The following is a 121,896-nucleotide window of genomic DNA, read 5'->3' as shown; positions in this document are numbered from 1 at the left end:
TTATGGAGCCAATTTCAATGACCGAGGCCTAGGAAACAAGGAGCCAGGTTACTCCAGGCTCCATGTGTCTACGTGGAAGTGGTTTCGTGAAGCTTTATAGAAGTAGAGCAAAAAAGTCATAAATCAAGGCTTAAAAAGGAATTGGGTGCATCAGGGAGGCATTAGCAGCAAGATGGAGACTCTCTCCTATAGGTCTCAGATATATCTGATTGACAGTCTTAGAGTTTAGATTCATAGACTCTGATTTTTATCTATTAGTCACCAGATGTTGGTCTGACATAGAGGCAGACAAGGAATGGCTATTCAAGGGCCTAAACTTAGCCCAAGATATGGTGATTAAGCCCTGGGCCTGTAACACTATCTTTCCACCTCTGCACTTCTACAGCCTCAGAAGACCCAGCTTCTTTCTAGGAATTCTTGTTTAGAGTTAGGCAGTGGACATTGTAGAGATACTGTTAGGCATATTTTTTGTAGTCTTGGTGGGGGGTATCCCACCCCACACTTTTCCCCCAGGGTGTTCTTGAGTAGGGGCAGCAGGAAATACTAGATAGAAGTATAGAGGGGAGAGAAACAGATAGAAAATACAGAATAGCCTCGGGAGGGCCAGGATCCTAACCCATCAGGCCCTGTCCGTTGCTCCCCTAGGGGATTTAAAGGAAGGCCAAGGGGTGGAGCAAAAGACCTCCCCCCAGCACAGTCCAGTGCAGACCATCTCAGACACCTGGCACTCAGGCCTGTGGTCCAATCATCCTTTTTATGCAGAAAGCCACTAGAAAACCTAAATGGGCTCCAACAATCTTGTCTGGATTTTTATGGCATAATTAGGAGCATGCTGTAAGCAATTCTGTATTCTGTTGCTTGCCATTGTTAAAGATTCAACGGCTATATAAAACTCATAATTTATCAAACATCTTAACGTTTAACATGGACTGCTTTTCAGTTCTCTGTGTTGCTGCTGAAGTCATTCGAACAGCAAAGTAAAGGAGAAGGAGGCACTGGGCAGTGGGTCATGCTAAAGAGGAGAGTGTCAGCTTTGCTCTGCTGTAATAGGTGGCGAAGCCTTGGCTGGAGGTGGTGTCATGTGACTGGAGTCCCAGCTGACAAAAGGAACGGACAGAAGGAAACCAGGAGAATGTGGGCTCAGGTCAGAGGAAGCAGTAATGGAATTAAAGGCAGCAGAGTGGTTGGGGGTGGGCTGGAAGGCTGGAAGGTGTTCCTGCAAGTTGGCATGAGGGGGTAACGTCCTTAGCCTTGTTAGAACACTGATAGGCTGTTAATTAACTAGATGATACCAGGTAGATGTGATTTGGGCAAAAAGAAGTGGATGTAGGAGGGACAGCTTAGAACACTGGCCCTAGGGGAAGGACAGGCCAGGGGAGGGCAGGTGTGTGAGTAGGATGTGTCACCGAGGAGCTGTGAGAAGAAAAACTGAAGAGATGTGTGCCCAGCCCACAGAAGGGACAAGATAGGTGTGGGCTTGCAATCAGGACAGAGGTTTAGGGGAGTGGTGGTGAGATGTTGGTTAGGACAGTTCCTATGGGATCAACAAGCTTGGGAGTTTATTTCCTCCCTGTAACATAGGCATTGCCCAGTTTTTGATTTTAGACTGACATTTTATGTGTTTGGTTGTTTTGCCTGCTTATGTGCTAGTGCGCTACATGCCTGTGGAGGTCAAGAGAGGGCATCAGAGGCCCTGGAACTGGAGTTACAGGAAGGAGGTTGTGAGCTGCCATGGGGTTCTGGGAACTGAACCTAGTCTCTCCTTGCCCCCCACCTCCACCCCTTTGCAATAAAGAGCACAGTTGGCAACAGGGTCAGCCCTTGAGATTAAATTGCAGCAGGAGGGCTTGGCTATGTGGTTGGTGCCAGCCAGTGATGTGTAAAATAGCCCCCGCCATTTGGGAGTGGCCAGCTCTCCTGCCCCATTCTGCACCTAACCTGAGACCCTCCTCCTCTCTCAGCTTATTAAGGCAGGACCCCTGCCCTCACTCCCACCCCCTCCCAGCTGGGTCTCTCAGCCTCCTGTTTCAAACATTGGATCACCTTCCTCAACCCTACCCCATCTTCAGTCCTTCATCTACACTACCTTGTCGCCAGTAGTTCTGAGACAATCCACTCCTCTCTATCCTGAAACCCCCAGTCCTGAACAGAGGAAGCTCATACCAGTGACCCTAGCAACAGATGACCTGATGGAAAATGCTACCTACTCTTTCATGGAAAGAGGTCTTTCTTTGCTGTTGTTGTTTTCCCCTAGGGGCAGGGGATATATAACAGGGCTTCATATAGTCCAGACAGACCTGCAACTATGGCCTTGAACTCCTGATCCTCCTGCCTCCACACCCACAGGCAGACTCCAGGTTGGCTCATAAGGAGTACATTATGTGCATGCCTTGGCAACTGGTCTGAGCCACCTTCCTCAATCCTATGGGCTTGTCCTACTACAGTAATTTTTCCCATTTTATTATTCCTCAAGGTCACCAGTGACAGTCATAACCCTAGATTTATGAATTAATATGGGGTTTTTTCAGCTTTCTTGCTGGCCTAAGTGATGGAGCCAGCAATGATAGAGACCAACAAACAGGTGAAATTAGGACTGCCCTTTCTGGTCAAATGCCCAGAACTTCTGAACTAGAGTTTTAAAACATCATATAGCTCCATAGTTTAATTATAGGTAAGACGTCTTCTCAATGGATGAGTTTTCAGAGCAGCAGACCTGTCTAAGTAGAACCCAGCTGTAACACTGTGTGCTCATAAACCCTCCCATGGGGGCCACACTCTGGGAACAAAAACAAGGTGTGATGTGACTGCATTGGCAACTCTTTATTAACAGTACATTTGGAAGGAGATAAGGCAAGATGCTTACAATGTTGCTAGTATATCCCCCAGATCAAGAAGCCAGCCTGTTTGTTTTAAGAAGACCTTCTGAGCTCTGTCCTCCCCAGCTCTAGGCACAATCCCTGGGGTTAGTGAAGTGCAGAAACATTTGAGGCATCCAGCAGCTTGCTTGCCCTTTATCACGATCTTCTTGCAAACTGGACACCTGGCTCTGATGTATTGCTACAGTTGCTTAGGGTAGGATGCTGTCACCACTCACTATTTGTAAGACTTAAATGTGTAAGGCCAACTATGGTCAAGGACTTGAGTTTAAGAAGGACTTTACTGTTCATGACAGTGTATAAAAACCATCTTTTGTTAGAACCAAATAATGGAACCATGATTTTGTTTTTTCTGATTTCATTTTTGAGACAGCGTCTTGCTAGGTAGCCCTGGTTGACCTCTATCTCGGACTCCTGTTTGCAGGGGTGTGCCACCACTCCTGGCTCCTGGATTCTTTAGATGTCTCCATCAAACTACTTCAGGATGCATTGTTATATTTACCAGTTTGCTCAGGGCAAGTGTCAGTCCCTGGGCTGCTGTGGCAGATGCCACCACTGCATTTTAAAACTTAAAAAATTTTCTTTAAATATTCCCATCAAGGCCTTGTGGCCTCTGAGATTGATTTGCTGTTTGCCCAGCTGTTTAATGCCTGTCTCTCTGCATTCCTTCCTGATTTAATATTGCTGTGAACAGGAAAAGGTGTAGAAGTAAAAAGTATATACTATTTACAGACATGGAGCTTTCTTCGAGCTTATCAAGGGTTATGCAATTCATTTGCATTTGGTTTATCGATATGCAAATCTTTTACTCTGATATGTGACAATTCATCTATCTCAGACGGTTATATTCTTCAGGTTAATCATCCATTTAAGTAAATGCTCCCATAAGTTCGAGGTCCAGAGACAAAGTGTTTTGAAGTTCAGGCATCAGCTGTTTCCTTCCGCTAGAAGTCTTCAGGCATGTCACTTCAGAGTACGGAAAAACTCAGCCACTGTGTGAAGAAAAGAACCAGTTATTCAGGGACCATCGTTAAAATGAAAGGCTCTATAGGTGGCTTTGGGTCATGCTGGAAGATGGTTGAACCTGAAAGCTTACCGAGGACTAAGATGTCAGTGCCCTAGCAGGTAGTTCATTCTACCTAACTTCTGGAGACGAGTTCAGCAGTTTGATGATTAAACTGGTGGTTGCATTAGTACTGAATGCAAATAACATATGAACCAGTATTTTCACACTTTTGTCTCAACATATCACAGCAGAGGTTTGTTTGGGGGCTGGTATGGTGGTGTGTACCTTAAGTTCCAGTACTAGGGAGTCAGAGGCAGGAAGATTGCTGTGAATTTGAGGCTAGCCTGGTCTACATAGAGAATTTCAGTCCAGCCAGGAATTTTTTGAGATCCTGTCTCAAAAAAATTTTTAAAAAGTTTTGAGTTGTGGACATTCAGAAACCACTGGCTTCAGCTTTGGTTCTAAATTGTAGCGACAGGAACTCTCAGACCCTAGATCGGTGTGGAATACACCAAGTCATTTGTGGAAGCCCTCCAGGGTGATGTAACCCACAACTGAAGTTGAAAATCATGAAAACCACAGCATAATTAAGGGGAGACTTTCTAGACAGGGCTAATCCTTGGCAATGCCTCCTAGGGGATCTTTAGGAACCTGTGGAGGGTAAGCTAAATGAAGGGTGAATAGAAGGTATTCCTTAGGAAGCAGGAAGGGACTGGTCAGAGTGTGAGCAGGGAGTGGGGTTGGGGAGCCAGCAGGAATGAGAAATAGTCTAGTTTCTAGAACCTAGCATTGCATGTTTGATGTTCCAGTTGTATTGATTTTCCTTTAAATTGTAGGCTCAGGCTAAGGGTGTTTCCTAGGTGATATAAATCTAATCTAATATATATATATATATATAAATGAGAGAGAGAGAGCTTTAAGCAACTGGTCATTTGTAGCTAGCTAAAAAGTTTCCACTTGGATACATGTACTTTACAATGCACTACAGAGCAGTGAACAGCTGTTTGAGTGTTGGTTTAAAGCAGAGTTCAAAATTCAAGGAGAAAAAAAAGTTGTTAGAACCTCAGCCCTGTCTTCCTGCCATTCTGTTCCTCCGTGTGACATGGGGAAGTATCGATGATGGTCATTCCCACCCAGTACTGCATCCTTCCATGGCCTTCTGGACTCATGTGGTCCTGGATTCTCTGCTGCTTTTTTTTTTCTGCCATGCTGGGACTCAAACCCAGGGCCTTGTGAACACTCAGCAGGCTCTCTACTCTCCCAGTTGCTTCTGTGAGTGTGAGCCTTCTGTTAGCAGGATGACAAGAGGATGCCTATGCTTTGTATTTGGTGAAGATGCCTGACACGTTGACTTAGATCAGTGCTTCTCCACCTTCCTAATGCTGCAACACTTTAATACAGTCCCCCATGTTGTGGGGACCCCCAGCCATAAACCTTCCTACTTTATAACTGTAATTTTGCTACTGTTATGAATCATAATGTAAATATCTGTGTTTTCTGATGGTTTTAAGAGACCCCTGTGAAAGGGTCAGTTGATCCCAAAAGAGGTTGTGATCTACACAGATTGAGAACAGCAGACTTAGATTGATCTCAGATCTAGACATGACATACGATAAATGTATGTATTGTTGTTAGTTTCATGTTAAAGAGGAGAGATAATAGAAGTATTTGTCTCAAAAAGTACTTTGAGTAGATATTATGTCCTAAAATGGTAGGTCTTTCCAGAACCCAACCTAAATTTCACCCAAAGGGTTTCATTCTACAAGCACATTCTCTCAAGTGCTGATCAGTTCTTTCCTCGGCCATCTGGTATACCCAGTCATCTTAGTTTAACGTGGTGCTCATGTTCCCGTAAAAGCTCATGGGATGAGAGAGCCAGGTGTGTTTTCCTGGGCAGGAGAATCAGCAAGTAGTTCAGAAATAGAAAAATCAAAGTGCATCATGGGACTTTACAACCATTTACAGGCTAATCCCCAACAGACCAGGAACAAAACAAACAAACAAAAAAAATTAAAACAACAAAAAACTCAGAAGCAAAATTTCCAAAAGAATGTCACCCTAGGAACAGCCTGTTCAGATCACCCCGAAAACAGCCTGTCTGACCTATCTTCCACCAGCTTTCCCAGGAGCCAGGAGCTGCTGACTTACAGAAATAAGGTTGAGTTCTATCGTCCCAGTGTTCTCAGGATCCAACTGCTTGAATATCTCTGTGGAGGGAGGACAGGGGGTGTGAACAATGAGGGCGTGGAAAGGCAGATTGCAGCGTTGTCCAATTTGGCAGCTGATTTTTGTTGGACGACACAGGTTACTACTCCTTCCCACTTCCCCAGTTTAACAAAAGGGAAATTCACCCCCGACTCATAGACACATCCAGTGACTTTACTCCTGGGGAAAGACAAATAGGCCTTAACCCTGAGTGATGGGAATGGGAAGAGCCACGTACTGAATAGTGTTTCCAGACGAACCAAACACCGAACAAAATTGTTAAAATCGATGGTGAGTTCGTCGTCTGCAAACCGGGCGACGATGACTTGGTGGAGTTGACAGGGCAGCTTGAAACCTGGAGGTGAGTGAACAAACAGCCGTTGCCTGGGTACCAGAATCCCACTGCTTCAGCACTGCCGAGTGCCACACCCACCATCTAGTTCTGCTCACAGGCTGTGGAACCAATGGGACACACACACACACACACACACACTCTCTCTCTCTCTCCCCCTTCCTTCATTTTTTTATATTTTATTTATTTATTATGTGCATGTACCTGCTTTTCTATATGTGCACTACCTGTATGCAGTGTCTGCAGAGGCCAGAAGAGGGTGTTGGATCCCCTAGAACTGGAGTTACAGGTGGTTGTGAGCTGCCCAGATGGTGTTGGGAACCAAAGTCACAACTCTGTGAGAGCAGCAAATACTGCCAGGCACTGAGCCACCTTCCCGGCTCCCCAAACCGTGTGGCATGTCAAATTACACCCACAGCTGCGTTTGTCCACGGGCTGCGTGGCTGGTTGAACTTTGCAGTGGATCCCTTTCTTTCCCTTCTGAACCGTTCCATCACCCTGTCTGTTTCCTCACTAACAAATAAAGCTTTGCTCTGTTCTTTTGCAATGGTCATGCTACTCTGAGTTGATAACCATGATCATCAACATGTAACAACAGCCATGTAAGCTAGCTGTCAATCATCCAGGAGATTAGTTTCTTCCTAGACTTAGGTGGCAGACTGATGGTGGCAGACTAATTGATACTAACTCTTTCTTGTGAACAGAAAAGGAACTTGAACAGGCCCCTCGCCGTCTGGGCATGCTGACTGCACTTCCCAGCTTCCCTTGCAGCTGTTGGAGACCTTGTAAGTTCTGGCTAATAGTGTGTGTGAGCAGAAGTCATGGGTGTGTCCTCAAAGGCAAGGAGCCCTTTGTGTGTGGACCTGCTGGCAGCGTGTGACGGCGGTGACCTGCTGTCCTAGATCCTAAGCACTAGAGAGGAGGAAGCTGGGTACTAACGGTAAGAGGCCCCATCCCAGCCTTGGCTGCTTGAGGGAAAAGTGCGGCATTGTTTGGAGTCTTGTCTGGAGTCAGATCTGTCCTCAAGCACAGAGCTTTCCTCTCTGTTGGTCTTTGCTAGGTTTCCACCCCAGCTGCTAATGTCTCTTCTGCTGGGGCTCTCCTGAAAATTGAGCTGCGACAGATTCTACCAAGTCAGCTCTGCAGGGGAAAGAGTGTGAGGAGCATGGGGAGGGACGGACACACACACACACACACACACACACACACACACACACACGCACGCACGCACGCACGCACGCACGCACACTCAGAGCTGACTTTGCCTTCTTGCTCTGCCAGGCTGTTCCAGACAAAACTTGGATTCAGGAGGACACTGAGGACAAAGCTTCCGGGATGACATTTAATTTGAGCAGGTCCGTCTTTTCCAGTGACGTGAGTGAGTGAGTGAGTGAGTGAGTGAGTGAGTGAGTGAGATGTATTGGTGTGCTGTTTTTGACCAGACCACCCGTTTGTGCCGCAGCTTGTGCCACCAACCCAGTTTTGGTTCGTCTAACTTCTTTGTGGTGCTGGGGATAGGACCCAGGGTTTCGTGCATGCTAGGCAAGAGCTCTACCTCTGAGCTGCATCCTCAGACCCACCCACAAAGCTTTATATCATATGGTATAGAACAAGGCTCAACAGAAAACAGGCGAGGAGGTGTGGGTACGAAGTGTTACCTGCTTCTTCCAGGGCTTTCCGCATCTCGTAGGAATTCATGGTTCCGGACCTGTCAACGTCGATTTCCCGGTAAATTTTCTGGAACACGGAAAATACTTATTAGAACCACGACCCCAAACAAAACAGGTGTCAGGTGCCTGCGAGGCACATGATGAGTGGCGTGAAGTGTTTCCATCTCCATGCCTCTAGTTTGGCCTTACCCGAACTTTCAATATTTAGTAGGGCAGTGGGTCTCAACTTTCCTAATGTTGTGACCCTTTAATAGAGTTCCTTATGTTGTGGTGACCCCTGACCATAAAATTATTTTCTTTGCTACTTCATAACTGTAATTTTGCTACCGTTATGAAACTGTAAGTATCTGATTCGCTACCTCTGTGAAAGGGTCATTTAAACCCCAAAGGGGTCATGACCCATAGGTTGAGAACTGCCGTCTAGTGCTCTTGCCTTTTTCTATGAGCTGACTTCTTAATGTGCCAATCAAATCACCTAACCCGTCAGCACAGGCCTATGCTATGTTTTACATATGAACTGCCACAAACCCAAACTACAAGGCACGATGCAGCCTTTCCAGGAGACTCTTGACCGTGGCCTCGTTTCTGGTCACTAATCAGGCAAAGGAAAGTTTAAGACAGCTTTATTTGCAAGTCCTTGCTTGGTTTGTGTGCTTGGCATATCCGGGTCTTTACTCTGTGGTGGTATTGTGTTCCCCAAAATATTGTGTACCCTAATAACCTTATCTGGGGTCAGAGAACAGAAAAGCCACTAGATACTTAGGATAGGCAGTGGTAGCACATGCTTTTAATCCTAGCCTTCCAGAGGCCGAAATCCATGTGTTCAAGGATACAGCCAAGCATGGTGACTCACGCCTTTAATCCCAGAAAGCAAGTCTTTAATCCCAGGGAGTGGTGGTAGAAAGCAGAAAGGTATATAAGGCATGAGGACCAGAAACTAGAAGCTTTTGGCTGGTTAAGCATTTAGGTTTTGAGCAGCACAGTTCAGCTGAGAGCCATTCGGATATAAGGACACAGAGGCTTCCAGTCTGAGGAAACAAGACCAGCTGAGAAGTTGGCCAGGCGAGATTAGCTGTGGCTTGTTCTGTCTCTTTGATCTTCCAGTGTTCACCCCAATACTTGGCCTCAGGTTTGATTTTATTAATAAGAACTGTTAAGATTCCTGCTACACTACTCCTTCTGAGTTCCACTAGAGATAAAGTCCAATTCCCTTGGGAATGTTCCCCCACCCTCCAGAGGAGTCGCATCTTAAGGTGTATGTCTAGAACATCCCCCAACACGGATCTGCCCACCCCAGGGTCCCCAGGCCCCTACTTGGTATTTCTGAATCTTCGTCCAGAGGATGTAGAACTCCTTCAGCCCCAGCTTGCCGCTCCCATCTTCCTGCCCTCGGTCAAGGAAAGCTCCTGGAGCATGTCGTCCCTGGGGACAGTGGCGTCGGCTTGGCTCACCCACACATGCACAGGGAGGTTTTGCAGGAGGGTTTGCCCTCTGCTTCTCATACTCCCGAGTTTCCTCAAAAGGGCAGCAGGAAGGGTGTGATGGAGCCCTGCTGTCTGCTGACTGGGGTGCTGTGGGGACCCCAGATCTCGCTGACAGTTTGCTATGAGGTGACAGACAGATGACTGGGCCCTTGAGAACTATTTGGGTATTTTTAAGGCATCTTGGGAAGGGAGCGGTTGTGTCACAGGTATATGCCGTGTGGCCGGTAGATAGAGTGTCACAGAAGCTTGCGCTGTTCTGTTACTGACCATCAGAAATGGAGAGGAAGCATGATTATTCTACTTCCGGGACAGGTGGGTGGCCCAGGGGGAGCTAGGCCGAAGAGAAAGAATGGGCCATGTAGGTGGGTCCTCAGCTTCAGGTCTAGAAAACTTTTTTTTTTTTTTTTTTCGAGACAGGGTTTCTCTTGTGTAGCCTTGCGCCTTTCCTGGAGCTCGCTCTGTAGCCCAGGCTGGCCTCGAACTCACAGAGATCCGCCTGCCCCTGCCTCCCAAGTGCTGGGATTAAAGGCGTGCACAATTGCTGCCCAGCTTTTTTTTTTTTTTTTTTTTTTTTTTTTTGAGATAGTCTTACTGTATAGTCCCGGCTGGTCTCAAACTGGAAATCCTTCTGCCTCAGCCCCACCGTGTGCTAGAATTAACAGAAGTATACCACCACACATGGTTTGAGAAGGGAATCTTGCCACAGACACGGATTCGTAGCAGACATACTACTGGGGAAGCTATGCTTTGGAAAAGTAGGAGAACGCTGTCATCAAGAGGCTGCCAGGGCTGCTCTGGGCAGAGATGTGGTCAGGGTTTCTAGCCCTGGACCTGACAGGCTGGCTGTCCTCACTCCAAACCTATGAAGGCAGGCGAGGAGTGGATTCACTTCCTTTATCCGAGGAAGCTAGCCTCTGCTCTGGGCACACTGAAGGATACATCTAGCATGTCCACCATGATTTTACAGGTCTCGATGCTGAAGCCATCTGACTTGATGTCTTGGCCTACAAGACAAAGTAAGAAGGTGAGCAAAGCCTCTCAGACCAGCACTGTCTGACAAAACTTTGTACAAAGACAGACATGTCCTTCCTCTGCGCCGGCCACTATGACAGCCCCGTGGATTACTCTAGTCACGTGTGGGTAACTGGTTGTCAAGTTGGAGCAGCACAGAGGATCTCACACAGGCTTGATTTCTCTGTAGACTACCATGGACAGACAGGGCTTTAGTATTAAAACAAACAAGTAAGACAGTAAAAAAATGACTGGGCTTTTTTTTTTGGATAGAACCTTGCTTTCAAGCTCAGACAGGCTTCAGATCCACACTTCTGCCTCATGAATGTCGGGATTATGGGCATGTGCCACACCTGGTCATGGCTGAACCTTTAAATGCCGCCAGGGTGGAAAACTGCCTGTGGTCACCTGCAGCCAGAGAGCATGTGTATTTACTGTCGGCTCTGAGCGGAGAGGAAGGCAGCTTTTCCATCTGTCCATCTGCAGATAGTTATATCTGTGTCCCAGCTGATGGGGAAATCTGAAGAACCTTCTGCGCTTTACTAGTTGAGTCCTGTGCTCAGACTCTTGTCACACACCCCACGGACTTCATGAGGAGTAGTAACTCTGTGTGTGTGTGTGTGTGTGTGTGTGTGTGTGTGTGTGTGTGTGATGAGGATGATGGTAATGTGTGTGTATGATGGGTGTGTATGCGTGTGTGTGAGTATGGATGGGCGCATACCATGGCACGTGTGGAGTCATAGGACAGACAGCCTCGGGTGTCGGTCCTCACCTTTCATGTTGTTTGAGACAGGGTTACTGTTGTTAGCCCCTATGTATGCTAGATTGGCCCACACACTTCTGGGAACTCTTGTCTCCATCTCCCAACTCACCATAGGACTGCAGGTGCATGCTCCTGTGCCTGGCGTTACATGGCTTCTGGGGACTCAAACTCAGGTCCTTATGCCAGGGTGGCAAGCACATCATCCCTGTAGCCATCTCACCAGGCCACAAGGAACAACCCTTTTGGTGATGTCTTTGTAGACTATTTGGGCTTAGCCTGTCTTAAACTTTCTCTACTAGACACCAACCCATTCCCCAGGATGGGCATGAGGCTGTGTGGGGACACTCGGACAGAAAGCTGGAGTCACCAGGCAGGCAGGGGAAGGGCCTGAGTTCAGAAGTACATACACCACACGTCTTTTCCCTCAACTAGGAATGGGCTGGACCACGCGTGGCTTAGCTCCTCCCGTACTCCAGTTGTGTGGGACAAAGAGACTTTGTCCTCTGAATGCACTACAGCCAACATCTGAAGAGCCCTGTGACCACCCTTGTGCCTGAGAGCCACAAAGGTACACACTGTCCCCTTGTCCTGGAAGAGGGAGAGTGTGGCTGGGCGCAGCCCTGGGGAAGCCCTGCATTGGCCAGCCTGGGTGCTGGCTCCTCGCCCTGATGGCTGAGTGCTCTGGGAATCACAGATGCTCTCCTGTGACTGTTTGTTCAGGAGCCACGGCAGTGACCCATTGCTTCCAAATCTGTGAGGGACACACACCAGGTGTGGACTAATCTACAGACTTTGGACTCTTCTTCGCTTTAAAACAAGGATTTACTTTTATCCTGAAGGGTCGAGTGAGAGGTCATCTGGGCTGGTGTCAGATGGGCCGTCCATGATGACAGACAGCAGATGTCTGGGATGTCACACGTGACTTCAGGCATTGCACACTAACCACCATCTTATCAGGAGCAGCGCGATTTGTAATGATTTGCAGGGAAAAGCGTATTTTCCTCCTTCTCTGGCGGTGAACAGCAGTGGGGGAAGTGAGCACGTGGACAATTTTTATTTAAGAAACAGCTGGATGAGCTGGCATGGTGAACTACATCTGTAATCCCAATGCTGCAATCCAACACTCAGGAGTCCAAGGCACGGGGACTGCTGTGAGATCAGCCTGGGCTACATATGGAGTCCAAGGAGGTCATGCTAAGCTACAGAATGAAACCCTATCTCAAAGCAAAAAGAAAAAAAAAAGCCATCGAGATGGCCCAACAGGTAAAGGTGCTTGTCACCAAGCCTGATGACCTAAGTTCGATACCTAGAACCTACACAATGGAAGGAGAGAACAGGCTCATGTAAGTTGTCCTCTGACCCATACATGTGCACCGTGGCCTACATGCGTATACACGCACACATGCACATACATATACATACATGTGCTATACTTTTTAAAAGCAAAAAAAAAGGGGGGGGCTAACAGTCACAAACTACAAAAAGGTTGATGGTAGCTCATTCTCCAGCCTCCACCTAGTCTTGTTTGTTCTTTATGGGAGCCTCCAGCCTGGGCCTGAGCAGACATTTCCAGAGTCCAGAAGTTATTGACTCAGCCCATTGGCTCAAGTGACTTGAAGCTCATTTAAATTCAAGGTTGGGAGTAGAGCCTCTGTGATCCGTCTCCTTCAGCCTGAGTGTAAGAAGGGTATTATCCTCCATCCTGGCCCATCAATGACCTCACCTCTTACATAGGCAGGGAACTCAGGAACTCAGGACTCTGATGCCCATCATCTACACTGACTTAGCCTTTTCTTACCAACTAGTCATTACGAGAATTTCCATTCACAGCGCACAGGCTCTGGACCAGGCAGATTTTACACAATGTTTAACTACCAAGAAGAGGGAGTCATATAGCATGTCCATTTTGCAAATCAGGGGTAAAAAGTCAGACAGGCGATCCATTTAACTTGGTTTACTTATTGAGCTTGTAAGCAGAAGAATTTGGATTTGATCTGTCATCGCTAGACCCAGGAACCTTTGCTCTATAGCATTAATTCATACACCCTCCTCTGTCCTGTTCTTCCCTGGTGCTGGGAGAGCAAAGACAAAACCTATGTAGGAGCAGGAAAGTGACGGTCCAGCGCAGCAGCTGACATGTGCTTGAAGGAAGGAGTCCCATGCCCCCTCATGTCCGCAGGGGTAAGAGTATGACGAGGGACTTGGCAAGGGGACACTTACGCCTGGCTAGAACTCTTCTCAAGATGGTCTGCAGCTCAAAGGCAGAGATCTCCGCATCCTGTGGGCATAGGACCAGACCATCGTTATGGGCTCCCTGTGGGAGCTGGGTGAACCACGGTGGACATCTTAGAGGGATCTTGTTTATATTGCTAATGCCCCGAGTGATGTTGGTTCTGCTGTCCCCAGCCTACCGGAAGTAGTGCCTTGGCTTGTGTTTAACAGACTGTTAGGATGTAGGGCACACACTAGGTCGAGTTAGTCACCCTCTCTGTATGGCGGGGAACACATTCGTGGGTGTTCCTCACCCTAATTCTCCCACACCATCCCACCTACCTGGCAGGCCTTCTCCATCCTCTACAGCTCAGATCCTGGGCTTCCTGAAACTGTTTAAGTTCGGCCATCTTTGAGATGGCTCAGCCCTTCTCCAGGGTCATTTGCCAGGGCTTCTCAGAAGTGGTCCAGCTACCTCTGCTCGCTTAGGTGTTATTTGTATAATTTGTGTAACCTGGACAAGGCCCAGGGTGTGCATGGAGGTGTGTGTGTGTGTGTGTGTGTGTGTGTGTGTGTGTGTGTGTGTGTGATTCAATTAGCAGAGAGAGTATGTTTCTCTGAGGCCTCTCCCCTTGGGAAATGGGGGGAGGAAAGCAGCTGGTGCCGCAAAGCATCTACCTAAGTCCTTTGATGAGTCTGTGGCTATGCAGGAGACGGGTGTCATGGTAACACTAGAGAGCTACACAATGGAGAAGGACACTTTGCTTCTGGGGTGGCTGGGCAGAAAGGGAGAAAAAGAAAAGTAATGCTTTGGTATAGTCTGCTTACATTCTGGAGGAACGGGACCCTTCCATCTCAGGTATGTTTACGGGGGTCAAGACCGGGAGTCTCATGTCTCAGTTGGCATGGGACAGAGGAAATAAAACAACCTCAGAGTGAGCCAAGAATCTGAAGGAAGAGCAGAGCCAGGGTTGACCTGAACAGAAGAGGCCCTGGGAGCCAGCAGAGGGCTTGAGAGGATGTGAGCAATCGGTGTGGAGCTAAGGGTCTGAGCGATGACCAAAATTCCTCTGCTTTTGCCTGGTTTGTTTTCTCCCCGCTTAAACTGAAGTCTCCTCCAGGAAAAGCACTTTTCCTTTACGTCAGCAGAATTGGGGTGACACCTACCTCCCCCGCCAGCTGAACGAACAGCTTTCTGAACCCATCGTCAATGTCCTCCTCGTTGGCTTCGATCTAGAAGGTGGAGCACAGAAACAGAAGCAGGATAAACTGAAGATGGACAGCAAGGTGCCCTTGCCCTCCCACGGCAGCCCCTCCTCCAACCCCCCAACTTCCAGAGTCTTCTGTCCCTCAGGCCAGAATTCTAGGGATACTGGGCTTACGATGCATGGCAGTGTGAAGAATTATATATTTTGTTTTGTTTGGAGACAAGGTCTCATATAACGCAGGCTGGCCCTAAACTCCTTATGTAGTTGGGGATGGCCTTGAACTCCTGATCCTTGTCTCAGCTCCCAAGTGTTGGGATGACAGGTATGTGTCACCACACTTATCTTTTAAGAATTTTTTTTCCTTCATGAGACAGGGTCTCATGCAGTCCAGGGTGGCTTTGAACTCACTACATAGCCAAGGATTCTTTGAACTCCTTATCCTCCGGCTTCTACCTCTTCAGGGCCGAGATTACAGATGTGCACCACCATGCCCAGCTAAAGTTTTGTTTTGTTTTGTTTCTTTTGGCTAAAGCCCATGAGGGGGGATGGAAACCACATGGCAGGGGAGGTTATGCTTTAACTTCCTGTAATTCCACGTATCTTTAATATTTAACTAAAATGACCTTGTGTGGTCTACCCCAGCAGGAACCAAGGGGAATGCTGTGGAACAGTGTAGTCAATGACAAACCCTTTGGTGTCCCACTGGGTACATAGGGCAAGCACCAGGCTTCAGCAACAATGATCCAATGAAAGAATCATTCTTAGAACTCTCAGAAACTTGGGAGTTCTGTTATCCTTTGAGTCCATTTTATAGATGGTAAAAGTGAGGTTGAGCAAGAGGCGTCACCAGAACCCAGCCTGCTCAATGCAGCATTGGTGTTTTGTCCTTCCCCACCGCCCTCACGCCCGCTGCACGTGGATGAACTGGGCTTTAATGAACAAGAGACTATCCATAGCCTCGCTTTCAAACCCTGCTCCCACAGTCCAAGCAGTGCCCAGGCCCCCGCCATGTTTTTGCTCTCCTGAATTCTGTGTCCATCAGAATGGCTAGAACTAGAGAGATAAGGAAGAAATACCTCTTCAATGTTGGCCTCTATTTCATCATCCACAGCTCTGCAAACAGAAGAAATTTTGTTATTAGAAGGCTGGGGAGGATGAACTGGAAACACTGCAGAAGTCACCCTATAAACTAGAACATCAGTGTTTAAAGCCAGCATGCTGTAGGAGAGAGGATCCCTGCACCTTGAGTTTCTGTGATAGCACAGCCCCTTGGCAGTAGAAGCTGAGACAGAGATACTCTGTTGGTGTGGGGGGTCTTTATCGAACGGCACAGTCTTCTTGTGTGGAGAGCAAGGGCTCTGTGGGCTCACTTCCAGCTGGACTTTGTTTTGTTCAAACGCCCTGCCACTGGGCTACACCCCCAGTCTCAGAGGACAACATTGAAGTTCCATCTAAAACACTCTTTGCCAAGGGAGGACTTTCATGGTGAGACTTGCCCACATGAACCTCTAACTCTTTGTCCCATGTTGAGTTGGAGCGAGCCATAGAGAATCTGCTGGCAAAGTTAGCTTGCTCTCACACAGTCCCTTACATAAGCTAGTCCCCTCCTTACGCCTAGGAGGGGCTTCACTGGGTGCCTGAAATCTTAAAACTAGGTTTCAGCTTCATAAGAGGTAAAGGGACTTCTAAGTGCTGCTCACTGGGATAGAAGGTTGGCTATGCTGGGTCAGGGCGACAGCTTTGAAGGACAGACAGCTCACCCTGGGGCGAGCAGAGGGGGCTGACACTTCCCTTGGACAGGCTTGTGGTTGGCAGGGGAGGATAGAGTTTGACCAAGAGCAGTGCCATCACAATGATATTCGGGCTTGTCCCCATCTTATCAGTGGTGACTAAGTTGGACACACTGAGCATCCCCCCACCAGCACCACCGCCACTGCGGCCGCCGCCTCCATGAGATGACCCAGTGGGCCCCTTCCCTGCAGCACGCTTCAACGAACAAGAGAGCCTGTCATGGCAGGGAGCCACAGTCACACTCCAGCGACATTCACTAGTTCACAGCTGTCGGGCACTGAAACTCTTTCTCTGGCATGTGTTGTTGGAAGCAAAGGTTTCCCGGTCTCTCCCACTCCCTCTTCCCTGTCACAGGGGGTAATGACTGGGGGCTGGCCTATGCCTACTCCATAGACCATATCTACGGGGCTTTGGGGTCTTTAGCACAGGTTGTCCCAACCATGGTCCTCCAGAACACCCTTGTTCCTGTCCTTCCCATCTTGTCCCTCATCCCCGCCATCAGTGCTGGGGTCCTCACAGCCTTTCAGCTTATACTGTCCAGGGTTGGTCCCGTCAGCTGGCGAAATGACTGACCCAGGGACAGATGTGTCAGAAGCTCCTGTGAGTCGAGGCCACAGGGATAATGGCAGGAACTTGTGATATCTGCCTAAAAGCTTCCGCCAGAGACTTCCCGACGAACACAGAAAGTCCTGGATGCACAGACTATCAACACTGTCAGTTACCCATGGCCGGGCAAAGCAGGGGTTAAGCAGAGTACAGGCTCATAGAGGGTGCACACAGGTCATTAGAATGACATTAACCATGGGGAATTCAGGGGTGAGCTGTGAAACTGGGCTGCAAGCTACACACTTCCCCTGCTACCCTGTTCCAACTGAACACATCCTGCATGGTTTTTCGCCTTTGCTTCCTGGAGGAGATCCCTTAGAGTGCTCCAGTTCACCTATCCTTACACCGACCTGTCCAGCAGGCCAGTATTACAGGAAAAGAAAAGAGAAGGACAGGCCGGGGCCGGGAACAAGGAGAGGTGGCAGAACCTACTGGTAGTCAGCCTTCTTCTCTGAGAAGACCCGGATGCAGAAATCGCCATCCTTGTGGGGCTCGAAGGTGGAGGGAACCACGACATACTCCCCCGGGGGCAGCTTGAAGCGGTTGAGTACCTCCCGGAGGTTGATGAAGGTGTCTGACCGCTCCCGGGCTCTGGTTGTGAGGAAGAAGTTCTTGCCCAGGTGGATGTTCGTCTGCCCTGTTAGCTGATGAGTCAACCAAGAAACCAGACAAAGGGATGATGGGGACAGAGCCTGGTTCGTTTTAGGTGAAAAGCAAAATGTACACCCCAAACAACACATGACTGGTAAGGAGCTCAGGTGTGACCAGGCGTGGCGGGAGCTCCCCTCCCCCATCCACCTTGATTTAGCTGACTCTCGGGATGCTAGAGGCCCCTCCCTCACAAAGGACCCAGGTCACTTCTCGGTTGTATTTCACACACTGATAAAAGGAAAGACGAGGTTGGGGGAGGAGAAAGGGGCCCAGCTGTCACTCAAGGCTGGGCCCAGGACTCCTAAGGTAGTATTCAATAAAACTCAACTGTCCATTGGTGAAATCAGGATGCCCATGGGTGAGTCAGGGCACCTGGTGTGGTCATTTAATACCTGACTTTTCGAGTCACCTGGCTGTTATGCATCTTATTACTGTGAACTGTGACCTTCTATAACTCAGTTCATGCCTGCAGTGCCCAGGGAGGTGATGGCTCACCATTTATCCCGGAAAAGAAACGAAATCTCAGAGAGAATATGTCATGTGTACGGGGTCACCTGGCCTGGGAGTTGGGTCCAGGACAGCGTGGCGTCGTCCATCCTCCCTGGCCCCTCCCTGCTTGTTCTCAGAGCCACACCGTCCAAGGACAGCAGGGCTGCCGCCATAGCCAAAACCTATGCAGCTTCTCCAGGGCCGCCGGGAAGCAAGAAGCACCAATGAACTCTCTAGATAGATGTCCTGAGCTTAGTCCAGTGGGATCCAGGACGGGAGCCACCCCCACAGGGCTCAGAGAGGACAAGGGGGTCACCCCTCGGCCACCAGCTCCTCCCAAGCCCCCGCTACTCCCTGAGTTCAGGCAGGCTAAGCCTCAATCAATCGTGTTGGCAGCTGGAGCCCTGGGGTTGGGGGCTGACACGTGCCGGACGTACCTCCTCTGGAACCTGAAAAATAAAGGAGACCTGATTCAGATTTGGGGGGTATGGACACACCAGCACGGTGACTGACACTTCACTGTGCGCTTTCATCTGCAGCCCCAGTGCGATGAACTAGGTCAACACGGCAATTGTTTTTCAAGCGACTTTAAGTACTTTGGCCACACTGGAAGAAAAAAAAATCTTCTTAGGGCTCAGTGATGTGGTGGGTGGGCCTGGAGACATGTGGTGACTTGTTTTAGGTCACCAGGTAGCTGTGTTCAAGCCCACACCCTCCTCTCACTCAGGGAAAGTAGGCTGGGTGCAGCTGGAGGAAGCAACAGGCCAGGCCAGCCCCATCCAGAATGAATGCATTTCCTCCACTAAGCCACTGACCTTAGTTTTCTCACATTTCAAATGGGACTGACAACTGCCAACATCCTGCCCAACTCTGAAAGCCCATGACTGGACTCCCAAGTGCGTGTGTGAGTGGGCACAGTTCACTTTGCCTTTCTGAGCGATTCGGCCCAGATCTGAGGTCCTCAGCTTCCATTTCAGAGACTGAGAGTCGGGGGACTGTGTACACTGCAGGACCGATGGGTTTCGTACCACTCCGTTTCTCAGGCCGGTGGGTGGGGCTCAGACAAGTAGCCAATCAGAAGCAGCCGCATTGCCAGTGATGAGCACAGCAGCTGAGCCTTCTCCCTGACACCTAGTCTGGGTTCCCAGTGTGCCAGGAGTGTGCTTGGAGTTGGTGGGCAGAAGTTCAGCTTGGTAATGTTTGCCATTTCCCAAAGCCGTGTTCAGGCTACCCAGGTGACCTTGCTAAACCCTGGGCTGAGGGAATGATGGGGCGGCTTGCAGAACCAGGAAGAGTCCAGCAGATTGCCAGATTGCACCCACTAAACAAAAAGGCACCTCTGCAGCTACCCTGAGGTCTTCCACACTGCACTCATCTGCCACCCAAGGCCATGTTCTGTGCAGCAGAGCCCCGACATGGAATCAGGTCTCCTGGCCCTAGCCCTGAGCTTGAAGAAGGGAGACGGCCATGGCAAGGCTGCCCTCTGGCACAGTTGAGCAGGCGTGGCTTTCCTTTGGCTTAGAATGAGAGAAGGCCCTGTGGACAGCGAGGGGTCTGTGAGAGCCGAGCTGCAGCCAGCAGACCCCAGGGGAGCATAATGACTCTTCTTTAGCCTGTCCTGGGCTCTCTCCCATCCAGGCCAAAGACTTGGCTGGGCTTTGACCATTTGGGCCCGTTGGCTCAACCCAGTCCTCACAATGCTTCTGGTGTGCTCTAGAATAGTCTGTTCTAGCTTAAGTCTTTTCTGTTCTTTGGAGTTTGCTGGGCTAACTGGGATTCCAGGACTAAGGGATGTGAAAAGGGACATGGCGGACTTTTCCAAGCACAGAACTCCTCGGAGGGTAGCTATGGGGGCCCAGGGGAGGGCCAGGAGGTCCTGGGAGACACACACAGCTGTGCAGGCCTTGTGTCAGCCAAGTCTGGCCCTGCTGGCGTCTTGACGTTGGCCTGGCCACCTTGTCTGTCCTCTGTCTTACTCCAAGTCCTGCCTCTGGGGTCTGTGCGGGTGAGACCGGGAGAAAGGAAGGGAAGGCGTGCCGCCCCATCCTCTGCCCATACCTCATAGATGCCAAAGCCAATGGTGTGCATGTCCTCGCCCATCTTCCTCTGCCGCCGCCGGTGCTTCTGGATGAGGCCCACCAGGAAGGTGCAGCCTCTCTCCCCATCCTCATCATCTTCGTCTTCTTCCTCCAGCTTGATTAGGTACTGAGGGTTCATCCAGAAGGTATCTGTGCAACAGGGACAGACCAGACCAGCCCTAAAGAAATGCCCAGAAGCTGGCAACTGGGGTGGGCGCTGGCCTTAGGGCTCAGGTGTTGGGACAAGGATGAGAAAAATGGAAATGGGGAAGTGGAGTAGAGGCCAGCCGAAGCCCCTGCCCAGCGGAGTGGCTGCTGAGAGAGATGGGCTATGGAGGCAGATCTGCACCTTTCATGAGGAAATGCCTTCCTCTGGTTCTCTCCTTCTGGAACAGGGGTTCATATAGCTCAACTTGCTATGTCTCTGAGGGTGACCTCGAACTTCTGATCCTTCTGACTCTACCTCCTCAGTGCAGGGATTGCTAGTACTAGAGGATGAACCCAGGGCTTCATGCATGCTGGGTAATGACTCTAGCATCTGAGTTATATCCTTACCCCGACTGTGAATTCTTCCCAAAGGTTTATTCCCTGCTAGTCAGAAAAATGGAAGGCTCTGAATCTCAGAAGGATGGGAATCAGGAATTTCCCCCTGGAGTTCTATTTTGCCCTTCCGGTTGGCTTGTCTTGGTGCTCCCTAAGGACACCCACACTGCGCCTGTCCTTTGCCTCTACCCTGTGGTGAATGCAGAGGCCAGGGATAGCCTGTGCACCACTTCAGCATCTCTGTCTCTTGCTCACTCTCATGGCGCCTCTAACACCCCCACTTCCAAGACCCATCTCAGGCAGGCACTGAGTCGCTCCTGTTTGAGGTAAGTACACCAAGTGCCTCCTGTCCCTCATGCCATCAGAAGCGTGGTCTGGCAGAGCTGACAGCCATGGCGTCACTGCTTCCGTAAATCTAGTTGTGTCCACACACACTCATTTACATACGAAGCTTCTAGGCTACCTCAGTGGCACTGAATAAGTACTGTGGAGGGAGAGCGTCCCACAAGGCCAAGAGCCTTCACTCGAAGGTCCTTGAGAGAGTGTCTCCTGACCCCCTCATCCAATAAGTACAGGCTGTTTTGGTGGGTGGCAGAGGGGCTTCCCAGTGGTGGCCTCCGGAACTGCCACTTGGTCATGGCATGCTGGGACTGGAGGGACTGGACAGCTAGTCACAGTCTATTTGTTCAGTGAGCAGAGCCTCAGTTTCCCCATCTGTAACAGAGTATGACCATGGCCTGCTACCAGACTAAGAGTGACTCCATAACCATACTGCCTGGGTTCAGAGCCCAGAAAGCTCCGTGGCCTTGGGCCGGCCACTTGTCCTTTGTTTCAGTCCCAGCATCTCCAAGATGGAATGGGAATAAGTCTATCAAGAAGAGCCATACACAGATGGAGCTCTTTGGGAGAGTTCCCGGACCCCATGTATGCCCCACCCTATGACTGGAGATGTCATCCTAACTAGACAGTTCCCAGGGGAGGAAGAGAGGAGCAAGCCTGAGCCATGGATACGACGGAACCAAGGGGGTCAACACGGCGGGGCAGAGGAGAGTCTCTCCCCATGTGAGCGGGGCTCAGGCGACATTTCCTCCTTCCCTCCCTCCCTCTCTCCCTCCCTCCCTCTCTCCCTCCCTCCCTCTCTCCCTCTCTCCTCTCTCCCTCTCTCTCTCCCTTCCTCCCTTCCTCCCTCCCCCCCTCCTTCCTTTCTGTCTGTCTGTATTTTTGAGATGGAATTCCTCTGTGTAGCCCTGGCTGTCCTGAACTCACTCTATAGACCAGGCTGGTCTCGAACTCAGAGATCTGCCCGATTCTGCCTCTCAGGTACTGGGATTCCCAGCCGAGCATTTATAAGTAATATTAAGCCTCCGAATCAATTATTTGGGAAGCGGCTGCTGGGTATTTGGGGGTTGCTGGTGGGACAGTAACTTCCGCTTACATGGACCACCACCTCCTGGCCGTCCACATTTTCTAAGTGAACTTGACACCCAAGAGGGTGGAAAGACCGCAACGAGGAGCTGGTGTGCCCCGTGGATGCAGCATGTGTGGGCTAGGGTAGGAGCTATGAACTGGGACTTAGCGCCACCCCCGTAAGCCGGATGAAGATCCTAGGCACCAGAGGAGCTGGAGCCGGAAGGGTTAATCACAGCCAATGAATGCAGGAAGCAGTGTGACTGAGAAAACAGAAAAAGATGCGAGACCAAGGCTGGCGCTGAAGAAAGAGCATGAAGGCCTGCGTGAGCGAGCGGCAGCCCACTCCCCCGGTGGGGCCTATCCGTCAGGGTGGGTTGCCATGGCTGCAGCCTCCCATGGCCACGACCCTTACTTGGGTAGTTCCTGCATCCCCCTGCCGTGGAGCCTCGCCTCCAGTTCCCGTCCATCTTGGTGAGTTTCCACTTCTTGTAGGAGTCACAGGTGAGGGTGTCAGGGGTCAGGTTGCAGATCTCCAGGCGGGAATAGTGCCTCAGGAAGTCACTGAAGGACATCCTGGCAAAGCAGAGACGGTGTGTCCCGAGTTACAGAAGACACGGAGCCAGCCTTGGCCCTCTACCTGCTCAGACGAGGTGCCGTGTGAGACCCAGGGGTGGGCACTAGAGCCACAGACTCAGGAGGCCCCCAAATCTAGTCCTGTAACTGCCACTTTCTAAGTAGGTGACTTTGAGCAAATAGATGAGCTCTATTTACATCCCAGAGCTCTCAGATGTGAAATGAAAGCCACTAATAAATACCAGCTGAGACGACATGTGTGCTCTCAGGGTAAACAGGGTAAACAGAAACCACTGTAAGGTGTTCTGTGCGGCGATGCTAACGGATTACTAAGGAACTGGTTTCTCTCTTTTAAAGACTTCTTCTATTTATAGTATGTGTGTATGCTTACATGAGTTTATGTGCACCATACATGCAGGAGCCTGAGGAGGCCAGATCCCCTGAAACTAGAGCTACACTCAGGTCTGCATGAGCAGAGGGTGCTTCTAACCACTGGGCCATCCCTTCACCTCGGAGTTGGTTTCTTGATGAGCCGGGATATCTCTTTAGATTAGTGGGAAGAACGGTCTCATCTCTCTCATTGTTTTCTCTTGGGGTCTGAACATTCCTGAAGGAATCCCTCTCAACCTTGGTGACATTGCTCAGAGTGTCAACCCCACTCTGAGACCAATTGAAGAGATTTAAAAGTTGTTCGGGATCGCATGGAGGATTTTTTTTTTTTCTTCTGATTTTGGAAACAAGTTCTTGCTAGATAGCCTACCTAGGCTAAGCAGCTCGGTCTCCAATTTGAGAGCCCCCTGCCTCAATTTCTAGATTACAGAAGTATAACACCCTGCTTAGGAACGGCAAAGCCAGGGCCCCAGGCCACATGCCCTCAGCACGCCGAACGCGTTTCTGGTGGATGCCCTGGTTGGCTGGGGTGGGGCTCTTCCCCGAGGCCTCCACTGTCTTACCAGAATTCTCCATCCTCCTGACGTTCCGTTAGCCTGGCCCTCACTTCCGGGTCCACCGTGTTCCAGCTGGGGCAGCTGGAAAGCAAAGCATCGGGAGAGGCCTTAGGAATGGGCTCTCCACAGTCGCCAGATGCTGAGGAGCGGAGCACACCCCCTCTCCCTACTGAGGGCCCAGGCCTCAGGAAGGAGGGGCTCATCCCCTGGACCAGACTCCACTGAGAAACACCAAGCATAACCTCTGGAGCACAGACCCCTGTACGGAGAGCAAAGGAGAGGCCATGCTCTCCTGGAAGATGGTGGACAGAGGAACAGAAAATGAGCAAGGCCCACCATCAAGGGATGAAGGAACACTGCCTGCTCCAGGTGAGATGCTCCTGGCAGCTCTTTTAGGGGCAACTGGAAATCCACCAAGGACCCCCCAGAGTCAACCTGGAAGGAAGCCTGCCCATAGGTGTTCCTCTGCTGCCTAGAACACGCCAGAAAAGGGGTGGAGGTGTGAACTGGGAAAGGGTGTGTGGGGGACCCAGAGGAGAGGCTCCATGGAGCATTTACCCCTGAGGGTTGAAGCCTAACAGCTACCCCAAGCTCCAGAGACCAACAGGCACCTCTCTGCTCCTGGCACAAAGTTCTTGTCCTTGAAACAGAAGTGCTATTAGGACGAGGGTGCCTTTCCTTAACTGTTTTTTTTTTTTCTGTTTTACATTTATTTATTTACTTTGTGTGTGTGAGCGTGTCTGTGTATCTGTGTGTCTGCGTGTCTGTTCTGTGTGTGTGCTCATAGCGTGTGTGTTTACATATGCCAGTGTGTGTGTGTATGTGTGTGTGTGTGTGTGCTCACATATGCCAGTGTGTGTGTGTGTATGTGTGTGTGTGCTCACATATGCCAGTAGGTGATAGTATGCTTATGCCATGGTGTTTTTGTGGAAGTCAGAGGATACTTTGTGGTAGCTGGTTCTCTCATTCCTCTACTTGGGTCCCTGGAATCAAATTTATGTCATCAGGCTTGGTGCCAAGCACCTGTACCTGCTAAGCCAACCCACCAGCCTACGGCGAGCATTTCCCCCAGAGGGCACAGCAGCAGAGTGAGTCTGAGCTGGAAAAGGGCAGGCGTGCAGTAGGAAAGAATGTGCTCCACTGGAGGCCTGGGCCTGGTCAGAGCACCCCAGTGTCCTGTTTACAAAACCCTTTAAAGGGCCACAGCCCTGGGACCCACTTGGTGTGACTAGCGAGTGACCTTGGAACCTCACTTGGTAGTGCACACAGTGCCTCCTCTCTGGGTTTCAACAGGTCCTAGTAGAACGCACACAATCTGGCCCACCCCGCGCCCCGGCCCACCCGGCACCCCAGCCCACGCCCACCTGGCACCCTGGTCCACGCTGCGCCCCGGCCCACCCAGCACCCCAGCCCACGCCCACCCGCGCACCCTGGCCCACCCCGCGCCCCGGCCCACCCATGGTCCACGCTGTCCTGCCCACTGCGCCCGTCCACCCCGCGCCCCGGCCCACCCAGCACCCCAGCCCACGCCCACCCGGCACCCTGGTCCACCCCGCACCCCGGCCCACCCCGCGCCCTGGCCCACCCCGCGCCCCTGTCCACCCCGTGCTTCTCACTTGTCATTCCACTTCCCGGTCCACTCCACTTGTCCCCAGGGATTCCGGATTCGGATCAATTTCTGCAGGCTTCCTGAGCTTTCAACCTGCAGGATCCAAGGAGGCCATGCATGCTTGGAAGGTCTTGGGCCCACACCCCGCTTCAGCATGAGTCAAGTGGGTAGAGGGGGCAAATAGAAGCTGGACGGGGCTTGGCCCCCAGACCCTCACTGCTGCCCAGGTTTGGAAAATGAGAACTAAACCCCAGGCACCCAGGAAGCCTCACCCCAAGTTCCAGGGAAGCCAGAGCTACATAGTGAGACTCTATCTCAATAAGACAAAACAAAGCAAACAAGACCACCTCTCCAAAGCAAAACTAAATGAATAAACCAATGAAAATGAGAATTAAAGCTCCCGGACTGGCTTTTGGAGGGCTGGACCCTTTAATCCTTGCCGCAGCATGAGGCATAAACAGCCTGTCCTGCCCTGGTGTCTGTTTGGGGCGTTAGGGCTAAACCTCAATTAACTAACTGAAATAGGATGTATTTTTGGGCTCCCAGAGAAGCTTTCTCACCCGCTTAAAGGTGACGGATGAAAAGGAAAATGCACTTTGAAAATTTTTTTTTTAAGACAAGGTAGGTTACCCAGGCTGGCCCTGAACACATGGACTCAAGTGACCCTCCTTCTCCTCTTCTGAAGTAACAGGCCCATGCCACCATACCCGCAGCTTACTTGTAAATGACTCGGAAAAAACCAGCCATGCATATATATGGAGACAGCATGTGTGGCAAAACTTAGCAGTGTCGAAATACACATAAAAATAAATCTTAAAAAAATCCCAGCACACGGAGACAGAGGCTAGGATTACAGATAGGAGACACCACGCCCACTAACAGTATTTTGAAGAGTATAAAAGACCGTACAGATGCAAAGTGCTGTGTTTGGCTTTTGTTTTAAAAGCTGATGCCGAGATTTAAGTCTGTAACTCTCTCGGAATATAAGAACGCCTGCAGCCGCCGCTTTGGCCAGCAGGGGGCAGCGCGCGCCGGGCTGATGTGGAGCCTGGAGGCTCCACCCTGGACAGCCACGTGTTGGGGGGGGCGGGGCGCGGGGGTGGGGTGGGGGAAGGACTCAGTCCTCCCCGAGGGCCAGTACCTCCTCGGCTCCGGTGACGGAGTACGCATGTCCTTTCACCAACTTCTGGTACGTAACGGCCTCCGAATCCGCAGCACTGGTGATCTGCAAACACAGTCAGCAGCTGCTCCAACTCTAATACAAACCGCCCGAGGGAACGCATAAGGCACGGGGCCCAACCTGGGGAACTCCGCGCATTCACCCCGCCACCGGGAGGAGCCCCGAGCCACTTTCGGTGCTTATTGGCGCACCCCCCCTCCACCCTCTCCATCTTCTGGATGGGGATGGAGTGAAGGGGCTCACCTTCGAGACAAGGGCTCGTGGGGACCCTAATGAAGACACCCCGCGGGCATCTGTGGCCAAGATGCTCTGGTCTCCCACCCCTACCCCGCCCAGCTCAGTTGCACAGGATGGCATTTTTTATCTTCAACCTCACTTCACAATCAGCATATTGATTGTTGATTCCTCAAAACCCCTTCTTTCCCACGTTTTGGGCACAGCCTTGGGAAACTCCTGGGGCCTGGACCATGCCCATTTCCCATCTCCCTGTTGAGGTTTGCCTGCAAAGCTATTTTGGGGGAACAATTCCTTCTGATACTCTGAAGTCTTCTCCAGGACCCACGGGCACCGGGGCAGAGTGAGAAGCTCCTGGGCTGCTCATACAGCCCTGCAGGAGGCGGTTGGGGTGCTTTCCTGGAAGCTGGGTTCCGTGAGTGAGGTGATTCAGAGCAGAGTTTGAATGGAAAATGGGCTGGGGACCTAAGGGCTGGAGGCACCATCTCTATGCCAAATGCACCTCCAGACAGCCTGGCTATTGCCTAGCAACCCCTGGCTTCAAGTGATGAGCAGCATGGTGAACCAGGGATGCACTAATGTTCTTGATGAGCTCCTGGGTGCTGTCAGGGCTTCCCTTGGGCTACAGCAGACTGGGGTGTTTCCAGAGGGTGGGTGGGGGGCTTACATCGATAGAGCAGCCAAGCAGAGAGCCCTTCTGCAGAGCCTTCTGGATGATCTTGAACAAGTCAGGAGGAGGCTTCTTCAACTCATACCACTCAGCAATGCCTCCTGTGAAGTCTTCAAAGCCCTCCGTGGTGGCTCCACCTGAGAGCGCTTCATAGCACCCATTGATCCTGGAGGAGGGGAACGCTTGCTGCCACTCACTGCCCTTGATGCTGCTGACTGTGTGCCCTCATCCCAGAAAGTGCCATCCCACTCCAACCCAGGTTCCCCCATGGGAGCTCATGGGATCCTCTGCTTTCATTCTGCTTGTCTCTGTCTCCAACTTGGGGTTCAAGTTGGGGCAAGACACTAGCTATCTCCCTAATTACTTTTCCTCCGTGGCTATGACATGTTTCCAAAATTGTACAGAACCCTGGAGTTGGAAGGACGTAGTGATGCTCTGACCCAGCCTCTGGCATCGACTCTCCCACTGACGCGAAGGGGCGGCTGGCTAATTGGCTGTTTGACAGTTAAGTGCTCAAAAAGACACTTCAGTAACGAACCCAGCTTCCCCGAGAAGCACACAGTGGGTTCCTGTGGTCACTCCTACGGGCTTCTCCATTGGTTCTTGAGCTCTACGCCCCAAGTCCTCTTGGCTGAGGACATGAAGCCTCCCCGTCCCTTTTCAGCCTAGGACTGTGAGGATTCTAAACCCACCAGCTGTGAAAACTAGCTCGTCCTAATGCAGGGGTCCCACTAGTACCAGCAGCTGAGGCCCCTCTGCAGGGGGCTGACACCCTGGGTGGGCCCAGCTCAACTCTGGGCAAGTGGGGAGGGGCAGCTAGGGTTGGAACTGGGAAACCATTTTTACCAGCTGGGTGATTGGTTCTGGGTGAGTTTCCACAATGTCCCTACCTCTGCAATGGGTAGTTTTTTGCCCATTGGCAAGACTTTTGTTCTCTTTAGTTGATAAAGTGCAGTGGGGCCCACCAAAGAAGCAGAGTTCCCTCCCAAGGCCAGAGCAGTCAGCCCCAGAATGTTCTGGTTCACGTGGTTAAAAACAGCAATGACTGCCATTTGTCAGTACGTCATGTGACCAGGCACCATGCCCACATTACCTCCTTGAATTAAGAGCCCGATTTGGGCCAAAGTCATCCTTTTATAGAACAGAACTTCTACTCAAAACAGTCCCCGAATAGCTCCTGCTGTTTTGGAGTCCGGGGCAGCAGGGGCAGGGTGGGGTGTTAGGCAGGGCGCGGCTACTTACTTGGCATAGGCCTTCTCCAGCAAGGCACTCCAGAACTCGCTCCCCTCGGCTGAGTGCACAAAGAGCAGCTCCCCGTCCTTGGTGGGCAGTCTGTCGTCCACCACCACCTCCACCCATTCGCCATATTGCCAGAACTGCAGGGCGAGGAGGACAAGAGAGGGTGCTGCTGGGACCCCGAGCCTCAGCCTCATCCGGCTCTTTCCCGCCCAACCTCTTCTAGGTTCCCACAATGCTCTTCCGTCTCCAATGGTAGGCATGCCCCTCAGCAAGCAAGAGAGGATGGCGAAGCTTGTCTTTATCTCCAAAACCACACGTTCTTCTTTTTAAAATATCATCTCTCATTTGCAATCATAAAAAGGAGGAAGTTTTTTTTAACCTTTATCTTAATCCTCAAATAATAAACTTTTTAAAAAAACTTGTGGATTACTTCCTGAACATATTACTTCCTATACACCAAGATCTGCCTCCCAACTCTCAGCCATTCTGATGGAATTCCACATCGTGGGCAGGTTATGAAAATCTTGTCTCCCCTCCCAGCATCCTCTCCAGAACAATACTGATCTCAGGCGCTCACAAACCACCAGGGACTGAGGAGCTGAGGACCCAGCCACCCCAGGGGACTTTTGAGCCCCTGAGCCTGAGTGAGGAGGAGCTTAAGCCCACCCTTAAATTACCTGGAAGTGGAAGATACCAGCATAGTTTTCCTGGAAGCTCTGGTCTAGAGGCACAACCCGAGCCAGGATTTCTTCATTCAAGGTGAGGGAGGCAATGGCAGCCAGCAGCCAGCAGTCCCCTGAGAACACAAAGCCACGAGTTCTGGTCAGAGCTTAGTTCCTGAAGGATGCTAAGCCTTGTTCTTGCTGCTGGCGGTTTGAAACCCAGCATTACCCTAGAATAGATGGAGTGGTGTTTCAGTCATCATCTGAGGGACAGGTCAGCCGGCTTGGTGGATATTTTAATGGCACTGCTAAAGGAGAAATGTCATGATGGGTGGAAGGCGGGGTACAAGAAGAGAGGTTCATTCTCTGAGAAACTCAGAACTCTGAACTGTGTCCTCGGAGCCCAGCTCTGTGGCTGACACGCACGAGCTGTGACCATCTATGGATGAAAGAACTTGACTGGGCCCCAGAGGCTTCTGTGAGAAGAGGTTTTCAAGGGGAGTTTGAATGAGAGGAAGAAAACGCAGCAACAGACGGAAGGGGCTGACATCGGCACATCCCTTAGGAGAAGGATTCGGAGACCAGGAAGAGATGGCGGCAGGCGGCGTGATCACGTGATCACGGGAGTGTGCAGCTGTGCAGACGGACAGCCTTGAGCCAGTATGTGCGAGCTCAGACTGGCCCTGAGGGCTCCTGAGCAGGGGCAGAGCTCACTTCTGGGATGTGGACACAGAAGGGACTGAACAGGGACAGGGGCAAGGAGATGAGGCTCTCTGAGCCTCAGGCCCATCCTCTGTGAAGGACAATGTATGTTCAAAGCACCCGGTCCTCACTGGTGCCCATTGCAGGAGCTTCGTGTTGCAAGCACATGGTCATTCCCCACAGTTACAAAGAGCCTGGTCCAGCACCAGCACAGCACAGTTTGTGGACAGTTTGTGTTCAGTACAAAATACCAACAAAGGGGGAACTGGGAAGAGGATGAAGATGTTTACTGCAGTCTTAAGGAAGGAACAGTTGCATAAAATTTTCCACCATAGGGAATAGCTTGGCTATTAGAAACACTTGCAACATTTATGAAGCTCTGAATTCCGGTTGGCTATTGAGCAAATCCTGGTGGAACCTGAGCTAGATGATCCTGTTGACACAACTGCATTCAGCCCTTTGAGGCCTGGATATGCTATGACAAATAGTGGCAGTGAGTGGTGACTGAACACACAGCCTCCCTAATTAGTCAGTACGTAATCAAAAGCAATCACACTCAGTTGCTCCTGAAGTAGGGTGGGTGGTGTGGTGCTGCGGATTTTGTAGTTTTCCACTCACAGCCATTTGCTGTCCTCCTAGTGACACCAAGACCTTCCCCGACTCTGTCTCCAAGGTTCAGTAGCTGTGGCTGTGTCCCCAATGCCAGAGGAGCCCTGGAACAGTGCCTGACTTCAGTGGCAGGCTCAGGAACAAAGCGTGATGGCCCTCAATTGAGCTTGGGGGAGAAGGGGCGGGTGGCCTCCTCTGCATTGTGTCTATAAAGATGTATATGGACAGACGCCATCCTGCCTCCATGGAAGAGGGACAAGCAGTCTACCAGAAACTCTGCCAATGCTGATGAAGGGATGAGAGATGCAGGACAAGCCAGGTCCCTGAATCAAGCTGTACCTAAAACCAGACCTGGCTTGAAGTTTTTCAGACACATGATGATTCCCCTGTCTCCTTACCCAGCACACCGGGCTGTGAGTTCCTGCTGCTTCACTTCTGGGGGAAAATGGGCAAGAGTCATTACTGACTCAGCCTTCCTGCATGTTGTCTACCGCTCTAGAAGGGCAGTGCAATGGCTGTCTCCAAGTTGAAGCTGGGACTAGCAAGCCTTAGAGGACCTCTGGGCCCTGTTCACAGTCAAACAGCAGCAGGCCCGAGTTTTAAAGACAGCCTTTATTGGCTGTCGGACTTCTGAAGGAACGCTTTGGGTCAGTGACGCCATTACACAGCCCAAACTGGAGGCGCTCTGACATGCTGAGGCTGGGAGTCACAGAGACATTTGGTAGTGACTAATTTTAGCTCTGGCCGTTGGGTGAAGCTGAGGATTGGTAGGGATGGACATCTATCTGGGGGGTGATTTTCCCATGGAATTCCTGGTGGTACCTTGAATGGACCTGTGGATTTAGTGATCAAAAAGGCCTTCATGTTTTCTGAGATCTGCCACTCTCCCATTCAAGCTCCTTCAGACTCTCCATACTGAAGGACCAATTCACCAGCACCAGCTGTTCCTGGGGTGGTAGGAGCCCTCTTCCATCTCATCCCTCCTCCTCCTCCTCCTCCTCCTCCTCCTCCTCCTCCTCCTCCTCCTCCTCCTCCTCCTTCTTCTTAGGTTTTTCGAGACAGGGTTCCTCTGTGTAGCTTTACGCCTTTCCTGGAACTCACTTGTAGCCAGGCTGGCCTCGAACTCACAAAGATCCTCCTGCCTCTGCCTCCCGAGTGCTGGGATTAAAGACGTGCACCACCACCGCCTGGCCAATCCCTCCTCTTCTTTAGGCCTCTTTAGGAGCCGGGCAATGCCTGTGACTCTAGCTTTCTTTGAGCTTATCGAATTTTCTGAGATTCTTGCAAGCTGCTTAGATTTGAGTGCATCCATGACACTTGAAGGGAGAAAGTGGGGGTGGGGTGTGTGTGTGAAAAAGGACCCAACTGTAAGGAGTCAGAGCTGAGCTAGGAACTCCACAGATCCTATGTAATGTCGCATCAAATCCTGAGCATCTGCCCTAGGGTATTCCTGGTACTGTCTGAGCCGATCAGTGACCATCTTGATGTCCTCTTTGGATTCCCTCTGCCCCAGTAATCAATGCTCTTACATCACCAATGCACATGGAAAGACTAGCATGTGTGCAGGGCCACTCCATTGTTTTCAGAATCTCAGAGGTCACTGCAGACCAGTGTGCTGCTATTCAGGGAACAATGACTCTGACTGGATGCATGAAAGACTGGCTTTGGAAAGTGACAGCGTATTTGTTTATCTGTAGTTTGTATATCTACATCAGTGTTTGGATTAGGTTTGCACACCTGTCTGGCATTACTGCTAACCAGCAGTCCTGTGTGCTTTTGATGCATCCTGGAAATCGGTGGCCACGCTTTACGGCTTCTCGTTTCATTCCTTTGTGTCTTAGAAACACTTCTCCAGCTCAGCCAGGCGGAAATTAGCCTCTTCTCAACCTGCCTTTGCAGGTTTACCTCATCACTTGCCCTCCAGTTTTCTCTGAAAGGGTCATGACCTGGAGGGTTCCCTGGGTAATGAAACCATGGCTCTAGACTAAGCGACCTGCTTAGCTTGTGTGTCCTGGAAAGGGCACAGCCCAGACACCTCCACCTCTAGTCTATGTTCTTCTCATCAGCAGGAGTTTAAAAACTAACAGGCAATGCCAGGAAGTGGTGGTGCTCACCTTTAATCCCAGCACTGGGGAGACAGAGGCAGGTGGATCTCTGAGAGTTCGAGGCCAGCCTGGTCTACAAAGTGAGTTCCAGGACAGCAAGACTGTTACACAGTGAAACTCTGTCTCAAAAAACAAAACAAACAAAAACAACAACAAAAAAACACAACAAACAACCCCCCCAAAAAATTAACAAGCATCTAATACTTGTGCAGTACTTTAAAGCTGTCAAAGAATATTCTAAATTTTTTAGAACCTTCTCCTAGCCCTGATGTGATATTTATCATTGTTCTTATCACAGGGGTAAGGATGTCTATGGAGTAGACATTTGGCAGGTCTCACACACACATTCTCTGAGCCTAAACCCTGGGTTGTTTTTTGTTTTGTTTCCTTGAGACAAGACCTCACTGTGGAACTCTGGCTGGCTTGGAACTTGATCTGTAGACCAGGCTGGTCTCAGACTCCCAGATCTCTGCCTGCCTCTGCCTCTCGAGTGCTATAATTAAAGCTATGCGCTATCAGGCCCTGCCACACCTTGAGTTTTGTTTCAGAATAATAGCATGGCAGTAATTTCTTTTGATCAACAGTACCCAGTTCCCACTAGGAAGACTCAGCTGCAATTCAAATTTAGCACTAAGGAAGGACACACTAACAGTGCCCTTAAGCCCTGTATTTTAATAACCTAACACATTAGGTTAGTCACTGTTCTACTGCTGTGAAGAGACTCAAGACCAAGGTAACTCTTAGGAAAGAAAGGATTTAATTGGGTCTTGTTTACAAGTTTCAGAGGCTCAGTCCATTATCACCATGGCAGGGAGCGTGGTGGCCTTCGTGACACTGAAGCAGAGCCTGGGAGTTACATCCTGGTCTGCAGGGAGAGAGAGAGGGAGAGGGGGAGAGAGAGAGAGAGAGAGAGAGAGAGAGAGAGAGAGAGAGAGAGAGAGAGAGAGAGAGAGACTGGGCCTGGATTGGGCTTTTGAAACCTCGAAGCCCACCCCCAGTGACACACTTCCTCCAACAAGGCCACACCTCCTAATCCTTCTAATCCTTTCAAATAGTCACACTCACTAGTGACTAAGTATTCAAATACATGAGTCCATGGGGTCATTATTATGCAAACCACCACATTTATGAAATATTGAAACCTATCTCTTCAATGCAAGGTAATTCACCAAGACCACATGAACGGTCATCACTACAGAGCCAAGAAAATGACACTAAGATCATAGCCGAGCCAAGAAGACACAGACAATGTGCATTTTAGGCTTGTTGGTTTGTGTGTTGAAACAAGGTCTCACTGTGCAGCATAGGTTAGCCAAGACCTGAAAAATTCTCCTGCTCCAGACTCCTATGTGGCAGGATTACAGATGTGCCCCACCACACCCTGCTCAAATTATATAAATCTTATAGTCACACATTCAAGTTTTCGAATTCTGGAGTCCAGTGAGGGAGGCTTACAGGCAAGGAGAAGTATATGTTGGCTTTTAATACAATGGAAACACTTGAAATCCCATCTCATATTTGATTCCTTCTTTCTCCCTCATTTCCCTCAGCAGAATATTTTTAAATAAGTGGAGAAGCTCCAATACCCAATTAAAAAAAATGGATTCATATAAGCTTTCTTGGCATCAATCTCTATGCAATGATTGTTCAATTGGCATGCTCAAAGGCTTGCCAAGTGCCATGCCAGGCTTGTGTAAGTGTTTGCATATAATTTTACAGTATCATGTCCTTTCATGGTCACTAAACAGTGCAGAGTAAATATCCATATCCTGGCTCACCCACAGGTCACAGACAGTGAATACTTGCCACTGTTGACTTCATTTCAACTCTCTCATGCACACCGTTCATGCCCTGCTTTGCAAACAGGCTGGTGTCACCTCCAGATTCACCCAATTCAAAGAGCAGTGCCTGAGGACTTTAATCCTCAAGAGGTAACCCGAGGATGTCCCTGTACAGTGTCCACTCCACCTGCAGGCTGCATAGTCCTCTTCGGGACACCTGTTGTACAACTTCATCCACAGTGGCTCCTCCTTCAGTCCACCCATTCTTGATTTTCCCCACCAAGGTCAGAACCACCTTCTCTAAAACATTTTATAGAAACACTTCCCTTCCGGATAAGCCTGATGACTTGTCCCTGGACAGGTGCCCTCGTTGGAGACGTCCCTGGGATTCCTTCTCAGCAGAACTTGCTTGGGGCAGTTACAACCTGGATGGGTAATAAGTCAGCTGGCTAGTTTGGGAGGGGTCTGATAACCAGATTAACTCAGATGCTACAAAGGGACAGGACTAATCTGTTTAGCTCCAGGAACACCCTAGAGGGTGCCTTTACGGACCAGGGATGGAGGTCCCTGGAATGTGGCCACATGACTGGAGCTTGAGGAAAAAAAATAGGTTTTAACCCGCACCTGTAAGAGACTCAAGACTTGAACACAGTGTCCTCGTGGGCGTTATTTTGGCTCTTCTTTCCGGTCATACAGGAAGAAGCTGGTGGGAGGGAGGGGGAGATGGCCCCTCTGAGCTTGGCCCACTCTTGGGGGAAAGACTGTCTCTTCGAGTTATACCTTGAATTACCCGAACTCCTGTCTTCCTCTCCTGAAAGTCATTGCTGTTGTTACACAGGTACCAGGCTTGTTTATGCTTCAGTTTCCTGTGGACTATTTTTGGGTCCCCAAATTACTCTATTTATCTCACTCAACACAGAAACTTTGGAACCTTGGCGCTGGACTGCGGTGGGCGGAGGTTGAGTGCCAGGTCAATAAGTCCCTGCTTGTCCCTGTGTTCAGTTTATACCCCACAACCTGCTCTCTGCTTAGGAGCCCCTGACAAGTAGACCCAGGGGCTGTGGCTGCTGGTGTGGTTTAGCCAGCAGGGGACCGGGAGACCAGAGGCCAGGGCATGTTTTCCCGGGTTCCTCTGATGGCAGCTCCTTCATGGCTACACTGTACAGGACCCTCTCCGTGTTTTAGAATTCTGGCAATGGCCCTGAACCTACAGGTCGGGATCCAGAGAAGAGCCATGGGCAGCTGTTGATTATCACTAACAACTCCAAAGACATACAAGAGCCTGCCTGTGGGGGTGGAGACAATCATCTACCCTACCTTTTTTTTTTTTTTTAAGTAGCCCATATTCTCAGTTACAAAGATTCATTATCATAAAGATGTCTTTTCCTCTTAAATTGATCTATAAACAATACGATCCCAATAAAAATAGCAAAAGAGTCTTAAGAAATTGGAACCTAGTTAACGCCTAAGTTTATAAGGAACATTAAGAGTGAGGTACAGCCAGAAAACAGTGTCTAAAAGACGCCCGGAGCGATGGTGCTCCCTGTAATTCTAGCACTTGGGAACCAGGCGGGAAGAGCTCCCCAGGCCCTAGGACTCGCGCCTACCACACTCTCCCTGCACGCTGCCTTTCCACCTCAAATCCCCCTAAGCAACAGAGCCAAGTGACCAAGACCGTGGAGTAAAATCTCTGAATCCGTGAACCGAAGGATGGGCTGCGGGAAGGTTCTGCAGGCAAAGGCTTTCGCCCAAGACCTGGGTGTGATCCCCAGAACCCACACGTTGGAAGCGGAGACCTGGCTCCTACAAGTTGTCCTCTGACCTCCACACAAATAAATACTTTAAAAAAATGACAAATGTTAAGCCGGCGTGTGGCACGCTTTAATCCAGCACTCGGAGCAGACAGCGATCTCTGTGATTCGAGCAGCCTGGCTACAAGTAGTTCCAGAGAGGGCAAAGCTAACAGAGAAACCCTGTCTCAGAAAAAAAAAAAAAAAAAAAAGACAAATGTTTTAATATTCATGTATAAACAATCATATTATGCAGGTTAAATTTATATTTATACTATTAATTTATATGTTTATAACTAGATAAACTATCCCTTTATATAATTTGTTCTTTTATTTTTGTATTTGTATATTTTAATGTTTATATTATGGCAATATTTAGCATAGTATGTATGTGAATCCATGAATAATTCTAGAAGAGAAAGTGGGAGAATTTTATTATAATTTTAGAGAGGAGGTTAGCTATCTAATGTAATACAGAAGCCATGAAATTTTAAAATCATAAGTTAAAAATATTTAAATCTAAAATAATAAATTTAGTTAGATTAAAGGAATTTCATGGTAAAAGTTACAAAAAAGTAAAATAATAAAAATATAAAAAACATGAAAAATAAATGTTATACAGACCTAGAACAAAGGTCACATTTTTTAAAAAATATAAAGAGCAAAAGGCCAAGCCTTCAATTCAAAATACTCTATATTCAGGGCCCTACAAGCAGCTTGTTTGAAAAATGAAGATACAGTTAATGGGAAAGGGAAAAACTGGTGTGTGTGCCTGTGTTCAACTGTGTGCACACATATGCACAGGCGGCTTGGTGCCTGTGTGTTCATGTGTGTGCACACACATGAAAGCAGGAGGCTCTGCCTGTGTATATGTTTGCGTGTGTTGTGTGCACAAGAGCAGTAGGCTGTGAATGTGTGTGTGTGTTTGTGTGTGCGTGTGTGCGTGTTTGTGTGTGTGTGCATGTGTGTGTGTGCGTGTGTGTGTGCGTGCGTGTGTGTGTGCGTGCGTGCGTGTGTGTGTGTGTGTGTATGTTTGTGTGTGCATGTGTGTGTGTGCGTGTGTGAGTGTGTGTGTGTGCGTGTGTGTGTGTGTGTGTGTGTATGTGTGTGTGTTGTATGCACTAGAGCAGTAGGCTGTGAATGTGTGTTTGTGTATATGTGTGTGTGTTTATAATATGCATACACAAGAGCAGGAGCTGTGTGTGTGTGTGTGTGTGTGTGTGTGTGTGTATTATGTGCACAATGAGAGCAGGACGCCGTGCATGTGTGTGCAGTCTTCCTCAGGAGTTATGCCTCAGGTCTGCCCACTCTGCTTTTTGAGACAGGGTTTCTCACAGGACTGCTTAGTCTGTCTGTCTAGCCAGGGAGCCCAGAGACCCTCAGCGCAGGTCTATGCTTTTCCCTCTGGGTTGGGGTGCCCTCTTCCCTCTGGATATCTTTTTTTCTATTAAGACAGGGTCTCAATTTCTAAGTCTGTAGCTCAGGCTAGCCTGGATTCACTGATAGCCTACGCTGGCCTCAAATTCACAGCAATCCTCCTGTCTCAGTCCCCCAAAGTGCAGAGATTACAGGTGTCTGTAATCTGCCTGGCTCTGAGCTGTATTTTCTTTACAGTGGCTTGTTTTTCTTTAAAGTCTATCCTGTTTTATACTGTCTATATTTACACTGTTGTCTGTGCTTCCTGGGAATGAGGAGAGGCACATGTAAATAAATTCTGCCTTGGCCACTGTACAACTGTGACATACCATCTCTGGTTTGCCTGATACTGGCCTCTGTCCAGCACCCTGGACACGAGGGACAAGGGTCAGAGAGGAGTCACTGCAGCAGTTATCACTCATGAGAGTCCCCAAGACTGTGCCTCCCAAGGGTGGGAGCTGGCGGCTGCTGAACATGTCGTGGTTAGCCCAGAGGTTACTGAGCTGCCTGTGACCACTGTCCACAGAATGCCAATCTGTCACCGAGGCTGCCCCACATCAATCACTCAAACATCATCTGGGAAGACACTAAAACGTCACAGCCCGAGTCACAGGGGCCTGCTGCGCCTTCCTGCTGTGACTCTCACTGGGTTTTGTTTCTGTGATAAAAGATGGATCCTCTCACTCCAAATGGAAAGACCAGACTTGGGCTCCACATACTTATGCAGAGGGAAGCCTTGGATTACAAAACTCTGAGGTAAAATGGCCGAGTCTGAGGAAGACGAGGGAGGCAGGGTTCTGGAGTCCAGAGCCAGCACTGAAAGGAAATTGCTGAGGTCAGGGGAGTGGGTGAGGGTCTCACAGGCAGCCTGGCCTCTTTATCTTTTGCTTGGAGAGACCCTGAGAAACACTGCCTTCCTCTGCCAGCTTCCTCCAGGGTTCCTGTCCAGGTGTGTTTTGCTGCAGGCAGAGGACATGCCTTGTCCCTCAGAGACCTGGTCTACCCGGTTCTTTTTCCAGTTTTTCACTCTCCGGCATGGTCCACACGCCTGTTTGTCAGCACCAGAAGGCACCGTAATCCTCAACACCACCTCTCAAGGCCCCACACTCACGGCTCTTTACTCTCTCTCCCCTGAAGCCGAGGCTCACTCTGTTCCCTGGCCCAGGCTCTCACGCTTCCTGTGGATTTCCCTTCCCTGGGTGTGACCCACCCTCTGACATTGTCCTAGCACCCCAGTGTCCCACCTGCTAAATAGGCAAACAAACGGGACACGGCAGTGAGCTCATGACCCGAGAGTCTTGGACAGTAACCGTAGAGAGGCGGGCGGCAGTCGCTTTGAGCGGAGATGCCGGCCCAGCTTGGATGGTGAGGAAGCTAAGCAGGTGGGGACCTCAGATGTGACCCAGGAGGCCCACCCAGAGGCAGGTAGAGACCTACAGTTGTGGCCAGAAAACTAGATCTGGGTGCTGATACTGCCACTTAATATTGGGTGAACTTTGCTGTCTTTATTTTCCTCATGCGCAAACCTTAGCCACATCTGCCCGTTTTGTTCTGGAAGGTGTGAGGCTGGCAGAAGGGAGCAGGGCGGCCAGGGGTGGTCAGGGAGGGATGTGACTGAGGTGGGAGTGAGAAGGGACGGGACGGTGGTGTGCTGAGCTCTGTCTCATCGCTCTGGCTGAGCCTTTGGAAGTGCTGGTGTCCAAACGAAGGGAAAGTATCACTGAGGTCAAGGTCAGCACTGAGGTCAAGGTCAGCACTGAGGTCAAGATCAGCACTGAGGTCAAGGTCAGCACTGAGGTCAAGGACTGCACTGAGGTCAGAGCCATGGTAGCACAATTGCTTAAGAGCCAAGAGTAGCCTCTGCAGAGAAAAGCCCGTACCCCACTCCACGGACCAACTTTTCAGGGGAAACTGAGTTCCTCTTCACTCCTTCTAGAGCTGGACTCTGGACCTGAGAATCCTGGGCCCCTTAAGTCCCTTCTCTGCTTGGTCCCCTGACAGAACACACAGGCTGCCAGGCTCATGGTTGTGAGATCCGTTTCCTCCCCATGTCCTCACTGTGGGTTCTCCCAGAGCCTCCTGCTGGCAGACCAGAATCCATTTCTTGATTTATCTTCAACTATCCACTGGTAGTCTCTCTAGCCTTGAGTACCTGAGAAGAGGAGACCTTGAGGTCACTTTTCTACATGGACCCTAGGGGGTCTCTCCAAATCCAGACTTTCTCTATCGGTTTAATTTGCTTAGCCAAAGCCAGTGGAAGCTGGAGTCTGGGCCATTCCATCCCTTGGCTCAGCCTTGGGGACTCACTCCGTCTACCTGGATGAAAAGGCTAATTGTTTCAGTTGCTCGGGCCGCTATGAGCACCCCTAGAATCCATGGCCTTCCCTGCACACCCAAGCCTGCCGACAGGCCCCTGGTAGCACAAGCTGTGCCCAGACCCTCCCTTAGAACCGACCTTATGAATGGTCCCTTTAAGCTCCAGAGCCCTCTTCTGAAAAGATAAATTCATTCAGGGCCATGTCGGTAAATTTCCAGAGCTGTGCTCTCGGTCTCCGCACCCTGTGGGGCAGCCTCGTGTCCAGGCCAGGGTCACCTGCACCACGGTGGGGAATGTCTGTGGCTGGGTTACTCATGTTTGCTGCTGCGTGTCAGAGCTACCAAAGGGGAAGCGAAACATTGGCTGGTTGTTTTCTCTTTCATTCCCTTCAGCCACCAACATCTTTCCTTCCCAAACAGGAAAGCGCGGCAGAGTCGGGGCGCAGTCCCGGGGACCCAGGACATGCTGGGCTCTGCACATCTCCCACACCAGAGGGCAAAAGCCTGTGGATAGAGCCCCGACCACCCGCTGCTTCGGCTGAGCCCTGCCATGGGTAGGCCAGGGAAGGAAGCTAACCATTGTTCATAACCTTCAAACACAGGCCAAGGTGGTGCCTATGCTCGGGAAGGGAGGCAGGACACAGCCCAGCCAGCTACATACATCACTCCTGGAAGCCCTCTCCGTGCCTCCGTTCCTCTCACAGTCTTTTGCCAAGGACCACGGGTGCATACAGCAGGTGACAACTAGTGTTTGACAAGTCGACGCACGAGACGTAGAACTCCCTGATGGGGAGCCCCACCTGGCAAAGCCCTGGGGTCACTGGCTGTGGAAACCGGGTGTCTTCTGTCTGTAGCTTTCTCGGGTGCCACTGTGATGCCTCCCTAATAAGAACAGCAGTGGGGTGCTTTCCACAGCCCTGTGGTAGTGTGTTTTGCATCTCTGGGCACACATTTAGCTGTGGATTTCTGTTTAGGCTGCATAATTCTGATGAACAGAAATATTATCAGAATGTTCTTTACCGACACAGGAAAGTAACAGCATTCTCAGTTTCAAAGATAGCCTTTTACACATTTCGCAAAAGACCTTAGAACTAGTCCAAAACAGACTAAGCTGCCCCTACAGATTAAACACAAGGACTAATTCCCAGGTGTTGTTTATGGCTAAACCAAGGCCAGGCTGCTTACACTGAGATTGGCCCCTTGCAGTGGCCCTCTTTCTGCATGTACCCTGACCGCTCAAGGTTCAGCCAACTGTTTAATGTCTGGGACCTCTCACCAACTTAGAGTGACGTGCATAGGTCAGTGTGACGTTGCTAGCCTGAGAGAAACCACATGACTTACCTTGTGTTTTGAAAATGGGTAGGGCCCTGAAAATGTAACTCACAATTGTCCAGAGTTTGGCTGTGAGGCGACAGCAGCCTCGGTGGTGTGGAGAGAGGCGGCTGTGTAGAGCTCTGTGAGAGGCGCTGCAGAATGTGAGGGAATGTGTGTGTGTGTGTGTGTGTGTGTGTGTGTGTGTGAGAGAGAGAGAGAGAGAGAGAGAGAGAGAGAGAGAGAGAGAGAGAGAGAGAGAGAGAGAGAGAGCGCTGTGTGAAGGAGCTCCTGCTCCGGAGAGGAGCTGTGCCTAGGAACTGTGTAAAGCGCTGTATGGTGGCGCTGTGGAAATGAGATGCTCAGCTGTGGCTGGGTGGAGATTTGTGACTGTGTGGAGACAAGGAAGAGGAAGCTGTATAGAAAAGAGATGCAGAAGAGAAATGGATGTCAAAGAAAGATGTGTAGCCACGTGAAAAGATGTACGTGTGTAAAGATATGTAGCTGTGTGCAGCAGTGTGGAGACAGAGAGAGTCAGAGACCATTCTTAAGATGAAGTAAAAGAGAAAGTTACCATCAGAAAGCATGTGTGTTTCCTTACTTCACCAGTCACAGATTAAAACTTCTTCCTAAAGACCCTCGGATAAACAAGTTTCCTATCCCTTGCTACTCTGCGCCTTCCTTTAAGTACCCTGAGCTGATCGTGGGAGCTGCTCTCCCATGGTCTGCGATTGGCTTTCATGGTTACTGTCCTCATTTGTGTTTAACTTTCTCGTGGTTCACCTGTCTTCCTTCCCATGCATTCAGGCAGGAGGGCGGTATCACCCTCTCCCACCTCCAGTCTACCTGAGGCTACGCCAAGGCACTTGGGCAGCTAGCTCAGAGCGGCGAGGTCAGCCATGGAACCTGGATCCCAGTGGTGGTGGTGAGCACTGGCCTGGGCAGGGAAGAGTGGGGCTGTGGAGCGGGTTCAGCAGAGCAGGAGCTGGGACTGAGTGTGTGCGGGGTGGGGCTGAGTGTGCGCGGGGTGGGAGCACCTTCAGGGAGAGGAAAGGGCCGGAGGCATTGCGAATAGGCACAGGCCAGGATAGGAAGGTTGATGAGTCTCGGAGAGGCCAAGTCTGGAGAGACTGGGTCAGACACCCAGAGTAGCTTTGGAATCTGAACTGGCCCCTGGGGCCCGAGACTAAGGCTCCCTACCCCCTTCACATTCTGACACCAGCCTGTCCCAGCTTGTCAGCGCCTCCAGGCACAGTAAAGCTCGTGCATTTTGGCCGCATCAGCTGACTGAGTCTCTCTAGGGGTTTGAGAAAACCAACAAACCCAAAATATGCCACTGCCAGGATGCGCAGGACACCCAGCCACTCAGCAGGCGTCAGGGCACACTGGACCTGAGATGCGTTTCCACACACTTCCGACGAGCGGTTTAGAACGGACCCAGAGGTGGGAAACTGAGAAAACCCATAGATAGCCTGAGTCAGAGTCCTCCCCACCTCCTCCTTTGTGAAGCTCCTCCCAGTGCTGGTGGGAAGCCTGGAGCTCCTCTCCCACATGCTCAAATATCCCAACAATGCCGAGCTTCCCTGCAGGCTGGCCCTGGCTGCAATGTTGCCGGAGCTCACTCTTGCCTCAGTTAACCTGCTGCAATGCTGCGGGAGTGTGGAGCTGTCTTTACGAGGCACCATCGACCACTGCCACCCATCTGGGGATCCCCCTTGCTGGCCACCTCAGCATCCCAGGCTGTGGCATTCCAGTGTGGCGTTCTGTGGCCTGGTGCCCTGTGGTGTTTTAGGCTCCCACAACTCTCCCTTCCCTCCTCTGCTGGGGACTCCAACTGAGGCGCTTTCATCCTCGCCACACTGGGAACATTCTCAGTGCTTTTAGCAATGTTTCCTATCAACCCAAGCGAGGGAGTGCTCGGCTCTTGTCACGTGCTGGGTAGAGGCCCAGGATGCTGCTGAATGTCCAAGAACCCCCGACCATGAAGAATTCTCTGCCCCAGATGTCAAGAATGGCACCCAGAAGAAAGCCTGCTTCCAATCCTGCTGGTGTTGTGGCTCATTCCTGGGGTGGCTCCCTTCCTCGCCTCGCTGGCCCACAGCTGTCTGAATGATAGAGTATGGAAGCGGCTCCTAGCTCATCTGACACCTTGTGGGAAGGGACAGGCTACTCTCTTGTCCTAGGCAGCCCAGACAGGGAGGGGACCTCAGTTCTCAGATAGCTGAAGATGTCAACTTTAAAAGCGGTAAGAGCCGGGCGGTGGTGGCACATGTCTTTAATCCCAGCACTCTGGGCAGAGGCAGGCGGATCTCTGTGAGTTCAAGGCCAGCCTGAACTACCAAGTGAGTTCCAGGAAAGGCACCAAAGCTACACAGAGAAACCCTGTCTTGAAAAACCAAAAAATAAATAAAATAAAATAAAATAAAAGCGATAAGAAAGAATGACCAGTGACTCAACTTAAGGCCCCTCTGGAGCTGGCTTGTGGGTTTCTCTAGAGCAGTGGTTCTCAACTTCCTAATGCTGAGACCCTTTAATTCAGTTCCTCATGTTGTGGTGATCCCCCCACACACTATAATATTATTTCGTTTCTATTTCATAAATGTAATTTTGCCACTGTTATGAATCGTAATGTAAATATCTGATATGCAGGATCTCTGATATGAGAACCGCTGCAGGAAACACTCAGTCTTAGGGCCAAGCCCGTGACAAGGTGACGGTGATACGTCACTCTGGGCCTTCCCTCCTGTTACTCATGCCGCCGCCGCCTGGCAGCCGGCCAGAAAAGGCTTCCCCAAATGGGAGTTCCCAACACATGTGCCATCGGCCATTTCCATTCCAACTTGGGGAGGGTGGAAGCCTACACTTTACCCAGCCCCTCCTCATCAATGTAAGGTCCCCAGTCTCTTGTGGGAAAGACCCCCAGTTCATTCCCTGTCTCTCTCTCCTGCTGTGGGGAGGGCTGCAGGGAGGGGGAGGGAAATGAGGCTGCAAGGCTTCTGTCAGGCTTTCTAGCTCGGTCTGTCTGGTCACCAGGAAGCCTGCAGAGCCCCCCCCCCCCACTTCCTCAGTTGTCCTGAGTGAGAACACACATCTGTATAGATAGATAGCCTTTACCTTGTTGGTCCCTGCAGCCCGGCCCTCTAGGGCCACCCCCCAGGGTCACTATCTGATGGAGTGGCTCCTCCCTCCTCATGGCTGCCTTCCCGTCCTCCTCTACCCCATGCCTCTTCCCATCAGGTAGCCCAACCCATCCCTTCCCCAGCTCACTGCCTCCTTCCTACACAAGTGGAGAGAGGAGGGCCCTTGTTGCTCACAGGGGCTTCTGCTCTCCAGCAGCCCCCCTTCTGCCCCCCTGCAGGACCCAGAGGGATGAAAGGGAACTGAGCTGAGGCGACAATGTAAGAGAAACACAGAGTGAAGGTTCCCTGATGAAGACTATTGCCGGTTTTCCACTGATCTTCAGAGGGATGGAGGAACCCCCAGAGGCCCTGGTCTCAAGAACACCTTAGAGTCAGGCATCTCAAGATGCCCTATTGTGTGGGGAAAGGAAAAAGGATTCAAATGTCCTCGTGGTTCCCATTTCACAGATGGGCAATTGGAAACTGATGACTAACATTCCCAGGGTGCTGGAGGTAAACACAGGAGCCCCGGCTGTGAGGTCCAGGAGCCCTGGCTGTGAGGTACAGGAGCCCGGCTGTGAGGTACAGGAGCCCCGGCTGTGAGGTACAGGAGCCCCGGCTGTGAGGTCCAGGAGCCCCGGCTGTGAGGTCCAGGAGCCCTGGCTGTGAGGTCCAGGAGCCCCGGCTGTGAGGTACAGGAGTCCTGGCTGTGAGGTACAGGAGTCCTGGCTGTGAGGTACTAATGGGCCTCTGTTTCTGGGAAGGAAACAGCAGGAAGCTGTGACCATCACAATCCAATGTGCTGGAGCAGAGGAATCTCGAACTTTCCCAGTACTACCTTCTTGGTCCCAACTCTATCTGACACCACGGTCACCACACGAAAGTGCTAAGGCTGGACCCAACCAGGCACGAAAGATGGGCAGTGCAACACAACCTATTCTGAGCCTGCTCTCCTCGGGCACACTGTCCCTAGAGATTTTATTGAACCTTTCCCATGCCTCAGCCTCTTGCGGGCCGGGCCTCTATAAATCACTCCATTTCGTCTTCCCAATGGTTATGAAATTTTATGGAAGAATGCTCTAGCTGTTCGAGTGACAGAGCTAAGGACTAGCCTCTAGCCATCGGGCACCCAAGTCCTCCCTCTCCCCGTGATGTTTTCAGATGCTGACTGACACGTGTGGCTGGTTTGGCTCTGATGTGAGAACTTTGCCATGACAGAGGGCAAAGGCCGGACAGGAGGCTGGACCCAAAGCCTCACCCTCTGCTGCACCTCTTCCCTGACATAGCCACGTTAGTTGCGTTTAGAGAAAGCCTACACTTCCATTTCTCCCATCAGTCATGAGGGTGCACACCTATAATCCCAGTACATGGGAAACGGAGGCAGGAAGAGTTTGGATTCAAGGCCAGCCCAAGCTACGGAGTGAGGCCTCATTTCACAAAACGACGCACCAAATTCAGCTCCTCGGTTACGTTCCCCACATTTTGTGGCTGGTGGCCACCATATTAGGCGGTGCTTTGCTGGACTTTGCATCATCGCTAAGTGCTCTGTTGGGACAGAGCTGGTCTAGCCTGCCTCTTTACACACCTGCCTTCTAGGTCATCTGCTCTCAGGCAAGTCAAAGGCAGCATGGACCATCTCTTCTTGGGGCCCATCATCCACGCAGTGTTCTGGCCAGGACCCCACTGCCCCTCACGGGACACGAAGTGCTTACTGCGGCAGCCCCTTACAGGAGCTTCCCTGGAGCTAATACTGTTGAGAGCTGAGGCTGAGCAAGGCTCTGTTAACTTTGGACTCTGCTCCCAAGCATAAGTGAGGTGATAAATTTTAAAATCACAGAAGGTTGCAAGTGTGAGTCTTAGGAAAATCTGATCCAGCCTTTTCTCCTCAGACATGAGATAACTGAGGCCACACAAGGGTGTGGTGTGGCTCCCAGTCACAGACAGCTGGTGGGAAAGTCGAGGGAGTACCCAGACAAACCAAAGATCACGCCTTGATCTACAGACCTAGAATGCAGTCATATCCTGCTACCCTCTGGGCATGCTGGGGCTTCAGAGGACAGTCACGGGGAGCTGGAAGCTCTGTGGATTCCCACAACTCTTCACTCCCACAGCCAAGCACAGAGTTAGCTGTCACATGAGGCTGTGGCCTTGCTTTCTGATGGCCAAGCCTGGGGCCAGCCAGGACAAGACAGGGCCTTGGGTCAAAACAGCAGGGCCAGCGCTTCGCTGGAGCCCTGTTTCTGCTGCCTTAGCGTCAGCAGGGAAGGCAGCTGGGAAGCAGACAGCGGCCTCGGGAGAGGGAGAGAGCCGTGCAGAAGTGTTTGCGGCAGAAAGGAAGCTGCGGAAGCCATGACTCATGGGTACTAAAGTGTTCCGGGAGGGGCCTCTCTGGGGTGGGGTGGGTGATGGAGCAGAAGGGTGGGGTGGGGCTGGAGCTGGGGCCGGGAGTGACGGACCATGAAAAGAGAAGGATGGATTCACTTTCTTCATTAAACCAGCCTACACCTGTTTTCTGGTCATTGTCTTATTTTTTCTTTTTTAACTACAGGCATCATCATCATCTTATTATTATTATTATTATTATTGTGAATTTGTGTGTTTCTGAGATAAAGTCTTGCTACACAGATCAGGCTAGTCCTTATCTCAGAAACACACCAAATTCACAATAATAATAATAATAATAATAATAATAATAATCATGATGATGATGATGATAACAATCCTCCTGCCTCAGCCTACTGAGTGCTGGGATTACAGGCACCCATCCCCATACTCGGACATTACATATATTATTTTAAAAGAGGCATCTGCAAATTCCAAGAGAAGGCGGACATACAGAATTCTTGGCTGGTACTCTTTGAAACTGCCAAGTTCAACAAAACAAGAAAGGACCGAGAAGCTGTCGCAGTCGAGAGGCGCCCTGGGAGATACAACGGTGATGTAATGTGTCATTCTGGAAGAGACCCTGGACTGCAAAAGGCCGCGGGGTAAAACCTAAGGACTCTACGTGAAGTATGACGTTAGGAGGATGCACTGATGCCAGTTCATCAGTGGTAGCAAATGTACCACATCCATGTGAGGTGGTTACGAGACCGGAAACTACTTCTGAGGTATAGGAATATCTGCACTGTCTCCTCAATTTTTCTGTAAATTTAAAATTATTCTAGACGCGCCAAGTTTATGAAAATGCAAAAAATGCCTATTATAAAGGTGAATTTAAAAATTCACATGTTGGGGGCTGGAGAGATGGCTTACTCAGTGATTAAGGGCACTGGCTGCTTTCCAAGAGGATATGGGTTTGATTCTAGCACCTATATGGTGGGTCACAATTATGTAACTCCAATACCTTCTCTGGCCTTCTTGGGTACTGCATGAACAAAGTGTACACACACACACACACACACACACACACACACACACACACACGTGAAACAAATACATATAAAAGTGAAAAAAATAAAAAAATTAACATTTTCAGCTAGTCATGGCGGCTCTCCTGTAATCTCAGCACTCAGAAGGCTGAGGCAGGAGGATTTCGAGTTTGAGGATTGGATAAATATGAATTCTATGTCTGGGATACATAGGAAAACCCTTTAAAACAAACATATAAATAAGAAATCTAGGCATGGTGGCGCAATCTATAATCGTAGCACTGGAGAATAGAACTGGGCATGGTGGGGCACATCTGTAATCTCAGCACTCAGAAGGCTGCACATCTGTAATCTCAGCACTCAGGAGGATTGCTGCAAGTTTAAGGCCAGTCTGGGTTACACAGCAAGACACTATCTCAAACACACCACCACAACAATAACAACAACAACCATAATAATGACATGTGCAATTTTTTAAAAAGACAATAGTATGGGTGTTGGCTCCTTTGGTGGGGTAAGCTCATCCGTCCCCAGCATGTGGGTCTCCAGTCAGTGGCCTGCCTGAGCTACACTGTGAGTTCCAGGCAATTCTGGGCTGAAGTGGAGATATTAATGATTTACTTTCTGACTTAAAAATCTTTCATTTTTAGTTCTCTAAACTATTTGAAAGTTCCACTCAAAAAGCTGAAGAGCGAGCACCTGCCCGTTATGCTTCCTGCTCCCTGTTTTCATCTTCCGCGTGCCTCAGCCTTGGACATGCCCTTCCCACCTTGGCACATGCACCCTTGGATTCCGAGCTCTTCAAAGGGCGAAGACTCAGCTTCTAATCTAACGTCCTTCTCCCCTTCTCCCTTTGCAGTTTGGCGAGAGCCTTTCACAACGTTGGGCTCCGTTATCACCTACACCCCTTCAGCTTCTTTAGGATTCTCCAGTGTGCTCACTCTGGCTCCTACATTATGCTCACTTCTCCAGCCCTGGGAAGAGGATATTTTCATGATAGATGTTCTTTGACCTACTGGAATGGTTAGAATCAACTGTCAACTTGACAGACTTTAGGATCACCAGGAAGATGGGCCTCTGGGCATACCTGTGGAGGATCATCTTGATTACATTAACTGAGGTGGGAAGACCCGTCCACTCTGGGTGGCACCATTCCCTGAGCTCTGTTAGTGGGTAAATGGAGCTGGACAGTAGTTGCATTCATCACTCTGTTCCTGATTGTGGACATGGTATGACCATGGCCCACAACTCCTGCCACCCCGGCGCCCCACCATGGACTGCATTCCTGAACTGTGAGCTAAAATAAATGCTTTCATCCTTAAGTTGCTTTTATAAGTTTTTTTTAAACCATAGCAACAGGAAAAGTAAGACAATCTACCATGAGTCACATCCCAACAAACAAATCCATTGCATATGTGTGTGTGTGTATGTGTGTCTGTCTGTCTGTATGCAATTAATACAAGGCCTAATTTCCCTTAAATGTCCCCAGAGCACTTATATCACCTACAAGTGGGCAAAGTCCCCAACACAAGGCCACTTTATTATAAAATGTTGAGAATCTCATGTCATTTAACAAATGCAACTGCATGCCCCCAGAACACTGTATACTTCCCTTCATGATTAAACCGTTGGCCGGACCTGTGGCTCACTATCGCCCCCCAGTATTTGTGGCTGAGTTCTGGGATGCATGTTACTAGCCAGGAAAAGAACAAAATCTAAAGCGTAGTTTCTGCTGACTGTGTGTGCTCTTCACACCGTTGCAGAGTTGAAGAAGGCTAAACTGAACCGTTGTTAAGTTGGGGGCTCTTTGCATTCCCATTATTAGAGAAGGGGAAACTGAAGCTCACAGAAGTTGGGTAGCCTGCCTAAGATCATGATAGAGGGTTTAAGACCAGAAACTCCACCTTCAGGGGCATGTTTCCCGCCGAGCTCGCTCCCTCCTGCCTCTCTGATGAGGGAACTACTAGGAGGCTGTAAAGAAGGGCACCCTGTGGCCAGACACCTCCTGGTGGGTCTTCTGGGAGCCCAATAAAGGTGGAGGCAAAGTGACTCACTTCAAGGGCCCAGAGAGCACAGGTCTGCAGTTTGAACAGCTGTGACATCGGGGAGAACCTTACACTCCCCGCTGGATGCCAGAGGCCTGATGGGCACGGGCTCAGTCACTACCAGCAGCTGCACAGCGTCTGGCCTCTCTGGGCCAGCCTGGCTGAGGCTCAGTCTTTCATTTCCAACCTTCCTTACGGAAGGGTAGATTTTTCTTTGCTGAGTCCCTGCCTGGCTCAGCCACGTTCTGCAGTGCAGGTGGTTCATGGTGGGAGTATCTCTGCGCGCGCGCGTGCACACACGCACACACACACACACACACACATACACACAACATACACACACATACACGCACAACACACACACATACACACACACATACACACACACACACATACACACACACATACACACACACACACACACACACACACACGTTTGAACCATTTGAGGGAAGGCTGTAAGCTGAGCCTTCCAGGAAAGCAGGTGAGTAAGCAGTTCAGGGCAACAGAGTAAAGGGTGTGGACCGACGCTGGGACATGTACAAGTCTAAGGATGCCATTTACGCAGGCTCACTGGGCCAGTGAATGCATTTGGGGTAGGAGGCACAAGTGGAGAAAATGAAGCATCCTTGCTCAGCTTAGCACCGTGGATTCAGACCCTGTGCGGGGTTATAAAATGAGTGCAGGACCTGGCATCAGGCCAGGGCTCAGGCAATGCTTAGGGCACAGCCTTATATGGCACCTCCTCTCTCTGTGCTTCAGTTTTCATATCTGCATAGCGGGCATCAAAACATCTGCTTGGGCTCAGCGATTAAGAGTTCTGGTGCAAGGCTGAGGGTCCAGCTGGATCAGCCTCTGAATAGGTGAGACAGTTGATTGGCTGATCAGTTTGGGAGGCATTAGCAGGGACCTCCTGTGCTCATTGCATGAATTGGCTGTTTGAAACCAGGAACTTATGCAGGGACACTTGGCTTAGTCTGGAGGAAGGGACGACTCCTGGACTGATAACAAGATGACCACAGTCCTCGGGGGAGGACTTGTCCATGGATCGTTAAGGCTGATCTATCAAAAAAAATAATAATAATAATAATAATAACTTCAGACTGTAAAAAAAAAAAAAAAAAAAAAAAAAGAGTTCTGGTTGCTCTTGCAGAGGTCCTGAGTTCGATTCCCAGCAACCACATGGTGGCTCACAACCATCTATAGTGGGATCTGATGCCCTCTTCTGGCATAAAGTCATACATGCAGATAGAGCACTTTACATACATAAAATAAATAAATAAATCTTTAAAAAGTATGTCTACTTGAGAATTGGGATGGTTGCATATGATTAAAAAACAACAACAACAAAAACTAAACAAAAAACAATGCTGAGTCACACGCTGTTTCTCAGGTGATGATACTTACTGCTCACATACCAGACCAAGGAACGGGGAACAGCTAGCCATGAACAGGGGACAGCTTGATTTTATTGACTGGTTGCTGCCACTGGAATTGAACCTAGGACCGCATTCATGCATACTGGTCACGTGTTCTACCATTGTTCCAGCCCACAGCAAGAACAGCTTTAGAGGCTGCATGCCACTTATCAGCGGGTTCTGGTGTCACCTTATTTACCTCCTTCCCTCTGCGGTTTGGGAAAACTGAGGTCCCCAGTGATGTCTGGGCCAAGTTCCCCCAACTACTGACATTACTGAAGCCCTGTTCTGTCATTTCTGAGCCTTTTGGGACTTAGGGATGTTACCACCCCTTCAGGACCTCATGCCCAGAAGCCAAAGGAAGGCTGAGAGTTCAGTAAACCACATTTCACCACCCACAATCTCATTAGAATCTTCCAGAATAAAAAAATCAAGAGGAAGAAAATGGCTAATCTGGGACCTTAAGCTTTAGATCAACTACCAAGAAAGTTTAAGAAGGTTTATATTTCTCCTTTTCATCCAGTTCTGGACGTACAGCAAGCAATTTCTTCCAGGAGTTTAACCTTATGGCCCCTCCCAAACCGCCTGGTGGAATTGAAATGTGACTTAACTGGGGTACTTATGAGTGGCTTGGCCCTTAGGATGTGTTAAAACTTTTGAAGTAGCTGTTTAGGCTGTGAATAGTGTTCAGTAGCTGCTGTATTTTTCTAGATCCTTCAAAAACTCCCAGGTTGGTCATAATTTTAATCCATGTCCAACCCTTATGATCTCCACTTTCTCTTAACCAGTGGCTTGTTCCCACAGAACACTCTCCTCAGGTGCCCTAGGATATTGGTCATCTCTTTCCTGGGGAGAGAGAGAGAGCAGGCCTGTTTTCTTCAGGTGAGAAAACTCCCTGGCATTTTAGGAATCCACACTCAGCATAGTTGTGTTTCAACAGGCCTGGACCCTGTTCTCCCTAGAGATTGCCCTGTCCTGAGGATTTGCACAGGCTATGACATCCCCCACAGGGTGACATCTTTGTAGGTCTCTTTCTAGGGAGGCCACCTTGGTACTTAACATACTAGTGCTGGGGTCAGACCAAATGTGTCTGCACACCAGGCCTCTGCTCTGGCATGTTCATCTGTGAAATGAGAGTGATCGGGGATATCATGGAGTGTGGGCAAGCGTGATTTAGTGACGGACTTAGTAAACAGTGGCCGCCATCATTAAGAGATCCAGAAGCCCTATGAAGCGGGCACCGGAAGGTGGTGAATTCTAGCTGGTTAGTTTTGTTACAGTGGGCTTGTTTGGGAAGCCAGTTGAGGTGGATAGCCTGTTTCTGGTTTATCAGAGCAAATAATCTACTCCAGGGATTACAAGCCCATGTTTATTATGTATAGGGAAGAATGAGGGTGTGTTCTCACTGCTGAGACTTCACAGAAGCCTGGATGTTTCAGGATGAAGTTGGGTGCTGTGGATATCATATAAAAAAAAATGAGTGAAGAGAATATAGAAAAGAGAAGGAGAATTGGAAACAAAAAAGAGAGAGACTGCACACCCAGACAAGCACATTAGAGATCTGTAAGCACCAGCACGTGCAAGTATAGATTATAGAAATGGGTAATTTAAGATAAGAGCAGTAGCAAAGCTGCCGATACAGTTTAATGATATAAGCGTCTGATATTATTTATAAGTGATTGTGGACTGCGGGCTTGGAACTGGAGAAGCCCTCCAGCAACAGCTGGGGGCCCTGGAGCCCAAATCCTCAGACATGGCCCTCCCCATCTTGATTGATGCTTGGGTTAATTTGAATCACATGAGCATTACAATTGCAGGAGTGTTCACAGCTGCTTTCTCTGGTGAGCCCGCAGGGAGCTAGCTGCCTGCAAGGCTGAGCTGGCCCTGGTGCTTTCCACTTCCTCTCAGCAGCGAGAGAGGTTTCCCCTTCCTTCACACTGAGTCACTGCTTCTTCGGGGGACCTGTCCTGGACCTCACAGAACTCCCATCTTAGCGTTGTGACTGGCTGGGGGACATCCCCAGGAGACAAGAAGTCCAAGGAGCTCCTGGAAATGGAAGTCACCTCACAGTTCCAGAAGAGAAGCCCCAGAACCTGCGGGTGTACACAGTGCAGCTTGCCCCAGACCCCGCCCGACTACTTACCCAAGGCTCCTTGGCAGATGTCTGTGCGGGTGGCTCCTCCAACGATGAACTGGGGGTCAGAGCAGATCTCCTGGAAACAAACCCACGGAGCAAGGTCAGCAGGCAGGAGCCTCTATTCCCTGTGGGTGCCTCCAGCACCCCCCCCTCCTCATGCTGCTCAGCTCTGAGGAAAGTTTCCTAGTCAGACCTCTGTGCTAGCTGTCTGAACCTGCTCCATTGGCCCTAATTGGGGAGGGGGGGGACCACGGATCTCTTCCAGGAAGTCATCCGAACTCACACACTCCAATTATCTTCAGTCTGCTCTTCAGAAGGGCAGGGAGTGCACCCGGCTCCCTCTGCCAGGCTTGGGGACCCTCCGTGCTAAGTGCCCCCTGCCCACCATTCTGGCACCCTCTCCTCTGAGCCTGCATGCAAGTGGCTGAACTTGCAGGGCATTTCCTCCTCTGCCTACATTTTCCAGATCATTCATATTTCAAGCCCCCCTCTCCCTCTCTTCCAGGATGAAGCTTTTCCTCCTCTTTATCTCCACTCTTCCCTTAGAGACCCGCCCCAGAGTCTCTGGGAACCTAAACCTGTGCGGTGTGGTGGTGTTCATGGCGACTCCTCCATCTTTCTAATACACATGCTTCTTGGGGGACAGGGGACTGGATCCAGCCCTTCTGAGTTCTCCCAGCACTTAGAGGATTCACGCACTCTGCACCTGCTGTTCAGACACTGCGTGGAGCCTTATCTCTTGTCTTTTGAGGAACTCAGGGTGGTGTCAGCAGCCTCTTACACGTGGGGAGCAGCTCAGGAAGTAAAGTGATTGTTATAGCTTCATGGCTCCCCAGAGGTAGAGGCCCCTGGAATTTGAACTCATGGTCTCAAGTGTAAACTGTGTGCTCCTGCTGTTTGCTGCTAAGGCCCTCCTGCTTCTGTGGTGGTTGTTCCCAACAGCCTGAGGGAAGCCAGTGTGGAAGGGTTCAGCCCTCCAGCAGCCCCCTGGATGTGTTTCCGGATTCTGAAGAGCTCCACCCAAAAGCCACAAAGGAAGTCAGGGCCCAAATCTGAGCTGCTTTTGACTCAGAGTCGTTGGTTTGTAGGAGTGCCGCATCTGCACAGAGTGGCCTTGTCCCTTGGCACACTTCTTTCTATCTATGGGAGTCTTCCCTGGGTGAGAGCTGGGTCTCTCCTGGCAGCCTCCAGCAGCACACCAGCTCACAGAGCATGCTCCCTTCCTGCTTCCCTACCAGCCGGCCTGGAGGATGAAGGGACAGTGAGAAAGCACTTCTGCCCAGGCAGGGAAGCCAGCTTTTCCTAAGGTCTGCCAGGCAAGCACTTATCCCCGGGGGGCGAAGACTGGGCTCAGTTCCGGGAGCCCCTTAATCACACTGATCATCCAGCGGCCAAGCTCTCACCTCAGGAGGGGCTACCACCACACTTCACAAACTGCTTCAGGGTCTCCGGAGAAGCCAAAGCTCAGACCTCACAGCCCAGAGACACTTGAGAAAACTGAGCCCTGCCCACAGCCTGTGGAGCCCGGAATGAAACCCTGATGTGGCCATGCAGGGCCAGAAGAAGGGAGGGCCTTGGATTCTGATAAGCCAGCGAGAAGCCTGGCACTGCCATTTATTGCGTAAGTCCTAGGATGCCGGTGCGTTACTGGACACCCGGAAGCTTGTTCCGCATCTGTAAAATGGGTTTGAAGAAGACGAAGGTACGGCCCACAGAGACTGTTCTCAGGCTTAGGTGAGATGAACATGAATGGCCTTGCCAAGCACTTTTTAACTGACAGCTGGGAGGACCCGGCCTGCCAGCCGTGGGTGATGCCTGCCAGCCGTGGGTGATGGCGTGCCACTCATCACTGTGGCCCGGCACTGGCTCTTGCCCTCAGTGTGGTTGTGGTCATGTTCTCTCTCATCCCTCTTGCCAGCATTATGACGTCCTCTCGGGAAGAGTTATCAGCCCCGCCCCCAGGATGGCTAACCAGCTCCCTTGCCCTGCCCTGCTTTCTCTTCCTCATGGGTTGTTTCATTCTTTCTCTGGAAGTCGTCTTTAATCCCTTCGTCACTCGTGACTCAACCTCTAACAAACGCAAGTTGCCCACAGCCGAAGGGTCTCTTAAATTAGGCCATAGGTGTTTGTGCGCTCTCTCTCTCTCTCTCTTTCTCTCTCTCTCTCCTTCCTCTCTTCCTCCCTCGCCTCCTCCACCTGTCATTCAGGCATCCTTCTGAAATGAGCGGAGCAGAAACACACACCTCCCTTCCGTCTCTCTTACTCCAGCGTCTGCAGCCTACCTGGTTCCTACCCCACACCATCCATTGACATTGCTCTGTTCCAATCTCCAATCACGGACGAGTGAATCCAGTGGGTACATTTCTTTAGTCCCGTGGCCTGTCCCCACCAGGGTCTGACCAGACAGGTCGGGACAGAAGGCAGCTAGCCCAGGCCTGGCTCCACTCCTGCTTTGTTCTGAGCAAGTCTGACATCCCCAAGCTGCCGTTTCCCCAACTGCAGAACGGTTGTGTGGTGCATGGCCTGCCTGCCTAGGCAGTGTCCCTGAAGTGGCTCCAGGTCTCTGTTTTTCTACCTGGAAGGCCCACAGGCACAGGAACCTGTTGAGGGGCCGTTCTCTCCTTTCTCTCTCTTCTTCAGAGAAGAAACTGAGTATAATGTACCTGGTGTATAATAGGTGTTCACTAAGTGCTCGTTGACTGAATAGAGGTTGAAAGGGTGTGTGTGTGTGTGCCAGGAGGTTGAAAGGGGGAGTGCCAGGGGGTGGGGTGGAGGTGGGTAAATGTCAACTTGCCTCAGCCTAGAGTGATAGAGAAAGAAGTCATTTCAAAGAATTATCCAGATCTGGTTGGCCTGTAGTTCTGTCTGAAGAAATTATCTTGATTGCTAGTTGATGTGGGAAGACTTAGCACATTGTGGGTGGTGCCATTCTCTAGGCAGGACATGCTATACAGGGAAGACAAAAGCTAGACTCAAGCGAGCAATGTGTGGCATTTGATCATCTCTGCTCTTGCTGTGGCTCTCATGTGACTAGCTGCTTGAGTGCCTTCTCTGACTTCCCCTCACTGATGCGCTGGAACCTGGAATTGTAAGCCGAATAAATCCTTTCATCCCTTCATTTGCTTTATCATAGCCACAGAAATGAGACTGAGATAGAAAGTTGTAAAACAGTTTACAAATGTACAACACACATTCTCCTGCTTGTGAATCATCTCCCCAGCCAGGATGCCATTCAAGGCTCACAATGATTGCACATTCATTCATTCATTCATCCATCCATCCATCCATTCATTCATTTATTTTCCAAATAGTCAGTGACTTTATTTTTTGTTTGTTTGTTTTGTTGTGATTGTTCATGGACATCTCAATGCCTGGCCTAGAATAAGCATTCATAAATGCTGATGGATGAATGAATGAATGAATGTATGAATGCATGAGTTAAGACTGAGAAGGGACAGTACTCTGGCGAGACACTGAGAGCACAAGGCAAAGAACACACACCAGCTCAGCAGAACAAGAAAACATGTGAACGCATTGGTTCACGGTGAAAATGTCAGAGCAGACATTAGTACAGGGCAGAGAACAAGAGGGTGGGAAGGTCTGCTACAAATGGCCGGAAAGACTCTTTGGGGAGGAGACTTGTGACAAAGTCCTAAAGAATGTAAATGAGCTAGACTTGGGGTGGTAGTGGCCCCAGGCATGCCCAGCAGGTGAGAAGGGTGAGAGGAAAGACCTGGGTGTCTCTGGGACACTGGAGCCACCGGGGCAGCTGCATCCGGTGTGCTGGACACGGCAGGAAACAGGGAGGCCTCGCTTGCTCCATTCTTATCATATTCGTTCAATTTGAGACAGCCTTACTTTGTAGTTCAGACTGGCCTCGAACTTACTAAGCAGCCAAAGCTACAGAGTGTCCTGAGGGCTCAGACCAAGGTGTGCACTACCACGCCCAGCTGAGGTGAGGAACGGAGGTCCAGTGATTCACCCAGTGCACCCAGGTGCTCAGGATCCTGCTCTACAGAGACCTTTTTGGTTTTCCTTTTCCTTTATTTTTTTAATTTGAGCCAAGTTCTCATGTGGTCTAGGAGGGCCTCAAACGTACTACATAGCCAAGGTTGGCTTTGACCTTCTGTTGTTATTATTATCATTATTATTCATCTATTTACTTTGTGTATGTACATGCCTGCACAAGTCCACTTGTTTGCCACAGTGTGCATGTGGGGGCCAGGGGACAATTTTGGGGAGTTGGTTCCCTCTATCCACATGGGTTCTGGGATAGAGCAAAGGTTGTTAAGCTTAGCAGCCAATGCCCTTACTCACTGAGCCATTTCAGTGGCCCCCAGCTTTGAACTTCTGATCCTCCCATCTCCACGTCCTAAGTGCTGGGATTATAGGCATGCATTACCATGCACCTGATGTTATGTGGTAGAACCCAGGCCTGGTAGAGTACTGGCTGGTCTAGGGTACTTTCTAGATCTCGAACTGAATTCAGGATAACAAAAGTAGCCTGGGAGGATGGAAGTAAGGCATGAATGCCCAGTGTCCTAACAGGAATCTAGATTTCCTCTAGGCTCGTTGGGAAAGTCAAGTGAGGGTCCCATGGGATGAGAGCCAGCACCACAAAGGAACTGGGAGGGCGTAGGGCAGAGACCCTGAGGGTTGGCACAAGAGCACTTGGGAGCGGGACAGGGTTTCCCAGGTGAGGACTCTGGCCCCCCAAAATAATGAGTAACAGGATCTTGGAGCCTTTCAATTCTTTATTAAGTTACCCAGGTAAAAATTGGGGGTGGTGGGTGAGGGGCGTCCGCTAGCTACACTTTGAGAAATAAACAAGATCCTAGCTGGATAAACCTAACCCTCACAGGTACCTGTGGCCACTTACGTAAGCCAGCGCCAGGCTGTGCCCACCCTTGCCTCCCCGAAGCAGTCCAGAGTCTTCCACCCTACTCGGATACCCCACCCCGACATCAGGTCCTTGTCCCCCCTCCCTCCATCTTACCACTAGAGTCCAATAAAAGTTTTACCCCAGCGGCCCTGTGTCCCGGAGGCTTTGTGAGGCCAAAGGCGGCCTCCCGGGGCGTGCCGGCCAGTGGGATCTGGGGTCCTGTCCTGGGAAGCGCTCCGGGCCAGCTGGAGGCAGGTCCACTGGGTGGGCCGCAGCCTGCATCTGGAGTCCCCTTAGCAGCAATCACGGAGCACAACCAGGCCAGCACTACCGAGCCCCGGAGCCTGTTGGCTCGCAACCTTCCACTGCAGCCCTTTCCCGACCCCGCCCGGTCCCTGAGCGCTTCCTACCGTGGGCCGCTTCCATTCGATGCCCCGAGTTTTGCTGGAGTAGGGCCCCAACTCCTTGAAGCCCAGAGAGGATGGCAGGGCGGGGAAAGAAGGATCCTGGAAGAGCGCCCCGGCCTCCAGGCACTCGTTCCGCAGCGTCTCATAGTCCTGGTTGAGGTACTTGATGGCTCTCTCGTGCGACCCCAGCCCCTCGGCCGCCTCGCGGTCCTTGGCCAGTTTGATTGCGATGCCCGCCATGGTGCCAATCGGACTGGCTCACTGCACAGGGAGAGGGGGGCGCGGAGACGCGGGGCGCTGCGCTCGGATGGGGTGCGGCCGGGCCCGGGGCGCTGCAGCGGACTGCGGGAGCCGCTGCTGCAGGCGATGATTCACCGGCGGGAAGCGCCTGGGCCGCGGGGTGTGGCCTCCGTCTCTCCCGGCCTGCCTGGCGCCTGGCCCCGGACGCGGCCAGCCGGGGACCTGCACAGCGCCAGCCCGACCGTGGAGGACTGCGGGGCCGCTGCTGCCACCTTCGGACGGTTCCCGGGATGACGCGACCCGGTGGCAGGGGACACTCTCTTAATTGGGGTGGGAAGGCTGGGCGAAACTCAGCAATGACGGTCCAGGAAACATTGGATGAGTCAGTAGCAGTGTGAGCGCAGAGACTAACCCGGTTGCCACTCACTGGCTCACGATCCTAACAGTTCTGCAGACTCTGGACACATACGCCAACAACTGCAGTTCTGTGACAAGTGGCTGCCGGTGTGCCCATCTCACAGATGAGAAACTGAGTCCCATAGAAGCTCAATGATGTAACCCCATGAGTCAAAAGCTAGTCACAGGCAGAGCAGGGATTCTAAGGCCCCAGGGCCTCGGTCTGCGGTTACCGGACAGTTATTTGTGCACAAATAGGGTTGTACAATTTGGCAAAAACCAGCCATGCAAGTTAAATCTGAATTTCAAGTAAAGGGAAAAGTGTGGCTTTTAGTACACATTGCCCTCAAATATCATCCAAAGCAAACCTCTCCTAGAATAACTATGTGATGCCTATCTAAAACTCAAATTTACCCAGGAGGATTTATTGAATTAATGCTGGGAGAGTATTTAGAATGGAGCCCATGTTGGTGGCTGGTGCCATCACTCTGTCCAGGGAGAGTTTCTGAGTTGCCGCTCACATACAGAGAACATGCTTCTGGAATGAATACTGGGAAGACTTAGTATCTGGGCTATGAATGGTGTAAAGCAGGGGTTCTCAACTGGAGGCAATCCCCACCCACCCATGTGACCCAAGCGGCTTTTGACAATAACTGCAGACACTCTTCGTATTGTCACAACTGGGAGAGGAGTCCTGAGTGGAAGCCGGGGTGCTCCCCCAGGATTAGTGGGTCTGGGGCAGTGCTCTACCGAGAGAAGAGCAGGAACAAGGCAGTCTGAAGTGTCTCTCTCTGTGCGGGACTCAGGAACCTCCCTCCAGGCCGTCTGGTCCAGCATTGTTTCTGAGTGAGTTTGTAACTTTGGAAGTTGTAGGTAACTGTAACAACTTGAAATATCTATGTAACATGCAGATGACCCTGTCCCTGGAGATATCAAAGTGTCTTTCTCCCTGTGGCAGAGTTTGTCTGTTTGCACTGTCAACTCGCTGTTCTTCCGGGTGCCTGAAGCATGTCCAGTGTCTTTCTTCCACTTCTCTTTTGGGATCCTGGGCCCAGAAGAAATCAGAGTGAGGCCAATGGAAATCAGACAGCGGGGGGGGGGGGGGGGGGAGTTAACAGCTTCTGGGAAAGGGCTGTGAAGCTTCAGAAACCATCCCGCTGGCAACACAGGCCTGATGCTGAGCCCGGCGGCGGCACACACCTTTAAATCCCAGCGCTGGAGAAGCAGGAGCAGGCAGATCTCCGTGTGTTCTGAGTTCCAGGCCAGCCTGGTCTGCATAGTGAGTTCCAGGCCAGCCTGGTCTGCATAGTGAGTTCCAGGTCAGCTAGGGCTACAGTGAGACCCTGTCTAAAAAAAACCAAAAGCACAAACAAAACATGATGTGCTGTCTGGTTGCTCCATCTATATTTGTCAAATAAAACCTTTTAAAATGTGTTCATTTTATATCAAGACAATAGCCACAATCTTAGCTTTAAGAACTACCCATGCTGATACTTCCTTACCACGTCCAATCTTGTCTTTGACTGGGTGTCCACTGTTGCCCACGGCTGACCCTCTGCCTCATTTGCTCAGGGGTCTTTCTTTCCTCACTGGCTCCCCAGCTCTGCTTCCCCGAGGCCAGAGCACTCACACACGAAGCTGACCCCCTTCCCCCAGCCCACCTTCAGCAGCTTCTGGGAACGGGCTAACGACAGCCAGAACTTTCCCCTGCTTGGCTAGGCATCTCAAGTGTTTGTTCAGCTTCCCTCCCAGATTCTCCCCGGCTCTGTTTGTCCCTCCTCTGCCACAGAAAGACAAGCCCCTCCCCCTCGTTCCGTTTGAATCTGAGATGCTTGCAGAGTCCTGAGATGGGACTGCTCTGCCCATGACCACGGTCTTTCCTTTGAATGACAATCTCTGCCTACCTAAGCTTGACTTTATTTAACATCCTCTATCCTCAAGTTTCAACTCTTGGCACATCGCCTGATAGGCACACTGCTTGTCACCACACTGTCTTGAGTGCCCCTGGAAGAGTTGGGGGCACCACAGCAGCCGGTTGTAGTTTGGGGGTTTCCTGTGCAATGATTTCTGAAGCTTCACGGCCCTTTCCTGGAAGCTGTTAATTTCCCCGCTGTCTGATTTCTATTGGCCCCATCCTGATTTCTTCTGGGCTCAGGGCTCTTGGGGGAAAGTCTGTCCCAAACCTGCTATCATGGAGTTTGGTTACCAGCTGGGGGAAGTGCCTCCTCCCTGGCAGCTGGAGGTCAGGCCCACTCCCGATCCTTTCAACAACAGAGGCCTGGGCAGACTACACCCATCACTGCGATCAAGTCAGAAACTTGCAAGACAGAAGCTTTGCAAGCCTGTGGCAGAAGAATGTCTCTTCTCACCCAGGGCTTCCTCTTCCGGTTTAGTGAACACCCTTCATGGTGCATCCAGGCAGGGCAGCCGCAGACCTAGTCAACTGTGTGCACAGAACTCCGTTCCCAAAGGTCCCACACTGTCTAAAGCTCCTGCAATTGATTTGCAAACACATAAAGACTGACTTCACCATGTGGACATGGGCCAGTTTTTAACCCGAGTCAACGCTGCTCTTTACGCTTCCTAAAGCTTCTTCCCTCACGATGTTATCTCAGGGGAGCTGGCCAAAAGTCTTCTCTTTCAGGGAAACATGACCCCTGCCAGGGAAACACAAAGACACACACAGACACCTTCTTCCTCAATGAGTCATCCAGCCCAGAAGGGTAGCGGGTGACCAGAAACAGCTGGCATATGGGGAATATGAGGGAGAGGGAGAAAGTGGGACGTGTGTGTGTGTGTGTGTGTGTGTGTGTGTGTGTGTGTGTTGTGTGTGTGTGTGTGTGTGTGTGTGTGTGTGTGTGTGTGTGCATGCTGCGTTCTCTGTTGGGCTCACACACTTCACAGCTGCCCACAGGAAATCCCCACTCCTTGTTTTAGGAGGGATGTGGGAGCAGCTGACATGTGGTGAAGTGAGCCTCGCTCTGAAACCCTAGACCACATGTCCCAGGGCCTCCCTTCCTGGCTTCAGACAGCAAAGGACAAGGCAGGTCTAGCATGAGGAAAACCTATGTTTTCCCCTTCTCCCTGTTCCAGGTCTGTCATGTGAATCCAAAGCAGATCACAGACAATAGAATTCTGATGTTATTTAAAATACCCTCGGAGCTGTTGCTCAGCAGTGGAGCACTTGTCTAGTGTCCACAGGCCGAGTCCATCCCCAGTATCCGTGAGCAGGCAGTGAAAACAAGCAACCCAGTTTTGTGTGCCAACTTCTGTTTGAACGTTAATGTCCCTCACAGGCTTGGGCATTGAATGCTTGACCCCCAGCTGGTGATGCTACTCTGAGAAACGGTAGGAACTTTAGCAGGCAGGGCTTAGCGAGGGGAAGTCCCTGGAAGGTGGCTTTTGAAGTACACACAGCTTTCAGGTCCTCTCTAATTGCTTCCTGTCTGCAGTGAAGTGAACAGCCTCCTCCTCTCCAGACTCCTGCTTCCATGGTGTTCAACCTTATCTCAGCCCTAAAATAACAGGACCAGCCAAGCACCTACTGAAGTCTGAAACCCTGAGCCCAAACGAGTAATTCCTGCCATTAGTCTATTCTCCCAGTGTTGGCATCGTGGCTACAGAAAGCTGCGCAACACACAGAGTGATTTCCTCTCCTCTGGGGAGATTATAGGATATATTCTTTCCTCAAGACTGCAGAGGGTGCCATGAGGCAGAGGGGGCTTCCAGAGGGTGGCTGAGAGCTGAAGAGGAGATTGGACAGGAGTGTCTTTAATCTTACAAAATGTGGGGGTGCTGGGATTAGAAGGGGAGAGGAAACCGCCTGAAGAAAGTTCCATAAGTTCCAAAGGCCCAGATGCTTTCTGAACTGAATCTGCCTGTGTGTCCAGCCTGCACACAGGGCCACAGACAACACGCCTCAGACACTGAAGGCTCCCTCTGAAAGGAGTTTTCTAGGGGTTTCTCCTAGTGGCGGATCGTATCTCCTGTGCCTAATCATTTTTGTCAACTCAACGCAAACTAGAGACTACCAGGGCGGGATGGGAGATGCCCTCCATTAGATTGGCTCCTGGGTGTGTCTGGGGTACATTTGATGGCTGATTGATGGAGGAGGCTCTGTCCCACCGTGGTCAGTGCTACCCCAGACAGGTGGGTCTAGGGTTGTAAGGAAGACAGTGCTGCCCTGGGGTCTCCGCTTCAGCCTGCCTCTAGCTTCCTGCCCTGAGCTCCTGCCTTGACTTACCTCTATGATGGTCTGTAACCTGTAGGGTGAAATAAACCTTTTTCTCCCACAAGTTTTGTGTAAATGAGGGCATCTTCTCAAGGGGGGACCTCCTACTGCCTGCCTTGCACAGTCAGAATGGTTAGACGTATCGGCTCACAATGTCCGTGAAGTTGTCTAGGGTAACAGCAGGTCCTTAGGCATCAGCACCCTCGTCACCACTGCTGCAGCAGCAGCACTGGCATCTCTGAGTGAGGGCACCTGAGTGCCTGGGGTGCTGCAGCTGCTGGCCCTCTGTCTTCACAGTGCCTGGTGAAGGGAACAGATACAGAGAAGTACATTGCCCCGTCTATGGTAAGCACCACAGGGTACCAGCGAGGTGTAGCCCCCCCTCCACAGTCTCCATCAGTAGTATCCCCAAGTCCTCCAAATCCATGTTTTTAACCAGAACAAGTTGCTTATTAAGCAAAAACGGCTACAAGGCAAGACTCAAGACCACCCCTTGCCACTCCACCTGCTGTCGGCATTTTTTCCAGTCCTCAAGTCCCTCTCAAGTAGAAATTCTAGAACTGTCCAGATCTATGTCCAAGTTCACATGGAAAGAAACCAATATGGCACTCAGTCATTTGGCTCCCGCGTGGGCGGTCTGGATGGCGTAATTTCTCCCAGCACGCCAACCACAGCAGTAGCAGTTTCCCGGTGCTTCTCGGAGTCGTCTTTGTTGTAAGCACCCCGGGTGTATTTGCACTGAGTTACTCTTACGGTTGTGACAAGAAACCCTGACAGAAGCAACTCAGGGTCTGGTTTTGGTTCCAGTCCGTCATGGCAGGGGGAGCATGAGGTGTCTTATCACCCTGTATCCCTGGTCGGGAAGCAGACACGGATTCTAGTGCTCAGCTGGCCTCTTGTTTTTCTCATTATTCAGTTTGGGAGCCCAGCCCATGGGAAGAGCCACCCACATCCAGAGTGGGTCCAACTTCCTCAGTTAAGTCTTTCTGGAAACATCCTCAGACACATCAGGAATTGAGTTGTTTCCAAATCCATTCATGTTGACAATGAAGGTTAAATATCACGTTGGGCTTGTTCAGTTACGGTCTGGGGCCGCAGCTGCAGCAGTGTGGGTCTACCTGGCCGCTTTATTGTTTCCCTTCACCCAATTCCTTTCCTTTTCTCCATCAGCGGGTGAACAGGTTCATCGCCATGGAGTGGTACTGAAAATACTGAATAGCCACTGTGGTGTGAGACACTGAGCTAGTGGAGGGTAAGCTGATATTGGTCCTGAGGCAGGAAGTCTGGTCAGCCACTAATCATCCAGTGCATGTATTGGAGGGAGCGTATGGGGCTTGCAGATAAGGGGCTGGGGGGGGGGCAGGATGCTGGAATAGTAAAGGGACAGGAAGGGGCGGGGAGAGCCAACCACAGAACTTATGAATCAGCTTTCTACCCCTCTGACAAAACACCTAAGACAGTCAGCCCAAAGGAGGAAGTTCATTTTGGCTCATGGTTTCATTAGTCTCCGTTTTGTGGTCACCTGGTCTGGTGGCTTTGAGCTAATGGTGGCGTATTATGTCATAGCAGGGGCACGTGGCAGGGTTGTCCATTCACCCCACGGCCTCCAGGAGGCAAACGGAGAAAGAGAGAGGCAGGAGAGGCTGGAGTTTCAATTCGTGTTCCCAGTGACCAAATGTACTAGTTACTTTTCTGTTGCCGTGACAAAACACCGTAACCAAGGCAACGATAGGAGGAAGAGTTTATTCAGGTTTATAGCTGCAGAGGGATAGGGTCCCTCTTGGTGGAGAGGCGTGGCAGCCACGGCAGCAGGAGCAGGAAACAGAGAGATTCTATCTTCAACGCAAACATGAGGCACAGAGACCAAATTGGAAGTGGGGTGAGGCTGTGAACTCAAAGTTTGCCCCCCAGAGACAAACTTTCTCTAGCAAAGTCTCCTAAACCCCCTAAAAGGTGCCACCAACTGGAGGTCACAGGTTCAAGTAAGTGAGCACACAGGGAATAGTGGCGGTTTGAATAGGAATGGCCCCCACAGGCTCATGTATTTCGATGCTTGGTCATTAGGGAGTGGTCCCACCTGACAGGGATTAGGAGGTGTGGCTGTGATTGAGGAAGTGTGTCACTGGGGGTAGGTCTTAGGGGTTTCAAATGCACAAGCCAGGCCCAGTGTCTCTCTCTTCCTGCTGCCTGCCGATCCGGATGTAGGACTCTCAGCTACCTCTCCAGCACCATGTCTGTCTATGAGATACCGTGCTTCCCAGCGTGACGACAATGAACCAAACCTCGGAATGTAAGCACGCACGATTAAACATTTTTTTTTTTTATAAGAGTGGCCATGGTCATGGCATCTCTTGACAGTAATACAACATTGACTAACACAAGGATGTTTCTCAGTCAAACAACCACATCGATTTGCTCCCACTGGGCCCCATCTCCTAAAGGTCCCCATGTCTTCTAATGGTGCTGCAGGCTGGCATCTGTCCTTTAGCCTACAGGCCTTTGGCAGGCATTTAGAATGCAGAACAAAGGCTGGAGAGAGCGCTCAAAGGTTAAGAGCACTTGTTGCTCATACAGAGGACCTGGGCTTGGCTCCTAGCACCCATGTGACGGCCTGCATCCATTCACAACTCCAGTTTCAGGAATCCAATGCCCTCTTCTGACCTCTGCAGGTACCAAGCATGCCTGTGGTGCATATACATGCATGCAGGCAAAATACACACATAAAATGAATAATTCTTTAAAAATATCCAAGCCACAGCCATCAATCACCTAACATGCTAGGTGCCCTGCCTTTCCCCTGCTTCCTGCTGTGTTTGCTTTATGACAGTTGAGACATGCTTCCTCTGCTTCCTGCTGTGGTCCACTGGGGGCCAGGTGTTATTTTCTTGCTGCTATTGACCTGCCGCAGTGACATAGCATTATTGCTGTGGTCCTATTTTTTTCCAAGGCTTTGATTCCAAACACTCTTCTGGTCCCCACTCCTCATTAACAGGCCCCTTGGTATCATCCATCTATCAAACAGAGGGTAACTCAGTGACCACTAAAAATTTGCTTGACTGTGGATCTGACCCAGTGTTTTTAACTTCTTAGGCCTCGGTTTCTCTGTCTGTGAAAGAGGGACCATGACATTCATAGTGCCGATAGAGTGCTCGGTAACTCTCAGGTGGATGAAGGCTTACAGATGCAGCTAAAGTTGCTGATGCAATGCAGAGGAGAGCTTGGGTTTCCTCGCTGCAGAATGTGCCTCTGGCTGTGCCATGCTCACCCAGGATGCTCCACAATATGAGATCTGCAACACAGCAGTCAGGGCTGGATGGAACTTTAGAGGTGTTCTGGCTCAATGGTTTGCAACTTCACTTTGCAAAGCAACCTAAGTTTCACGAGATGTCAGTGAGTAGTCTCTGTGTGGATGTGGTTCTGTAATTTTTTTTCATAGCCAAGAGATTTTGGAAAATGCTTCACATTCTATTTGCCTCTTGATGAGTCATGATGCTGTTTATATGTTAAGGTCTCTGACCAGTCCTATAGTGAAGAATTACGTTTAACTAAGTGTACTAATTTGTGTCCTCTAGGAAGCAAAGTCCCCTCTCCAAACCAAACCAAAACAAACAACAACAGCACGCTCCACCCCCCCAAGTTAGAGGTCCTGATAGGCAATCTTCATTGTCACTTGACACGTCTGGGTTGAAGAATTGCCTCCATCAGAGCGGGCACATCTGCTAACTGACGAAGGAGGGCCCAGCCCACCAGGGGCGGTTGCCATTCCTAGGTGAGCTGCCCTGCACTGCATAAGAAAGGTAGCTGAGAAAGCCAGAGGCAGCAAGTTAGAAAGCAATGTTCCTCCTTGGTTTCTGCTTCAAGCTTCTGCCTTGAGTTCCTTCCTTCCTTGACTTCCCTCCGTAATGAACCATCACTTCTAAGCCAAATAGACATTGACTTCCTTCAAGTTTTTGGTTATGATTTGTTTGCTTTTGGTTATGATTTGTATCACAGCAACAGATATCAAAGCAAACTGGAACAGAGGTTCACGAGAGCTTGGGCATGGTGATTCACACCTGTGATCTCAACACTTGGGAGTCTGAGGCAGTGGGGGTTGCTATGAGTTTGAGGCTAGCTGGGGTACGGAGTCAGGCACTGTCTCAGAAAACACACAAAAGATGCAAGAAGCTTTGGGGGTACCAACTGTGAAAATACAGAGATCAGGGAGTAGAGGACGCCTTCGGACCACAAGGAAGATCTTACAAGAACAAAGAGAGAAGAAAGGACTGTAGGACAAAAGGACCCTTAGAGTACGGTGTAGCTCTGGAAACCTCGGCCACCCAGATGGAGACTTCAGAATAAAGCCGGCTCCACAGAGGTCTGCCCGGGTTGAAACGGTCAGTCCAGAACCTCTGTGTGCTGTCCCTGGCTGGAGGCCGCTGGGGAGTCCACCTCTCCTTCTCAAATGTTTGGCACACAGTCATTCATGAGATCCTCACAGCGGCCCAGTGAGCCGTGTCTTGCCATCGTTGCCACATTTACAGTTGAGAAAACGGAAGCATCAAGAGATTCAATGACGCTCAGGACCACCCAGCAGTCAGGGAGCTGTGGCTCGGGGCTGTAAGGACCGGCTGCAGCTGGGAACCTCGGCCCTGGGTGTAGAGGAGGTAGGACGGTGCGCTGGCATCCCGACTTCACTGTCACAGCACAGTGCTGACTGCAAGGCCGGCTGTCATCGGTCACCTCACTTCTGTGGCCTCCTGACACTCTGGTCCCGTCCCCCCCCCACCCCCCCCCCCCCGGTAGCCGACCTCTCTCTCTTCTCTCCTCGGTTTTCTCCCGATGTCCTAGACACACTGTCTTAAGCTCCCCCACCAGCCCCTTTCCCTCGGCTTGCGTCTTTGTGTAGCACATTTTGCCTTTTCTGCCTCAAAACCTGCCTGCCTCGTGCCTTTAACTTTCCACCCCAGGAGCCACTTGAGAACGCACCTAGGATCTGGGGTGAAAATAACCAGGATGCTTCAGCTGGTGGAGACTTCCTCTCTTCCGGTCCCCTCCCTTTCGCCCCTCCTTCTTGCCCCTCCTTTTCTTCCTCCCCCCCCCTCCCCGCCCCTTTCTCCTTCCTTTTCCCTTTATACACCCAAGGAGGAGATTTGTCTACGGATTTGGGGTTATCCGTTCGTTAGAATTATTAGCTTGGGCTCTCAGGCACAGTTAATGGGGGTTAATGGTGCCCCTTCACCCCTGTAGGATCTGAAGTCGCGGAGAGATATTCCTTGCACCCAGTCCTTCTGGGGAGCCAGCCTGAGAGCTGTAGTGCTCCTCTGAGGCGGTTTGAAGCTCTGCCCTTGAGCATCTGAGAGATGAGGGACACCCTGCCTGGGGCCAAAAAAGGGCATATTCTGGGAGGAACCTCAGAGCCGAGGCTGCGGCTGAGTCACGCTCAGTTATGTGCCCCCACAACTTCTGACTCAGAGCACAGTGTTCACAAAAGCAGACTCTGAGGGGACCTGTCACCTAGTCAGTATGTGTGGCTGAGCAGCAGGGGTCTGGGTAGTGAAGGCTGACAGCGAAGGTCTAGCTAGCCCTAACGGAGTGCTTGGTGCCTCTCGACTCCCCGGAGACAGCTGATCTGCCTCTGCTCCTTAGGCTGTGCCCGGGCTGAACGGACTGAGGGTGTGTCTCAGGTCCAGCCACTCAGTCCTGAGCAGGATCTGCAGGGAGGCCCCAGCCTCCTGACTCATATTCAGAAGGGAGTGCCCCAGAGCAGACTTGGGACTAATTGAAATAAAAGTCTCATCAGGAGGGTGACTTGTGTCTCCTGAGGTGCGGACTCATAAACCAGAAGATACAGTTGTGCGTGAGGGAAGCTGTTCTCTTCGTACTTTAAATTTTAATTCTATTCATTAGTTTATTATTTTTATTTGTGCGTGTGGAGGGCTGCCTGTGCCTCTCATGGGGGCCAGAGGGGGGCACTGGGTGTCCCCCTGTACCACCCTCTGCCTTGAGGCCAGGCCTTTTGTCAACCCGGAATTCACATATGTCAGCGAGGCAGCCAGCCAGCTAAGCCTCGCTAGTCTCCTGTCTCCACCCACCTCAACGCTGACGGTACAGATGTGTGCAGGACCACTCCCAGATTTTAGGGGGGCGTTGGGCTCAGACTCCAGTCCTCACGTCTCCACAGCAACCGTGCTCAGTAAGCACTCTCAACTACCGAGTCACCCCTCCATCACCGCCGCAGTCCTTTATAAGGGACTCTGTTAGAGTACTTGTCCCCTGGTGCCACAAATACCTGCCCAACTGTCCACTAGTCTGTGGGTTCCTATTCTCTCTCTCTCTCTCTCTCTCTCTCTCTCTCTCTCTCTCTCTCCCTGGAATTAATTTTTATTAGTTTGTATTATACAAACAATTGATTTCATTGTGACGTTCTCAAATGTTCACATAAAGGACTTTGATAATAGTCACCCCCACCCACCCCCACCCTTTGCTTCTCTTACGTCTGTCTTTTCCTCCCTACTCCTCCCCTTTGTCCCTTATTCCTGGACCTGGGCCCCTTTTTACTCTCATATGTTACTATTATTTTTAAGTTCTGATTCTGAAGTTGAGTGTGGTGGCACCTGTCTGTGATCCTGGCACTCCAGAGGAGGAGCACGGGTCAGAGAAAGTGTGTGTGTGTGTGTGTGTGTGTGTGTGTGTGTGTGTATGTGTGTGTGTGTGTGTGAATGTGTGTGTGTATGTGTGTGTGTGTGTGTGTGTGTGTGTGAGAGAGAGAGAGAGAGAGAGAGAGAGAGAGAGAGAGAGAGAGAGAGAGAGAGTGTGAAAGAGAGAGGGGGGGCTTGTTTTGCCCACCACAATGACCTCTAGCTCCATCATTTACCTGAAAACAATACAGTTTCATTCTTTGTGGCTAAGTAATACTCTGCTGTGTGAAGGCAGCATGGTTTCTTTATCCATTCATCCACTGATAAATGGATTCCTAGGTCGACTCTTTAACCTAACTTTTGTGAATCATGCAGTGCTAACATCCACTGATGGATTCCTAGGTCGACTCTGTAACCTAGCTTTTGTGAATCATGCAGTGATAAGCATGGTGTATAGGTCTTCACTGGAAGTGGATTTAGGTTCCTAGGTTTAGATAGATCATATAGTAGTTCTATTTCATTTTGAGGGGTCACCACACTGATTTTCATAGTGGATTCACTAATTTGTATTCCTACAGCAGTCTGTAATGCCCCTTCACCTCCATTCTTGTCAGCATCTCTTGTTGCTTTTCTTGATGATTGCCCTTCTTTTTTTGTTTTGTTTTGTTTTGTTTTGTTTTTCGAGACAGGGTTTCTCTGTGTAGCTTTACAGCTATATGCCTTTCCTGGATCTCACTCTGTAGACCAGGCTGGCCTCGAACTCACAAAGATCCGCTTGGCTCTACCTCCCAAGTGCTGGGATTAAAAGTGTCCACCACCACCGCCTGGCAGATGATTGCCCTTCTAACTACAATGAGATGGAATCTATGTAAATCTCCCTGATGGCTGAGGATGCCAAATGTGTTCTGTATGTTTATGGGACGTTTTACTTCATCTTTGGGGACTGACTATTCATTTAAATTGTCCATTTACGGATTGGATTTTGTATTTAATTTTTGGTGTTCTTTATAGATTCTGGATATTAATTTCTGTCAGATGTATAACTGGTAACAATTGTCTCTCATCCTGTAGGCTCTCTTCACTCAGTTAATTGGTTCCTTTGCTGTGCAGAATCCTTTTAAATTGATTTGACACCATTTGCCAATTCTTGTTATTTCTTACCAAGCTATTAGAGTTCTCAGAAAATCTTTGCTTCTACCTGGAACTCCAAGCATCCCTTACCCCATGGCTTCAAATTTTCACCTCTTACATGAAGGTCTTTGGTCTATTTTGAGTTTATTTTTATACAGGGTGGGAGATAGTTTTACTACTCCACAGTGAATATCCAATTTTCCCATTTGTGGAGGGGCTGTCTTTTCTCCAACTTACACTCTTGGTACAGTTGTCAAAGATTCTAAATCCCAACATTGACAGTCAGGATTAACCATTCTAACATCCCTTCATGGTAAGAGTCCTGAGGGAGTAGACAGGATGCACCATGACATAAAAAGGCTATGTGCACAGCAAACTTACAGTCAATGTCACACTAAAGCAGGAAAAGTTATAAAACCAGAATGAGACAAAGTTTCCGTTCTCCGTTCTTATACTGTCTTAACTACTCTAGTAGTAAGACAAGAGAAAAAGAGATACATGTAGGAAAGGAAGATGTCAAATGATCGATTTGTAGACAACATGATACTCAAAAGACCATTCTTTGGAATCACCATGGAAACACATTTCTGGGTGTATCTATGAGGTTGTTTCAAGAAAGGGTTAACTGAGTAGGGAAGACCCACCTTGAATATGGATGGTACCATCCCATAGGTTGGTGTTCAAGGATGAATAAAAAGGAGCAAGTCAGCTGAGTACCAGCATTCATCTCTCACTGCTTCTTAATTTTAGATGCAATGTGACTAGCTGTGATGCCTCACGCTCTTGTTTCCCTGCCTTCCCAGCTGTGACGGACTGTATCCTTGAACTCTGAGGCCAGATACACCCTTTCTTCAAGTTGCTTTTGTCAGGGACTTGACATCAACAACAGAAATAACCCATACAGATGCTGAACTTCATCACAATCCTCCACATATATTGGAACGGTCGTGTGATCTATTCCCTTAAGTCTGTTTATATGTTTTATTATATTTAATGATTTGGATTGAATCATTCTTGCATCCTTGAGATGAAACCAACCAGGCCATAGTGTATGATCTTCTTGATTGCTATTAAATCCAGTTTGCAAGGATTTTCTTGAGGATTTTTTCATCAGGACATTGGCCTGTAGTTTTCTTTTTGTTTGTTTGTCTTTATCTGACTCGGGTGTCAGGGTGGTGCTGGCTTCATAGCATGGGTTGGGTACTGTCCCTTCCTGTATTTTATGGGGAGGTCGAGGAGTATTGCTGTTAGCTCCCCTTGAAGAGCATGGTGGAATTCAGTAGCGAATCATTTCGGTCCTGGCCTTTTATTTCTTAGCAAACTCTCAGTCTCGTTTGCTATGGATCTGTTTAAATTGTTCATAGTGTCTTGATTTAATTTGGGTAGGTCATGTATGCCCAGAAATTTGTCCATTTCTTCTAGATTTACTAGTTTGTTTGGAATATAAGTTTCTAAAATATTCCCTAATGCTCTTCTGGATTTCACTGGAATCTCTTGTAACATTACCTCTGTCTATTTTTATGAATTTGGATATTTTCTATTTATTTTTGTTAGATTTGATAATTACTTGGTAACCATATTTATGTTGTCAAAAAACAACTATTTATTGTTATTTTAGTCTCTATTTTATTAATTTTTGTTTTAATCGTCATTATTTCTTGTTGTCTACTGCTTTGGGGTTTGGCTTGTGATTGTTTTTCTAAGATCTCTAGATGCATCATTAAGTTATTTTCTTGTGATCTCTCTGATTTTCGTAATGTAAGCACTGTTAACTCTAAACTGTCTTCTCGGAATTGCCTTAGGTGTATCCCTGAAGTTCTGGCAAGTTGTGTTTTCATTTTAATTTGATTCTAGGAATTTAAAACAATTTCTTGTTAATATTTTTAATGATACATTCCATTCCAGAGTGTATTCTTCAGTCTCCAAACATTTGTGTTGTTACTGTGGGCTGAGAAGAATGTGTACTCCATATCTGCTTGATGGAATATTCTGTAGATGTCTATCAAGCCGATTTCATCTATGGCATAGTTTGGGTGATCGATCTATAGATGAAAACGGAGTATTGCATCAGGACTCATCTGACGTTATGCTGAACGTGTTATGCTGGATTGTGTTGGAGACCCCCAAATGTTGGAGATGCCAGACCTTTGAGATATCTGCTAGAGAGAAAGCTGCAGACAGGGAGTGGAGCAAGCCCAAGAGACAGAAGTGTGTTGCAGTGTGCAAAGCTGGATGGGAGAGCCATTTGAGCCCTCTGGCAGCAGACATGGGTTAGACGATCTGAAGTTTTCCCTGCTGGGTTTCAGGCTTGCTTTGGTCCAGCATTTCCTTGCTATACCTCTGTTCTTCCCTCTTGGAAGGATAATGTGCAATCTGTGCCACTGTGTGTCAGAAGAACATAATTTGATTTTGATTTTACACAGGATGACAATTAAGAGATTGTCTTAAGACTTTGGATTTTTTAAGCTATGTTGAGATGATGAAAGACTATGGGGACGTTTGAAGTTGAATAAAATGTATTTTGCATTATAATAGGTCCAGGGAGTGAAATGTGGTACCTTGAATGAGAATGGCTCCTATAGGTTCATATAGTTGAAAACTTGTTCCCTGTTGGTGGCACTGTTTGGGAGGGATTAGGAGGTGTGGCCTTGTTGGAGGAGGTGTGTCACTCAGGGTGGTCTCGAGAGCCCTTGCCATTCCTGGTCACCCCTCTCTCTGCCTCCTACTTTCGGGTATGGATGTAAACTCCTGACTACTGCTCTAGCACCATGCCTGCCTGCTGCCATCCTTTCTGCCACGGTGGTCATGGACTCTGACCTTTGGAGACTGTGACCCCCAATAAACTCTTCTTCTATAAGTAGCCTTGGTTATGGTGTCTCTTCATAACAATAGAAAAGTAACTATAAAAAAAGTAAATATAAAAAGGGGAAATATAAAACAAAAACCAGGTAAGAAAAACTCAAAACACTTCTAAAAGTATGCACGGATAAATGTACAAAGGGGGAATTCCAAATGGCATGTTGCGTGCCATGCTGAGTTGAACGTGTGATGAGCCTGGTGTTTGTCAGAGCTACCCTAACATCAGAAGCTCCCTTCTTTGTATACTGGTTAGCCCCCCTTGGTTGTGGAGTTGGTGTGCCAAACCGGTTCTTCCACCCTTCCAAGACTCCCCAGTTTGTACCCTCCGGGCATGGGTACAAACTGTCTCCTAAGTCCATTGAGAGCGGAGGCAGCAGCCCCATGGGAAGACCATATGGTTTTTCCCACATGGGGAAGCCCGTCTGCACACTTTCAAAGCCCTCTAAGTATTCCTTACCCCATCGGGGAGATGCAGCCATAGATACAGAGTGCTCTGCTGGGGTCTCAGAATCATTTCATGACAGCAGTGAACCTCACAGCATATAGCTGGCTCCAGAGGCTGGTCTGTTCTGCCAACCCCTGGCTCAGGGCTATCATGCTCTGGAATTATTCTCGGCTACCAAGAGAGGAGACATCTTCCCTATGCACTTGACTGCCTGAGCCACGGCCACAGCTGCTTGCACTGTCCAGCCTCTTGCCAGCTGCCCTTCCCACTCTCCACTACTGGGAGGACTGTCCAGGGCTGTCTTCTCACCCTGCAGCGGTGGCAGTTTGAACCAGCGCCCCCAGACTTGGGACTGCTCCCTGTTCTCAAGCCTCAAGGGTACTCGTCCTTAAACTCTAGGTTACCTTTCAAGCAAGACGGCATCCAGCCACAGTTCTCTGAGCCAGGGCGGCTTCCGTGATGGCTGACTCCTTCCACAAGAGAAGTCGCTGCTTCAGCCAGACCTACGATGGGATGGATCTGAGGCTCGTGAAGGCTGTGGACTGGTCTTGTGGGTAGGACTGCCCTATGAGTAGGGCTACCATGATGGTCTAGAGTAGTCTTTCTATCCAGGCCAACTGCTGGCTCACTCCTTGCCCGAGCCATAGAGCTGGAACAGTGTTCAGCTTGGCTTTCTTCTCTTCAGGAACCCATCTTCCATTTCTCTGTGTTTTCCCACTGCCTTATCCCTCCTTTTGCAGATTTCCAAAGCCCTTCCTTCCTCGTTTCTTTCTTTGAGATGGAATCTACTTTTAATTTTTCTCTTGTCCTGGCGTCTCTCTTTTGCCGGGCCACACAGAGGTAGGTTCTGGCTGCCATCTTACCCGGAAGTTCTTTTCTCTGATTGTTTAGTATAGACAGTGATAATTAGTTATATACTTCCTTTTTTTCTGTGTTCAAAGTTATTGCATATGTTTTTATTTTCATTTGGTTCTAGAGAATTTAAAAAGGTCTCTATTGATTACTTCAATGGCTCATTGATTGTTCAAAGGTGTGTGCTTGCTCTCACATTGCTGTTTAGTTTCTCCAATGACTCTTGCCATTGATTTCTAGCTTTATTGTATTATGATTTCATAAGATAGGAATGCGTGTCCTTCTTGTGGGTTTCTGTGCTCTTGGCAGAGTGCCTGATGCTTGGCAGTTGCTTTGTAAAGGTTTATTGTTGAGGAATATTATTTTAAGATGTGTTATATTTGTTCACACTGTGGAACATTTGTTGAATGATGCAAAGATGTGTTGTATTCTTTTATATTGCATTTGTTTAACTCTGTGAAGCTGTGTTACTTTGCCTGTCTAATAAAGAGCTGAATGGCCAATAGCCAGGCAGGAGAAAGGCTAGGTGGGGCTGGCAGGAGAGAGAATAAATAGGAGGAGAAAGCTGGGAAGAGAAGATAATTTAAGAAAAGCTGGCTAGAAACAAGCCAAGCTAAGGCAGGGCATGTATAAGTAACAATAAGTCTCCATGTACTTATTTGGAAGCTGGGTGGCAGGCCCCCTAAGAGTAAAAAAGTAGAACAACCAACTACAGTTTGTTGAATGGAAGATAGAGACAAAGATCTTTCCTGAGACATCTTTGAAGTCAGTGTCACTTATGTTGGCTGGGCAGGGGTGCTGTTGGCCCTTTACCCTACATTTAAAAAAGGGCATGATGTACCATCTCTTCTTACAGAAGAACCCCCTACCCACTAGGGTGCAGGGCTTATCTACAGGAGAATGATCTGGGACAAAGGCCCTGCAAACATTTCCTACTTTTCTTCTCCCTTTCTTACTCTCTGTAGCTCAGCTCATCCCTAAACTGAGTTTTGGCTGATATGGAAGTGTGAGGATTGAGCTAACAAAATCTTTGGGGAGTCTGTTTGGGACCAGACCGCCCATTCACGCATGGCTCAGCTTCTCTTCACTTTCCTGAGGGCATTTTTGGAGCCAACTAGAAGATCATGGAAGCCAGGTAAAACCTAGCAACTCTCTCTGCCTCTTGAGAGTACTGTGTGGGTGGGATGCCTAGGGTAGTGGTGGTAATGTAGTGATGGGGTTTTGAAGAAAAAAAATGCTTCAATGGCATGTTTAAACATGATGAGGAAGACTCTTCTGGACCATCACAATAGGTAAAGGGCCCATGGCAATGGGGTTCGGAAGCAAGGAGCTAGTCAACTAGGAAGTACAGTCAAGGAGCGGGGCGGGATCAGTAAGTGGAAGCCTCAGGGTGAGGGGATTGGCTTAACCCAGTAACTCAGTTACCCTGTTATCGCTGAGACTAAGCCCCTGGCCAAAAGCAACCCGTGGGAGGATGGGTTTGTTTGCCATGGTTTGAGAGGGCGCCATAGTCTATCATTGTGGGAAGGCATGGCAGACTGTGGCTGGACGCCTCCGATCTGGGCAGGTCAGGAGGCAGAGAACAGGCAGGGCTCCCTGGGCTCTCTCCCGTCTCCTTTTTTGTGCAGCCCAAGCTTCGGCTCACAAAATGATGTCACCAACTTAGGGTGGGGGCTCCCTCCTCATTTAAACCACTCGGGAGACACTCTTGTAAGACACCTCTAATGATAAGCCTCACTACATGTTTCTTAAGTCAATCAAGTTGACAAAACTAGCCATCATATCCATCATATCCACCTAACAGCATTTTTGATGAAGCCAAGTCAGGTGATCAGATGTCACTCAGAGGATAGCGGAGGGTTGAACAGAGTGGAGACGGAGCGATTCTTTATTTTCCCATCTATCTGTCTGTCTGTCTGTGTCTGTCTATCTATCTACCTATCTATCTATCTATCTATCTATCTATCTATCTATCTATCTATCTACTTATGTGTGCCTCTGTGTGTGTGTATGTGTTGGGGGAAAGGTCATACACATGCTGCAGCATGCATGCCCCTGTGTTTGTGTGTATGTGTGTGTGTGTGTGTGTGTGTAGGTCACAGGACAATTTGAAGGGGTCAGTTCTCTTCTTCCATCATGTTCCAGGGATTGAACTGAGGCTGTCAGGCATGGCAGCAAGCCCCTTTACATCCTGCCGGCCTGAGGATGAGCACATTCTTGATAAGGTGACTTAACAAGAGTTCTTTGTTAAAAGCAGATTTTATGAGACATGCTCAGAAGTTTCAGGAGGCTGACCTGAGTTTGGTCAAGCGAAGAATCTTTGTTCAGGGCCTGTAGGAGGCCAGAAGTGAGGCGAGGAGGTACACAGAGGTCAGATGGTGTGAGGCCATAGGAGGGCAGTAGGTGTGGGGACCTGTGACACTGTGCATGAGAGACGTGGCAGGAGAGAGATCACGATGGACACTGTCACAGGCAGGCCTGGGGCAATAAAGACACATCCCTGGAGCAAAGCTCTGGTCAGGAGCTCTCCCACATCCCCAGCCCAGATGACTCCCTCCTCCCAGACCTGGGAAGGACTTGGTTTCATTTATGATGATGACACTCTGCGGTGTCTCCCAGGTGTGCTCACTCACAGTGACACTCAGCACATTCATCCCTTCGTGCTGGCAGCGTTCAGGAGAGAACATCTCTCTTCACTCTTGTGTGGAGCTGGATGATTTCTGAGTACAGGAAACTGTAGGGCTCCCTGAAGTTTCCTGAACAAATACAGTCTTTATACCCAAATCACACAGGGAATAGCGGTTGGTAACCTCACAACCAGCCAGAAAGCCAGGGCAAAATGGCTGCTCTGAAGGCCTCTTTGATGTTTCGTTGGCTCCACCTTGTGGCAAAAATACAGTAAGTTATTTTGAGAAAAAAAAAAAAACATTTCATTCAGCAATGCAAATGGAAATCTCTATCTAAAAAGCCATTTCGGCATAAGCAATTAAAACCAACAAAATAGAGTGATGTATTTATCAAGATCCTGATTTCAAAGCCCTCTGGAGTCTGATACTGATCCTTCACATATATGTATGTGATACCTGTTTGTCTCTCCATTATTTACATACTTAACAATTATCTGTCTGTCATAACAGATCTATCTATCTATCTATCTATCTATCTATCTATCTATCTATCTATCATCTATCTATAACCTATCTGTCTATCTGTCTGTCTATCATTATCTATCATCTCTACTTTATAACATGCACAGATGGAATCGGTCTCTAACAGCCCTTTGCTTTTATGTTTGTTCCCGCTGGCTGAGGCCTGGTGGCTGTGGTAGACTGAGTAACAGCTTGCTGAAGACCACCACACCCTAATCTTCAGAATCCTCACTCACTGTGTTACTTTTCAGGGCAAAAGGGACATTGAAGAAATGGTGTTAAGGCAGGTCCAGTCCCCTCCTACCAGACTGAGCCAAGTGTCCCTGCATAAACCCCAGGTTTCAAACAGCCAACTCATGCAATGAGCACAGGACCTGGTACCACTGCCTAGTTGCCTCCTAAACAGATCAAGCCAATCAACTGTCTCACCTATTCAGAAGGCCTGATCCAGCTGGGGGCCCCTCAGCCTTTGGTTCATAGTTCATGTGTTTCCATTCGTTTGGCTATTTTTTTTTCAATAATTGAGTAAAACCGAAATTTATTATAAGCCACAGTTGTCCTAGGGACCTCCATGCTATATATATAGCCTCCATGGTTCTATGGGCTGTGGTCTGATTGTTCTTTATTTTATATCTAGAATCCACTTATGAGTGAGTACATACCATGACTGTCTTTCTGGGTTTTGGTTACCTCACTCAGGATGATTTTTTTCTAGTTCCATCCATTTGCCTGCAAATTTCATGCTTTGTCTACCAGGTTGATCTCAGTCCTCGGGGGAGGCTTTGCCCTGGAGGAGGTGGGAATGGGGGGTGGGCTGAGGTAAGGGAGGGGTGGGAGGGGGAGAACAGGGGAACCCGTGGCTGATATGTAGAACTGAATGGTATTGTAAAATAAAATAAAAGGGAAAAAATGAAAAAAAAAAAAGAAAAGAAATGGTGTTAAGGATCTTGAGATGGGGAGAGACTCCTTGAATGTCCAGGTGGACCCAGTGTCATTACAAAGGTCCTTTTGAGGGAGGCAGAGGTCTGAGTGGGAAGCGATGTGACATTAGAAGCAAGGGTGTGATGTGTGTGATTGGAGGCCAGTCTATGTTGGCCCACTGGTCTTGGGGGTGGAGCCTGTCCGGTGTGTTGTCAACCTCCTGGGTCATATCACTAAGGAAGACTGCCTCTCCTCTCCTAGGAGCTATCAACTACCTCAGTGTGTGGTGGAGTTTTACGTCCATCATCTACTCTCTATATTATGATTTTCTCTGGTTGGATTTGCACAGGTCTTGTGCATGTTGTCATAATTGTTGTGAGTTTGTTATGGCATATTCTTCAGAGAAGACTTCTTGGACATGGGTTTAAGACAACAGAAATCTTTATTAGCTGACTGGCGACTACACTGGGTGTTCAGGGCCCCAGTATAGCACTGAGCCTTTCTCAGGATGGGCTTTCAGGTACAAAAACTATGTCCTGGGTTGGCATGCTCAGTTAACAAGAGCAGTCAGCCAGAAGCAGAACTACAGAAACTAAAAGTAAGGTTAGTACGTTTAGAGACTTTCCCAGAACTATGGACTTGGATGGATTAGGTCTTTGTTTTCAGTTTTGGCAGGTGGTGCTGTCTGTGTGCTGAGTTTCACAGCCTGAGTGGCGTTTCCAGCATGGAGCCAGTTGTGCTGAGGTCTAGGGCCCCTGTTACAAGCTCATATGTGTATCTGCCCTGTTGTTTCCTGGATGCTATTAGGCACCTTAGCTCCTACACCTGCTCCACCCCCTCATTTATCACTTATTTTATGGCACCATTTTGGCTGGGGTTCTGGGCTCCGGCCTCTGTTGTGTTTCTCAGGCGGATCTTCTCCGAGTGGGACAGGATTTCCAAGGGCCCCCGTGAGGTGGCCTGTGAGTGACTGTCCTCTCCTCGTGAAATGCAGGGCTTGCTTGTTCGGGAATGTGCTGAGAGTGACTGAGAGTGGAATTCCTTTCATCTGAGACCACCGTGTTTCCTCTGGAATGTGCTGGGACTGACTCACTTGGCTCAGAAGATAACAAGAGGGATGGAAAAATACTTCGGAGGCCCAGCTTCAAACGCAATGTTGTTTTTCAGTTTGTCCACAACCTCTCAGAACCTCCGAGGCTGGGGATGGTCAGTAGGTGGAATAAAGATAATAATGAAAACCCCCTTATCAAAGGATTCCTATTTCTAGTTCTGGATGTGATCATGAGGAGGCAGCTTCCAGGGCCTTGAAGGCAAGAGGAGTGTGACCCTCCTCTGAGGTGACACAGCCAGGTGTTCTGTTTTGTGATGTTGTCATCATGCAGGTAAATTCCTGTGACTTCTAGTTATGCTTAGAGGGATTGTATCTTTTTGTTGCATCTGTTTTTTACGTTGATCACTACCCCTCTTGCTGGGGCCACAAATCTCCTTGTTAGGTTTAAGTCTTTCTAGCATGTTCTGCACATTTCAGCACGGTCCCCTTTCCTCCCAGCCGTCTGTGGTTTTTGAACCTGGAGGTTTAATCTTGGAGAATATTTTCTTTCTTTCATGAGAACATGCCGCGTCACCTGCCACTGATGGCTGGAGCTATGGTGCTCTTCTTTGTCCTCATACTTGCTGCAGGAAGTCCCAGACTCACAGCACTGTGGGTCAGAACACATTTCCGACTGGCAGATCCTGTAGCTTAGCGTGTCAGGGACCAGAGGAGGGAAGATCTCTCTCCACTGGTGTCAGTGGGTGACGCTGCTGTGACTTGGGGCTCTTCTTCCCTCTTTCAAGGACCCCTGGGCCCTGTGTGCTGGGAGCGATTTGCCACTCTGACCCTTTCTATCTAGTGACCCAAAGGGGAGGACACTGACCCATTATTTGTTCCCTGATTGGGGAATTGTGGATTGTTGTTCTTAGTTGCTGGCAGACCATTGGTCCAAGACCCACCCTGGGCTGTGATGAGGCTGACCCAGTCTTTCTTGGTTTTCATGGAGGACTTTTCTCTTGACAAACACTGTGGTTTGCATGTGATGTGAGTGACCCGCAGGCTGAAAACACTTTGGTGTAATTGCTACCCCAAGGCATTATGGAGCAGAGAACTTCAGGCCCCTGTGGTGTTTAGAGGTGAGACCATGGAAGTGGTTGGGATTAGGTGAGGTGATTGGGGCTGATCTCGTGACTGTGGGAGGGGCTTTAAAGAGAGGAGGTGCAAGCTCCAGGATGTGTACACACACACACACACACACACACACACACACACACACACACACACACACACACGCTTTCAAGAGAAGGCTGTATGAGGTGAGGCCTTTAGGCCTTATACTTTCAGAACTGTGAACCCAAACAGGCTTTCCCCCTAAAGTTAGCCTCAGGCATGTCGTTATAGTGATGAAAATAACTTGTGTAATACATTTTAAACTTATGGAAAAATAGTACCAAACACCCCTGCATATATCATTTGCCCAGATTTACCAATTGCTTGACTTTTTTTTTTGCTTTGTTCTACTGTCTATATCTACCTATTGTATCTCTACCATCTATTTATTTACCTACTATTATATGCATATCACATACATATATCATTATTTATCTGCATATGTGTGTGCCTCTGTGTGTCCCTTGCTGAGAGCCATTCCCGGTGGGGAACAGGTTCCTACAGATCTGCAGAGGAAGTAAGAAGTTGCCTGGGATGGGGTGGGGCGGGGTGGTGGTGGAGAATGAGCCAGGCCATGGCGATGGTAAGAATCTTGCAGCCTGACTGACTAGCAGCCGGAGCGCTTCTTTATTTATACAGAATTTAATAAGCAGGGATAAATTCATGATATTCCAACATAGATCATATCATTTTTGTTTGGGACATATGTTTCACTTCCTCTTGCTTAGCTTTTAGTCATCATTAATAAACAGTGACAGAACAGAGTTATCATTTCCAATCATTTTCCCTCAAGTTTTGACATCATTAATAAACAGAGTTATCATCTTTAGTCATAAACCCTATAACCCAATTTTTAAGAACCTAGAAGCATATGACAACCTGTTCTCAGGCTGATAGCTCTGGTTGCTTCAAGGATGCTAGACCAAAACAAAATCTTCAAGCCAGCTCAGGCTTATTGCCATGTTCCAAGCAGTGTATTATTAACTCTTAGTGGTCAGAGTGCCCAAGAACAATCCCCAGGCCAAAGCTGCTGCAGTTATTATTCAAATTCTGGCATAATACAATATTTATATTTTATATCTTTATAGAATTGGTCTAGATGTCTATTCCTGGCATTCCATTGTTCCTTGGCCACATGACACCACAGTGACTCTGCATGTACTAACTTCTAAGAGAGGGAGGTCCTGACTTCTCATTCTTTCATCATCTTTCCACTCCATACTTTGCTCATCAATATATCTCTGTGTAGGGCAGAGTTGTATGCCACATAATTGTCTGAGTGTACAGTGGGAAGAGGCTTGTGCTCTGAACTGTGGCCAACTTCTCTAGCCCACCGAATCTTGTTGACCTTTTAAAGTTTACTTTGTTTTGAATATCTTGTTCCTGTATAAGTAGAGGGACAGATGTTTCAAGACTATCTCATAGCCTCATGAAGAGACCTCTGACTTCTTTATGTGTGTCACAACCTCCAAGGCATAAGGAAAACCTTCAAATAGATAAGGATATCTTCCTCAAATCGAGAGGGGTAGTATATTCAGGACTGTCCTGGGGAAGCTTAGAAACAGGATTCCTGGGAGAAGGCATAAATGATTCATAAAATTTTTCTGTCAATCCAATATCCCTAAATTGTACAAATATCAAAAGTCCCCCAAGTATGTAACAGGTGGAGGTGAAAACCAAAGGTGGCATGGCAGCCATCCTGTGGCTCAGCTCTGCTGGATCTTTGTCAAGCAGCTGTGCTGGCTTATGACTCCTGTTGTTCCCATCAGATAAGGCTTTGGCAGCCCCTGTTTCTTAACACCTGAGAACTGGTTGCAGACATTAGGCTGTTTACCCCTAAAATAGTTGAAGGTATATTAAAGAAAATAGTTGAAGGTGTATTAAAGACTAGTATAAATACTTAACACTGATATACTGTTACCATCTAACCCATAGTTTATATATTAAATTCACTAGTTTCTTTTATGGCTGTGGGAACATTCCCTGGTAAAGGGCCCAGTGCAGGCAATGGAATGTATTTAGATGTTATGTCTTTCAGTCTTCTTTAAGCCACAGAGGTTTCTCAGCTTATATTGTCTTTCACGACCATGACATTTTAAAAGAACACAGAGTATGGTTGGTGCAATGCCTTCAATTTGGTTTTCTTTGCTCTTTGCCCGAGATTGAGATATGATTTTGAGCGGTGTGCCCTTTGTAGGACATTGCTTTAAGGAGGCATGTGACATTGATTTGTTTCATTTCTCATGATGCTAGTTTTGATCAACTAGGCAGGGCAGGGACTGCCAGTTTCTCCATTACCAAGTTATTTCCCCCTTTGCAATTAATCAGTCATTCGTTGGGAAATATTTTGACACCACACGCTTTTCCTCATCAAGCTTCCACCTACCAGTTTTAACCTTTGTAACAGGGCCCCCAAGACCTTAGCACAACTGACTCCAGGGTGGAAGTACCATTCAGGATGTAAAGCCCAGCATGTAGACAGTACCATTTGCCAAAACTAAAACGAAGACCGAATCCATCAACGTGCATATAGTTCTGGGAAAGTCTCTAAGTGTACTGACCTTGCTTTTTGACTTCTGTGGTTCTGCTTCTGGCTAACTTTTCCTGTTAACTAAGTATGTCAAGCCAGGACATGGTTTTTGTGCTTAAAAGCTCACTGTGAGAAAGGCTGGGTTACTCTGCGGTCCTGAACACCCAGCGTAGTCACGGGCAGGATAATAAAGACTTTGTACGGTCTTAAACCCAGGTCCGAGTGGTCTTCTCTGGTGGATGCCTCACAACAGCCTTCATCAGCATTTCTTGTCTGAATCAACCGCTGTCATGATTGTTACAGTTAGTGTTGCAAGTCTTTAGCGAGGTCTTCTTCCTTGCTGGTTGCCATTTCATGATTAGAAGGAGCCTTCCTTCCAGCCCTTATGCAGATAAGGACACATGGAGTCTCACTTTACTCATGCCTTAGAATGCATTACCATTATTATTTATTTTGATGCTCCCTTTGGCCCTGGTTTTTACAAGGATCTGTCCCTTCAAACCACCTCCTCTGCTCTCCTGTCATGTCCTCATCATTCACGGAGAACAAAAGAATATTCTAGCATCTTCTTACAGGTGTTCTGTTGTCTGCCCGGGAAAGAACTGTTTCTTGAGGACCCATGGTCTCTTTCATGGAGAAACTGAGAGCTGAGCATTGATTGCTAGGGAAGTAACCATATTTCCTGGTCCTTGAGGCAGGCAGAACTCTCCTGTGTATAGACAGAGTCCAGTAAACAGACTCACCCAAGGATATTCTCATTCTCCAGGAAAATATTTAATTGCCTTTTTTAGTTTGTTATTCACTATGAAAGAGGGCCATGAGTCTCTAAAGCCATATTTTGACATGTAGATTTTTAAATCCATTACAGGTGTAAATAGTTTCTATCAGGCTAAAAAGAAAAGTAATGAAAATGGACACAAATCTCAAAACAAAAACCAAATTTAGAAATTCCCAGTTTTCTTGCCCTGTGCAGTGTTAACCAGTTTGTGCTTCTTTGAACAAGCTTTTTTATTTATTTATTTATTTATTTATTTATTTATTTATTTATTTATTTTTTAAAAATCTGGATGGTTCTTTCATTCATTAAGCAAATCATAAAAAATTAGGTACATGCCAGGTGGTGGTGGTGGTGCACACCTTTGACACCAGCATTCCGGAGGCACAGGCAGGCTGATCTTTGTGAGTTCAAGGCCAGCCTGGTCTACAGAGCTAGTTTTAGGTCAGTCAGGGCTACACAGGGAAACTGTGTCTTGAAAAATAAAAAACAACAACAATAATCAGCCAACAAACAAATTAGGTATATAAGAGGGGTTGTCACCACCTTGGGGCTGCCCGGGGTGGAGAACCATGCTCTCACCTTGGTCCAAGCCACCATCCTCTGGTGATTTTGCTCTCCAGGCCCACCTGAGGCCCCTGGACCTGTCCTAGCCATCCTGTAGCCTGGCCCTGCCCTGTTGCGGTCATGGGCTGCTTCTGAGGCAGTAAGGCCAAGCACCAGTGCAATGAGAAGGGCCTTCGAGAGGTCAAGGAAAGATAGAGAAGCAGCTGCAGAAGGACAAGCAGGGTTACCTGTCACCGCCTGCTGCTGGGTGCAGGAGATTCACGATTGTGAAGCAGATGAGTATCCTGCATGCTAATGGGTTTAATGGAGATACAGAGAAGGCCACCAAAGTGCAGTGCTGTGGATATTGTTCTATATAAATAAAACACTGATGGCCAGTGACCAGGCAGGAAGTAGGTGGCCAGGCAGGAAGTAGGTGGGACAAGGAGAGAGGAGAATTCTGGGAAACAGAAGGCTGAGGGGAGAGACACTGCAGCCACCGCCATGACCAGCAGCATGTAGAGACTCTGGTAAGCCACCAGCCACGTGGCAAGGTATAGATTTATAAAAATGGGTTAATTTAAGATAAAAGAACAGTTAGCAAGAAGCCTGCCACGGCCATACAGTTTATAAGTGATATAAGAGTCTGAGTGATTATTTTATAAATGGATTGTGGGACTGCGGGGCTTGGGGAACCTGGAGAGAAGCCCTCCAGCAACAGTGCAGGTCATCAAAAACAACCTGAAGGAGGCCTCTGAAACCATTGTTGCCTCCATGAGCAGTCCGGTGCCCCCTTCAAAGCTGGCCAAACCTGAGAACCAGTGGGCACCCACTGAGCTGAATGTGTAGAACTCTGACTTCCCACGTGAACTCTACCAGCATGCCAAGGCCCTGTGGGAGGTGGAGGGAGTGCCTGCCTCCTGATCGAGCCCAGTGCTTCCCGGACAGGGTCAATGTGATCCAGCAGCCTGACTATGTGCCAAGTGACCAGGGCTGCTTCTCTGCCGAATGCTGACCTCTGGAATCTTTGAGACCAAGTTCCAGGTGGACAAAGTCAACTCCCACTTGTTGGAAGTGGGCAGCACCATGAACGCTGCAGTGATGTGACTGCCGACATCTTGGACCGCGAGGGAGGATAACACAGACCATACGCCCGCAGGAGGCTCTGAACCTCTTCAAGAGCATCACAGATGGCTGCACACTGCCTCTTCCATCCTCTTCCTCAATAAGCAAGACCTGCTTGCTGAGAAAGTCCTCACTGGGAAATCCAAGATCGAGGACTACTTTGAGTTCGCCCTCCACACTCTTGTTGAGGATGTGACTCCCCAACCTGGAGAGGACCTACGGCCTCCTTGGGTTAGCAGCTACTTCATCCGGGATGAGTTTCTGAGAATTAGCCTTGCTAGTGGAGATGGGCACTACTACTGTGACCCTTACTTTACCTGTGCCCTGGACACTGAGGACATCTTCAGTGACTGCCATGACATCATCCAGTTCATGCATCTCTGCCAATAGGAGCTGCTCTAAGAAGGGAACACACAAATTTAATTCAGCCTTAAGCACAATTAATTAAGAACGAAATGTAATTGTACAACCAGTTCACCATTCACCATAGGGCACGATTAATGATGCAACCTTTTCTTTTTCCAAAGTGACTCTGATCTGCGCCCCTTCCCTTTAGCCTGCTTAGATGTCCCAAATTTAGTAAGTCTAAGACCTACAGAAGAAAAAGAAATAGGTCACAAAAGTGCCTTCTCACTTTCAGTAAATAAAATAAAAGCAGCAACAAACAGTAATAAAGAAATAAATGAAATACATATTGTGTTGTGTAGTATTAAAAAGTCAAAATAAAATTAAATGTGAGCAAAAAAATTAGGTACGTAAATACATACTCACTTTATGCTTATCAGAGTGAATAAGTAAAATGTAGTTTAGCCATAAAAATTTACACTTTGCTATGTGAGTTCAAGTTGTCCTATAATTCAAAATGAGCACCTCATGGTTTATTTTCACTTTTTCTTTCTGTCTTTACAGTTCTCAAATAAGAGACATGCCTTCTATCTTCTTGGTATAGTTATACATTTAATCCAAGAATACATAGAAAGTAGTTTTAGAATTACTAATCCATATGACTCTGAAAATAAAGAAAGGCTAATTAGTATTCAATATTTGTTTACTGTGTGTGTGTGTGTGTGCGCGCGCGCGCGCGCGTGCGCGCGCGCGCTCTCCAGCACTGGGGATCAAACCTGAGGTCGTGCCCATTCTGTGGTCAAAGTTTCTTCAGTTGATTTTTTTTCTCTCCCCTATCTGATAAGTAGTTTCTTCCATCCAAGTCCTAACCAGGTCTGACCCTGCTTGCTTCCAAGATAGTGTGGAGATGGGATGAATTCAGGGTGGTATGGCCCTGGACATACTTTCTAATCTGAGCTATGTTTAGGAAAACTGTCTTGGTTTTTTCTGCTATCTTTAGCTAGAAGATTCTCAACTGTGGCAGTTCTTTTCACACACAGATAAGGCTTTTAAAAAACTGCAAGATGGCCATGCAAAAAGAACAATAAATATCCATGTTGTAAAATGTCTTTTTTTTTTTAAATTGTGTATTCATCATCTCTGAAGAGTGGTTTGGATTCACCAGTTTACGAGTGTCCCGGCCTTTGCTGCTCTCCTAGTGACCCGTTAGTTCCACACCCTATGGGCAATGATTGGATTGGCACACTTTAATTAACTCCACATTGTTTTCCTCTATTTAGGAGTCTGAGAAATTGACACTTCTCCAGAGGACCCCAGATAATAAACAGCAGTTCCAACTCCCTAGAGCTGAGCCATCCAGCATCGATTTTAAGGAAGAGTTTGCATCATGTCTCCAATTATTCAAATTTGTGTATGGCATTAGCATAGTTCTGGTGTAAGGAGGGAGTTTAATGCCTCATATCAATGACATCTTAAGTTTTAGTTTTTTATGGTTGGGCTATGTGCTTTGCTCTCAGTTTTAAATAGCTGGCTGTGTGATTTACATCCTTGCCAGGAACAGAACTTAACAGAGTTAAGTGGGCACAATCAGGCATCAGTCTTTAGGACTCTTCTCCAATTTTATCACCCTTTCTCTCTTAATGGTATTCCCTCTGTTGTCTATTTCCCCTAGGACATTGTTTTACACATTTAAAACCCCTTCCAGAAGCACCTGGAGTTCATTCGTGTTAAGGTTTACACAAAAGCAAATAGGGCAAGCGTTCCTCTTCTGGGCACTTTTAAAATAACCAAATTAACATATGTGCACCCCAGGGTTGTAAAAATATAACTTCCACAATTTTGTGCAAAAAGAAAATGTAGCCATCTTTCAAGCCCCTCCCAAAGTGCTGGTTACATCACACAGGAGGATTCGGAGTTCAAGGAAAGGGAAACCTAATACCCTAGACCCTACCGCAAACATCACAACAAAAGGAGCACCACAAAACTAAAATATAAAGCTAGTCCCTTATTTTTTCCTAGGCTAGGGAGATGGTGCGGTTGGTAAAATGCTTGAGTTTGGATCCCTAGCATCTATATAAAATCTAGACAGCATATACCTGTAATCCCAGCATTGGGGAGGTAGAGACAGCAGGATTCCTGGGCCTTGATGGACAGTCAGTCTAGCTAACCAGTGAGGTCCAGGTTCAGTGAGAGACCCTGTCTCAAAAAAGCAAGATGCACAGTGATTGAGGAAGCCATTGAACATCAACCTCTGGCTTTCACTCACACACATCCACACACAAACACACACCACACACAAACACACACGTACACACATACACACACAAACACACACACACCCCTACATGCATACACCACACACACATACACACCAACACACAAACCAACCTGCCACTGAACATCAACCTTTGGCTTTTACACGCCCACACACGCGTGCGTGCGCGCGCACACACACACACACAAACACACACACAAGCACACACAGAGACACATACAGCCACAAACATACACCTATATACATACACCATACACACACATATACACACACCCCTACATACATTTACAACACATATACACACAGACACACAAACACACATCTATATATACCGCACACAGACACACACAAACATACACACACATAGACACACAAACATACACCTACATACATACATCACATATACAATACATACACACATACATACATTCACTACACATATACACACACAAACACACACTTATATATACCACACACATAAACACACACACAGACACACAAATACACATACACACCTACATATATACACCACACATTCACATAGACTTCTATTGACTTATAAAATATAGTAAAGAGAATAATGGTATATGAGTAATAGCATAAATTGAAAATTACAAAATTATACCTTTTAATTATATTTTCTGTAACACAATGAATAATTAATACAATTGATCACAGAATTTTCCTGACTTATTTTTCTGCATATTTTTTTATTAGACCATAAAACTTTTATGTTTCCAACACGACAACAGCAGATCACTAAACCACCTGCAGGTCCTGGGACTGCACTGTTGTGGCCCATGTTGGTTCCCCAGAAGTAAATGCTGGGCTGGAGATTGGTTTGCAGTGCATTTATTGAAGACCAACATCTGTGGGTAGGAAGGGAAGGAACAGTTTCTGCCTGAAGGAGAAGTCAAATGTAACATGGTCGTGGCAAAGCTCTGTCTGCTCCCAAGGGACACACTGGTCTCTACATGGTCTACCAGAGATCCTACTTCATTAGGCTGAATGTCTGGGTCGCTACACTTCTCTCTTATTATGTGTTGGATAAGAGCCACTCCAGTGGTTGGGAACATGATTAGCTGAGGGTTACACTCAGGCTGTTTAGAATTTGTCCCATTGTAGAGCGCCACCTCATCCATCTAGCTTGACTGCTGTCCTCTGAGGAGAGCATTAGCAAACAGAGTACAGCTGGGTACATACAATGCTATATCTCAACCAAGAGTTTGGGTCTATTCCAAAAGTGAGGACTGGTTTAACATTAGGGAACCGGGACTCACCATCGACTGGCTGATCTATGTTAATAGAAGTGTGTCTAAGGACAAATACAGAAAGGGTGAAACTGAGATAACAAGAAAGATACATCATGTGGACACTAACCAGAGGAAGCTGACATACCTCTGTTAATATCAGACAAAATCAAGCATTGTTAGAGGGTAAGGTGGGTCACGTGTCATGACAGAAGCTCAAATCACAAGAGACAGTGAAGAGTTCAGAAGGTGCTCTAAGGAGACAGGCAGGCTGGGAGGAACTTCTCCGCCCTCTACCAGCTTAGACAGCTTATTTCTTTAGAGTATTGTCGTGTAGATAAAAATAAAGATAAGGATGCCATAAAGTTCCAAAAAGACACAGTGGAGGCTTTAATGCATGCTACTAAGTGACTGACAAGGTCAGATGCTAAATGACGTCTATCAAAAGACTGGAAAAGATGAAACTAGGGAGCCAGTGTGAAGATTGTTGCTTGGTGTTTGGTGGGGAGGGAGAGAGGAAGGAATGGTGGCCTGTGGAGGAGGTTTAGGGTGTGATATTGTGGGTGCATGTTACTATACACTTGTACAAGCCCACAGAATGCACAGAACTGAAGACAAACCATAACTGAAACTGTGGTGACAATATGTGCAATGTACCATGGTAGCCCAAGCCGCTAACAATACAGCAATGTGCCCGAGGTTCAGGGAGTGTGTGTGTGTGTGTGTGTGTGTGTGTGAACTCCTTTTTTTCCCTCTAATTTTTCTGCAAATTTAAAATGGACCCAAAGTCTATAAATGTAAAGAGTTACCTGCAGACTGAGTACAGCGATTCTTTTGGTATAAGTTACAGAAATCTCAACCTAAGCCCAAAGCAAACATAAATGCAGGATAGAACCAGGTTCTGCCGAGTGCTGGCTTATGTCTAAAGGCATGGCAACCATACTTGAGTGCCAGGCTATGAGGGTGCAGGCCCTAAACAGAGGCCTCATGAGGTATGTTAAGCAGTATGAAGCCAGGCTGGGTTCTAGATCCCACTGTGGATCTAGAATGTGAAAGTGCCTTGCAAAATCACCCATGTGATGAGGAAGAATTGGGTAGATCTTTGGTGGGGCTGCTACACTTCAGAATAGAAGGCCAGACCTCATTGGTGTATGTTATCATTTCTCTTTCCTTCCACAACTCTGTTTTCTCTACAGTGGACCCAATCCTGTATATCCAAGAAGGCCTATGTATACACGAGCAATCCCAAGGGTCAGCAAGCAGAAACTGAGTCAAAATGTAGTCCTAGAGTAGAATGGTGGCTGCCAGGGTCTGGGCAGAGAGGCAAGTGAGTGTTGTTTCATAAGCTTGGAGTGTCATTCTGGGAAGATTAGAAATAGTTCTGTGGATGGACGGTGGTGATGGTATACTGTGATGTGAATGTACTGAATGCCACCCACTCTACTTTGTTTCTCTTGCTTTAGTAGCCCAACAAAAACAACTTTGGAAGAAGAAGTGTTCATTTAGCTCACAATTCCAGTGCCCATCGTTCTGGAAGCCAGGGCAAAAACATAAATAGTCACAAGCATAGTGAAGAACAGAGAGAAAAATGAAAGCATACATGCTTGTCCATGCTCTCTCGCTCTCTCTCTCTCTCTCTCTCTCTCTCTCTCTCTCTCTCTCTCTCTCTCTTTCTCTCTCTCTGCATTTCTACAGTCCAGGACCCACTGTCCACAGTGGGCTGGAGCCTCCCACTTCAGTTAACATAAGACAGAATCCCTCACAGGCATGTCTACAGCCAAGTCTGATCTAGAGAATCTCTCAATGAGACTCTGCCCAGCTGATTCTGGACAGTGTCAGATTGGCAAGTCTAGCCCTCACACCACCAAACTGTTCACTTAGATGAAAAAGATAGAAAATTGTATGTGCTATACCTCCTGGTACTGTGAAAATTCAAAAGATAAATGCAATGTGCAGATTCTGGAATGCTGTGGAGAACAGTCAGTACAATAAAGGGACATTTCAGTAAGAAAAAAAAATGGCCTCCATAGGCTCATAGGGAGTGGTACTGTCAGGGGGGGTGACCTTGTTGAAGCAGGTGTGGCTTTGTTGGAGGAATTGCATCCCTGGAGGGAGGGAGGGCTTTGAGCTCTCAAATGATCAAGCCAAGTTTAGTGTGACATTCACTTCTGTTACCTGCGGATCCAGTTGTAGAACTCTCAGCTCCCTCTCCAGCATCATGTCTGCCTGCATGCTGCTGTGCTCCCCACCAAGACAAAACCTCTGAACTGTTAGCCCGCCCGGATTAAATGTTTTCCTTTATAGGAGTTGCCGTGGTCATCGCGTCTCTTCACAGCAACACATCCCTAAGACAGTTGGTTAGTTCATTGTTCTGTTATTTCTTGGTGGTCATCAGACCATAATGTCAGTGGTTCAGGGGTGGAGAAATCCCACTGAATCTCCTGACAGTTACCACGGAGGTTTGGTTAGATTCGACTTGTTTTGGGAAGAAGACAGGATATCTCACAGGTGGCTCATGTTGTCACCCTGTCTCAGCACAGTGCAAGGCAACAGTGTCCCAGGTGCAGATGCTCAGAATGACAATAAGGCTTGGGTGTCTCGGCCCGTTCCATCCATCCCAGAGCTTCTTATTAGCCTTTCATCTAATCATGCCAGCACCCTTGGTGACAGCTGCCTACGTCCATTACGTCATTAAAGGCTGAAAAAATGTTGACTTCTAGCACCTGTTCCCTGATTGGTTGTAGTTATTCCATAAGGAAAAACATTCATTATCAATTATTATTATTCTTAAATTAAAAACATTTATTTACATTTATTTATTTGAGACAAGGTATCACTATATAGCCCTGGCTGGCTTGGGACTCACTATGTAGACCAGGTAGGACTGGAACTCACAGAGATCCGCCTGTCCCTGCCTCCTGAGTTCTGGGATTAAAGGCATGCATTGCCACACCTGGCAATTTAAAAAAGATTATGCATATTGGTGTTTTGCTTACATGTATGTCTGTGTACCATGTGTGTGCTCAAATTCACAAAAGCCAGAGAGGGTGCCGGATCCCCTGGAACTGGAGTTACAGACAGTTGTGAGCGGCCATATGGGTGCTGAGCATTGAACTCAGGTACTCTGCAAGAGCAGCCCTCTTAACCACTGGTGGCCATCTCTCCATCCCTTATCAATTATTTAATTACCCTGGAATACAGCCCATGCATGAAAGCCAGGGAAAATGCACAGTTCTTTCTCTTTATCAATTTTCAGCATTCCCCAGTCACTTAAAAATGTGCTTAAAATATGCCTTGTAGGTGTTTCCCGAAGCACCAGTAGCAACTACCCAGTGAGATAAGAAGAGAGGTTGCTACAGAGCTAATGCTCATCCAGGCTATAGGCTTGTTGGGAATGATCTGGGTCCTAGGGGGCAGCAGAGACCACCAGCTGCTGCAGTGGGAGCAGCTTGGTCTCCGTACCTTCCGACATTTATCACCACTGATTTGAGCTAGCCAGAATCGCCACTGACCTAGCATGCTGTATTCCTGGGATCTCTTTAGAATACCCCTAGGTCCTTGCTACAGGATTCCTGGGGGGAGGGGATCTTCCAGGGACTTCCACTGGGAACTTTGTAGACCCCATGGGGAATCTTGTCTGTGACAAGACAGCAGCCTAAATTAGTCCAAGTCTTTGGGAACGTCTAACATACTGTAAAGTAATGCCTGACCCTTTAAGCCAGTGGTTCTCAACATGTGGGCTGCGATCTCTCTGGGGTCTGCCTATCAATTATTTACATTACAATTCATAGCAGTAGCAAAATTACAGTTATGAAGTAGCAATGAAGTAATTTTATGGTTTGGGGTCCCCAGAACATGAGGAATTGTATTAAAGGGCTGCAGCATTAGGAAGGTTGAGAAACTGCTGCTTTACGCAAAGCCAACACAGTATCTTCATATCTTGGTATTAGCTGAGACAAACGAGTTCGGAGTTTGATTTTGCTATGGACGGCCAATGTGATGAAAGCCTCATTTCCCCATCTGCAGAACATGGCTGATGGTGGAAGCCATTGCACAGGACTGATGCACCAACAGGCCGTGGTACAAGGAAAATCCCAGCTTTGCTTTTTGAGATGGTCTCACTATGTATCGTTGGCTGGCCTGGAACTTGCTATGTGTAGACTAGGCTAGTCTTAAACTCACAGGGATCCTCCTCCTGCCTCTGCCTTCTGAGTGCTGAGTTTAAAGTGGCCATGCACAGCTATGGCTGGCCACTTTAATTCCTCTTACAATCAAATCAAACCAAAACAACAACAAAACCCACAAATCTTCAAATAAAGCTGGCAGTTAAAGGGAACACACCACACTTATGTTTCCAACATACCACCCAGAACCCCCTCTGGTGGCGGGGGGGGGGGTCATATGTTGCTAGTGGCAGAGCTTCTAATGGCTTCTATGATGGTTGGCAAAGTGGCCCTGACTGCTTGCTCCTGTGGTACCACCTTTCATAGAGGAAGACAAGGCTGGCTGCTGGGAGTGCTCATACACTGATCCCTGAGTGTGGAAATGGGCCGGGCTCTAAACTGTAGCTGGAAAGCTACTGTCCTACATCACAGCAACCAATTCTTGGCTCAGTAAATGACCTTTAGGACCCATGTGGCATGGTTCAAAGAAATATCTGGGACAATTAGGATCTCTCCTCTTGGGAATTTGGGTTGAGAAATGAAGGACTCCCTTGTCCCTTAGTAGAAAGAGAGAGTTGGCACTGGCCAGGCTGTGAGGGACCAGTGGGAAGTCCAAGTTGTCCTGGGGCAAAGACAGAGAGTATCTCAGGGGGGCTAGCTGAGAAAAAGACTGGACTAGCCCAGGCCAAGGCTAGCTGATAGGGGAACAGTGGCATCAGAACCCACATGTCTTGCTAGGCCCCTGGAGCTGTGATTAGCCATTTGAATAATCCACCTTCTAAGTCCTGGAGGCCAAGTACCATGAAGTCTCTGGTCCCTGACTTCCTATTCTTATAACTCTGTTTAACCCAGCTTTTTGCCCACACCTGCATGACCTGGGTAGTAGGATGTGGCTGGCCCATAGTACACAATCAAGCTGCAGTAGTTTAAAGATGTGTGCCCTTAGGCCCTCTCTTTAAAGGGAGAGGCTAAACCCTCCCTGACGAGAGCAGGCTTGGCACAGCCATTTGCTTTAGTAGTAGAATACATCCTAAGTAATTGTGTGCCACTTCATGCTCTGCCTTCTCTTGAGATCACATGGCCTAGAATAAGGCAGTTCCTGTGTAATGAGGACACACAGCAGCCCACAGAAAGCCCCATGGAGGGATTGAAGGATCTGACTCACAGCCATGTGTGGGAGCCATCTTGATTTGAGATCCTGCCACTCTGCTCACACCATCCATTAACTTCAGCCCCCTTCCCTCCCCAACACCTTCTCAGAGATGCAGCCCCTTGAAGGACTCTCCAGGCTAAAGTCACCCCTAAATTCATTCCCCTCAGAAACTGTGAGTTAATAAATATTTGCTGTTCTAGACCATTAAGTTTGGGATAATTGGTTAGTATACTAGATAAATCATACATATATGGATCGGTCTCATGTTAAATTGGCAATTACCAACTCAAATGCCCCCAGATGCTGCCTTCTAGAATTATGTCTCTTGTTCTTTCTCTTAGTCTCAGTTTCTCTCCCTCTCCCATCCCTCCCCACCACACCACCGCATCATTTTCACTCTTCCCTAGTGGCTTGAATGTCTATTTCCAAGAGAAAGTCAAAGCAGCCGGAGTTCCCAGGCTCTGTGCTCACATCGCCCTTACCCCTGGATCTGCCTTCATACCTGTGGCCTCCAGAGGCCAGCCTCTCCCCCTAGGCTCTAGGTACGGTCTCTTTCTAGGGTCTCCTTCCTGGGATCCACCCCACCATCGTTTTCAGGAGGAAAGGTCACTGTCCTGCGTTTAATTTGCTACTTGCAGGTCCAATGCAAGGAGGACTAAGAGTCGATGTTAGATGAGTGATATCAGTGGCCGGGGGCCCGGCCCATGGTTTTCCCTGAAAATCCCCCTGGAGGGACAGTAAGGAGGAGACAGTGAATACATACATTGCTTTCCAGAAACTTTATTATGAAAGAAAAGTAGACGCCAGATGTGATGGCTTCCATCTAGCACTTGGATGGCTGAGGCTGCAGGATCACCTACCTTTAAAGCTCAGTCTGAGTCATATAGTGAGTTCTAGATCAGCCTGGACTGTAGCTGGAGTTTTCCTGCCTTGCCCACAGTCAGGACAAATCTCTGTCACCGTCAGTCCCACAGCCACTCAGACCCAACCAAGTAAACACAGAGACTTACATTGCTTACAAACTGTATGGCCCTGGCAGGCTTCTTGCTAACTGTTCTTATAAATTAAATTAATCCATTTCTATAAATCTATACCTTGCCACACAGCTCGTGGCTTACCGGCATCTTTTCATGCTGCTTGTCATGGAGGCAGCTGGCAGTGACTCCTTCTGCCTTCCTGTTCTTTCTTTTCTCCTCTCTGTTAGTCCCGCCTATACTTCCTGCCTAGCCACGGCCAATCATGTTTTATTTATTGACCAATCAGAGCAACTTGACATACAGACCATCCCCCAGCACAGCCAAGTGCAGACCATCTCAGACACCTCCACCTGCCAGGCCCGTGGTCCTAATCATCCTCTATGTGGACCTGCTGGGTAAAGCCACGAGGAACCCGAGAACGGGCTCCCACAGGACATACAGAACATCCCACAGCACTGACAAAAGAGTAAAGCGTTTGTTTCAAAAAGCCAAACTGAGTGGTGGTGATGGTAGTGGTGGACTGATGCAGGAGATCCATGACCACTCGGCATCAGGGACTAAAGGCAGGGAAGTATGACAGTGAGTAGTGTCCAGCAAGAACAACCCCCACATCCATGTGATCAGCCTGAGGCTGCATGTGGAGTCTATAAAGAGCTTGGGACTGGGAGACACTCTAGCTCCTGTCTCTATGACCTTTTCTAAAACCATAAGAACTCCCAGCTCAGTACACCTTCTTTCCTAGTGAGTGGCTTCCTTTCAGAGGGAATGACAGCATCTCCCCATTTTCTTAGACTGTGAATTCTGAGCTGCCTCAGTGTGGGTGAAATGAGGTTAGGCTAGTGGGGTCAGGGCCATCACCATGCTGTGAGTCCTGGGGAACTTTCCCTGCTTGTCTCTGTTCACAGCCTACCCTGCTTCTGACCCCAGATCTGGGGTTCCCCTCACATTGACTGATTCTCCAATACCAGCTGTGGTCTTATATTTTCTTAGATTCTGCAGGCCCCTGAGGTGAAGGTTCAGACCTACAAGGCTGCCTCCTCTTTAGGTCTCATTGCTAGTGTTGGGTGGTACCCTTTGTGTTCACCCCTGTTCAACTTGGTCAAATTTAAGAAAATTATCTTTTGAGACAAAATCTTGTCTTGCTATATAGCCCAGGCTGGGCTCAAACTCAAAATCCATTTGCCTCATTCTCTTAAGTAATGGATTCATATTACTTTAAGTGTGCCACCACTCCCCGTACAACTTGGTCCCAAATGAAGGTTCCTAAGACACCATCTCCTCATTGATTTAAATAGCTCATCTGACTTGACTCAAGGCAGGTTTACTTACTAGGGTGTCCACTTAGTGTAGAAGAATACAACTCATAGGTAGCCTTTTGGAACACATGCCCGGGGCTGAGTGTATGGGGAGGGGGCTGGAGCTTCCAAGCCCTCTTTAGATATTCCACCTTCCTATCATGCCACATGGTCCACAGCCTGGGGGCTTTCCAACCACACCATTGAACTTACAATGTATCCAGGATGGAGATTAGTTCAATCCAGTACTTTCCTTCTTGGGGGATAGGACCCTAATGGCAAGTTCCAGGCTCCTGATAGCCTCCTTTATTTTTATTTGTTTATTTAGTTTTTTAAAAATTTTTGATGTTTTTCTTTTTGTGACTAACCCTGATCCAGAAGCCCACCCAGAGACACCCCATTAAAAGCAAAGATGCATTAACACCCAGGAAATTCCAAGGGATTTAGGAGCTCTGTGTTAGGAACTTATATCAAAGACTTGATATTGGCATAAAACATGCTTCTACTATCCCTAATTGCTTGGGAAATTCCAGGAGTTTTGGGAACTTTGTGCCAGAAGAAAGAAAAGAAGGAAAGAAGGGAGGGAGGGAAAGGAGATAGAGATAGGTAGATGGCTAGATAGATAGATAAATTGATTTTATTTGTACACTAGTATGCACAAATTTCATATGCACATAATATGTAAGCACCCTGGCCACATCTCTTTCTCTTTACCCATCTCCCATCACCCATGGCCTCACAGGGATGGAAGCTTGGGAACTAGTCTCCCTTTTGTGCAGCCCTGCGGCCACTACCTATTTAGGCTGCCACCAGTTCTTGCCTGATTCCCAGAAGCTGTCTTCTAATTATGAGAAAATGTCCTTGTTGGGTAACACCCATCAGGGCCCCTCAGTGTCTCTTCATCTTGTAGCTCCTCTACTGCTCTGCAGTGCATCATGGAAATTCTCTTAGTGTTGTGTGCAGGGTCTTCCTCACTGCCATGCTGTGTGCAGGGTCTTCCTCACTGCCATGCTGTGTGCAGGGTCTTCCTCACTGCCATGCTGTGTGCAGGGTCTTCCTCACTGCCATGCTGTGTGCGGTCTTCCTCACTGCCATGCTGTGTGCAGGGTCTTCCTCACTGCCATGCTGTGTGCAGGGTCTTCCTCACTGCTATTGCTCACTGCCATGCTGTGTGCAGGGTCTTCCTCACTGCCATGCTGTGTGCAGGGTCTTCCTCACTGCTATTGCTCACTGCCATGCTGTGTGCAGGGTCTTCCTCACTGCCATGCTGTGTGCAGGGTCTTCCTCACTGCCATGCTGTGTGCAGGGTCTTCCTCACTGCCATGCTGGGTGCAGGGTACTTCACTGCCATGCTGTGTGCAGGGTTCCTCCTCACTGCCATGCTGTATTCAGGGTCTTCCTCACTGTCATTGCTCACTGCCATGCTGGGTGCAGGGTCTTCCTCACTGCCATGCTGTGTGCAGGGTCTTCCTCACTGCCATGCTGGGTGCAGGGTCTTCCTCACTGCTATTGCTCACTGCCATGCTGGGTGCAGGGTCTTCCTCACTGTCATTGCTATCCTGCTCCTCATAGCTCATAGGCTTGTTTCTCTACTGCCTTTTTCCAAAATCCCTACCCTTAAGTCCTTTCATAACTGGAATGCTACCTGTTCCCTGAATACCACCTTATTACTCACCAACCTCAGAGTCCATCATTCTGTCCTTGAGTGCTACCCCATCTTGCTATGGCACTCAAGTTTGGTAGGGACAGGCTACATTTACTTGTCCTTTATTCCTCTGCCCATCTGGACCCCTTGCCCTCTTAGTGTTCTTGTGGACAGTCCATCCCATCTCTGCCTGTTATCCAGATGCCTTGGAAATTGTGGATCTTAGTGGTGAGAAGATAACAAAATATCAAATCAGAAGATTTGGTCTCAAATTCACTATCTGAGTGATCTTGGGCGAGTCTGGCTGTGGGGATGCTGTAAGTCTGATCAGCCAACCAATGTAAAAGCTCTGTGTAGACCTAGTTTATTCCAATGAATGGTTTACCACCCTCTCTTAGCCACAGTGGTTCAGCAGCACCTGCATTGGCCACTGGAGGGCAATCTCAGCCAGTCTCCCACCTGGGCTTCATTGGGTTCCTTCTTGCCAGGGACGAGGGCCTGATGTATAACTCCAAGCTGTCATGAGTGATCTCACAGACCTGGTGAGGGATACACCCCAACACTATCACTTGGTCAGCTTCCTCCCCCCTCCCCCCCTCTCCTGTGGCTAGAAAAGGTTCTGGGCACAGTCCCAGAACCCTGCTGCATAATGGACCATTTGATGTCCTGGGCAGATGGGAAGCCAGCCTTGTACTCCAATCATGGCACATTCCTCCATTATGTAATATTTTCCTTTCTTACTCCCTCCTACCCTTCTCCCTCCTTTGTCCTTTCCTCCCACACTCTCACCCTCATTATTATGTCATCTAGTCTTGTACGAATTCACTCTGTCACTCAGGGTGCTTTAGCCTCCTAAGTGCTGACATTCCAAGCATGAGTCACAATACTCGGCTCTATTTAGATTTTGTGTGGAGATATACTCCACATCATTGTTTCAGACATACATTTAAGGTGTGACTTTTAGTTGTACAGCCATCACCTCTAGCTAAGTCCATCACTCCAAAAAGCTGTGGACCTTGTAGTAGTCAGTCCCAATCCTCCCTCTTCCCAGTTCCTGGCTGTCACTTTCTGTCTCTATGGCTTTGCCAGCTTTGGAAGTCTCCTGTAACTGGACATGATGGTTAATCTTGATGTCAACCTGACTGGATTGAGGAGTGCCTCAGAGATGAATGAAGCGTTCTTGGGTGGTGAAGGCATTTCTAGAGACTAAGGGGGAAAAAAAACCTGCCTTGAATATGGATGGCTCCATCCTGTAGGCTGGGAGCCCAGAAAACGGGAAGGACAAAAGGGAAGGCCTTCTAGAGAGAGGCCATTCTTGCTCTGGGACTGCCATGATTGTAAGTCATGCTGCTGTCAGGCCCTCCTGCCATAAGGATGAAAACTTTGAAACTTGATTGTTAGGTGTTTCATTACAGTGACTTTGAGAGTGACATGTCTTTGATAATTAGCTTTGTTTAATTTGCATAAAGTTTTCATGCATGCAGCAGTCTTTTACTCTTGGGGGATGGAATTCAGGGCTTTGCTGGGTGTTGTACTGTGAGCTACCCTTCCCTCTGCCAGCCATTGGGTCTTGCTGGGTCATCTGGGCTAGCCTTTGAGCTCATGATCCTCTTGCCTTTGCCTCCGAGTGCTGAGACCCCAGGGAATATGACACCACACCTAGGTGCTGCACTCCTTTTTAATGACTAAACACATATTCTGTTCTCTGGATGTACTACATTTTGTTGATCTACCTATCGACTGGAGTCTTGCTTCTTTGTACCCTTTGGCTGTTAAGAAGAACTCTTTGTTGTGCAAGGCGTCATGTACAAGGCGTGAAGCGGGCATATACTTTCTATTTTTTGTTCAGTTCTTGCTAAACTTTGGAGTGCTGCCGGGAGTTACCATGCAACTCCACATCTGGCATTTTGCAAAAACTGCCAGACTGTTTCCCAAAACATCTGTACTGGTTTCCATTTTTGCCAGCCACGTATGAGAACCCCAAAAATGCTCTTGACACCAAGTCCAAGCCCTGCTTTTCTTAGCATTCTGAACACAGGAGGCTCAGGGGACGAATCTGCCAGCTTTCGCCCATCCCTTTTCCAGCACTGTAGCTATGCAAGACAACAAGCTTTGCAAACTTTAATTGCCTGAGAAGCATACTTGGACCCTTGGGTGCAACCAAGGTGATTCATCTTTTCACTGAGGGCTACTACTGTTGCCTGGCTCCCGTGGCCATGGAGGGCTTGTCTGTGGGTAAGGTTCAGGGGCTGAGTTGGCTGATGTGCACTTGGGCTGTTTGCCAAGAGGTGTTCTTATTAAGTAGGGGCTGCCAGGCAGGTGTCTGCACAGACTCCTTACCTCTGTAATGGATCCTGAGGCTTCCTGGCAGGGAGCTGGCTCTGTCTCTTGCAGCTGTCTCAGGCATGAGGTTGGGAAGACATCTGTCCAGATGGACAGAGACTGTGGGTGCAAGCTGCTTCCTCCTTGGTGCCTGGCTGGATAACAGGTAGACACTGGCTGTCTGATCAAGAGGGGCTGGTGAGCAAGGCTTCCCTCCACTCTTCGTTCATTTCAGGACTGGGCAAATGAGGGCTCTATTTGCAGCAGCTCAGACCCGCCTGCACGATGGGGAAGGCTTGTTGGTGTAGTATCTGGATCGGGAGTGAGGCAATTTAGGAAGGGGAGTGGGAAGAAGGATAGATAGATGGCTAACCCCGAAGGAGCTCCCTCCCGGGGAAGCAAAATCACCAGCTGCGCTGCTTCTGTGCTTGGAGGAGGAAGGGCTTGCTCATTTTTGTCAGTCTCAGGGGAATGCTTTGGGAAGCACAGCGAAGAAACAGGCAGGAAACATTCCCATGAGGCCTTTATTAATTAACTGGTGAGCCTGCATAGGGTTGCCAGGTCTGTTATGTCTGGCTTAGATCTATTCAGATACTGAACATCTTGATATGTGGTTGTTTCTTCATGTAATGGACATTTAACTAAGTTTCTGGGAGTGTCCTAGGATCCAAGGATTGAAAGACAAATAAAACCAGCCTGATGGGCAGAGGGGCTTTAATTCACTGATTGCAGGAGTTCGTTGCTGGGCGGGTCTTGCATACTCATCTGATCCTGTAAGAGGGGGCGTGGCTCAATTTGAGGGATGGGGTTGGAGAAAACCTTTCCTGGGGCACAGGTCTGAAGGGAGAGCAGAGGGCAGAGCAGAAGAACATTTCAGTTGGGCAGGAACAGCATGTGCAGAGCCCCAAGGAGGGACAAGCATGCCATCCCATAAACAGAAAGCAAGCCTTCTGGGGGAGAACATGGAGGAAGGAGAGACATGGAGACAGGTGCCAAGCCAACAGGGCCAGTGTGCTTGGACGCGCACTAGCCCCACAGAAGCCCCATTCCCTGCTAAGCTTCCTGGGGACAGTCCGATCTGGGTTCGAAAAGGCTACATTGTTCCCGTGACTCATCGTCAACTTCAGATAATTAGATGACAGAGTCGGAAATAAGAATAAGCCCTTCCCCTCACTACCCTACTAATAAGCTGGGCTTCTAGAATATTCAGTGTTCCAGGGATAGGATGGAGCTGGGGTTCTGTTTTAAAGAAAGACTGGGTCAGCTTTGTGCATGGGTGAAAATTTGACTGTGAATGCTCAATGAGCCGAACCGTGAGTGAGTCTTGATTCAAAGGAAAAGGAGTTTTGAGGGAATAAAAGGGGACTCCCAAGGCATAAGGGGAATCAAATCCTTCAGATAACTGACTTGAGCCTCTGAAGGTCAATCTGACCTTGTATTTCTGATGACTCCTCAGAAACCAAGTTATTTTCTTTTCATGCATGGAGAGGTGAATGTGCTTTCTGCTCGCTCAGAATTACCTAGCACAGGGCTGAACACACGGCTTACCATCACTATGGAGGTAAACAGTTGCAGGTCTCAGAGACAGACCATCTGGTTCAGAGTCTAGTGTGAACCCTTGTGTTAGAATCGTCTGAGGGGTAATGGTCTAAAGACTGTAGGTTCTTGCATCTTACCCTAGATCTACCAAACCATGATTATTTTATATTTTGTTTTATTTCATTTTGGAGACAGGGGCTCATGCAGCCCAGGCTGGCTTTGAACTCAATATGTAGCCCAGGATGGCCTTGGGTTTTGTATCATTCCATCTCTACCTCTGAATGTAGATTCTCCCGCTTGTGTGGCAAGTCCTCTACCCACTGAGACATCTTACAGCTCCCAGAACTTCCTCAGAGATGGTGGCGATGGTTCAGGCTGTTAGGGAGCCTGTGTGGTAAGTAAGAGGTCCAGAGAATTCTTGTCACACTGTATTAGTTGTGTTTTCTGTAACAAGTGAAAACACACGCAGTGACTATGAAGAGCAGAAGTTAGGACTGGAGAAATGGCCCAGGGGTCAAGAGCGCTGGCTGCTTTTCTGAAGGACCTGGGTTTGATCCTAGCTAACAGCTGCCACAGTTCTGGACTCTGATGCCTCCAAGGACATGGCACATCTGTAGTGCACAGGCATACATGCAGGCAAAGCACCATACACGTTAAAAGTAAAAAAAACACAGGGTTATCCTTTTTATGTTCTGGAGGCTCACAGTTCTAAGTTATTTCCACTGGACTAAAACCAAGGTATGAGCAGGGTCACTCCTCACAGAGGCTCTGGGGGAGGACCCAGCCCCTGCCCTACCCAGCTTCTGGTGAATTCTGATATGATCCACCTGTGGGCTCTGAATAGTTCGTGAGCAGCAGGAGAAGGTGGGGCAGATTTACCGGCACCTTGGGTACATATTTGATCCTGTTAATGATTCATGTCCCTTTGGAGCAGGGCCTTCCTCAGGTGAAAAGTTTATATGCTCCGCCTCCCTGCATGCTGTCTTATAGGGCAGATGTCCAGAGGACACAGAACCCTGCTTTCCTGTCCATCCTACAGAACTCACGGGCAGGCTATGGCAGCCCTGGCAGCTGGGGTATCCAAGCAACGTGCAGCTGCTGAGGGTCTTGGCTCTAACCAGAATGCTGTGAAGTATTTGGGCCAAGACTTTGAGACCCTGAGAAAACAATGCTTGAACTCAGGGGTCCTATTTAAAGATCCAGAGTTCCCAGCATGTCCATCAGCTTTGGGCTACAAGGACCTTGGACCCAGCTCCCCCCAGACTCAAGGCATCCGATGGAAGCGACCCACGGTAAGGCACAGTTGCATGTCACACAGGGGAGGGCTTCACATCTGGTCAAGAGTTAAAGTAAGTGTCAGTGGTGGATTTTATTTTCAGATGCCATAGTTCTGACTCCACTTTGCTTTCTAAAGTTATTTCTAAGGAAGAACATACACAGGTTTGGAGCTGGACAAGGTAGTTCAGCAGTGGCTTTGCCAAGGTGGCCTTCGGCAGATGGCTTAATCTCTCTGAGCCTCAGTTTTTCTGCCCTTAAAATGGCACTGCTGGAACCACTGTATTTCAGTGTTGTTATGAGAACTAGACATTAATCTTGGAGGGTAATTGCCCTGCAGTAAGAGGCAAGGAATGCATAGTAAGTACTTAGGACTGCATAGTGCCCCAGGCCAGCACATGGGGAACAAACCCAGGTTAGGTACAGTCAGCTATGGACAAACTGTGATAGCATCACTTTTGAGAGGCATAGGGTTACTGGAGGTCATGGAAGGTTCCATCAGGGCTGGAGAGTGGAGAGGAGAGGTGGAAGCCATCCTAAAGGGCGTGGGTGTGGTCACGCTGTGGTCTTGATTTGCATTTCCCTGATGATTATGGATGCTCTATCTTTTCATTTTTGCGCTTTTAGATCATTGGTGTATCCTTTAGAGACATGCCCGTTCAAGCTCTTTGCCCATTTTTCAATGGTTCTGTTTGCTTTTTGTTTCTTTATTTGACATCTACTTTTGAGGATAACTCTTTGTTTAGTTTGGGAACTGTGAATTTCTTTAAATCTAGTAATTCTACAAATTAAGGTGTTTTATTTCCTTGTCCGCATCCTGAAAGCCATCCTTTTACTTCTACACTTCCCCAAGCTCTACATACAAGGGAAAATACGTATTATTTCTTTGTGAATTGGGCTCATTTTGCTTAGATAATGATTTTTGCTTCTGTTCATTTTCCTACAAATGACATGGTTTTTGTTTCCTTTATAGTGAATGATACTTCATTGTACACACACACACACACACACACACACACACACACACACACCTACCCTGCATAAATATACAGTATTTTTTATTCATTCATCTGCAGATGGGTACCCTGACTGATTCTATACATGGCTATTGTGACTAGTGCTACAATAAGCATGGGGATTCAGGTGTCACTGTCTTAGCTGACTGTGATTTTTGGATACACACCCAGGAGGAGCATGGTTGTTTTGTTTCTGCTTATTCTTAAGCTCCTAAGTAGAAGATCCAACTAGACTCTTGTTCCAAGGAATGGAAGACACATTTGTCTAGATGGAAGTTGTAAGGTCAGACCTGGATTCTCAAGAAACTTTCTGTTGGGAGGTTGAACTCCCCTAGGGCTTTTCTGTTTATGTGGGGCAAGAGCAGCATCCTGCCCATAGAGGACAGTGGCTGGACGTGCTGATCCCGAGTGCTCTTAGCTCCTTGCCTCATCATCTGAGCTCAGTGTCCATCCCAAGCCCCTGTGATGTCATAATGCCCAGTGTGCATGGACTTGGTGCAGCCTGGTCAATATTCTTTTCTGTCTGAAGTGTCATGTCCCTGCCCCTCCCTCCAGGCAATTAAGCAGTTTATTGATCTGAAGGAGAAATATGGAGTCAGGAGTGAAGTCATGCTGGGCACATAATAAGGACCCCAGCAGAGAGACACATGGAGCGGTTGAATTGTGGGAGGGTAATGGATGGTGGCAGGCTCAGTTTGCATCTTCCATTCTTTCTCCAGCTGCTACCTCTTGGATTAGTGGCTTTGGAGTTTCCAATTCAGTCATGATTTGTGCATTTTCCTGTTGCAGGAGGTGCCTTGAGGAGCTTTGGCTAGTTAAGGAGGGACAGAGAACAGGCAGACAGCTAAGAGACACTGGGGTGGAGAAGAATATGAGCTTGGGTATCAGGTGGTCAAGTTCTGGTCCCTTGTCTGTCACTCACTAGCTAAGTGACTGTGGGCGAGTTACTAACTTCTCTGAGACCTCATTTCCTCATCCATGAAGTGAGAACAGTAGTATTTTTCCACCTCCTTTAGTTATGACGAAATCTGATTGAAAAATATATAAAACTGTGCAGGAACAGCAAGTTGTCCTCTAGATCAGTCTTACCATGACCAGACCTCCGCCTGAGATGAAGCAGACCAACATCGACGATTCAAATCGCCCGATGAACAAGTGCCCATGCGGGTGCGCTGGGGATTTGCGGGCTCTCTTCCCCTTGCGGAAGCCATCCGCCAAAGTGATCAAGAGCCTTTCGGACTGTGGTTAAGGATGGTGGAATTGGATAGCAACCAATCCTCATAGAACGACAAGGAGAACTTGCTTTAACTCTCAACGCTGGCGCTCACTTGGAGTGTGAGGAGAAATAGAGTGTCTTGATGTGTATGATCTCAAGTGAAGATGATTGCATGTGTGAGGTCAAGGTGTAGCTGCAGCTGTGCAGAGCATTTGCAGCTCAAGAGTGTCGCAAGAGAAGCACCAGAGACGTGCCCTGGATCAGCAGGCCGGAGTCTAGTGCACGTATCCTCCCTCCTTCTGAGATGGCTCGATCTCGCGCAGCTCATTGTACAATGGCTCGTTATTGGGTGGGAGGTACTAAACTTCACGCGTGACAGACTGAGAAACATTCAGTTAAGACCAGATCCCTGGAGGTCAGAAGTGCGTTTTGTCGTATTATATAGTACTGGTCCAGCTTTTGGAAAGCTCACTGTTGGCCTCTGGAACTCTGCAGCCACTGTCACCAGTAAAAAGAACATTTGTCGGAGGCAGAGTTCCCTGTTAGGAGCCCTCTTTCCTGTTTGAATACTTCCCCAGAACAAAACTCCTTCCCCCACCTCGTGTTCATTCACTCCCAAGAAAAAAGGCTTTTTCTCCTAAGTTTGAGAATTCAAGATGTCTAAGCTACGTAATCTGGAATAAGTGCCATGGGTTTGTACTTAAAAGCCGCCGAGATGAGTGAGTTCCAATCTGAAGTATGTATGATTATATTTTTGGGTGTAATGGGAGAGAAGTGAGACCGATAGTGAATATGATTTGCTATTAGTGAGTCGTGCGTGTCGTAATAGACAATTAATATCAGGAGGATCCCGCCTACAATGTGCCAAGTGAACAACATTTCGGTACTATCACACATGCTGCTAACTGTCTGGCCCTGACCATAGTCTTTCGGTGGAAACCAAAATTGAGAGCTCCATCCCTAATAAGTCGTTGCGAGGGGAAGCTCTTGAATCGTTTCTTAGTAGTAGCCCATCCACTTCCTGAACGAGCTAAGTGCATGCCCCTTCTTCACAAAGCACAACATTCCCTTCTTTGATGCTGTTCGAGTCTTCTGTACAGTGTATAAGGTTAGAAATGGTAGCGTACTCTAGTGTTTTTCCAATGTTTTTATCCGGAAGAATCTTGTTAATCTAACAAGCGCGTTTGTGGAGTGCAATAGGGAGACCGTGTCTAGGTGATTGTTGTTATTGTTGTATGAAGGGCATGTGTGACAGGTGGTTTGATCCTGAATTAAGTGTGTGGATACTGGGGAATTAACTCAAGTTAATGAGCTGAATGAAGGAAGGATAAGGGCAGGGCACAGAATCATTCCTGTACGTGAGCGAGGTCATATTTCTTAAGATGAAATAGGGTGTGGCTCTTTATTAGAGTTATGGAAGCGATTGATCGTGAATGATGAATTGTGTGGAATATTACTCATTGTGTGTAAAAGAATGAGTGGTACAAGGGAGAAGTTCATAGATGAGTTAGAGAGGAGTAGAGATAGTGAGTTTATAAGCCACGAGAGAGAAGCAGATAGAGCATTGAGTAGAGGACAAACTAAAATCGAAGGCAGTTCGCATAAAAATGATATCGGCTAGAGTGGGCGCCGGCTCTATTTCTGTAGGGGTACTTTACCGTCGACCATTCTCGTGGCTTAGTGAAAGGTCTTCCCATAACCATCGCTCTGTATAGGACAATGCGCGCAATCGATTGAAGAGACTCATGCTCCTATGTTGAGGTTTAATTGGGCAGAAAACGCATACAGTCAAGTTCTTGGTGACTCTACAAGTAGACCTTATTCTCCCTGTGCAGTTTGTGAAGTGAGGAGCTTTCATGTTATTTCGGGAAGGAGTTGTTCGTTGAAAAGATGACTTTTCGAAGATTGCATTATAATCGTTAAATATGTCTCACTGGTCTGTTGAGGATTGAAAATACTATGTTATTCTTTCTGGTGTAGAGTGTCTCAGAGATACGAGTACCACTTGTGCACGTCTTGAGTGAGTGAGATATGATAAGTGTATAAGCTCAAGTACCTAGGCTTACATTAGGCATTTGCGATTAGTTTAGAGAGGTAGAAGGAGCAGTTATGTGGAGGGTTATCTGGCTGATCTGTTAGAGAGAGCTATGGAGAAACAGGGCCCTGTACGACTTTCTCTAATTAAACAATAAATCGTCTGGTTTCCTCTCTGGTGGCCCAGATAACCCTATCTAGTCAGTGCATTTGGGATTCTTGTTTATGTGATCCAATGCATTCGCTTTAGTGATCCTGCTAGGAGTAGTTCGTTGTGGATTGCCGGACCAAGACACTAACTCCTGACTCTTTGGCGTTGTAGCTTATGCAACTGTTAAGCGAAGGTTTTTATTGTTTATCTGTTATGTGTTATAGGGAGCTTGGAGTAGCTAAAGGGTTATTTGGATAATGATGGATGTGGTGCCGCTCTGGTTAGGCTTATGTACAATGTATGCCATTCATGCTGGGCGTAGTGAGTTTTGGTTTTGAGCTCTTAGGTGCCTGGTATATATATATAATCTGTTATGTTAAATCTTGGGCCTAATGAGTGAACTTTAGTGCTTGTTGTTTCTATTGTGTTTCGTCATCTTTGATAAGTCCTAACGCTCAGTCGTGATACAGCGTAACCATGGAATCTGTATTCCTAGTTAGCTGAAGGAGTGAGTTTGTATGTGTTCCCAACTACTTCGTTCAGAAGGATGACAAGTTGACACACATGGACATGCGCGCCCGGACGAAGGTGAGATTGTAGGCCTGCGCAGCGACCTGGAGTGTAAGACAAGTAAGGAAGGGTCTATCCTCGTTTGGGGATTCCTGGGCTATTTGCGTTAAGGATGTATTGAGTATAATTACGAGGAGTAGCGAGAAGAGGAAATCCTTAGAGACAAACCTAAGTTGTGGCACGAGGCTAGTGGAGAGCTAAGTTGTAAGAGCGCATCATATACTACGTTAACGCGAGGAATAGCTACGCTCTGGTACCGAAGAAGGGATTGATCGTCCGTGGAAGCTCGCTAATGGTAAGCAGATTGTTCAAGGTTAGCTACCAAATGCTTGTTTGTTTATTATTTGACTGGCTAAGAAAGAGTGCTCTCTGCAAGATCTAATCTTTCTGCGCGTTTCAGTGATTTTATACATACTACCGCCCGCAGGTTTGTGGTATGATGCTGTGCCTGGAGTTATAGCCCCTCCATTTGTTTTAATTTTTGCAAGGTTGAACTGGAGGATTGAGCACTCTGAGGGCGCTTTTGATGGCCCTGCGACACAGGCAATGAGTGGTGTGTGGAGGAGGTGGACCGCAGATTTAATGGGATTCGCCGAGATTGGGAGCTACTTAGGATAGAGGGTGCAAACGCGCTCGAACTGACCGGATCGATAGTGGAGAGGATGAGTGAATGAACTAAAAAAGGTGGACGTCGTACTTTCCTTTATTAATTCTTTGAGATTAATGTGGTTCCAGTATTTCAACGGCTTTGCTAGAGATGCGCATACTCTGGTGGTCTCACTATGGTAGTTCCCGACCTGCCCAGACGTGTACCCTAACGCCTTCGTAACTTTGCTCCTCACAGACCCTACCATAGCCAACTGCCTCCCCACCTGTGCGCCAAGTGTCCACCGAGATCCTGTTGAAGGCAGGTCGCAGCTGCTAGGGGAGGTCCCTGTCTGCTAGCATGCTCTCTAGTAAGAACACCGACCGGCTTTTCTCTCTGATCCTCCCGGAAAGGCCAGACGTCGGCTGCTACATTTCAAGACTCTCTCGCTTCCAACTGCCTGACTGACAGGAACAAGGCGCTTCCCCAGGGCCTGAGTTTTTTACTCATCGTTTAAATGAGGCCCTTCCTGGCTGTTTACTTAGGTCTCTCTCCTCTGGTTCCGTCGACATCCTTATGTGGACCTCATCTATCTGAGAATTGGATGCCGATGTTAACCTTTGTCAGTGCAGACGGTTGTCTAGGTGTTATAAGATAGCTGCACTGTCGTTGCAACTATGTAGTAGTATGAGATTGCTTAAATACTCGAGTTGAGATTTAGATAACTTCATACCAGTACAGATAAACTCTCACTAATTTTGGTGTACCAGCTGTATGTGATCTCAGATCCCTGAACTGCCCGAAATTTCGATCTTGGCACTTTCTGTAACACTTGATCATTTTTACACTACTCACTTGGTCTGAACGTCGGTAGTGATAAGCACCTCGTCACCGCCAAAAGTCAATTCTGTAATAGGAGTGTCCAATGTGAAACCGCGGCTTGTTTAAATGTGGCCACTATATCGAGTGTTTTCTCTCTGCTCTTTGAACTACTTGGAGTCCGCTCATTTGAACAAATGGCAGTCGGGCCCTTTAGTTTGAGCAAAAACGAACGAGTGGTGTGGCTGTAAACAAGTGTGCCATGGTTAATGCTAATTTCATGCCAGAATATAAACTACAGGACTCAGGTAGTAGGCATTAATGATCTGTCCAGAGCGATATAGAGACGATCCTTTCAGTCCTAGTGCACACCACATCTACCTGTGGCGGGTCAGGTTTTCTGTTGTGATCCAACCCACTGGGTCTGTCCTGTTCTCTCTGCTTTGGCTAGTCTGGTCGATGTTCACTCGCTGTCCTTGTGGGCCCTTCTATGGCAATTGACTCTGTTAAGTGTTTAAAAGGGGCATGTATCACGAGTTAGTAAAAGATCAGGTAAAAGGAAAGAGTTTTTGCATTCGCTGGCAAGTCTGCATCGTGGCATGTCATTCTTTTTTGATGTCAATTGCATTAGTTTTTCAAGATTCCTCCACCTTTTAGTTGGTGCGGTGCACTGCAGCGCAGAAAGGGACAGAACATACATTGTGATCAATGCTCTGTTTCTGTAAAAGGATGATGTGTGTAAGAAAAAAGTGGAGAGGAGTGCCTGACAGGTACTCAGTCCGTTTTATATTTCGCAGGCCCTCTCTAAAGGATGCCATTCCCTCCATGCTGGATGGGGTTAGGAGTGCCAGACTCTCGTATGCCCACTATGTCTTAACAAGCAGCACCTACTTTTATTGTATTTTGTTCGATATAGTGTGTCTCTACAACGTGTGATGAGTGGATGTTGGTTGATGGGGACAAGTGGTGTGTGCGGGTGTGGTCAAATTGTTTCGTCTGTCTCAGTCCTGTTGTGGTGTTGTCGAGAGAGCAATCGGTCTACGGCTGGGCTCCGAGATGTCTACTCAACTGAGCCATCCTGTGGTGCTGAGTTGCTGTCTTGCTTGTGGTGATCCTGCCTGGTGGGATATACTCGATAGATACAGGTGCCTCTGAGTAGCTGTGGATGCCTCTGTTACCTGTCATGAGTGTGGTGGGCTTATGTCACTGTGTGGGGCTGGTATCGTGCTGTGTTCTTCGCATGGACTGTATTGTGAATGACAGACAGTGTAGGGTTGTCTGGGATGTTCTTCAACCCCCTCCCGCTTCCCCGCTTCCCATACCTCCCCATGTGGTGTTGTTTAGGTGGGTCCCAGCCATTAAAAACTGGGGTGAGAAGAGTGTGTAGGTGTTAGCATCCATAGTAATAGAAAGGTCGATGTGTGGGTGTTGTGTGTCTGTGTTGTGTTGTGTGTTGGGGCTAAGTGTGTGGTATAACATTTGTGGTCTTCATTCCAGGTGTGGTGGAAGTGAATGCTGTTAAGTCGAGATTGAGTCTCTTATCGTGTTCCCATACCGGCTAGTATACCTCTCTCTAGAATGACTCTCACGTTTTACAACTGCATCGCTCTTTGGTTCGTCGCACATAGAAATAGGCATATGGTTACTTCGAGGACACGATGGGAATTTAAATATACCCTCGCCGTTCTCGACACCATGTTCCTCATTTGCCATGCCACTTCAGCGAGTGATCAACTCGCTCTCAGGAGAGCAGAGTTGAGAAATCTAAGAATATACATACATATATATTCTTAAGCCCCTATCTCAACTACCAACATGCTCGAGAGGAACTAGGAACCTGGCCACAACACCGCGCCCGATTCTTTTAATGAATGCAATGTCTATGCTTGCTTTTTAATTGTAATCATCTTACCAGGAGCGAAGCGCCTGAGAAGTGGTGTTATAGTAAAGTAGGATTTTGTATAGAAAGACGTCAGAGTGACACTTTCATATAACAAACCAAATGACGAGGAGAGGTAGTGCAGAGACCGTACTGAGGAGTGAGAAGAGCTTGTCAGAGGAGTGAAAATATGAAAAGCAGCGCGGCAGGTTGGCATTTGCATTCGCACCGGTGGAGAGGGGAGGTGAAAGGGCAAGAGGCGTCTTGGACCTGCTCAGTCAGATGTAGGCCGCAGAGACCGAACACCGGCAGCTGGAGTAGTCGGCTATTCGATTGCGAGCAGCCTCTGCGTTATTTCGCCGGAGTCCCCTCGCGGGGAGTTTTTCTCTGTCCCGAAGAGTCGAAGTCCTTACTGAGGCGCAGAGGTGATTGTATGGTGCTGGGATAACAGGCTTGGACTGTTTTACGCCTAGCACGACAGTTTGCAGAGGAAAGAGTCCCGGCAGACCTTGTTAAAAGCTCGCCCAAAGATCAACTCATTCCAGCCCAAGGGCTAAATCAGAGCGGAAAGCCAGATGGGAGGTCCTGACGGCTTGGCTTGAGACAACAGACCGAGTCACCCTCGGGAGTGGGTTCAGTGTGGGTAGTGGCCAAGAGCCCAGGTCTAGCCTCGAAGAGTGTCACCGGGTCATCTGAGTGGACCTCCTCGCATGGCGTGGGCTGTAACTCAATTCTCGCCTCTCTTCTTTCCTTCTCTTCACCAGTGTGACAGTTCGTGTGCGCAGGGCAAAGGAAGTGGAGCTTTGGCTGGGGAGCTCTCACATCGACTTGGCAAGACAGAGCAAGAAGAGAGCCATACATCTCTTTATGTATACTTGGAGCAATAGTCGAAGAATTCGGGTGTGTGCCGGAATACCCGTTCTGCAACCTCTGCCCTTCTTCTTCGTAGTCTCCGCGAGTTGGAGGCTACTAAGTAGCTCTCAGACTCTCAAGGGACCTAGTCGAAATAGCGGATATGGTCTATGGGTTTCGGTTGCAACGTGTGGACACGGACCTCCAAATCATACTTACGTTCGCTGACTCTAGACGCGTAAGTCGCATTGGGCTGGCCTCCAGAAGCACAAGCGCATTATGTCTCCGCTGGGACGATAGGCTGGGCTCGTTGCCTACCACTGGTGCCAATATTTTTCTTATTGTTTCGTCTATCTTCTAGCTGCTGACTCTCTCCATTGCTCATGTAGAGCACCCTAATAATGGTATTGTCCATAAAGATAGCTCAAAGGTCTTTCACAATGTGTTCTTTTACTAGAACCTGAGTGTCCTTGGTGGGCTTAATATACGAGCGCTAGAGATGTCCACGAACCATCCCTAAAGGTGGACTTACTGTTCAGGCACTCGCGCGCAGTAGAAATGATCAATTCTCTTGTGCTCCAGTGTTTGGTATCCCTGTGCAGTTCTCCTCTGAGTTTCAATGGAATCCTCAATTGGCCCTACCTAAAGCCAGTGTGTCATCCTTTGTGATTGTCCCCTGTTACTCCCAGCTGCTTGGCCTGGCGACAGTAAAGACCGGACGCGGTCTGGCATGGGCGCCCTGGAACTCGCTGGTCAGTAGTGCTAGCATTGCAGTGTGCTCCAATTTCAGTGAGAGAAAAAAAGAAAAAAAATAAAAGGTGGAAGAGCATTTTGAGGAGCCAAAATGGGTGAACGGTCACCTACTTGCCTGTACACACATATGTCGAGCGAATGGGGGAGCCCCAGGCGCAGTAGTCATCATATTCGCATGTAGGTATTATTGTCCCTTGTCAATCGACAAAAAGAAAAAGATTGAAGATCGCATTGGGCAGAAGTGTCCTGCCTCTGCTTGGTGGTCAAGAATTCAGTCCGATACTGTCTCTCTCGTCTGTCTAGCCGCTCTGGACCAGTGAAGGTTACCGTAGGAGCGTCTCTGTAGGGCCTTGAGTATTGTGAATAGTGATTAGGAGTGCCATGACTTGCTCTCACACGCCCATGAGGACACTCCATCACTCCAGGTCCTGCAAGCGTGTTTCGGGTTGGGAGAGAGGTGAGATACCTGTGTCGGCAGTCTGCCTCGTGCTTCTGAGAAAAGGTAATACGAGTGAGAAAAAGCTGTTTAAATTTGAGCTCTACTGCCTCTACGCGATCATAGGTTTGATTTGTCAAACACCATGGTGGCCAGGATGATACAGAAAAAGTACACTGCAAATCTAGGCTTGCTTCTACATAGGATGTCTCAAAGTTGTGGACTTTAAAGGCCACTATTTTCTAGGTCCCCAATAGCCCAGTGTCGACCTATATAACGTGGTACTTTGCCTGACAGCGCGTTGACCCAATCTGTAGTGAAACATTGATCTCGTCGTATAGACTGGTACACGCCATATTGGCACCAAAGCCCAGTAGTTGTGTCCTTTCTTCTCCAGACCTTCAAGGATCAGATCAGCGGTGGCATATGTGGCCACACAGTCTTACCAAAGGATCCTTGGCCGAGCGTGAGAGCCTGGCTAATTGCTGGAGTCACATGTTTTAAGGAATTGCCCATGTCACCCAGGCACGGTGGCTGTCTGGCCTGCCTTCCGCCTATGTGAGGCTCTCCGAAGAGACGCAAAAGCGATACTATATTGGGAAGTCCCGATGTACGATGCAAAGAGGTCTTCTGATCTGCACCTCTGGCCTGGACCCTGTGGTTGTATCTTATCCTTTGTCTGATTAGTACTCTTCTGGTTAGGGGTATTAGGAATAGCTGGGCAGGGCGTTAGAGTATGGTGTTAAAGAGGAGTTACCCACCCAAGTGAGGGTGTGATTGGCCCAGTTTAAACGAGTGGAATACCCGGGGTCTTTGCCTGGGGAGATTAAGGTGGCGGTCGAGGGAATCAATCAGCTCACTTGTCCCCTCCCAAGCCCCTAAAATTCTCACCTGTGTGTTGTGGCTGGTTCTAGAGCCTCCCAAGGGATAGCCTTTCTGATTAGAAAATGTTTAACAAGAGCGTCTCCCACACCCGGTGTCTGACACCTGATGATAGAACCCATCCATCCCTGTTTAGGTTCCACATGAGCACGTCAGCCTTCAGCACGGTTGAATATTGTTTAGGGAATTCAGGCAGGGCAGATCCCTCATCATACTCTCATCACGGTCCACGTCAATAGTGTCATAAATGTCAAGTCACCAGGTCAGTATTTAGGGAAGAGTTGATGACAGGTTTCTGCATCTAGCTTGGCAGACTTTTTTTTTTTACACCGAGGAGCTGACAGATTACTCTCTCGATGTGATGTTAATTCCTGCTCCAGCCTCCGAGGCACCGGTCCCCTGGAGCGCGCCATTGAATTCTAGCCTGTAGGGCTGTGAACACAGTGGCGTCGCCTAAGCCCAGCCAGGCTCTCAGAAGTCTGTGGCCTTCATCTCTTTTAGCACTCTCTCTCTTTTATTTTTTAATGTTTAGCTTATTGTGGTGTATTCTCTATGTATGTAAGAGTATGGGTATGTGTGCACCAGTGCCAGTGGAGGTCCCAATCGGTCCGAGCCCTTGTCGTGATGTGGTTCCCTGTCCTTTCCTTCTCCGTGTGCTGAACAATTCATCAAAGTGAAGCTTCGCCCAAGAATTGTGGGATATGCCAAAGTGCGTTTAAACTAACTGAGACAATCTGTGGTATTTTGCCTGTCCTTTTTTCTTATGTCTTTTAGCCCTGTAGTTAAATGTGAGGATCAGATCGATAGCAAAATTGACGACGACGCAGCTCCAAATCCTCTCGAGCCTTACTGTGGATCCATTCCTGTCCACTTCTGCCATGCTCTCAATGCTGGGATTACAAGGCATGGTGGCTTTAATCCTCGTATTATAATAGGCTATTGACTTCTGCCGTAAAGAGTGTTCCTAACCAGTGAGTACCAATACTCGTGGTCTAGTATGAACACAATGGAATCTCACAGATGATGATCCCCTACATAGTGTTTCTCAAATAAGTATTCTTGCCTTTAGGCAGCGAGAAATGAATAGGTGATTCACAATCGCCCATAGCTCTTCAAGAATTTATTGCTGATTGCTTGACGCTGCGAGTACTCCGCGCAGCAGACATCCGCCAAGGGTGAAATCTCAAATAGGAATGCCATGGTAGTCATGAACTGTGGGCTGGGTATAGGTCCGTTGGCTCAATAGCTCCTATCTGTTAGCTTCACCTGGAGAACCGAGTAGGTCAGATATGCCTGAATATCCAGGAGGATTGTGCATTATGGTGTCATTGTCGTTTAAAGTAACCTGTGAATGTTAAAGATGCAGCGAAGCATTACATCAGATATAAAGATGCTTGCCTTCATCCGTTGGCTACATGCCGCTGAACTCATATAGTTGTGCATTCAACTACCCGGGAACTTCTTAGAATTTGCTGCGGGGGGGCTGCTTAAGACGCTCACCGGTGGCTCTCAGCTGTGTGCGGGCTTGACCATGTGCTGCTGTGCTCTCATGTCCTAGCTGTTGTTTGCTGACAAGGATAACATCAATGGTGACAACTCATTCCACTGCTCGACTACCGCACCAGCGACATAAAACAACCTGAGGGGGGAGCACAAGAGAGCTGGATGCACAAATGAATCGTGTGTAGAGACAAGAACCACCGTGCCCTGTGGGAGCTGGCTAATGTCAGTGCCAATAGCTAAGATCTAACCTTGAAGCAGGGCAGATGCTCTCTTCTAGTGGACATTGAGCCCGTCCTGATCAGTGATGTGCCACTAGCTATTGAGGGCAGTTATGCCTCAGATGCGTTCTCAAGTAAGGAATCACAAAACACCGAATGCATATCTCATCTCTCCAAGCGCAGATGCATTTACTCAGGATGATGGTCCTCGTTGTCGTGCTTGGTGGCCTTGGTATATTCCTCCCGCCGTGCTGAGTCCAGCAACCCTTGGTAACTAGGGTAACACTTCGCTTTGTGAATAAAGAAGTGAGTATTTGTAATCAGGGCCGTGGGTGTGGCGGGAAGTTGAGCGACAAATTCACGCAAGGAAAGAGGTGCCCGTCTATCCTTCCTGTCAGCACTAAGTTCGCTATGGGAGTTTGTTCGAAGCTTAAGGGCTCTTTAGTGCCTTCGTCAATTCACAGATGAACAAAAGGAACCAAACAAAACAACCGCCCCCACAACACCACATATCACCACACACCACAAAGGAAACACCCACATACCTAGAGCACAGCTCGTACTCCTTTCCTCAGAGAACATCACTGTTCTCTTCATCACTGCCCACCTCAGTGCGAGGATGCAAAAGTGTGATCCTACTAGAGTGAGACCAGTGAGAGCCATGTCACCCAAGCCAATCGTGTCTTGGCTGATTCAGCTTTGGTTGGGTAGTGTGTCAAAGAGTGTGTAGGACAGCATTTAAAGTGGTAGGATCAATGGTCAGGCTCCACAGAACAAGCCGTGTGAATCTTTTCAGCAACCCATCCCCCTATGTTGGATTCTTCTGCAGAAGCCAAGTTGTTTGGGTTTTCTTGTTTATTCTGAAGTTTCAAATCGTTCCTCAATTTTCAGAACCAGCCACCAGTGATACAGTGAGCTTGAAAGCTCTCCTCACAGGGACACTGAACTGGTTCTTCTGTCCACTAGGCTGAACCAGGCCCACCAGGAACTCACATACGTAAACCCGAAAGGATGGTATATTGGTTGTATTTCAAGGAATTGGCATGCCTTAGGAACAGTTCCTTGATATAAATCAGTCTAAGGCCGAGGGGGGGCGGGGGGTGAGGGGGGAGGGAGGTTTCACGTGTTCGCAACAGAATTGTTACTTATAATGATTGACTCGACTGCAAGTCCATGAATACATTTTGATTTTATCAAAAAAATTGGTTTGACACTCGTGTGGTGACTCATACTTTGTAATTCCGGCCATCAGGGAGCTGGATGGAAGATTTGATGAGTTCAAGGCCAGCCTGGGCTACAGTGGCAGACCTTGTTTCAAAATGAGCAAAGCAAAACAGAACAACAAAGGGAGGAGAGGCTGTGGCTGTGATTATGTGAGGGCAGTAAGGTAACACTGTAATCTTTGGGAAACTTGAATGGTGTATACTTCAACCCAATTTCCTGAGCATCCTACTTTAGAGAAATGTCTCACGCATATTTAAAGAAACATTTTTAAAATGCTTTCGCATAACTACATAAATATTCTGTTTACAGGACCAGAACATAATATATGTATGCAAATGTCAACAGATTTGAAAATACCCTAAGATAGGCAAGACAAACTAATCGCTAAGCCTCTTGCCGCAGGTCATCGTTGTATCAGCAGACCTTCCTTATCCGGTCCTTGCTGATACCTTGCAGCTGCGTTGGCAGGGAGTCGTTGGAGCACCCCTGTTATTTTACTGAATTGGCTCGGCCCTGTGTCCCTCCTCCCCTCCCCCTACCGTCCTCTCCTCCTTCTCCCTTGAGTATTTGTTTGAGAGTTCAGCTGGACGTTGGTGGCTGCTGACCACGAGACTAAGGTGAGGTACTAGTCACCACACAGCGAACGTTTTTGAACAGATTTGCATTTCCTCGTCAGGGCATAAGGCTGTTCCTGTCACAGCTTTCATCCCTCTGCCCAAGCCCCCACTAGTGGGTACCAGCGGATGCAGGCATGAACTGTATAAATTAATCCTTGTTTCTTTATTGATGGTGTGGAGTGAAAATGGTTGATGAGTATTGGGCTGTATTTTTCAACTTATCTTTGTGACTAAAGTTTTGATCAATTATCTTGCGCAAGGTGTTGTTCCATGTAGGGCTGCCTGGGGAAAGGTTGACTGCCGTACGCATTTGGAATTGGGCGGTCCTTCCTGCGTTCCCTTTGTTAAGAGGAATTATGAGCCAAGATTCTTACGGTTCAACTTAGTACTAGTGGTGTGGATAAGATAGTATATCTCAATACAGCCGCCACTTTCCTGCAACCATACTGATAAGGAATTTTATGGGATTCAATAACTTAGAATCCATATGTGAATATATATTACATTAGAGATAAGGACATGTATCCCATCCTAATCCATATCTTTTGGGGGAGTCAGAGTGGAATTAAGAAGATCGAGGAAAGAAAAAGGCACCAGTAATTAGAAATCTGGAATGTATGCAGAAATGTTTCCTGTAACCTGGGAGGAGAAAAGAAGAAAGTGTAACCGGGGCCGTGGTAGAATATGCGCATTACAAGATAAGGGACTATGAGCCAATTGCGGTATCTCATTCAATAATAAATTCAGAAAGTTATATGTGAGATGTCTTTCGTCAGTGTTGTTTTCTATATAAAGAGGGTTTGGGAAGAGTTATTAGAAGAGGAAGTAAGCTTGCTTGAGCCGATAGTCATCTAAATAATTCTCATGATGGAAGATCTTCATCCTCATGAGTTTTAACTCAGCTATGCGTGATATTAGTAAGGCTGTTAGCAACAGAGTGTGTGATATGCCTGTATATAGGTGTATTTTCTTTCATTATGGCGGTGGTGTGTGGGTGTGGTGTGTGTGTGTGAAGTCTATCCTGATGTGGGCCCGCACGACTGCTAAGCAGGAGGGCACGATGTGAGCATGAAGCTCACCCACTGTAGCCTTGCTCTCTCGCCTATTGTTAGCCTTTACCTGTGCTAATGTGATGTGTAGTGCTGAGAGGTGCTGGTGTGTATGGTAAGTGCGCCTCGTGTTGGTATATATGAGTGTGTGGTGCTTGTGTATGGGAGTGCCGGGTGTCGTGCTATGTTGGCCGCATCACCCCATTATATGTGTGTTGGATACGAGAGGTAGGGGGATCTTGTAGTCCATTGATCTATGTGGGAGGTGTGTGTACTGTGTGTGTTGTGTGTGGTGTGTGTGTGTGTGTGTGTTATTAGATGTACGTATATTCATTATAGTTACTCGAGTAGTACAAACATAAAATCAGTTAGCGAGAAATTCTAGTGAAGAGTAAGAAGAGAACATAGAAAATCGAAGAGAGGCGCTATATCTCCGTATCCTAGTGGTATGCGTGAATTTTGTTTTCATTTTTTTAAATTTTCTAATTTATGGTGATGTACCTTTGAGTCAGGTTAGCCTAGTAATGTTTTGGGTTATAAATTTATAGTACGGGTCAGAAGAAGAGAGCACTGCAATTTAGAAATTCTGTTTTACCTGAGAGATTTTTTGGGTAATATTGAATAAGTGGTGTTTATTAAATAAAGAGTGTGCCTATCAGGTGCGTGAGTGAGAGAGCATGCTGAACGAGTTTAGAGGTAATGGCCTGTCTAGAAGCTTGAACGAGAAGAGCGGTGGGAGGATCCGTTCAATCGAGGTGTGCACCAAACAAGGCGGTGTTAGAGGAACAGCTTGTTTAATCGCGGGTTCTTGTGTTTGTCATAGAATTGAGTGAATAAAAAAGACTGTGTTTGAAACATTGTGTGTTCGTCAATAGAAACAGATAACTATGAAGAAATGTGAGAAAATTATTAAAATATTTTTAACAATACTATTAGACATTCGATAGAGATC

The 121,896-nt window shown here is 48.5% G+C and overlaps 1 protein-coding gene and 1 pseudogene across 1 annotated transcript; one reads left to right on the top strand and one right to left on the bottom strand.

The window, feature by feature from the left end:
• Positions 1-2,796: 2,796 nt before the first annotated feature.
• On the bottom strand, positions 2,797-59,304 carry Capn2 (calpain 2). The gene is made up of 21 exons (XM_028858994.2): positions 58,881-59,304; positions 53,595-53,664; positions 29,484-29,602; positions 28,810-28,943; positions 27,565-27,733; positions 26,625-26,708; positions 25,491-25,576; positions 23,881-23,955; positions 22,767-22,927; positions 20,382-20,551; positions 18,761-18,772; positions 17,616-17,827; positions 15,863-15,899; positions 14,746-14,811; positions 13,588-13,645; positions 10,533-10,597; positions 9,424-9,492; positions 8,098-8,176; positions 6,326-6,442; positions 6,031-6,089; positions 2,797-3,868 (listed from the first exon to the last, which is right to left on the bottom strand). Exons 1-21 carry the CDS (start codon positions 59,115-59,117, stop codon positions 3,845-3,847), a joined length of 2,103 nt encoding a protein of 700 aa, XP_028714827.1. The 5' UTR covers positions 59,118-59,304; the 3' UTR covers positions 2,797-3,844.
• A 15,954-nt stretch (positions 59,305-75,258) lies between these two features.
• Positions 75,259-87,302, top strand: LOC114684421 (annotated as a pseudogene).
• Positions 87,303-121,896: the final 34,594 nt, after the last annotated feature.

The sequence above is a fragment of the Peromyscus leucopus genome, chromosome 15 (assembly GCF_004664715.2).
Source record: "Peromyscus leucopus breed LL Stock chromosome 15, UCI_PerLeu_2.1, whole genome shotgun sequence".
NCBI lineage: Eukaryota > Metazoa > Chordata > Mammalia > Rodentia > Cricetidae > Peromyscus > Peromyscus leucopus.
Note: the sequence above shows the minus strand (reverse complement) of the source record. Positions and strands in the feature narration are given on the sequence as shown.

Excerpts from the sequence above, each read along its gene's own strand:
- Capn2 (XM_028858994.2), bottom strand. The coding sequence starts at position 59,117 with ATGGCGGGCATCGCAATCAAACTGGCCAAGGACCGCGAGGCGGCCGAG. Across the intron at positions 6,090-6,325 it reads TCGTCTGGAAACACTATTCA|AGATATTCAAGCAGTTGGAT; the intron begins GTACGTGGCTCT and ends CTCCCTCCACAG. Across the intron at positions 3,869-6,030 it reads TAGAACTCAACCTTATTTCT|TGGCTGAGTTTTTCCGTACT; the intron begins GTAAGTCAGCAG and ends TTCTTCACACAG.